The 138,717-nt window shown below is 47.2% G+C and overlaps 6 protein-coding genes and 6 pseudogenes across 6 annotated transcripts; 11 read left to right on the forward strand and 1 right to left on the reverse strand.

The window, feature by feature from the left end:
- Positions 1 to 15,234: 15,234 nt before the first annotated feature.
- Positions 15,235 to 20,680, forward strand: LOC135397695 (B-box type zinc finger protein ncl-1-like; annotated as a pseudogene).
- A 1,361-nt stretch (positions 20,681 to 22,041) lies between these two features.
- On the forward strand, positions 22,042 to 25,872 carry LOC135397696 (uncharacterized). Its single transcript, XM_064629301.1, has 3 exons — positions 22,042 to 22,171; positions 24,529 to 24,678; positions 24,963 to 25,872. Exons 1-3 carry the CDS (start codon positions 22,085 to 22,087, stop codon positions 25,230 to 25,232), a joined length of 507 nt encoding a protein of 168 aa, XP_064485371.1. The 5' UTR covers positions 22,042 to 22,084; the 3' UTR covers positions 25,233 to 25,872.
- Positions 25,873 to 29,049: 3,177 nt separating this feature from the next.
- On the forward strand, positions 29,050 to 49,852 carry LOC135397697 (B-box type zinc finger protein ncl-1-like; annotated as a pseudogene).
- A 1,107-nt stretch (positions 49,853 to 50,959) lies between these two features.
- LOC135399339 (uncharacterized) lies at positions 50,960 to 56,751 on the forward strand. The gene is made up of 3 exons (XM_064631217.1): positions 50,960 to 51,380; positions 54,697 to 54,834; positions 55,120 to 56,751. Exons 1-3 carry the CDS (start codon positions 51,342 to 51,344, stop codon positions 55,387 to 55,389), a joined length of 447 nt encoding a protein of 148 aa, XP_064487287.1. The 5' UTR covers positions 50,960 to 51,341; the 3' UTR covers positions 55,390 to 56,751.
- A 4,178-nt stretch (positions 56,752 to 60,929) lies between these two features.
- On the forward strand, positions 60,930 to 65,572 carry LOC135397698 (B-box type zinc finger protein ncl-1-like; annotated as a pseudogene).
- A 4,078-nt stretch (positions 65,573 to 69,650) lies between these two features.
- On the forward strand, positions 69,651 to 70,712 carry LOC135397518 (B-box type zinc finger protein ncl-1-like; annotated as a pseudogene).
- A 3,294-nt stretch (positions 70,713 to 74,006) lies between these two features.
- Positions 74,007 to 80,212, forward strand: LOC135397699 (E3 ubiquitin-protein ligase TRIM56-like). The gene is made up of 3 exons (XM_064629302.1): positions 74,007 to 74,147; positions 74,673 to 74,822; positions 78,829 to 80,212. The coding sequence occupies exons 1-3, from the start codon at positions 74,100 to 74,102 to the stop codon at positions 79,087 to 79,089; spliced, it is 459 nt and encodes a 152-aa protein (XP_064485372.1). The 5' UTR covers positions 74,007 to 74,099; the 3' UTR covers positions 79,090 to 80,212.
- LOC135397519 (B-box type zinc finger protein ncl-1-like) lies at positions 79,557 to 81,004 on the forward strand. The gene is given in 4 exon segments (XM_064629122.1): positions 79,557 to 79,775; positions 80,153 to 80,522; positions 80,525 to 80,915; positions 80,917 to 81,004. Coding segments are annotated over 4 exon segments (1,032 nt in total). The 3' UTR covers positions 80,969 to 81,004.
- Positions 81,005 to 83,722: 2,718 nt separating this feature from the next.
- Positions 83,723 to 89,303, forward strand: LOC135397520 (brain tumor protein-like; annotated as a pseudogene).
- A 10,987-nt stretch (positions 89,304 to 100,290) lies between these two features.
- Positions 100,291 to 105,891, forward strand: LOC135399341 (B-box type zinc finger protein ncl-1-like). Its single transcript, XM_064631218.1, has 2 exons — positions 100,291 to 100,679; positions 103,408 to 105,891. The coding sequence occupies exon 2, from the start codon at positions 104,852 to 104,854 to the stop codon at positions 105,821 to 105,823; it is 972 nt and encodes a 323-aa protein (XP_064487288.1). The 5' UTR covers positions 100,291 to 100,679; positions 103,408 to 104,851; the 3' UTR covers positions 105,824 to 105,891.
- Positions 105,892 to 114,504: 8,613 nt separating this feature from the next.
- On the forward strand, positions 114,505 to 117,532 carry LOC135399340 (brain tumor protein-like; annotated as a pseudogene).
- Positions 117,533 to 127,044: 9,512 nt separating this feature from the next.
- Positions 127,045 to 130,888, reverse strand: LOC135397700 (uncharacterized PE-PGRS family protein PE_PGRS24-like). Its single transcript, XM_064629303.1, has 4 exons — positions 130,790 to 130,888; positions 130,017 to 130,055; positions 127,942 to 128,499; positions 127,045 to 127,145 (listed from the first exon to the last, which is right to left on the reverse strand). Exons 1-3 carry the CDS (start codon positions 130,853 to 130,855, stop codon positions 127,999 to 128,001), a joined length of 606 nt encoding a protein of 201 aa, XP_064485373.1. The 5' UTR covers positions 130,856 to 130,888; the 3' UTR covers positions 127,045 to 127,145; positions 127,942 to 127,998.
- Positions 130,889 to 138,717: the final 7,829 nt, after the last annotated feature.

Here is a 138,717-nt window from a genome sequence, read left to right on the forward strand (position 1 = left end):
AATACACCACAATCCAGTTAAACTTATCTATCTTATCGCTGACCGAGAGAAGTTCTGTACAGGAAGGCGGCGAGTCCACAACGAGATCCTCCAGGTGGGCTGCCAAGAACGTGGCGGCCTTCTGGTGGTTGATAAAGATAGCGGAGGAGAAGTTCGGGCCAGAAAGAGCCACAGGGGTATGGCAGACGAAGTAGAGCGGAATGTGATCACTGCAGTAGCCCTGGTTGAGAGGGGACCAGGTGGAGACTGAGCATCTCCCCGACGACAAGGTTAGGTCTATGGCGGACTGATGGCTTCCTCTAAAAAATGTGGGCGAGCCAGAATTTGCTACTGAGAAGCTCCTACCTGTGAGCCAGGAGAAGAGACGATTGCCGCGAGAGTCTGTACATGCTCCCCAGGACTGGTGGTGGGAATTAAGGTCGCCAGCAACTAGACAGTCATTGGAGCACCGAAGCAGACAAAGATCCAGTACGGCCGCTGCTGAAGGCACACAACCTCTGGGTAAGTAGACGTTCAAGAGATATGCAGGCGGACCCTGCGAGGCCGCAATGGAAATGACGAGTACCTCTGCTATGTGACTGTTATAGGCATAAGCTACCGCACAGCGAATCGGTAGAGAGCTTCGAACGAGCGTTAGCAAACCACCACCACGAGAGGAGCCGGAACAACGATCCAGACGAAATACACGAAAACCAGGAATAATAAAATTGTCATTAGGTCGAAGCCAGGATTCCTGTAGCAGGACAATATCAGGAGAATTGGAGGCAATAAGAAGGTGCAAATCAACTAGAGACGATAACACGCTACGGCAGTTCCACTGAATGACGCTAAGGCTGAGAGTCATTGACGATTGTTGTTTGGACTAGCTGGGTCAGAATATCCTCAGGCTTCCCTGCCTTATCCCTGCGTTTCCGCCTTTTCCGTCTTCTACACGATGGAGAAAGCTGACCTGCCTGACCTTCAGCCGAAGGCGAGGGGCCCGCAAGGTCCATCTCGGAGTCGTCAGTAGAAAGAAGAGATGAAGCATCAGGAAGCGGCCTATCCGGCAGCCGCACTCTGGTGCAGGCTACACCTGATGCGCCTTCCTGTGGTCGAGGCTCGTTAGCAGCCGGCACCAAAGTCGACTGCAAGGCACTAGCGACGGCAGCGGTGGGAATGAGAGAGCAGAAGAACTTTTCCAGCGCCTGCGTAACACAAGTCTTGATGAGATCAATGAGCAACGACTGATTAAGGGCTACAGGGACAGTGCTAGCGGCGCTGGCCGCGGACGCATAGGATGCGCCGCGCCCAGATACCACGCGTATGGCATCCTGCCTCGAGCAATGCCGCTGGTCCATAACAGACAAGAGGCATTGCTCGGACTCTCTAGCCGGGCATGAAGGAGAATCCGCAAAATGTGATTGGTGGCACTGACAGCAGGTGATCGTTGGGGACGTACAGTCGGGTTCATTGTGCTCACCTCCACACTTTCGACATCGAGCCTTGGAGCGACAACTACGAACGCCGTGACCGAAGCGATAGCAATTGGTACATTGACGGGGGTGCGAAGTAAAAGAGAACACGGGAAAGATAAGAGGGCCATACTTTGATCTCCGCAGGAAGCGTAAAGCCAGCAAATGAGACGATGACTGTGGGCAAGGAAATGCGCTGCCCCCCGTCCACTTTAGAACAACGCTGCACGGAGATGGCATGCACAGAGGAGAATGATTCCAAAAGGTCTCCAACCGCAAGTGAGGTGTCCACACCGCGAATGACGCCCTTAATCGAGACAAGGTGAGAGGGGATGAACGACTTCACCGCGGAAGACCCGAAGTGGGAGCACGACAGGAAGTCGACGGCAACACGAAGGCTTTCAGTACGGATCAAGACGCCGCCCGACGAGTAAGGCTTGACCTCAGCCACATCGCGGTATGATGATGAGATTGCTTCCATTTGTGAGTGCAGAAGCCTAGGGTTTCCCAGTCGGACCCTCGAACCGTCGGTGGGGACCAAGGCCACTGGGATAGAGTGGACGCCAGCTGTCTTCAAGATGGCCACATCTTGTTCGGATGCAAAGGTCCGCGATGCTGTCCACGAACCGTCAAGACCGCCCACAAGGGGCGTTGCCATACCGGCAGCCTTCGCTGCTTTCACAACTCCCGGCAAGTCCAAGGGGAGAAGTAGGCACACCCAAGAAGAAACGTAGCCGCCCTTTCCGGGAGGCTAAAGAAGAGCTCTTTGCTCGCTTAGCTGGGCCCAAGTCCGCTGTCTGTTCGACCGCTGTCACAGGCCGTTGCACGGCAGTTACCTACTAGCTATCCTCCTTCTAGTCATTTTCTTCGCGAGCACAGCAGATGCCTCTAGCGCTTCTTCGTCACTTACTTCAGCAAGAACTCTTGATTCCCTTTGATAGTATGAACCCTTTCGACTCCCGAAAATCACTAGCACATGCGTTCATTTAATTATAAACGCACTACGCCAAAATGTACTGGGACAGCGTCTCAAGTGCAGAAAGTTGGGCTAGTTGGTGGAAATGCATACAGTGCAATTTGGGGACGCTAGCGGACGAGGACCTGTCCTGTGTGGTTCCTTGTGTCCTCGTCCGTTAGCGTGCTCAAATTGCACAGCATCTCACCATCCTCGATGTCCATAAATAGCACTGGGCACATCTTGTCCCATGCTTATTTTACTCGCACTCAAAACATCCCGTCTGGGTTCCTGGGTACTGGCTGGGTCTGTACCTATGACGTCAATCTGCTCACCTGCGTTAGTCGTCTGCTCGTACGCTCCACTTGACTTTCATGCCCAAGGAGTCCTCAATTTCTGAGCGCTGTGGACGCACTCAGTGCGTAAATGACGGCATACTCTGTCGAATATTTGCATTGCGTATGTACATATATGTGGATTCACGTGGCATATAATGCAAAGAAGGCTGAACACACGATGTGAAGGATTTCTGCAGTCGTAGTTCAGTTTATGGGGTGCATCGACAACTATCCTTGAGAATGTAGATGCAAAACAGAAGATAGGCTTGCGCTTTTAGCGTAGTGCAATGAATTGAGACAACCGAGATAGCGTAGTACTCAGGGTGTCGAACCGAAATGTTTTTCGTTCCGGTTACATCATAAACGATCCGGTACCGGTTCTGCTCCGGAGCAAAAAAAAATAAATAAATAACGGGTCATACCGGTTTTTAACCGGTTCCGCTTCTGCTGGGAATATTCAGCCCCACAAAAAAAAAATCGATGTCACAAAATGTAAACCCGTTTATTCCGCATACATGGTATTTAATATTAATAGACAGCTGTGAAATTGGTAGCTCCTGGTTCCTGCAGGTTACTGTCTGCTCAAATGGGCTTTCTCCTATCTTGAAGCGCATGCTAGAAACGGACTTGTTTGTCGTGATGTCATACGTAAAGTACTTTCTTGCTGGGTTGGAGCGATCGCGTCCCATCCGAATGTCTGTTGCTACTGTCTAGCCAGCAAGCACCACCGCACGAGTACGACGCAAATCGAGAAACACCTTCACTTACAAACGCGCTCGACGGCTCCGTTTTATTTTCTTCGTGTCCTGTCCACAAAAGAGTTGCCACTTCGTACGGGCTTGCTCTCGACTCTATCTATTCAACTTAGCTGCTCTCAAACAAGGGGCGCGTTGCGCGACATTACCGATAAAGAAGCCGGTATGCAGTCCCCTTAGGTCGCTGTTTAGTTGAGGAGAGTTTGGGGGGATCAAATTAAACCGAACACTACGGCACATTGCTAGGGAGTCACATGTACCTCTAAGTCTGTGTGCGTGCGCGAACAATAAACCATTACAAAGGGAACCTAAGGGTCATAGTATACCGACATACATTCCACCGTAACCGTAACCCTCGTATAGTATCCATAACATGACTTCAGAGCACACGACGTCAGTTTCATTTGCCTATCCGTAGTCCAAACTGGCGAAGTTTTTTCTTGGACCGAAAACCGTTAAATATATTTTTCGGTTTCCCTCCTGAGCGAAAAAAAAAACGTGTACCATTTCGATTCCGTTCCGGTTCGCACCAAAATAGCGGTTGTTTTCGGTTCCGGTTTTCGGTTCGCTCCGACACCCTGAGTACAATGAATAGGACCATTCATTGCTCGCCGAAAGCACGAGATGGGAGGGGTATGATATAATAAAAATTCGCGCTGGCGTCGCAGAGGGATGAAATTGCAAGTGTGTTTTCAACTACTTCCGTGTATACTGCTATCTCGTCTATTACAGAGTATGTCATTCGTTATATTACCAGAATTCTGCTTTGGATGGACGTCTAAGAACATCGCAGCACGATGCCCTTGAGCTGCTCTAGACGGCATCCCAGGCAGCACGCCAATATTAGTCACAGATTGGGCCAATATTGGCACAATTTTGTAACTGCAACGTGGCCCAATATTGGACCAGTATTGGCATGCCAATATTGTATTCTCAAATTGCCATTGCGCTTCCCATATTGCCTATATTGGCAAGCTCATTTTGCCTAGAATGTGCCAGTTCTTCCGTGATAACGCCAACGATCAGTCGATCAAATAATAAAGCATTATCCAGTATAATATCCACCATCAAAAGTGAGGTTACTTATTTCGTCTTTCTTTTCTTCTTTCTGTAGATCTTCTAATTGATCCACGGTCGCGTTACAAAAACAACCCGCCAACATAGCAAACCAGGCAACATAGGCTGGTAATTGGCAATGTTGGACCAATATTTGCATGCAGAAGCCATTATTGGCTGGCCATTGGCAAAGTTGGTTCAATATTGGACCAAGCCTTCCAATGACCAACCAATATTGGTCCAAGATTCAGTGCTGCCTGGGATTGTACATTCTTCAGCGATGTCATTTTTTGATCCCGACATAAAAGGCCGGTGGCGGCACATAAGGGGGTTACATCCCATTTCGCCTATTCCCGTTTTGCCTAATCCGGATTATCGGATTAAAGAGGCGGGAGGGGTGACTGGCTTTAGGCGAAACGGGACTGTCGACAAGTGGGCGTTACTTGCATGCGTCACCCCGATAGTGATGTCTGCAAGAAATGAATGCGCTCGTCCTACGACAGCCTTACATCGTCCGAAACAAGGACCCTTTACATTTGCAAACGAAGGTGTGTGCGATACCACAAATAATAAAATGACTAGATTATTATCGAGTAAAACGTTTTCGTTGATTCATGAGTGGATGGATGGATGAATGTTTAACGTAAAAAATAGATAAGTTTCCATACAGACTGGACACCGAAATGGACCTGCTGCACTGTAAAAACTGAACTTCACCGCATAGCACGCTCTGCGCCAACCATTGCCACGTATGATAGGGACGAATGATAGGATTATCGCCTCTGATTCGAAGACAGAGGGGGGCGTACGCCTTTTTGTGTCAATTTGGATAAGTGATAATTGACACAAAAAAGCGTACGCCTCCCTCTCTCCTCGAATCAGAGGCGATAATCCCATCATTCGTCGTAACGGTTGGCGCAGGATGTGCTGTGCAGTGAAGTTCAGTTTTTAGAGTGTACCACTTTGCAAAATCACTAGCAGAGACACAGGTTGTTCGTGCGGCTCAGGGAATTTGACTTGGAATAAACAAAAATAAGAGGCAGATTTTTTTATTTTTGCTCACTTAAAAAAAAAAAAGAAAGAGAGAAAGAAAACTCCACTCGTGAATAGAGCGGAGGGTACACGAAGGCATGGCGAAGGGTACGCCGTGACCAACCAGATGATCGTGAAGTGGTCCCTGTGCACGTGACCTGTGACAGACCTCATTAGTTTAGCACACAGATACGAAATATAACAGGTAAAGTGACTTTTGGCATCACGCTTGAACAGAACTAGCAAAGGGATAAATTTGCTATGTGGAGATACGTAACTAACTGTGACTTCCCGACAAAGAATAACAAATTTCTCGCATTTACTTTTCAGGAAATACTAAAAAATGCATTTAACACAATGCTATGCTTGAATAAAACCAACGAGGTTGTAAAGTTATGTGAAGATGCGAAAGTGACTTGGCAGCACGCTAGTGGACGACCGCCTTTCATCACGTGACACGGATCAGTAGGCGAAGTGGGACTGTCTACAGAATACATTAGGCCAAATGGGACCCCCTTGAGTTGGAAGTTGGTGAACCCCCTAAGGGATTGCTAGATAATTCGCTAAAAAGTATAAGGCGAAATGGGAATAGGCGAAGTGGGAAGACACGCATAAGGGAACGCCACGTTACGCACTTTCGTGTTGAAAGCCCTTCGGCCACGCTTCACAACAGTTGATGTGATTTTCGCTTCTGACTGTATCCTCCTCCTGCGCTATCTGCAGTCCAGAACAGTACAAAAACGTGCAGCGGTTGTGGTCGTTGCAGAGTAGAGACTGGTACCAAACTAGTGAGCATTCTGGTATAGGAGTAAATCTCAGCTCTACTTGTGAAATGTCACTGAAACAAAAACAAATATAAAAAAAACACAATGAAATCTGTTCTTACATTCTAGGGATTGTGGTTGGGATGGGATATATGAAAGAACCAAGATGGAAGATATAGGGAACACGGGGAACGGGAGATTAGGGAAGTCTCGTTGATAGGGGAAGCGGGTGACACGTGTGTTAGCTCAGAAAGCATGGCCTTGACAGGAAGGGAGAGGGAGTACCTGTTGCGTACGTAAAAAGAGCGGATTCAATCTGCATGCATTAAAGTGTTGTTCAAAAGTGGCGCTCTGTGTATGTGTTGTTCTTGTTTCTAGTGAATGGTTTTCAGTGAAATGGAAGTTGTGAAATGTCTCTCGTGGGCAGACGAGTACGCGGTGGAGCGAAGCCTCTAGTGTGATGGTTGCGCGTCCCAAAACGACTACGTTCACACCCGTTTTTTGACCCGCTGCAAATACAATGCGGGAATGCCAACGCTCGCTTTTCGGATGCCGCGAAACGCCTCTCGTCAAGACGCCGCATTTATTCATCGGGTACGACTCAATGTGGCCTTATACAGGTCAGTGGCATTACCGCTTGAGACAAGTTGGCACTCCCAGACGCCGTCACTGCGGTGGTCTGGAAGATCTAGAGCACATCCTGCTCCATTGCTCACAATATCAGCCCTCGTGAACCACTCGCCTCTTGTCTTTGTCAAAATTGCTTGGTCCATGGCCAAATGCAGCCAACCAGCGCTCTGCCCTCTACGCCCTTCTGACCTTTTTGGACGCCGTAGGACTTCGATCCTCACTCTGAGGAGACTCAGTATTCCATTTCACCACATTACCACCGGCAATGAAACTACCCTTTCATCAGCATAAAACAAAGGTATATTGCTATTGGGGAATGTACATGGGTTGGTGTATCTCCTGCATGGGCCGTCTATTTCTGGCACAAGAACGTTACCTCGTCTTGGAAAAATCTCGTTGTATTTTATGGTCTTCTGTATAGCCCTAAGTCGTGGCAAAAGCTTACCGAAGTTGACCCTATCTTTTCCCTCGGACAAGTAGATTTTTACAGAAATTTATACAACCTCTATCATTGATCTGTCTTCGTCATCGCCAATCCAGTCATGCATCAGACAGAGCACAATCATCAGAGAACCCTGGACAGCTGTTTCGCAGTGCGCAGGTGGGCGATGTTTGATCGGGTGGCGTAATAAAGGCACGTGGAACGTGATACGTGAGACCCACCACTGAAAGCCCAGTGCAAAGCCAGTGAAGTACTATATATACAGGGGGGGGGGTACATTTTCCCTACGCGACAATTCTTGTACTGAGATGTCCGTACCAGAATGTCCTGTACCGGAACGTCTTGTACCGACATGTCCTAGAGCCCCTGAAGATGATACTGGAAATGACGAGGCGTAAAGCACGAATCCAGTTAGTTTTGCTGACACCCATCGAACTTCTTTCCATTTCAGCGTTCAGCACTGTCACCATGGTGATGATGCTTGAGCCTCGAAGATCAAATGGAGTAGACCGAGAGAGCGCACAATTGATGTAAGAGATTGCAGTGGAATGTTGAAGGGAAAACCTCGAAAAAGCTTATATGAAATGTCTTGAGTCACAAATACCGCCCAAAAGGCTGTCGGTATCACCTTTCTACCGGCAACCGGCAGAACGAGCGAATAACCAGCTAAGTGGGATAAATACCGGCCGGGTGGCGACCATAGGGAATCCGCATGTGGAGCGGGTGCTTGTCTTGGTGGCTTTCCAGGAGCTTGATCCTTGTTTGTCAGCAGCAGAAAGAACGGAATTGGGTCCGTGAACTCAACCTTGGTCGTGAGCTCTAGCTCCGGGCTGTGGACAATATGCCCGGGTCTTGGTTTATGCACTTGAATATATGGATTAAGTATGACTCATGCTGTTGCCTGCTGTGCTGGGGTCTGAAACCTGATTGTAAGGTGGATACAGTTATGTCCTTGAAGGAATGGCCGCGGGTTCGCCAAAGTAGCGGGAGACCGGAAGATTTGGTTTCATTGTCACATCAGATTTATGATTATTGAATCGAATTCTGAAACTTGTTGCACTTTGGCCAACGTACTGTGCTTTACAAAAATTGCATTGCTTTAAATATACGACGTTAGAGAAGTTGCAGTCGTGATCGCCACTGATCTTAATTCGGAAATTAAAATTTGTACTGTGTACTGCATCAGATTAATCTAGAAAATTAACATCTTATACCTCCCATGCAAGGGTGGCTGTCTTTGACTGTGTGATCCGATATGTTGATCTTCGCGTGTATGAAATGGTCATGAATGTTCCACGCGCGGCGGTATGTTATGCGGGGTGGTGCAAAGAATATTTCCTTTCGTCGTTTCGACTGGGATAGAAGTGGCTGGTGCCGTTGTAGGACATTTTTAAGGTCAGGTATATTACCGTTAAAGGTTAGAGTGAGATTGACGAATACGTTGTCTTCAGGCTGCTCAGAGTTCTTCAGAAGGTCTGTACGGTTCGTATGTCGGGCTTTAAGAGGGGATTTTTTTACTAGTTCTGGCGGGAATTGTCGATTAACTAAGGTTTCTTCGAGGTTGTCAAGGTTGACATGCAATTCGTCATCCCCGAAGCAGATTCTTATGTAGCGTGTGGCCTGACTGTAAGGGATGGCTAATATAGTATGTCGCGGATGGCTGCTGTTGAATGACAGATACTGCTCGGAGTCTGTTGGTTTGCGGTACAAGTTTGTTTCTATGCAGTTGTTAAAAATCTTAACATAAACGTCCAGAAAATTTATGAACTCTTTATTCAAATTCCTGGACGTTCATGTTAAGACTAACAATTCCATAGACTCCTTCCACCACTTGTAATGGCGACGAACTGGCGTGCAGACATTTTCCCTACGCGACAATTCTTGTACTGAGATGTTCATGCACCACGATGTCCGTACCAGAATGTCCTATATACCGAAATGTACTAGAGCCCCTGCAGACCATACTGGAAATGAGGAGAAAAGCACGAAACCAACGTTACCCCCCCCCCCCCCCCCCCCCCCCCCAGTTATAGTTTTCCTGACACCCATCGAACTTCCTCCCATTTCAGCATTCAGTACTGTAACCATAATGATGATGCTTGAGCCCCGTAGGTCCGATGGAGATGTCCGAAAGAGCGCACAATTGATGTAAGAGATTGAAGATGCAAAGAGAGAAAGGGTGATGCAGACGCTCAGTTGCTGTTGGTCCTGCGTATGCTGCAAAAGTAATGTCATCTCACATGCAATCTCACTGTCTATGAACAGAGAACAGCAGAAGACGACTCTTAGCTTTTTTCTATCCATACATCTAAGTCAATGCAATTCAGTAGGAATTTTAGTATGTATAATCGCTAGCAAGTGCTGCCAGAAGGCCTAAGAATACTATAAGTACAAGGAATACTTTGTTGCGGTCTTACATGTAGTGTAAAGCCAAAACTTGCATGCATTTGAGACAAGATAACTGCGACCGCATTTTATGTTTTTGTACGTCATTACAACCTTGTTGTAAGTAAAGCATGCACCTATAGTTCTTTATACCTGTTGATCAAAGGTTAGTCGATGTGTACAACGGGGTGTTTAATAACAGCATTTGTGCGTCGAGTCTTGCGGTGGACGCAGGCTTTCCCTCCGTCGCCGTCTAATGCAGCTTGGGCGCAAGACAATGTCATTGCCACCCTCCTTGGTCCCGCCCCTCGGTCTACCCAATGGGCCGTCACCACAGCCCTGCTCCACTTCCTGAAAAACTCGGGCCTCGCGTCTGCCCTCTGACTGGGCTTTCTTTTGCCATGTCCTGCCTGTGCTGCACTAACAGTTTTTCTTTCTTTTCCTTTTCTTTTTTGTTTATTATGAGTTTCTTTTTTTTTTTTTTGAATCGCAAGCCGGCATTAGCCTGGCTGACATTTCCATATTTTGCTTTGTTTTCCTTCTATTAAGCATATCCCTCCCCAGCATCCGGTGTAACTGGTTTTACTGATAGCCTGCATGACGCCATTAATCTTGTCATAGCTCGTTACCCGGACACCCCCATCCTTTTATTAGGAGACTTCAACTATCCTAGGATTGATTGGTCGCAGCCTAGGCTTTTAGCGTCGTCGAGCACTAGTGAAGACTGCGTTCCTAGAGCTGTGCAGCAATTTCAATCTTTCCCAGTTGATCTCAAGCCCTATACTCGCGTGTCACCCACTTGTTCCTCGGTGTTGGACGTCATATTGACAACCAAACCTGACTTGGGTACAAAATGTGGTTCATCTGCATGGTCTGAGCGATCGTGCTATTTTACATTTCAAAATCTGCACCAGAGCGTCGAAGCGAACCGGAACCGAAAACCGGAATTAACCGTTATTTTTAGCTGTAACTGAACCGTAATTACTAGCGCCATCTTGGAGCTGAACCGAACCGTTCTAAAAACTGCGGTTACGGGTTCGGAATACCGGTTCGGTTCGGTCCGGTTCGGGTTGATGTGTGCCCCCTGCATCTATCCCATCGTCTGGTGGCGACATCCGTTTTATGTGACATAATACTCGAGATCTGCCAGTCCATTTGGTAGCGCGGGACATACAAGGCCAAGGGTGAAGGAAGTTCCTCTCGCCGCCGCTTATAGAGGAAACATGTTTTGTCATTACCTTCGAAAGTTTGCAGCAGCAGTGCATTGTAACAACATCATGTGGAACATTAAGAACGTAGCCAAAGAACCACCATGTTCAATAAGGCTGCACTGCACTGCTGCTGCAAGTGTGCCGCGACTCGCCCCGTTCAGTCCTTCCATTCGCAACTTGGAAGTGCCCCGGCGCCGAAAGCGGCGGCTGCGACGTGGCTACTTGTACAGTTTCGATTTTAGAGGTGTAGACGCTGGCCGAAGTTGTGCCAGTCTGTCAGAACACAGACGCAAAGACGGCTGAAGGAGGGAACAGGGATACAACCTTCATTGGCAAAGATCAGAAGAGAACTGATGCAGGTTTATTCGTGCCAGCTCGTGGTTGGCGCCAGCCTTGCGGCGATGGCACTAGAGCCGCCACAGTAGGTCCCCTCTAGCGAGCAGACGAAGCGATGGAGCGGATGGTTTCGAGGACCGGTGCCCAGCGGACTTGAGGGCGCAGCTTTGTGGGTTAAGAGTCCGGAGGGGGAACCGACACTGGAAAGTGGGTTGTAGGGGGAAGTATGGAAGACTCCATATAAGCGGGCTTCAGCCAATCGATGGAAATCTGGTCGCGCTTCCCGTTCATGACGAGGGTGTAAAATTTGGGTGTGCGACTCACGACGGGGTAAGGGCCGTTGTAGGGTGGCTGGAGCGGCTTGCGTACGTTGTCGACACGTACGAACACGTGCGTGCAGGTACGGAGGTCTTGATGGACGAACGGCTTTGCCGAAGAGCCATGGCGGGGAGGCACGGGCACTATGGTGTCGAAGATGGCCCGAAGACAGCTGACGTATTCTGTGGCGTCCGGCACACCCGAGGTCTTGCTGGGGGATATAAACTCGCCGCGAAGCCGAAGCGTAGTCCCGAACATGAGTTCGGATGACGTGCACCCCAGGTCAGGCTTGCCAGCGGAGCGCAGGCCAAGAAGGACGACTGGGAGGGCCTCCGTCCAAGACGTCGGGTTAGGTTACGCCTTGAGGGCAGTCTTGAGCTGGCGGTGGGACCTCTCCACCAACCCATTTGCTGCCGGGTGGTAGGCAGTCGTGCGGATGCGCTGCGTACCCAGTAGAGTGGTCAGGGCAGCAAAAAGCGCTGACTCAAATTGCCGTCCACGGTCAGTTGTCACGGTGGACGGAACTCCAAAACGGGCAATCCACGTGCTCATGAAGGCAGCGGAAACGGTGGTCGCGGTTATGTCTGGGATGGGTGTTGCCTCGGGCCATCGGGTGAAACGATCGATGACCGAGAGTATGTATCGCTGGCCTGCGAAAGGGGCAGAGGGCCAACGATGTCGAGATGGACTTTGTCGAACCGGACATCTGGAGGCAGGAAACGGCTTACAGGTGCTGAGGTGTGACGCTGTATTTTAGCTCGCTGGCACGGCTGGCAGCAACGCGTCCAGTGCTTGATCTGGGCTTGCATGCGTGGCCAGGCGTAGCGATCAGAGATCAGCTTCTGCGATGCCCGGACTCCAGGGTGGGATAAGGCGTGAAGGGCTTCGAAGACTTTGCGGCGCAGGGGCGCCGGGACAAAAGGTCGGGGTTTGCCCAACGAAACGTCGCAAACGACGGGACATGTTGCTCCTGGCAGTAGCAGGTCCTCGAAAGGAAGACTTGACTTCGTGTTGGAACAGAGCTTCCTAAGTTCTCCGTGGGAGCGCTGGAACTAGGCCAAGGCCACCCAGGAGAAAAACGCGACTGGGGGTTGTGGTGGTTCTTGTGAAACGGCGCCGATGCGACTGAGCGCGTCAGCGACGATGTTGTTGAGGCCGCTGACGTGCCGGATGTCGGTGGAGAACTCCGAAATGAATGAGAGGTGGCGAATCTCACGAGGCACGTAGTTAGATCCAGAAGAAATGAAAGAGTACAACAGGGGGTTGTGGTCAGTGTATATGGCGAACTTGCGGCCTTCCAGGAAGCGCCTGAAGTACTTCACCGCAAGATATATACTGCCAGCAACTTTTGCTGCATCAAGGCAGAAGAATCTTCCATGGGAGGGACACATTGTGGACATTCCCAGACAGATGTATCATTTACTATGATAACGAAGTGCAACTGAACCATTAGTGAAGCTATGAAACGTTACCTGAAATTATTTGACATGCCATGTCCCTTACATGCTACAATACTGTCAACGATAAGAAGCATGACACTACCATTAAAAGCATAACTGTCACTTATGACCAGGTATTTTATTGCTCCTGCATATTTCTTTGCACTTCTGGGGATGACTGTGGTAACACAGATTCTGTTTCTCACTTCTCAATTAGAAACTGCACAAATTTATCATGTCGTAGGTGTGTACAGGAAATGAGGCACACAAGCGATGATAGACCTGATAGGACGGGGATGCAAAACGTTGGCGAATCATGCGGACAACACACCCAGGTATCTGCCGTCTGTTCCTGGGCCCAAGGAATCCCCAAACCCAGCTTGTAGACACGCAATAAGCAGTGAACCCGAGGTAGCTGTAAAAAGAAAGGACACGTTCCTAAACACGTAGTACAGTAATTTCCTGACAATCATTTGACCTCAAAGCCTCCTAACCAGTCCCTTGAGTTGGACAGTTAGTTAGAGTCTTCGTAACTTTCATGGGGCATTCGTCGTGTGTGCAAACAACGACGAAAATAAGGATTGCTCAACGTGCCTGTAACGTACCTGTTCTCTCGTGGGTGCAGTAAGCGAAGACTCTGATCGTCGCTGCAATACTGCGGTGGATACATCACCAGAAGTTCTGGCCGAAGACAGAGATCTGGGAACAGAGTGTGCTGCGTGCTACACTGTATTTCGCCGTCATTGCACAACTCTGCCACTTTACCAGCACTGCAGCATAGGTACTCATCCGGTTCCTGGGAAGCACAAACACTTGTATTGTTTCCGGCGTTGCAGTGAATGTCACAGGATCAAGTATTGAGCACTCCCATCATGAACTTACCTAAATCCGTGGTCCTGAGGTTCGTTCTGTTGCGCTAACGCAGCAGCGGCACGGACATCACGAGCCACTTGCATAGGAAGCGGATCAGTCGAATATGGGTCGTCATCAAACATGTATTCGGCACCGGAGCTATTACTAAAGGCATTTGAACAGCACGATTCGCACTTTCGCTTTCCGAGTCCGACATCTTCGTTTGTGCGTTCGCCCCCCCTGACCTTACTCATGCAAGCTGCAAGACGACTCTGGCTCGCCGCGTCCTTATTGGTCAGATTCATTATGACGTTGCTAAAGATTTTTGGCAGGGAGTTCCGCTTGACGCCCACATCCGACGTCTGCTCTAGCGCCGCTTACACACGAATTACGCAAAAAGTATTCTGTCGATCGGGATGGGACTTTCGGAGTCATGGTCAGTGAAGGACGGGGAATTGCATTTCACTGTCGTTTTGGAATCGATCAGCGGTCGATACGACAGTCCCTTTAATAACCCATGGCGCGCCCACGTAGACACGTCTGAACCTGACGACCACCACAGCTGCATTGCCGAGTGCAGACGTGCCGGCGCTGTGGCCGCGTCGCACGTCGCACTCGCCACGCGCCTTTTTCCTTCCCTCTCCAATCACCGAGCATGCGCGCGGCGCCGTGGCTACAGATATACCACGTCGCGATTCTTGTGTAGCGAGGACTAAATGCAAACGCATTGAAAAGTTATTGCGACCAACAAAGAGAGAAATACTGTTATGGACAGGACAACAACTACGTCCTTATTTGCCTGCCAGTTGTAGTTGAAACTTCATCGCCTGTAATTGTCATCAGCACACAGCTATCAATATGGGCCATAGGTAAAATCAGTTCTTTCACCCGCACGCGACAATTAAGATGAGAAGCACTACTTCGTAGGAAAAATTATCTACGTGACAGCGTAGAGAACGTATGCTACTTTGCATTTACTTTACCCAAAATGAAGTGCAGGCGGCCTTCCATGATTACTTGCAGGAGTTTAGAGACATCCGCTCTCCGATACCTCGTAGTTTGCAGCGCAAACAGTTGGGTGAAACTACAAAATGGCAGCGTGAATAACGGCGTGCAACATGTAATATTTTCTGGTACAGAGACGCGAATGTAAGCTGCACTGGATGCAGTTGGTCAAAATAAGGCAATCGAAAAGGACGACAACAGCGTCATGTGCAAACGTTCCCTCGCGCACGCGGATGTAACTGTTAGTTCCTCAGTCGAGGTCAAACGTTACAGTTGTACTCTACGCATTACACTCTCTCGCACTGTTCCTGTTGGCGTCCACAACAGTTTCGTTCGTCTTGTTATGTTCAACAACAGCAGCGTCGTCTCTTACTTCCCTTCACAAGCAACCGTAAGTCCGATATTTCGAACAGACGGTTCTTCTAGTGACCCAGCAGAACAGTCGAAATGTCGGATCCTGACCTGAGGCTTCAATAAAAAGTTATCGGATCGCTCGGTCTCTCTTCAGTGAACTGGTGTACGGGAGCTCAGTGCGAAGCCTCAGGTCAAGAGCCGTTATTTCGAACAGACGGTTCTCCTAGTGACCCAGTACAATAATCGAAATATCAGCTCCTGACCTGAGGCTTCATTAAAAATATTATCGGATCGCTCGGCCTCTCTTCTCAAAACTGGTGTACGGGACCTCAGATCGAAGCCTCAGGTCAACAGCCGATATTTCGAACAGACGGTTCTCCTAGTGACCCAGTAGAACAGTCGAAATATCTGCTCCTGACCTGACGCTTCATTACAACAATTATCGGATTGCTCGGTCTCTCTTCCGTAAACTTGTGTACAGGAGCTGAGAACGAAGCATGAGGTCAACGGCCGATACTTTGAACAGTCAGTCCTCCTAGTGACCCAGTAGAACAGTCCAAATACCGGCTCCTGACCTGAGGCTTCATTAAAACAATTATCGGATCGCTCGGCCTCTCTTCTGTAAACTTGTGTACGGGAGCTCAGAACGAAGCCTCAGGTCAACAGCCGATATTTCGAACAGACGGTCCTCTTAGTGACCCAGTAGAACAGTCCAAATATCGGCTCCTGACCTGGGGCTTTATTAAAACAATTACCGGATCGCTCGGCCTCTCTTCTGTAAAGTGGTGTACGGGAGCTCGGAACGAAGCCTCAGTTCAACAGCCGATATTTCGAACAGACTGTTCTCCTAGTGACCCAGTAGAACAGTCCAAATATCGGCTCCTGACCTGAGGCTTCATTAAAACAGTTATCGGATCGCTTGGTCTCTCTTCCGTAAACTGGTGTACGGGAGCTTAGTGCGAAGCCTCAGGTCAAGACCCGATATTTCGAACATACGGTTCTCCTAGGGATCCAGCAGAACAGTCGAAATATCTGCTCCTGTCCTGACGCTTCATTACAACAATTATCGGATAGCTCGGTCTCTTCTGTAAACTTGTGTACGGGAGCTCAGAACAAGCCTCAAGTCAACAGCCGATATTTCGAACAGACGGTTCTCCTAGTGACCCAGTAGAACAGTCGAAATATCGGCTCTTGACCTGACGCTTCATTACAACAATTATCGGATCGCTCGGCCTCTCTTCTGTAAACTGGTGTACGGGAGCTTAGACCGAAGCCTCAGGTCAACATCCGATATTTTGAACAGGCGGTTCTTCTAGTCACATAGAACAGTCGAAATATCTGGAAGGGCTCTTGTCTTGCAAACAGTACTTTAAAATAAAAAAAATAGAACTTGAACCGTCCATGGCTTTGGAGTCAAAATTGCGGGAGGGGGATAACGCTTCGATGAACTACAAAAGGTATCCATGGAGCAAGAAAGGCTGTGAACCACTGGACGATACAGAGTGGTCGCGAGAATTCGGGAACGCAGGCGTTTTTTGAGTTTGTCAAGGTATGGCGAAGAGATGCCGATAGTTAACTTTGCACCCCTCATTGTGCTGGGGGATCGGAAAAGTCGAAGGTGTTGATGAACATCCCAGTGTTAATCCTATTTATACTTTCGAAAACTTTGACCTGCTAATATAACGACACTACAATGCCGACACTGGATGTTGATGGTTTCCCCGTATTATTTTTTCCTCTTAAGTGTACTGCAAGAAATGGTCAAAGATTGGCGAGCTGGACACTGAAGCAAGACGAAACTGCCCTTTAGATACACTGCAAGGTCGTAACTGTGGAGGATCAGGCCCAATGAAAACCTTGCACAAATCGCAAAGTTCCAAGACCTATGATTAGGGTTCCGGGTTTTCGGGGTTTGCTTTATCGCATATTTGGGAGGGTGTTTTTGACGTTTATTTTATGTCGAAAAGGGGAAAATGTTACGTGTTTTTATGCGTGTGTTTATTTTATGCTGAGAATTTTCAGTAAATAATCATTCATTAAATCATCATTAAAGAATGAGAATCTATCTTGCAGAAACGCTTACTGTTACACGTTAGAACTTGCAGAGATGTCATGTTACTGTGTGTGTTCCAACAACCAGCAAACCTTTCAAGAAGACAACTGGTGTGTTCCCTCGTCCACTTTGAGAAAGAAGGAGAACATGATAGACAGAAAAAAGGAAAAGAAAAACCTTAGGCGGTTGCCTTTCATTTTTAGTAGTCCTGTGAAATGTTCGAAATTACCTCAAAATGTCCTCATGTCGAGTAGACTCACTGAGTACTCACTAAATCTCGTGATCTCTCGATATCAGACGATATCTCGATATTTAGTATCAGACGGATGCTTCGCGTATTGTTAAGTGGGTAACTCATTGGATAAAAGAGTCACCCACTCTTGTTGCGGAGGCTGGTAATTCACGATGTGAGGCCAGACAAACTAACATCGCCAACCATACATCATCAAGGAACAGTGCTCTTCCCGACCTCTCGGATATTGACTCAAACCTCCAAAAGCGCAGTTTGTCTTAATCTGTATTATTCCAATTTAATGCCATGACTCGAAACCCTACCTACGATATATGCGTGCGTTATAAAACTAAGTACTACGTGGCCTTGTTTCCAGGGTGACGCAGCAAAGAGCGGCGTGCCGGGTGACTTCGTGGTCTGTCCTGGAACGTCGCGTTCCGTCCAGAGCAGCCTCAATTCTAATAGAACCATCAGCGCCACGTGTGACAGATGCCACAACGCCTTCATATTTCCTAAGGTAGCTTTCACATTCATACGAACTATGGTTGTGGGGATGAGTTCGCAAAGCGAGCAACTCCATCAACAGTCTAGTAAGCCATGCGTTCTCTAGACAACGCACAGTAAGCATAGCAGCGAACGTTTTCGACACCGGGTCAACAAGAGTAAGATATTTAATGAGGAGGCCAAGCAAATACGAAATATTCCACAGAAAAGAATTGTGAGGAATTTCCACAACGCATTTTCTATTGATGCTGCGGGGAAAGCATTCGGCGTTCTTGTCTCATGCCGCCGTCGTCATGGAACGGAACGTGCCCTTAGATGTTGTTTCGTGTGATGCTTCGTGGCTTGACGAGCAAAAGATTCAAAATATAATGTTTGATTCGCAGGTACTCAACTGTCTGCACAGCCTCCGTAAATTGTGCCTGGAAAAACAACAGACAGTCCCCGACAAGTTGAAGTGCCCTCAGTGTTTACAGGAGACGACCTTACCAGCCGAGGGCATTGCCGGACTCTTCTCAAACTGCGCCACATCAATCATCCTCAAGACCTTGGTGCTCGATCGTTCTCGTCTCACATGCACTGCCTGCAAACACACAGCCGTTCCTGCAGTTGCACGTTGTCTTGACTGCGTCCACTACATATGTTTCAATTGTGTAATGGCCCACCAATTCATGCATTGGCTTCAAACCCACCGCGTTCTCACACTGGGTGAGATCCAGATCTATCCAAAAAACCTTAGAAAAAACGATCAAGCGGCACGTTGTTTTCGCCACAAGAATGAGACTCTTCAGTTCATCTGCAGGACCTGCAACATTTGTGTTTGCAGGGAGTGCACGGCGTTTGAACACCCCATGGGCACCCACAACCTCATGGCTCTTGTCGATGTGAGGCGGAAGCTCACCGAAGGTCTTTCATTCGTCATCAGCAGCACTAAAAAGAAAGTCAACAACCTCCTCAGCTCTGTGACCGGCATAGAAACAACTTTGAGTCGGTTACACATCCAGTACCGCAAGGCTCAGGCTGATATCAGCAGCTCCTTCGAACCCTGGAATGAGACGACACTGGAACAGAGCAAGCAAGAAATTTTGATAGACCTAAAAAACAACTATAATAAGATACTTCTGTTAATGGAGCGCCTGGGCAAGAAAGTGGAGGAGAGCCTATGCAAGATCATCAAAGTTTGCGGCACTGCCGAAAGGCTAGCGAACTTCTCCTCTACGAACAAGGAATTATTAGCATTTCAACAACTGCTGGACACAGATTTCCAGGAAATAATGACCTTCAATCCTGAGACACACTTGCAGGGCATGGACCTGGTGTTCGTGCCAAACTTCACCGCCTTGCAAGTAAGCATCCGAAATTCCTTGGCGTGTACCCAGCAGCGCTCCGAAGTCTGGCTGCGTGGAGCGTATTCACGACCCGATATCAAGGCCCCTACCATCGACAGTCCTTCCAACAGATATTCCCAAAATCCTCTTCGAACGATCAACGAGTCATCAAGCACATCATTAATGCGTGAGCCCACCTACTGCAGTCGTGCAAGTTGCTCTGCAAGCAATGACCCATGTTCTACAAGGTTCTTGCCTTCTGCGGGAAAATGGTCCATGGTAACAAACCCAACAGTTCCCTCTGGGCCTGACCCTTCGAAACCCAACGTTAGCCCGCTGCGCAGTTCAATCGCCATGGGTAACATCCTGCGTAACATGTCCCCAATAAAGCGCCAGAAAATTCGCTACCACAGCAAGTTCGGAGAGTTCGGTGTCATGGAGGGACAGTTCACGCAACCGTCTGGAGTCTCTATTAGTGCTCAAGGCGACATTATCATAGCAGACATTAAACGACACCTATCCAGGTATTCGACCGAGGCGGCAGCAGGTTCAAGTTACGCTTCGGAGAGTGCGGCAGGAAAGACGGCCAGTTACATTATCCAAACCGTCTTTTTGTCGCTTGCGCTTTTGGCGCCATCAGTCACCGAGCGATCGCAGACGCACCAGGTCGAAGTTTTCAACCAATACGGACATTTCCTGCCAAAGTTTGGTTCCTCAGTCTTGGAGCATCCGCGCGCAGTCACTGTCGACAGCAAACGGCGAATCATCGTCGCTGAATGCAAAGTGATGCGCGTTATCATCTTCGACCTTTGGGGAAATCTTGAGTCAGTTCAGCTGTTCCAAGCACCTCGAGTTCCCGAACGGCGTCGCAGCAAATGACAAGGATGAAACCTTTATCTCGGACAATCGAGCCCATTGTGTGAAGGTGTTCTCCTACAAAGGTGCACTTCTCAGGCTCATTGGTGGAGCGGGTGTAACAAATTATCCCATAGCTGTCTGCATCAACAGAAATGGTCATCTGGTGGTATCGGACAATCACCACTATTTCCACATCAGGGTGTTTACCCAAGACGGTCATCTCTTGAGTGCCTTCGAAAGCCACGTGAAGCATGCACGGTGCTACGATGTAGCTCTCACGCACGACAACTCCGTTATACTTGCTAGCAAGGATTGCAAACTCTACATTTATCGCTACGACCAGTCATTGTTCTGAATGTTGGATCACACTAAAAGTTTCCGAAGATACTAGTGTTTGTGGCGTTTCTTCGTTGGTGGCACTTATTTCTGTTGGTAGCGGTTGCGTGATGGGATTGGTATACGTAGGGAATGAATTTGTCCTTGGAAGAGTAAACCTAGGCCCTCTCAAGGCAGTCCGTGGTTTGAATAATTGTTAACGAGTAATTTACAAAAAAGAAATCCAGCGTAGGTTTGAACATGTACCCTCTAGAGTACAGATAAGTGATGCTACCTTTACACCACATCCCTAACCACATCCCTCACTTTTATGCGTATGTTTGTGCTTATGGACAAACTCTGATAGAGGCAGGCTGACGGGCAGGGCTGGAGTTCCCTACAACAAACGGTCACGCTTACAGGGTACGCAGAGTAAGACACCGGACCGGGTTCACGGTTGTTCACCGGGCACACACTGACGCATGAAAAATACTTGAAACTTCTACAAGGGATTTTCATCGCCTGTAAGTGTTATGAGCACACAACTATCAACATGAGCCATAGGTAAGATCAGTTTTACCCGTAAGTGACAACTGAGATGGACAGCACTACAGCAGTAAGCAGTGTGTTTTTGTGAGAGCACCATAGATGTCGTTTTTACAGTTGAGTTCTATGGCCGTGCGGACATCCTCTGGAACAAAGGATCAAACTACAAAATCAAATTCCTTAATTTAATCCTCTACAATCCTCGTTGAGATCTATTCTATCGTTTAAAAATCAAGAAAAGACCGCGTGCCGTGAAATATCCACCGCTGAATTTCGGTATCCAAGTGAGCCGAAACTGGAAAAGGCGCCGGCGGAGCACATCACCCTTGCAGACGGAGGCTTATCTGGGCCGCAAGGCGGTTCATCTGGCCAGCTGAGCGGCACCCACTCCAGTTATCTCCATCGCCCTAAATCACGTGGCCCTCTGACGTGAAATGAGCTCTGTACTCCCTGCGTTCCCGGTCGCAGCGGTTCTGTTTTCGGCTCATTTCCATATCAAAATTCGGGAATGGATATTTTAACGCACGTGCGTGTTTCAGGATTTTTAAAAAGTGACATGGCTTGCAACTAGGATAATCTCTCTCTGTTCTAGATAGTCTCTCAATCTGCTATCTACTAAGCCTAATTAAGAAGTTAGTTCATGCAGGTAATTAGTCATCTTGTACGAATAACGGCGTGCAACGGGTAACATTCTCTGCTACAGAGACTCGAATCTAAGCTGCACTGGGTGTCGTTGGCCAAAATAAGGCAGGAATCAGAAAGGACGACAACAACATCACGTGCAAACGCTCCAAACGGCCATGTTTTGATTGGCTCATGTTAGTGGCTCACGGCCATTATCTCATTGGTAGAAGAAGAAGAAGAAGATTGGAAGAAGACGTTCCCTCACGCACGCGGACGTAACTGTTCTTTCGTCAGTGGAAGTCAAATGTTCATTCTACAGCACTGTGCCTCTCGATGCCCTCAACATTTCCGTAACTTCAATGACAGCGTCCCGTACTTCCCTCAAGTAAACGTAAGTCCTGCAGTATTTTTTATGTACTAAGAGCCTCCACAGCTGCTCGAAGCATCATATCCAAATTTGCGAACAAATTAATGACCTTGGGTTAGGTACATTGCTATCTCTAAGCCACTGTTTAAGCAATGACCTTGTGTCCTGCTGGAGTAATAAACTTCAGGTCAGGAGCTGATATTTCGAAAAGACGGTTCTTGTAATGACCCAATGAAGTGTCGAAATATCGGCTTCAGACCTGAGGCTTCATTCTTGACAATTTCCGCATCGCTCGGTCTTCCTTCCGTAAACTTGCATCCGGAGGTTTAGACCGGAGCCTCAGGTCAGGAGCCAATATTTCGAGCAGACGGAGACGGTAGAACAGACGAAATATCGGCTCCAGACCTGAGGCTTCATCCTGAACAGTTTCCGCATCGTTCGATTTTCCTTCTGTAAACTTACATCCAGGAGTTTAGACCGGAGTCTCAGGTCAGAAACCGATATTTCGAACAGACTATTCTTCTAGTGACTCGGTAGAGCAGTGAAAATATCGGCTCCAGACCTAAGACAGTTTCCGCATCGTTCGGTCTTCCTTCTTTAAAGCTGTATCCGGGCGTTTATACCGGAGCCTCATGTCACGAGGCGGTATTTCGGACAGACGATTCTTCTTGTGACTCAGTAGAACCACCGTGGTATAGAACAGTCGAAATATCGGCTCCGCAGACCTGAGGCTTCATTCTGAACACAATGATCGTATTGTTCGGGTCTTCCTTTGGTTCAGGAGGAACTGCTCATGGAAGATTAGTATCTCGAACACAATTTGTTGCAATCCATGAAAGTTAAATATAGGACTAGAAGAGGCAAGGACAGACTACACAGTACGCGCTGAAATGAATATTCATCCAGAGTGGTCGCGAGAACTCGGGAACACGGCTGTTCCCGAGCTGATCTAGGTAATGGCGAAATAGATGCCGATAGTTTGTTGTTTATCTCATTGTGCGGGAGAGCCGGCAAACTCGAGGAAGGTGTCTCAGGATGAACATTTTGGCGAACATTCTCGTATTTACTTTTTAATACTTTACCCCGCTAACATAACTGCAACACAATAAGGCCGACATTGGATGATGATGGTTTGCTCTCATTATTTTGCTTCTATATACTCTACTGCAAGAAAGAAATAATGATTGGCTGGCTGAACACTGCCGCAATATTTTACTAAACGTTCTTTTACATACACTGCTGCTCGGTAAACAACAAGAGGTAGTGTTTACAGCGGGGGTCAAATGTGAGGCGCAAGGTCACAACTCTGGAGCATGAATTCAATGAAAAACTTTGCAAGACCCACGAATTCGGCTTCCTGGTTTTCAGAGCTATTTCTTGGCATATTCGGGAGGGTGTTTTTCGGCGCTTATTATTTTCTGGAGTTTTTTGCAACTCTCGGAGTGTTTGTAGACAGTTTATAAAGGTGGCTTTTGAAGTACCGTTTTTGCCGCACCCAATCAACTTATAAGATTCTGAGTCATGCACGCTGCCATTAGGTAGTTCTAGTAGACCGTTAGTTACCGGGAAGTTTTCGTACCTATACCGGAGCCAATGACAGTATGCATGACTCAGAATCGTATTGTTGATTGGAAGCCGCAGACGAGGGGACATCGAAGGCCACGTCATCAGGCGTCTGCTAAAAATCTCTAATCACTCAAATTTGGAGGAAAGAAGCTGCCCTACAAAAACACTCGCTGTTACGCGTTAGAACTTGCACAGAATGACGTGTTATTTTGGTATATGCGTTCCAACAACTAGCTACCGTTTCAAGAAGACAGTTTCCCATCCGTGTGTTCCCTTGTCCAGTTTGAGTATGAAGGAAAGCATGATCGACAAAAAATGAGAAAGCAAAACCTCAGGCGCTGAATTTTTCTTTCCAAGTTGTCCTGGCAAATGTTCGAGATGACCACAAAATGTCCTCATGTCGGATAGTCACTAAATACTCACTAAATATCGAGAGACAAGCAGGAGTGACATACACCTGCTTCTCTCACGTCATTTATTGAGTATGACGCGGACACTGATAGACCGCGTATTTTAAGTGAAAGACTGATTGCGTAAAAGAGTCTACTTTCCTTGTTGCGGAACGGCGAACCGCGATGCGAGGCAATCCCGATACAAAACGAAATGAACCCCGTCAACCATGCATCAGAGAATTACTTTTCTTGTCGAGCTCTCTGCAACTCGTTGGAACCCCCAAAACCCGAAAATTTTCAGATAGATTCGTACTGCTTTAAATTTTGCGGCCGTGTGTTTTTAGGCATTATTTTTGTTTAAATCCTAAGACTCGAAGCCCTACTTTGCGTATTCTATAAAACTAAATATTTTTGCGTTTCCAGGGTGACGCAGCAGAAAGTAGCGGGACACCTGACTTGACTCCTTTCCTGGCCTGTCCTGGCACGCCGCGTTCCGTCCAGAGAAGCGTCAATGCGAATATTACCATCAGCACCAAGTGTGCCAGCTGCTACGACGCCTTCATATTTCCTAAGGTAGATTTCACATTCATTGTAACTATGGTGGTGGGGATGAGTTTGAGATTTAATGTGTTCGCGTCAACAAGAGCAACGTCTCACTGGCAAGCAAACACGAAATATTGCACAAAAAGAAATTGTGAGGAATTTCCCCGACGCATTTCATATTTATGCTGCGGGGAAAGCATTAAGCGCTCTTGTCTCATGCCGTCATCGTCACCGAACGGAACGTACATATTGTTTCGTGTGATGCTTCATTGCTCAACGAACTAAAGACTCAAAATATAATATTTGATTCGCAGGTACTCAATTGTCTGCACAGTTTCTGCAAATTGGGCCTGGAAAGACATCAGACAAGCCCCGACAAGTTGGAACTGCCCTCTGTGTTTGCAGGAGACGACCTTACCAGCCGAGGGCACTGTCGGACTCTTCTCAAGCTGCGTCCATCAATCATCCTCAAGACCTTGGTGCTCGATCCCTCTTGCCTCACATGCACTGCCTGCAAACACACAGCCGCTCCTGCAGTTGCACGCTGCCTTGACTGCGTCCATACATATGTTTCAATTGTGTAATGGCGCACCAATTCATGCATTGGCTCCAAACCCATCGCGTTTTCAATTCGATCCCAAAAACCAGATCTATCGAAAAAACCTTCGAAAAACCGATCAAACGGCACGTTGTTTTCGCCACAAGAATGAAACTCTTCAGTTAATCTGCAGGACCTGCGACATTTCTGTTTGCGGGGAGTGCGCAGCGTTTGAACACCCCATGGGCACCAACAACCTCATGGCTCTTGTCGATGTGAGGCAAAAGACCACCGAAGGTATCTCATTCGTCATCACCAATACCAAAAGGGGGGCCAACAACCTCCTCAGCTCTGTTACCAGTATAGAAGTCTGCTACACATCCAGTACCGCAAGGCTCAGGCTGATACCAACAGCTCCATCGAAACCTGGAACAAGACTGCACTGGAACCCAGAGCAAGCAAGAAATTCTGATAGACCTCGGAAACACCTATAATAAAAAACTTCTGTTAATGAAGCGTCCGGGTAAGAAAGTGCAGGAGAGCTGATGCAAGATCATCAAAGTTTGCGTCACTGGCGAAAGGCTAGCGAACTTCTCCGAGGCGAGCACTCAACTATCAATGTGGGCCATAGGTACGATCAGTTCTTTTACCCGTAAATGACCACTGAGATGGAAAGCACAACTTCGTAGGAAGAATTGTACAGGGTGTTTTTTTTCTTTTTTCTTTTGCATTTACCAGATGTTTATAAAAAGCTATGAGCAGCACACATGTCGTTTTGTACAGTTGAGTACTATGGCCAGGCGGACATCCTCTGGAAGAGAGTATGTATCTACAAGATGAGTAATTGCCTGAAATTCCTTAATTGACTCTCTAATTCTGGAATTTCTGGCAAAGCGAGGTAACAGAACGGGAGACAATCCTCGTTGAAATCTATTCTATCTTTTAAAAATGGAGAGAGCTCCTGCCAATCGGAAAAGCTCGACTGCGGAGCGCATCACTTTTGCCGACGGAGCCTTATCTGGGCCGGAGAGAGGTTGATCCGGCCCTGAGCGGTCACCCACACCAATCATCTCAATCGCTCCAAATCACATGGCCCTCTGACGTGAAATGAGCGCCGTACTCCCTGTGTTCCGGTCACAGGGGTTCCTTTTCGGGTTCATTTCCATATAAAAATTCGGGAATGGATGTTTTAACGCGCGTGCGTGTTTCAGGATTTTTAAAACGCGAAACGGCTCGCAGCTAGGATAATATATTTCTGCTGTGGGTAGTCTCTTAATCTGCTATGTCGTTTCTGCCGGACATCCCCTAATGAAGACGTTAATTGATGAATTTTAGGTAATCAGTCCTCTTGTAGTTGGAGAGAATGTCAGCCTAGGGATTGCTGGTGCGAGACCACACTGCTGCTCAGCACAAAGAAGACGAAGACATATTGCATTGTCGGATAGGGAACTGGCACACCTGATCAATCACATGTAAAAATAAAAAGAACAACGGCCAAGTGGCCAGTAGTGTACAAGCAGCCGACACGACAAGTTTCAATAAAGTGTTGGAAGTAGCGCATGTGTTGTGTCCCTCTCTTATGACTTCGCCTTCTTAGCGCTGAACAGCGATATGCTCTCGTAGCTTTTTATAAAAATTCTGTAAAGGCTAGAAACCTCCCTGTATACGTGACGCAGTAGAGAACGTATGCTACGTTAATCAAAATGAAGTGCAGGTTGCCTTCCATGATTACTTCCAGGAGTTTAAAGACGTCAACTGTCTGATACCTTCTAGTTTCCGGCAGAAACGGTTGGGTGAGAGAACAAAATCGCGTAGCGCGAATAATGGCGTGCAGCGGGTAACATTCTCTGGAACAGAGACGCGAATTTAAGCCGCACTGGGTGCAGTTGGTAAAAAAATAAGGCATGAATAAAAAAGGACGACAACAGCGTCATGTGCAAACGTTCCCTCGCGCACGGATAAGCGCCATCCCGCTCCGTGCCGCTTCACGCTGACACTGTGACCCTCGTGTACGCAGATGATATTGCCTTTCTGGCGTCGTCATCGTCTCCGCGCGCGATGCAAGCCTTGCTCCAGCACTCCGTGCTCCAGCACTACCTTGACACGTTAAATTCTTGGCTTCTATCCCTTGGCCTCTCGGTAAACGCTTGAAAGTCGGCGGTCCTTCCTTTCCTTTGGCGAACTCCGGCTTCCGTCTCGTATGAACTGCTGCCCGGCAACTCTGCTCTTCCTCAGGTTCCCAAATTAAAGTATTTAGGGATCTGGTATGACACGTCGTACAGCCTTTCGGCTCATGTTGACTACCTCACGGGCCGGGCCACGCGAGCCCTAAACTTCTTGGCCTCTTTCAGCAACATGCGATCTGGCCTCCGCCGTCCGGCGCACTTGCATATTTACAAGATGTACGTTCGCCCTATCCTGGAGTTTGGCTGTCCCATTTTTTTCCAGTCGTCCGCAAACACAGCTTCGCCCTCTTCTGGTGCTCGAGCGCAGGGCGCTGGGCTACTGTCTGGGCCTACCAATCACTACACCCACATCGCACCTTTATGCTGAGAGTGGCGTTATTCCTTTGTCCTCCCGATTCAACATCCTAACCCTCCGCTGTATTTTACTTCTTTTCTCTAGTCAGCACTTCCTTCGCGTTGCCTTCCGCGTCACCAGCATCGCGTCCTTCCACGCCCTCCGCTGAACCCCCAGAATCTACCCGCAGCTGGCGTTCGCCGAAGCTCTATGCGATGCCGGTCAGCTTTTCCAGGTTAGCCTTATCGCCTGCTGCTCCCCCTCCCGATATCCGTGTCCGTGTGGTGCCCCTATTCAACCCTGGTCGCGCCAGCCTTCCTCCCTCCGCAGTCCTCTCCGCGCTCCTAGACAGTCACGTTAGTTCACTCTCCTCTCACCTTGCGATCTTCACCGATGGCTCTGTCGTAAATGAGAAAGCGGGCATTGGCTTCTTCATACCATCCATGGGCGTGCGCAGGAGCATCCGCCTCCCTGACTACATCCCGATCTACTTTGCAGAGCTATTGGCTCTTCTGATGGTGCTCCAAGCTGTGCCGTCCTCGCACAGTCTAGTCTGCTTCTTCACCGACTCTTTGTCCCTAGTCTCCAAATTATACAGTGGCCGGAGCTCGCATGAACGTGACCTGCTTCTCGCATTCTCTCCCTCATTCATCCATGAAATTCTTCTGACGTGGGTTCCCGGCCACTGTGGGCTTTCCGCTAACGAAGTCACGGATTCTCTTGCGCGTGCCGCCCTGGCATGTACTCACCTCGCTGTTCCACCCCTGATCCCTACGGTTCTATACGCAATGTACAAAAGGTTTGACAGCCTCCGCAGAGCTGCTGCCCTCCAACAGCAGCTCCGCGCGCGGCCTGAACTAGCCCACCTGGAGCTTGGCTGGAACCCTCTCCCTTGTGGTTCGCGGCAAATGAAGGTTCTGCTCACGCGTTTTCGCTGTCGCGACATTCAACTGAACTACTACCTCCATAAAATTCGCCGCTCTGCCTCTCCTCTTTGCCCTTATTGCCAGCAAGATGAAACCGTTGAACACTTTTTCCTCCACAGTTCACGCTACTCATCCTAACGCTCCATGTTCCTAGGCGTCCCGTTCCGTGCCCAGGATATTCCACTGTAGGCATCTTCCATTCTGTGTTTTGGTAGACTGCCAGGTCGTCATTCCGCTCCCCCGCTCATCTCTTATTAAATCATTTCATTCATCTCATCCTCTCATCACTTCGCATAACCGTCATTAATTGGGCCCTCATGTCACGATCCGTGGCCAATTGCCCCGTGCTATGCGCCACTGCGGAGGGAGACGAAGAAGAAGCGCCATCCCGCTCGAGGAGCAACAACAGCACGCGGACGTTAACTGTTCTTTCGTCAGTTGAAGTCAAACGTTCATTCTACAGCTGTACTCTAAAACGTGCACTCTCCAGCACTGTGCCTTTCGGTGTCCACGTCATGTTCAACAACAGCAGCATCGTCCCCTATATCCCTTCACAAGCAACCGTAAGTTCTATAGTATTTTTTTTATGTATTAGAAGTCTCTTTGAAGATGAAGCATAGCTGCTCGAAGCATCACATCCAAATTTGCGAATGTTGAATTACTCTAGGTTACGTGCATTGCTATACACAATCCGCTATTTAAGCAACGAACATGTGTCCTGAAGTAAGAGGATTCAGTCCAGGAGCCGATATTTCGAACAGATTGTTCTTCTAGTGACCCAGTAGAACAGTCGAAATATCGGCTCCTGATCCGAGGCAAAATTCTGGACATACCCTCCCTGGATGTCTCTGAGTTCCTTCAGTAGACCTGTACCCAGGTGCTCCGAACGAAGCCTCACGTCAAGAGCTGATATTTCTAACAGACGGTTCTTCTAGTGACCCAGTAGAACAGTCGTAATATCGGCTTGCTCTGAGCCAAAATTCTGGACATACTCTCACTGGATCGCTCGCACTTCCTTCTGTAGACCTGTACCCGAGTGCTCAGAACGAATCTTAAGTCAGGAGCTGATATTTCGAAAAGACGGTTCTTCTAGTGACCCAGTAGAACAGTCGAAATATCGGCAAAATTCTGGACATACTCTCACTCTATCGCTCGGACACCTTCTGCAGACCTGTATCCAGGTGCTCAGAACGAAGCCTCAAGTCAGGAGCTGATATTTCGAACAGACGGTTCTTCTAGTGACCCAGTAGAACAGACGAAATATCGTCTCTTGATCTGAGGCAAAATTCTGGACATACTCTCACTGGATCGCTCGGACTTCCTTCTGTAGACCTGTATCCGGGTTCTAAGAACGAATCTTAAAGGGACTATGAAACGATTTTTTTCTTCGTTTCGTTCGAAAGAAGTCATTTTTCTGAGTCTAGAACCGAAATTTTACTTTCGTCGCGCGAGCGGATTTCTCGGGAGCGAATTTAAACGGAGCGGCGAAGGGAGGACAGCTGGCGCCGCGCCGTGACGAGCTGCCGAGCGGAGACACAACGGGTAACTTGACGCGACCACGGCCGGCTCAGCAACACGTCATCGTGACTTGTTGCCGAGCCGAGGAATCTCGCCAGGAGCATGCGCCGTAGGATCCCGCGTATGCGTTCATCGGGAGTGGAAATCTCCATGACAGCAGCTTTCGCGCGATCGGCAGATTTCGGCAGTGGCGGCAGCCACAGCGCGAGGAGGAGGAGGAGTGTCGTTGGGAGGAAACCGAGAGGTCTGCCTGCCTGATTAGGCGGCATGTTTCTCGGGAAGGGAAAGGTGGTGGAGAGGAGGAAAGGAAAGGGTGAAGTGGAAGACCGAGCGGAATCCGCTCGGGGGGAGGATAGCTGCTTCCATGGGCCGACTTCAGGGGAACTGTGCCGGCATACGCCTATTACACATCTGAGGGAAACCCAGGAAAAACCCCAGACGGCACAGCCGGCCCGCGGATTCGAACCGCGGACCTCCCAGTCTCCAAGCGCACGCGTTACCGCTGCGCCACCGGAGCTGGTCACAGCGCGAGCTCGCGGCATTACTTGCCATTGTGCAACACCGGTGACGTAACGGGGAACCGAAGAGCGGTCCGTACAGTTACACCATCGGCAGGGAAATATGCTCGGGAGAGGAGGAACGCGGAAGAGACATTTCCAGCGCGCGCTCCTCGCAGAGTGGAGCGATTTCGTCCGGAAAAATTTGTGGCATATTAGTTTCTCTGCGGGAAGAACAGTTTCCATCGAAAAAAAGTATGGGGGTTCGGGAAATTTCATAGTCCCTTTAAGTAAGGAGCTAATATTTCGAACAGACTGTTCCTCTAGTGACCCATAGCAGTAGAACAGTCGAAATATCGGCTCCTGCTCTGAGGCAAAATTATGGACGTACCCTCACTGGATCGCTCAGACTTCCTTCTGTGACCTGTATTCAGGCGTATCCAGGTGCTCAGAACGAAGCCTCAAGTCACAAGATGGTATTTCGAACAGACGGTTCTTCTAGTGACCCAGTAGAACAGTCGAAATATCGGCTCCTACAACGGCGTTTTAAAAGCTGGCTACCTTTTCAAGAAGACGTGTGTTTCCTTGTCTAGTTTGAGAGTGAAAGAAAGCATGATTAACAGAAAAAGAGAAAGCAAAACCTCAGGCCCTGAACTTTTCTTTCCAAGTTGTGCTACCAAATGTTCAAGATGACTACCAAATGTCCTCATGTCGAGTAGACTCACTCAATACTCACTAAATATCAGGATACAATGTGCAGTGTGAGACTCCTTGCAGCTTGGGCGCAACACAATGTCATTGCCACCCTCCTTGGTCCCGTCCCTCGGTCTACGCAATGGGCCGTCACCACAGCCCTGCTCCGCTTCCCGAAAAACTCGGGCCCCGCGTCTGCCCTCTGACTGGGCTTTCTTTTGCCATGTCCTGCCTGTGCTGCACTAACAGTTTTTCTTTCTTTTTCTTTTCTTTTTGTTTATTTTGAGTTTCTTTTTTTTTTTGAATCGCAAGCCGGCATTAGCCTGGCTGACATTTCCATATTTTGCTTTCTTTTCATTCTATTAAACATATCCCTCTCCAGCATCCGGTGTAACTGGTTTTACTGATAGCCTGCATGACGCCATTAATCTTGTCATAGCTCGTTACCCGGACACCCCCATCCTTTTATTAGGAGACTTCAACTATCCTAGGATTGATTGGTCGCAGCCTAGGCTTTTAGCGTCGTCGAGCACTAGTGAAGACTGCGTTCCTAGAGCTGTGCAGCAATTTCAATCTTTCCCAGTTGATCTCAAGCCCTATACTCGCGTGTCACCCACTTGTTCCTCGGTGTTGGACGTCATATTGACAACCACGCCCGACTTGGGTACAAAATTTGGCCCATCTGCATGGTCTGAGCGATCGTGCTATTTTACATTTCAAAATCTGCACCAGAGCGTCGAAGCGAACCGAAACCGAAAACCGGAATTAACCGTTATTTTTAGCTGGAACTGAACCGTAATTCGCCATCTTGGAGCTGAACCGAACCGTTCTAAAAACTTCGGTTACGGGTTCGGGATACCGGTTCGGTCCGGTTCGGGTTGGTGTGTGCCCCCTGTCATCTATCCCATCGTCTGGTGGCGACATCTGTTTTCTGTGACATAATACTCGAGATCTGGCAGTCCATTTGGTAGCGCGGGACATACAAGGCCAAGGGTGAAGTTAGTTCCTCTCGCCGCCGCTTATAGAGGAAACATGTTTTGTCATTGCCTTCGAAAGTTTGCAGCAGCAATGCATTGTAAGAACATCATGTGGAACATTAAAAACGTAGCCAAAGAACCACCATGTTCAATAAGGCTGCACTGCACTGCTGCTGCAAGTGTGCCGCGACTCGCCCCGTTCAGTCCTTCCATTTGCAACTTGGAAGTGCCCCGGCGCCGACAGTGGTGGCTGCGACGTGGCTACTTGTACAGTTTCGATTTTAGAGGTGTAGACGCTGGCCGAAGTTGTGCCAGTCTGTCAGAACACAGACGCAAAGAAGGCTGAAGGAGGGAACGGGGAGACAACCTTCATTGCCAAAGATCAGAAGAGAACTGATGCAGGTTTATTCGTGCCAGCTCGTGGTTGGCGCCAGCCTTGCGGCGATGGCACTAGAGCCGCCACGCAGTAGGTCCCCTCTAGCGAGCAGACGAAGCGATGGAGCGGATGGTTTCGGGGACCGGTGCCCAGCGGACTTGAGGGCGCAGCTTTGCGGGTTTGACATTTGACATTTATTTATTCTACCAAAACAAATGAAAATACATAGATGAATATACACATAGAGGAACCAGAGGGAGTACTCCCGGTTAAAGGTTCCTCATCAATCGCAAAATGAAGATATTATAACAGAGCACAATGATCAAAACAATTGAAGATGATAAATACACTTGATGATGATACAGATGCAATTGTACAACACTCTTATATCATTGTCAAAAAAAATTCAAGTGGAACGGAGATAGATGATACAAAGAAACGAAGTTGGTTACAAACGAGATGCATTATGGAATAACACATGCTTTAGTTTGTTTCTAAATAGCGGATAAGAACGAATGCATGTTATGTCACGTGTTAGTTGGTTCCACTCGCAAGCTGCACGGAACAAAAACGACAGCTTCCCATAGTTTGTATTAGACGTAGGTAGGTTCAACAGACCTCCAGCTCCTGCCCTAGTACGCCGGGTTGAACGAAGGTGAAGAAAATTTATTTTTGGTAAAGTGAGGTTAAGTTGTAATATACGGTAGGTCAGGCTTAGGATACTATAAGAGATTATGTCATGAACTGTAAGAATACGAATTTCGTGATATGGGACATGAGCGAGCAACGGTAACCCAAATGTAATTCTGATAGCTCTGTTTTGAATTACCTGAAGAGCACGAAGATGAGTTTTGTGAGTTAAACCCCACACAGAAGCACAGTACGTCAGATGAGAGTGTATGAAAGCATAGTACAAGTTAAGCAGAATGGATGGCGGAAAGTAATGTCGGGTTTTTACGAGTACGCTGATACCGTATGAACTCCTGCGAGTGATATCGTTAATATGGGACGTAAATCAGGGTTAAGAGTCCGGAGAGGGAACCGACACTGGAAAGGGGGTTGTAGGGGGAAGTATGGAAGACTCCATATAAGCGGGCTTCAGCCGATCGATGGAAATCTGGTCGCGCTTCCCGTTCATGACGAGGGTGTAAAATTTGGGTGTGCGACTTTTTGGTGACTGGAGCGGCTTGCGTACGTTGTCGACACGTAGGAACACGTGCGTGCAGGTACGGAGGTCTTGATGGACGAACGGCTTGGCCGAAGAGCCATGGCGGGGAGGCACGGGCACTATGGTGTCGAGGATGGCCCGAAGACGGCTGACGTAGTCTGTGGCGTCCGGCACACCCGAGGTCTTGCTGGGGGATATAAACTCGCCGCGAAGCCGAAGCGTAGTCCCGAACATGAGCTCGGATGACGTGCACCCCAGGTCAGACTTGCCAGCGGAGCGCAGGCCAAGAAGGACAACTGGGAGGGCCTCCGTCCAAGACGTCGGGTTAGGTTACGCCTTGAGAGCAGTCTTGAGCTGGCGGTAGGACCTCTCCACCAAGCCATTTGCCGCCGGGTGGTAGGCAGTCGTGCGGATGCGCTGCGTACCCAGTAGAGTGGTCAGGGCAGCAAAAGGCGCTGACTCAAATTGCCGTCCACGGTCAGTTGTCACGGTGGACGGAACTCCAAAACGGGCAAGCCACGTGCTCATGAAGGCAGCGGACGGTGGTCGCGGTTATGTCTGGGATGGGTGTTGCCTCGGGCCATCGGGTAAAACGATCGATGACCGAGAGTATGTATCGCTGGCCCTGCGAAAGGGGCAGAGGGCCAACGATGTCGAGATGGACTTTGTCGAACCGGACATCTGGAGGCAGGAAACGGCTTACAGGTGTTGAGGTGTGACGCTGTATTTTAGCTCGCTGGCACGGCTGGCAGCAACGCGTCCAGTGCTTGATCTGGGCTTGCATGCGTGGCCAGGCGTAGCGATCAGAGATCAGCTTCTGCGATGCCCGGACTCCAGGATGGGATAAGGCGTGAAGGGCTTCGAAGACTTTGCGGCGCAGGGGCGCCGGGACAAAAGGTTGGGGTTTGCCCAACGAAACGTCGCAAACGACGGGACATGTTGCTCCTGGCAGTAGCAGGTCCTCGAAAGGAAGACTTGACTTCGTGTTGGAACAGAGCTTCCTAAGCTCTCCGTCGGAGCGCTGGAACTAGGCCAAGGCCACCCAGGAGAAAAACGCGACTGGGGGTTGTGGTGGTTCTTGTGAAACTGCGCCGATGCGACTGAGTGCGTCAGCGACGATGTTGTTGAGGCCGCTGACGTGCCGGATGTCGGTGGAGAACTCCGAAATGAACGAGAGGTGGCGAATCTCACGAGGCGCGTAGTTAGATCCAGAAGAAATGAAAGAGTACAACAGGGGCTTGTGGTCAGTGTATATGGCGAACTTGCGGCCTTCCAGGAAGCGCCTGAAGTACTTCACCGCAAGATATACTGCCAGCAACTTTTGCTGCATCAAGGCAGAACAATCTTCCATGGGAGGGACACATTGTGGACATTCCCAGACAGATGTATCATTTACTATGATAACGAGGTGCAACTGAACCATTAGTGAAGATATGAAACGTTACCTGAAGTTATTTGACATGCCATGTCCCTTACATGCTATAATAGTGTCAACGATAAGAAGCATGACACTACCATTAAGGCGGTGCATCATAGCCGGCACTTCGTCGTCTACAGTCGAGGGATGGCGGAGCGAGCGAAATGGTTTGTGCAGTCACCGCTTCACAACGTTTTGGCGCTTGCTTGGAAATGCAGTACCGGTGGTGTAACGTCTTCTTTTTGTGTTATTTTTGTTTTCTCTTGGCGCGCGACGGGTCAAGCGAAATCTTGTGCAAACATACGACCGCTCGTGCTCACCCATGTCATGTCCAATACTGTAAACACGCATATCGCGCTCAGCCAGACGGAACAATTAGTGGCGCGGCTTTTGAATGCGCACAGGCTGTCCAGCTGTCTCCTGAACTTCTTCGTTGATCTGTTGCTGTTCCGTGCTGTGCTGTTGTCGGGCGAAGGGTTAGTCACCAGTCGTTTCCTGTGATTTCTGCAATGCTTGGGCATATAGTAAACGAAATCTCCCGGAACACAAAAAACCTAAGTTGGAGAGGACGCGGTTGAAACAAGTTTGTGTCGACATGTTATAGCCTACCGACATTACTCGTAAATTGCGAAACGAAACCGCAACCTGTTTTCTCTATTTCCTGTCACCCTGGGCTTACAAATTTCAGACCACGTTGTGGTGGTGCAAAACGCTTCATTTACTTGCACAGTCAACGGAAATGAAATAAAACTGCAAAGAGGCTGCATAGCATTTCCCATATCAATGGACATCAGTGGAGGAGGAGGAGAAAGGCAAAAGAGAAGAAGAAAAGGGAAGAAAAGTAGGGTAGAGGAGAAAAATGTGTGTGCGTGGACCATACAGCTGCTTGGAATGTAAAGTGCGAATGGAGGTTTCCAGTTTGGTCGAGTATATAATTCGGGTCTGTTGTGGTCATCCTGGTCGGCACTAACCACGGCCCCAGACTTCACCCATGTACAGATCAGCAAGACGTGAACTGGGTCTTTGATGTCCCATTCGGCTGCAGATGACTTTCAGCTCGTGGATCTTGGAGTGAGAGCATTTCATAACAAATTGTCATTGTGAGTGTCACCTTGCCTATCCGCGCAGGAACTTCCAGAAATCCACTCTAGCTTTCTTTCTCGCCTTCGTCGAGGCTGCCGACATCACATGAGCTTGTCTCGATTAGCAAAAGGTACAGGGTACACTGATTACAATTATTCTGGCTTATCGTACTTCCTTCTGTAATCGGGAGCCCTAATTCGCATGCTTCGAGGATAGCGAGGGTCAACAGGCTCTGGCAGGAGGTAGTCGTTATAAATTCGCGCAAGGTACACCACTCTTTTCTCGTTCCGAAAGGCGTCGTCCAGCAGCTACAACGAAGAGGCAGTACTGCCGGTTGGTTATACGTGGAGTTGGCCGTGGATCTGGTACCAGTAGACATGCGCGCACTTCCACAGACCGCACTTCCCCAGTTCCGGTACGTGACTCTGTACTGTACGCTTGCTACCGTCCACCAGTTGGTCCTGATATTTCGCGAATGTTCCGGTCACCATACACGGCATGCTTAGTGCGGCATATAACTGATCATCGGCTCAATATGCCGTTCCACTAGAGAGAGGACTCCGAAGACTACAGCGGTGTTCACGTCCATATGATCTTGTCCGATGCTTGGTGGAACCTCAATGTCAGTCACACCCGTTAGTGTGCACATTTTGCACTGCAGTGTTAGTTCACTGCGCAGTTCTATTCTGCGTTCAGAAACGACTTCCATGTCCGTAAGTGCACAACTGACTGGGTGATAGATTCCGAGCGCCTTGAAGCTACTGATCCGCATGTGAGCATCCAGGTGTTGTAATCTTTGCTTCATCATGCGAGCAACTACACATGTATAACTTTCTGAGGTACCCCTAAAGTATTACTGGCATCATATGCTCACGTTCATCAGTGTCCGCCCTAACGCCCTCACTGTGTAACGGTGTGAGGAAGACGGCACTGTGGGTTTGCCGTGCCGCCTGTGTTTGACGCTTCTGCCATCCCAGTGCTCGCTCATGACGTCGTAACGCTGATATTCATTTCCCAATCTGAGGGAGCCAACATTTCTATCCATTTATTTACCGTACTTCGATCTGGGTCCCAAGTGCTCCGATTCCATTTCAGCTTCCATTCTGATTCAACTTCGATCCTGAATAACTTTTCTCAGCCGGAGCATATTTGCACACTTGCCCATCAAATTGTCCGCTGTACCTTATTGTGCACTAAACGATATCGACGTGTCTGAAATCTGCCCCAACCAGCTCCATCCGCCGCCCGAAATTCCAAATGCTTAGAGTCTAGGGTACTTGATCCGCGCTCCTAGCCACGTCATGGGACGAGGGGATACCCAGTGCGGTTCAAATAACTATTGTAAAGTTGTCCCATGAAACAATACCCCCCCCCCCCCCTTCCCGTTGACACCGTACTGGATGAGTGCTAAAAGCGCTGCCAGGTTTCCGGCATCCAGTGTAAAAGAAAAGATTTCACTGTATAACCTATCCAGCGCCACTATTTTTTTACAAGCATGATCCTTCCACATTTCTGTGGCTGCGACTGGGAATTCCAAGACAAATACGTTTCATCTACTGTTCCCCGAGAAAATAAGCATCGTTGAACAAACAATAAACAAAATTTGGGGCTGGGCTACGCTAGCTACGCTGCCCGTGCTCGTGCTCCCGCGTCATGGTCAACGTCGGCCTCGTCGTCTTCCGGCCACGTGCAGCGGTATATCATTTCCAGCGGTCAAATTGTTGTTGCTTGCGACGACACACTCGATGATAGATGGCAGCACTTTGCTTCCCATTCTGAAGGGACGTACTCAACGGATGACCATACCTGACAAAAACTCGTGTGCCGAGTCAACGGCTTAACATAGATGAAATCTTTTTGTTGGTATTGGCTCTTGATATGTTTTTCTAGTGCGTGATCGAGCCAGATTTTCGATTTTGGGCGGCTCTATTTTGTAAGAGAGCGGAATGTCGAAATACAGCTTTTCCCAAACCTTTCGACGACGATATAAAAATTTCTGAGTCTAAAACGCAAAATCTGCTTCGATCATGCACTAGATCTAAGCATCCTCTTCCATTTAAAAGCAGTTGCACGTAGATCAACCAAATTTTCGCGGCGCTACGAGAGTTGAAAAATGTATGGGGATTCCCATAGAGCGTCGGTGGTGATGCACCGCCTTAAAAGCATAACTGTCACTTATGACCAGGTATTTTATTGGTCCTGCATATTTCTTTGCACTTCTGGGGATGACTGTGGTAACACAGATTCTGTTTCTCACTTCTCAATTAGAAACTGCACAAGTTTATTATGTCGTGGGTGTGTACAGGAAATGAGGCACACAAACGATGATAGCCCTGACAGGACGGGGATGCAAAACGTTGGCGAATCATGCGGACAACACACCCAGGTATCTGCCGTCTGTTCCTGGGTCCAGGGAATCCCCAAACCCAGCTTGTAGACACGCAATAAGCAGTGAACCCGAGGTAGCTGTAAAAAGACAGGACACGTTCCTAAACACGTAGTACAGTAATTTCCTGACAATCATTTGACCTCAAAGCCCCCTAACCAGGCCCTTGAGTTGGACAGTTAGTTAGAGTCTTCGTAACTTTCATGGGGCATTCGTCGTGTGTGCAAACAACGACGAAAATAAGGATTGCTCAACGTACCTGTCGTGGGTGCAGTAAGCGAAGACTGTGATCGTCGCTGCAATACTGCGGTAGATACACCACCAGATGTTCTGGCCGAAGACAGAGATCTGGGAACAGAGTGTGCTGCGTGCTACACTGTATTTCGCCGTCATTGCACAACTCTGCCACTTTACCAGCACTGCAGCATAGGTACTCATCCGGTTCCTGGGAAGCACAGACGCCGCACAAACACTTGTATTGTTTCCGGCGTTGTAGTGAATGTCACGGGATCAAGTATTGAGCACTCCCATCATGAACTTACCTAAATCCGTGGTCCTGAGGCTCGTTCTGTTGCGCTAACGCAGCAGCGGCACGTACATCACCAGCCACTTGCATAGGAAGTGGGTCAGTCGAATATGGGTCGTCATCAAACATGTATTCGTCACCGGAGCTATTACTAAGGGCATTTGAACAGCACGATTCGCCACTTTCGCTTCCGAGTCAGACATTTCCGTTTGTGCGTTCGCCCCCCCCCCCCCCTGACCTTACTCATGCAAGCTGCAAGCCGCGCGGACGACTCTGGCTCGCCGCGTCCTTATTGGTCAGATTCATTATGACGTTGCTAAAGATTCTTGGCAGGGAGTTCCGCTTGACGCCTACATCCGACGTCTGCTCTAGCGCCGCTTACACACGAATTACGCAAAAAGTATTCTGTCGATCGGGATGGGACTTTCGGAGTCATGGTCAGTGAAGGACGGGGAATCGCATTTCACTGTTGTTTCGGAATCGATCAGTGGTCGATGCGACAGTCCCTTTAATAACCCATGGCGCGCCCACGCAGACATGTCTGAACCTGACGACCACCACTGCTGCACTGCCGAGTGCAGACCAGTGTTGCGGATTTGGCCGCTCAAATCGGATTTAAATCAAATCCGCATTTTTTCTGAAGGTAGTAAATCAAATCCAAATCAAGTCCGGATTTAATTTTGACACGTTAAATCAAATCCTTTTAAATCCGGATTTGTTTTTCTGGACCTAAATCAAATCTGCTTTTAAATCCGGATTTATCGAATCTTTTGACAAATCCGGGAGCCAAAATTCGCGCAGTAGCATTACTAGACCTATAACCGTGTATACAAATTACTAATACTGCACGTATTCACTAAACAACGCTTAAATAACAGCGTGACATGGCACACCGAGCGATAAATTTCGTCTGATCCGCTGGCCGAAATTTTATTCATATTTTAGGGCATACATTTTTTAGTTTTTACATTTTTAGTTTAGTTTAGACAGACATTTTCGGTTACGTCACCACGTATCAGCCTGTGTCAGGGGTGGATCCAGACGCTCGGTTTGGCGGGGGGGTTTCTTTGTCGGAGCGCGTAGTGGGGGAGGAGGAGAGGGAAATTCAATGGATAGGCTTACGTTTTGGGGGGGGGCGATTGGGGGGGAGCAATTGGGCGTGTTGCTTCTACTTACGGCCGTCTGCTCGCTCTACCACAGGAGCTATATAAATGATATCTATACCATTCGAGAGAGAATGAGTTAGCGGTTCTAATGAGTCTCCTTCAAGGGAATGCGTGTACCCGCTCATGAACAATAAAAGTTCGAAATAGTACATTTTTTGCCAGAAGTGCTGTGTTCGGAAATTTTTTCGTAGCGCCCCTTTAAAGTAGGAGTCACCGGACTTTTTCCACGCGCTGCAACCATTTGAACCAACCATCTGATTTGAACCAACATTCGCCGCCGCAACCTTCCGCCTCTCCATGTCGGAAACGGTTCATCGGATGGAGCTCGAGATTGTTGCACTTGTCATCAATCGAGATGCTATCTAACATATTTTTTCCATGGAAGTTAAAAATTGTCAATTTCCCACCCTTGTCGATTTAAAATGGAACTACCCAAGAGTGGACAGAAGGCGACCTCACTGTGTCACCTCTAGCGTTCGCACGCCCCGTGCGGGCAACGGGCATACCAATCTCGGATCGTTGGGATCATTGAACGTGGATGTTGTATTTCACGCGCGACCAGCTGCCGTACGATTAGCTGGAAGCTAACACCGGCCGCATTTTGGAGGGCATGAGTACTTCCCCAGAGCTAGGCAGTCCCGAGTATTGCCCGAGCCCAGAGCTGCGTCGGCCTGCAGTGTGACAGCATTAGATTCCTCCTCACGAAAAAAACTCGCCCTCCGTCATTTAATTCCCCGTTGGGTCAGACGGCTCTCCTCGCCGGCGCGTAGCCGACAGCTGGCCACTCCGCCGCGCGGAATTGCGCAATGGCAGTGGAAGAGGGGCGGAAAGGGAAGCCCAACGAAAATACATGTAATGAATGAATGGTGGGAGTTGAGTTGAAGGCATCCAGAAAGAAAATAGTAAAACTTTATCGAAAATGAGCCGCACTTTCTGTTGCATTGCCAACACATAATTTTTGTATTACACCAAAATAGAAAAAGTGATACTGATAAAAGCGTATTGAATCGTAGATGACTGGCTTACTCTGGGAGGGGCGGTGCATAACCCCCATCTCAATCATCACGTATCGTGTTGGTGTTGACTTGGGCTTCACGGGGCATGAACAGTGTGGAGCTGGTAGGTATTATACACCTTCCGAAAAGCGGATTTTGGGTCAGGAACCTCCTCGTCCATTTAGCACCGGGCGAACACCTGAGTGAAGGAATTCCTATCGCGGGCCTAGGCTCAGCTACGCCCAAAAACACACGACTGCGTCGATTTCTACCATCAGTACTCAAAAGACCACAGGTCGTTGGTTACTATACCCTGGGGGTCACAATTAAATGGATCGTTAATAAATCGTGGGACATGTTACGAATACTTATACTAAACATGTAGCCCATGGGTCTATTTTAATGCTGACGTTTCGGGGCTTTGTGAAAATTTTCCTCGCACAGTACAGACTGTTGTAATAAAGGAAAAAAAAAAAAAAAGGGGTATGCGAGGAAGAGTGGCACATCTTGCCATGATTGTCCGTGGGAGTAGGACTGGCTTGCCTTCCCGAAATTCCGAAATGATAGGATGTCATATATTTATTGTTCTTTTTTGCTTTGTTTTTGACGTGAATGCGTGTACCTATATGCGTTCAATATGATTGCGAAGACCAAGAATTTCGCGACATGATTTGGCAAGCTTGAAACGGGTCGTGCTAGAGGTCCACGGGAAAGGTGCCGTCCAATCGACAGAATAACTGCGTTCAAAGAACTGCGCCTGGTGTTCCCTCGATGCGGTGAGGGGAAGTGATTGGAACAAAACGGCTACTCCTGTTGCTCTGGGGAGAGGACGCCGTTGGTGCGTGTGCAGATTTCAGACAAGGTCACATCAATTCGCGTAGAATGCGAAACAGCGCTTAGCTCAATTTCAAATCCATGCGTCTTGTGAGGGAGCTTGGCGAAATCCACGCGCAAATCCGCTGAAAAAAGGCGATTGAATCCAAATCCAAATCATACCTGGAATATGGGATTGAATCCAAATCCAAATCATCAGTGGAAAATGCGATTCAATCCAAATCCAAATCCTGCCCATATTTTTTTGCGCAAATCAAATCGCAAATCAAATCCGCCAGCCCTCCGGTGGATTTAAATCCGGATTTAAATCAAATCCGTGGATTCAAATCCGCAACACTGGTGCAGATGTGCCGGCGCTGTGGCCGCGTCGCACGTCGCACTCGCCACGCGCCTTTTTCCTTCCCTCTCCAATCACGGAGCATGCGCGCGGCGCGGTGGCTACAGACATACCACGTCGCGATTCTTGCGTAGCGAGGACTAAATGCAAACGCATTGAAAAGTTATTGCGACCAACAAAGAGAGAATTGCTGTTATGGACAGGACAACAACAACGTCCTTATTTGCCTGCCAGTTGTAGTTGAAACTTCATCGCCTGTAATTGTCATCAGCACACATCTATCAATATGGGCCATAGGTAAAATCAGTTCTTTCACCCGCACGCGACAATTAAGATGAGAAGCACTACTTCGTAGGAAAAATTATCTACGTGACAGCGTAGAGAACGTATGCTACTTTGCATTTACTTTACCCAAAATGAAGTGCAGGCGGCCTTCCATGATTACTTGCAGGAGTTTAGAGACATCCGCTCTCCGATACCTCGTAGTTTGCGGCGCAAACAGTTGGGTGAAACTACAAAATCGCAGCGTGAATAACTGCGTGCAACATGTAATATTTTCTGGTACAGAGACGCGAATGTAAGCTGCACTGGATGCAGTTGGTCAAAATAAGGCAATCGAAAAGGACGACAACAGCGTCATGTGCAAACGTTCCCTCGCGCACGCGGATGTAACTGTTCGTTCCTCAGTTGAGGTCAAACGTTACAGTTGTACTCTACGCATTACTCTCTCGCACTGTTCCTGTTGGTGTCCACAACAGTTTCGTTCGTCTTGTTATGTTCAACAACAGCAGCGTCGTCTCTTACTTCCCTTCACAAGCAACCGTAAGTCCTGCCGTATTTTTTGTTTATTCGATTAGCATAGCTGCTGAATCATCATTTTCAAATTTACGAACGAGTTAATGAACGTAGGTTAGGTACATTGCTATCCGTAAGCAATTATTTCAGCAACGAACGTGTGTCCCGGAGTTCAGAACGAGCCTCAGGTCAACAGCCGATATTTCGAACAGACTGTTCTTCTAGTGACCCAGCAGAACAGTCGAAATATCGGATCCTGACCTGAGGCTTCAATAAAAAGTTATCGGATCGCTCGGTCTCTCTTCATTGAACTGGTGTACGGGAGCTCAGTGCGAAGCCTCAGGTCAAGAGCCGTTATTTCGAACAGACGGTTCTCCTAGTGACCCAGTACAATAATCGAAATATCAGCTCCTGACCTGAGGCTTCATTAAAAACATTATCGGATCGCTCGGCCTCTCTTCTCAAAACTGGTGTACGGGACCTCAGATCGAAGCCTCAGGTCAACAGCCGATATTTCGAACAGACGGTTCTCCTAGTGACCCAGTAGAACAGTCGAAATATCTGCTCCTGACCTGACGCTTCATTACAAGAATTATCGGATTGCTCGGTCTCTCTTCCGTAAACTTGTGTACAGGAGCTGAGAACGAAGCATGAGGTCAACGGCCGATATTTTGAACAGTCGGTCCTCCTAGTGACCCAGTAGAACAGTCCAAATATCGGCTCCTGACCTGAGGCTTCATTAAAACAATTATCGGATCGCTCGGCCTCTCTTCTGTAAACTTGTGTACGGGAGCTCAGAACGAAGCCTCAGGTCAACAGCCGATATTTCGAACAGACGGTCCTCTTAGTGACCCAGTAGAACAGTCCAAATATCGGCTCCTGACCTGGGGCTTTATTAAAACAATTACCAGATTGCTCGGCCTCTCTTCTGTAGTGGTGTACGGGAGCTCGGAACGAAGCCTCAGTTCAACAGCCGATATTTCGAACACACTGTTCTCCTAGTGACCCAGTAGAACAGTCCAAATATCGGCTCCTGACCTGAGGCTTCATTAAAACAGTTATCGGATCGCTTGGTCTCTCTTCCGTAAACTGGTGTACGGGAGCTTAGTGCGAAGCCTCAGGTCAAGACCCGATATTTCGAACATACGGTTCTCCTAGTGATCAAGCAGAACAGTCGAAATATCTGCTCCTGTCCTGACGCTTCATTACAACAATTATCGGATAGCTCGGTCTCTTCTGTAAACTTGTGTACGGGAGCTCAGAACGAAGCCTCAAGTCAACAGCCGATATTTCGAACAGACGGTTCTCCTAGTGACCCAGTAGAACAGTCGAAATATCGGCTCTTGACCTGACGCTTCATTACAACAATTATCGGATCGCTCGGCCTCTCTTCTGTAAACTGGTGTACGGGAGCTCAGAACGAAGCCTCAAGTCAACAGCCGATATTTCGAACAGACGGTTCTCCTAGTGACCCAGTAGAACAGTCGAAATATCGGCTCTTGACCTGACGCTTCATTACAACAATTATCGGATCGCTCGGCCTCTCTTCTGTAAACTTGTGTACGGGAGCTCAGAACGAAGCCTCAGGTCAACAGCCGATATTTCGAACAGACGGTCCTCTTAGTGACCCAGTAGAACAGTCCAAATATCGGCTCCTGACCTGGGGCTTTATTAAAACAATTACCAGATTGCTCGGCCTCTCTTCTGTAGTGGTGTACGGGAGCTCGGAACGAAGCCTCAGTTCAACAGCCGATATTTCGAACACACTGTTCTCCTAGTGACCCAGTAGAACAGTCCAAATATCGGCTCCTGACCTGAGGCTTCATTAAAACAGTTATCGGATCGCTTGGTCTCTCTTCCGTAAACTGGTGTACGGGAGCTTAGTGCGAAGCCTCAGGTCAAGACCCGATATTTCGAACATACGGTTCTCCTAGTGATCAAGCAGAACAGTCGAAATATCTGCTCCTGTCCTGACGCTTCATTACAACAATTATCGGATAGCTCGGTCTCTTCTGTAAACTTGTGTACGGGAGCTCAGAACGAAGCCTCAAGTCAACAGCCGATATTTCGAACAGACGGTTCTCCTAGTGACCCAGTAGAACAGTCGAAATATCGGCTCTTGACCTGACGCTTCATTACAACAATTATCGGATCGCTCGGCCTCTCTTCTGTAAACTGGTGTACGGGAGCTCAGACAGAAGCCTCAGGTCAACATCCGATAGAACAGGCGGTTCTTCTAGTGACATAGAACAGTCGAAATATCTGGAAGGGCTCTTGTCTTGCAAACAGTACTTTAAAATAAAAAATAAATAAAACTTGAACCGTCCATGGCTTTGGAGTCAAAATTGCGGGAGGGGGATAACGCTTCGATGAACTACAAAAGGTATCCATGGAGCAAGAAAGGCTGTGAACCACTGGACGATACAGAGTGGTCGCGAGAATTCGGGAACGCAGGCGTTTTTTGAGTTTGTCAAGGTATGGCGAAGAGATGCCGATTGTTAACTTTGCACCCCTCATTGTGCTGGGGGATTGGAAAAGTCGAAGGTGTTGATGAACATCCCAGTGTTAATCCTATTTATACTTTCGAAAACTTTGACCTGCTAATATAACGACACTACAATGCCGACACTGGATGTTGGTTTCCCCGTATTATTTTTTCCTCTTAAGTGTACTGCAAGAAATGGTCAAAGATTGGACGTTGACTGTCGAGCTGGACACTGAAGCAAGACGAAACTGCCCTTTAGATACACTGCAAGGTCGTAACTGTGGAGGATCAGGCCCAATGAAAACCTTGCACAAATCGCAAAGTTCCAAGACCTATGATTAGGGTTCCGGGTGTTCGGGGTTTGCTTTATCGCATATTTGGGAGGGTGTTTTTGACGTTTATTTTATGTCGAAAAGGGGGAAATGTTACGTGTTTTTATGCGTGTGTTTATTTTATGCTGAGAATTTTCAGTAAATAATCATTCATTAAATCATCATTAAAGAATGAGAATCTATCTTGCAGAAACGCTTGCTGTTACACGTTAGAACTTGCAGAGATGTCATGTTACTGTGTGTGTTCGAACAACCAGCAAACCTTTCAAGAAGACAACTGGTGTGTTATGTGTGTTCCCTCGTCCAGTTTGAGAAGGAAGGAGAACATGATAGACAGAAAAAAGGAAAAGAAAAACCTTAGGCGGTTGCCTTTCCTTTTTAGTAGTCCTGTGGAATGTTCGAAATTACCTCAAAATGTCCTCATGTCGAGTAGACTCACTGAGTACTCACTAAATCTCGTGATCTCTCGATATCAGACGATATCTCGATATTTAGTATCAGACGGATGCTTCGCGTATTGCTAAGTGGGTAACTCATTGGATAAAAGAGTCACCCACTCTTGTTGCGGAGGCTGGTAATTCACGATGTGAGGCCCGACATAAAAGGAAACTAACAACGTCAACCATACATCATCAAGGAACAGTGCTCTTCCCGACCTCTCGGATATTGACTCAAACCTCCAAAAGCGGAGTTTGTCAGATTAATCTGTATTATTCCAATTTAACGCCATGACTCGAAACCCTACCTACGATATATGCGTGCGTTATAAAACTAAGTACTACGTGGTCTTGTTTCCAGGGTGACGCAGCAAAGAGCGGCGTGCCGGGTGACTTCGTGGTCTGTCCTGGAACGTCGCGTTCCGTCCAGAGCAGCCTCAATGCTAATAGAACCATCAGCGCCACGTGTGACAGATGCCACAACGCCTTCATATTTCCTAAGGTAGCTTTCACATTCATACGAACTATGGTAGTGGGGATGAGTTCGCGAAGCGAGCAACTCCATCAACAGTCTAGTAAGCCATGCGTTCTCTAGACAACGCACAGTAAGCATAGCAGCGAACGTTTTCGACACCGGGTTAACAAGAGTAAGATATTTAATGAGGAGACCAAGCAAATACGAAATATTCCACAGAAAAGAATTGTGAGGAATTTCCACAACGCATTTTCTATTGATGCTGCGGGGAAAGCATTCGGCGTTCTTGTCTCATGCCGCCGTCGTCATGGAACGGAACGGGCCCTTAGATGTTGTTTCGTGTGATGCTTCGTGGCTTGGCGAGCAAAAGATTCAAAATATAATGTTTGATTCGCAGGTACTCAACTGTCTGCACAGCCTCTGTAAATTGAGCCTGGAAAAACAACAGACAGGCCCCGACAAGTTGAAGTGCCCTCAGTGTTTACAGGAGACGACCTTACCAGCCGAGGGCATTGCTGGACTACGCCACATCAATCACCCTCAAGACCTTGGTGCTCGATCGTTCTCGTCTCACATGCACTGCCTGCAAACACACAGCCGTTCCTGCGGTTGCACGTTGCCTTGACTGCGTCCACTACATATGTTTCAATTGTGTAATGGCCCACCAATTCATGCATTGGCTTCAAACCCACCGCGTTTTCACACTGGGTGAGATCCACATCTATCCAAAAAACCTTAGAAAAAACGATCAAGCGGCACGTTGTTTTCGCCACAAGAATGAGACTCTTCAGTTCATCTGCAGGACCTGCGACATTTGTGTTTGCAGGGAGTGCACGGCATTTGAACACCCCATGGGCACCCACAACCTCATGGCTCTTGTCGATGTGAGGCGGAAGTTCACCGAAGGTCTTTCATTCGTCATCAGCAGCACTAAAAAGAAAGTCAACAACCTCCTCAGCTCTGTGACCGGCATAGAAACAACTTTGAGTCGGTTACACATCCAGTACCGCAAGGCTCAGGCTGATATCAGCAGCTCCTTCGAAGCCTGGAATGAGACGGCACTGGAACAGAGCAAGCAAGAAATTTTGATAGACCTAAAAAACAACTATAATAAGATACATCTGTTAATGGAGCGCCTGGGCAAGAAAGTGGAGGAGAGCCTATGCAAGATCATCAAAGTTTGCGGCACTGCCGAAAGGCTTGCGAACCTCTCCTCTACAAACAAGGAATTATTAGCATTTCAACAACTGCTGGACACAGATTTCCAGGAAATAATGACCTTCAACCCTGAGACACACTTGCAGGGCATGGACCTGGTGTTCGTGCCAAACTTCACCGCCTTGCAAGTAAGCATCCGAAATTCCTTGGCGTGTACCCAGCAGCGCTCCGAAGTCTGGCTGCGTGGAGCGTACTCACGACCCGATATCAAGGCCCCTACCATCGACAGTCCTTCCAACAGATATTCCCAAACTCCTCTTCAAACGATCAACGCGTCATCAAGCACATCATTAATGCGTGAGCCCACCTACTGCAGTCGTGCAAGTTGCTCAGCAAGCAATGACCCATGTTCTACAAGGTTCTTGCCTTCTGCGGGAAAATGGTCCATGGTAACAAACCCAACAGTTCCCTCTGGGCCTGACCCTTCGAAACCCAACGTTAGCCCGCTGCGCAGTTCATTCGCCTTGGGTAACATCCTGCATAAGATGTCCCCAATAAAGCGCCAGAAAATTCTCTACCACAGCAAGTTCGGAGAGTTCGGTGTCATGGAGGGACAGTTCACGGAACCGTTTGGAGTCTCTATTAGTGCTCAAGGCGACATTATCATAGCAGACACCAAACGACATCGTATCCAGGTATTCGACCGAGGCGGCAGCAGGTTCAAGTTACGCTTCGGAGAGTGCGGCAGGAAAGACGACCAGTTACATTATCCAAACCGTCTTTTTGTGGCTTGCGCTTTTGGCGCCATCAGTCACCGAGCGATCGCAGACTCACCAGGTCCAAGTTTTCAACCAATACGGACATTTCCTGCGAAAGTTTGGTTCCTCACTCTTGGAGCATCCGCGCGCAGTCACTGTCGACAGTAAACGACGAATCATCGTCGTTGAATGCAAAGTGATGCGCGTTATCATCTTCGACCTTTGGGGAAATCTTTGGGGAGTCAGTTCAGCTGTTCCGAGCACCTCGAGTTCCCGAACGGCGTCGCAGCAAATGACAAGGATGAAACATTTATCTCGGACAATCGAGCCCATTGTGTGTAGGTGTTCTCCTACAAAGGTGCACTTCTCAGGCTCATTGGTGGAGCGGGTGTAACAAATTATCCCATAGCTGTCTGCATCAACAGAAATGGTCATCTGGTGGTATCGGACAATCACCACTATTTCCACATCAGGGTGTTTACCCAAGACTCATCACTTGAGTGCCTTCGAAAGCCACGTGAAGCATGCACGGTGCTACGATGTAGCTCTCACGCACGACAACTCCGTTATACTTGCTAGCAAGGATTGCAAACTCTACATTTATCGCTACGACCAGTCGTTGTTCTGAATGTTTGATCACACTAAAAGTTTCCGAAGATACTAGTGTTTGTGGCGTTTCTTCGTGGGTGGCACTTATTTCTGTTGGTAGCGGTTGCGTGATGGGATTGGTATACGTAGGGAATGAATTTGTCCTTGGAAGAGTAAACCTAGGCCCTCTCAAGGCAGTCCGTGGTTTGAATAATTGTTAACGAGTAATTCACAAAAAAGAAATTCAGCGTAGGTTTGAACATGTACCCTCTAGAGTACAGATAAGTGATGCTACCTTTACACCACATCCCTAACCGGTAATCTGGAAGGTCCTCGTTCAACCCCTGGTGCTGACAGTCGTTGGTTTTTCGTAATTGCTTGTTGACATCGTGTCCTAGGCTGTATGTGTTGTGTTTGTCCATAGATGGATCTCTGCTCGCTTGCCTGTGTTAAATAACTGCCCGTTGCTAACCAGAAATTCCGTTTACTGTCTGCCATTAAAGGGCAGCGGGAGAAAAAAGTAGTAGAAAGTAGCACTTCACTTTTATGCGTATGTTTGTGCTTATGGACAAACTCTGATAGAGGCAGGCTGACGGGCTGGGCTGGCGTTCCCTACAACAAACAGTCACGCTTACAGGGTTCGCAGAGTAAGACACCGGACCGGGTTCACGGTTGTTCACCGGGCACTGACGCATGAAAAATACTTGAAATGAATGAATGCATGAAAACTTCTACAAGGGATTTTCATCGCCTGTAAGTGTATGAGCACACAACTATCAACATGAGCCATAGGTAAGATCAGTTTTACCCGTAAGTGACAACTGAGATGGACAGCACTACAGCAGTAAGCAGTGTGTTTTTGTGAGAGCACCATAGATGTCGTTTTTACAGTTGAGTTCTATGGCCGTGCGGACATCCTCTGGAACAAAGGATCAAACTACAAAATCAAATTCCTTAATTTAATCCTATACAATCCTCGTTGAAATCTATTCTATCGTTTAAAAATCAAGAAAAGACCGCGTGCCGTGAAATATCCACCGCTGAATTTCGGTATCCAAGTGAGCCGAAACTGGAAAAGAGCGCCGGCGGAGCACATCACCCTTGCAGACGGAGGCTTATCTGGGCCGCAAGGCGGTTCATCTGGCCAGCTGAGCGGCACCCACTCCAATTATCTCCATCGCCCTAAATCACGTGGCCCTCTGACGTGAAATGAGCTCTGTACTCCCTGCGTTCCCGGTCGCAGCGGTTCTGTTTTCGGCTCATTTCCATATCAAAATTCGGGAATGGATATTTTAACGCACGTGCGTGTTTCAGGATTTTTAAAAAGTGACATGGCTTGCAACTAGGATAATCTCTCTCTGCTCTAGATAGTCTCTCAATCTGCTATCTACGAAGCCTAATTAAGAAGTTAGTTCATGCATCTTAGGTAATTAGTCATCTTGTACGAATAACGGCGTGCAACGGGTAACATTTTCTGCTACAGAGACGCGAATCTAAGCTGCACTGGGTGCTGTTGGCCAAAATAAGGCAGGAATCAGAAAGGACGACAACAACATCACGTGCAAACGCTCCAAACGGCCATCTTTTGATTGGAAGAAGACGTTCCCTCACGCACGCGGACGTAACTGTTCTTTCGTCAGTTGAAGTCAAATGTTCATTCTACAGCACTGTGCCTCTCGGTGTCCTCAACATTTCCGTAACTTTCGTCATGTTCAATAACAGCGTCCCGTGCTTCCCTCAAGTAAACGTAAGTCCTGCAGTATTTTTTATGTACTAAGAGCCTCCACAGCTGCTTGAAGCATCATATTCAAATTTGCGAACAAATTAATGACCTTGGGTTAGGTACATTGCTATCTCTAAGCCACTGTTTAAGCAGTGACCTTGTGTCCTGCTGGAGTGATAAACTTTAGGTCAGGAGCTGATATTTCGAAAAGATGGTTCTTGTAATGACCCAGTGAAGTGTCGAAATATCGGCTTCAGACCTGAGGCTTCATTCTTGACAATTTCTGCATCGCTCGGTCTTCCTTCCGTAAACTTGTATCCGGAGGTTTAGACCGGAGCCTCAGGTCAGGAGCCAATATTTCGAGCAGACGGTAGACGGTAGAACAGACGAAATATCGGCTCCAGACCTGAGGCTTCATCCTGAACAGTTTCCGCATCGTTCGATCTTCCTTCGGTAAACTTACATCCAGGAGTTTAGACCGGAGCCTCAGGTCAGAAACCGATATTTCGAACAGGCTATTCGTCTAGTGACTCGGTAGAGCAGTGAAAATATCGGCTCCAGACCTGAGACTTCATTCTGAACAGTTTCCGCATCGTTCGGTCTTCCTTCTTTAAAGCTGTATCCGGGAGTTTAGACCGGAGCCTCATGTCACGAGGCGGTATTTCGGACAGACGATTCTTCTTGTGACTCAGTAGAACCACCGTGGTATAGAACAGTCGAAATATCGGCTCTGCAGACCTGATGCTTCATTCTGAACACAATTATCGTATTGCTCGGGTCTTCCTTTGGTTCAGGAGGAACTGCTCATGGAGGATTAGTATCTCGAACACAATCTATTGCAATCCATGAAAGTTAAATATAGGACTGGAAGAGGCAAGGACGGACTACACAGTACGCGCTGAAATGAATATCCATCCAGAGTGGTCGCGAGAACTCGGGAACACGGGTGTTTCCGAGCTGGTCCAGGTAATGGCGAAATAGATGCCGATAGTTTGTTGTTTATCTCATTGCGCGGGAGAGTCAGCAAAGTCGAGGAAGGTGTCTCAGGATGAACATTTTGGCGAACATTCATCGTATTTACCTTCCAATACTTTACCCCGCTAATATAACTGCAACAAAATAAGGCCGACATTGGATGATGGTTTGCTCTCATTATTTTGCTTCTATATACGCTACTGCAAGAAAGAAATAATGATTGGCGGGCTGAACACTGCCGCAATATTTTACTAAACGTTCTTTTACATACACTGCTGCTCGGTAAACAACAAGAGGTAGTGTTTACAGCGGGGGTCAAATGTGAGGCGCAAGGTCACAACTCTGGAGCATGAATTCAATGAAAAACTTTGCAAGACCCACGAATTCGGCTTCCGGGTTTTCAGAGCTATTTCTTGGCATATTCGGGAGGGTGTTTTTCGGCGCTTATTATTTTCTGGAATTTTTTTGCAACTCTCGGAGTGTTTGTAGACTTTTGATAAAGGCGGCTTTTGAAGTACCATGTCTGCCGCACCCAATCAACTTATAAGATTCTGAGTCACGCAGGCTGCCATTAGGTAGTTCTAGTAGACCGTTAGTTGCCGGGAAGTTTTCGTACCTACCGGAACCAATGACAGCATGTATGACTCAGAATCGTATTGTTGATTGGAAGCCGCAGACGACGGGACATCGAAGGCCACGTTATCAGGCGTCTGCTAAAAATCTCTAATCTCTCAAATTCGGAGGAAAGGAGGAGGAGGTGGCGCAGCGGTAACGCGTGCACTTGGAGACTGGGAGGTCCGCGGTTCGAATCCGCGGGCCGGCTGTGCCGTCTGGGGTTTTTCCTGGGTTTCCCTCAGATGTGTAATAGGCGTATGCCGGCACAGTTCCCCTGAAGTCGGCCCATGGACGCAGCTATCCTCCCCCGAGCGGATTCCGCTCGGTCTTCCACTTCACCCTTTCCTCTCCTCCTCTCCACCACCTTTCCCTTCCCGAGAAACATGCCGCCTAATCAGGCAGGCAGACCTCTCGGGTTCCTCCCAACGACACTCCTCCTCCTCCTCCTCCTCCGGAGGAAAGAAGCTGCCTTACAAAAACACTCACTGTTACGCGTTAGAACTTGCACACAATGACGTGTTATTTTGGTATATGCGTCCAACAACTAGCTACCGTTTCAAGAAGACAATTTCCCATCCGTGTGTTCCGTTGTCTAGTTTGAGAATGAAGGAAAGCATGATCGACAGAAAATGAGAAAGCAAAACCTCAGGCGCTGAACTTTTTATTTCCAAGTTGTCCAGGCAAATGTTCGAGATGACCACAAAATGTCCTCATGTCGAGTAGAGTCACTAAATAATCACTAAATATCGAGAGACAAGCAGGAGTGTGATACACCTGCTTTTCTCACGTCATTTATTGAGTATCACACGGACACTGATACTCCGCGTATTTTAAGTGAGACTGATTGCGTAAAAGAGTCTACTTTCCTTGTTGCGGAACGGTGAACCGCGATGCGAGGCAATCCCGATACAAAACGAAACGAACCCCGTCAACCATGCATCAGAGAATTACTTTTCTTGCCGAGCTCTCTGCAACTCGTTGGAACTAGAGCCCTGCGCGGATGAGGTTTTTGGCATCCGCATCCGACCCGCATCCGCGCACACGTTATCCGCATCCGATCCGCACCATACACAACAGTTTACATCCGCATCCGATCCGCTGAGCAAAACGCACCATCCGCATCCGATCCGCAAAAATCCGCACGTTTCGAAAGACGCGTAAAGACCGCCGGAAGCATGTTGGTATAATTTCGGATGCCTCCATGCTGTCACGGAAGGACTCAGTCATGACGACAAGCAAAGGTAAACCTTTCAACAAACGCGATATGGAGAGACTTCTGGAACGCGTGGAACGCTACCTCGTCGGCGCTCGCGCGGTTCGAGACGCCTGAATGCCTCCTCTCCCGTCTTGGCGCCGTGCATGCTCAAAGGTGAACCAGAGCATGCGCTCGCTGTCGGCTGTCGGCGCGCAATACAAATAAATTGCGGGTGGAAAAATGACAGCACGCGGTATATCCGCATCCGATCCGCATCCGACCTCGAGCCATCCGCATCCGATCCGCACACCGCAGAAAGTGCTAAATTTTCATCCGAATCCGCAAGTATATTGCGGATATCCGCGGATATCCGCATCCATCCGCGGATGGTGCAGGGCTCTAGTTGGAACCCCCAAAATCCGAAAAGTTTCAGATAAATTCGTACTGCTTGAAATTTTGCGGCCGTGTGTTTTTAGGCATTATTTTTTTTTAAATCCTAAGACTCGAAGCCCTACTTTGCGTATTCTATAAAACTAAATATTTTTGCATTTCCAGGGTGACGCAGCAGAAAGTAGCGGGACTCCCTTCCTGTCCTGTCCTGGCACGCCTCGTTCCGTCCAGAGAAGCGTCAATGCGAATATTACCATCAGCATCAAGTGTGGCAGCTGCTACGACGCCTTCATATTTCCTAAGGTAGATTTCACATTCATTTTAACTATGGTGGTGGGGATGAGTTTGAGATTCAATGTGTTCGCGTCAACAAGAGCAAACTTCTCACTGGCAAGCAAACACGAAATATTGCACAAAAAGAAATTGTGAGGAATTTCCCCGACGCATTTTATGTTTATGCTGCGGGGAAAGCATTAAGCGCTCTTGTCTCATGCCCTCATCGTCACCGAACGGAACATACATATTGTTTCGTGTGATGCTTCGTTGCTCAACGAACTAAAGACTCAAAATATAATATTTGATTCGCAGGTACTCAATTGTCTGCACAGTTTCTGCAAATTGGGCCTGGAAAGACATCAGACAAGCCCCGACAAGTTGGAACTGCCCTTTGTGTTTGCAGGAGACGACCTTACCAGCCGAGGGCACTGCCGGACTCTTCTCAAGTTGCGTCCATCAATCATCCTCAAGACCTTGGTGCTCGATCACTCTTGCCTCACATGCACTGCCTGCAAACACACAGCCGCTCCTGCAGTTGCACGCTGCCTTGACTGCGTCCATACTTATGTTTCAATTGTGTAATGGCGCACCAATTCATGCATTGGCTCCAAACCCACCGCGTTCTCATATTCGATCCCAAAAACCAGATCTATCGAAAAAACCTCCGAAAAAACGATCAAGCGGCACGTTGTTTTCGCCACAAGAATGAAACTCTTCAGTTAATCTGCAGGACCTGCGACATTTCTGTTTGTGGGGAGTGCGCAGCGTTTGAACACCCCATGGGCACCAACAACCTCATGGCTCTTGTCGATGTGAGGCAAAAGGTCACCGAAGGTATCTCATTCGTCATCACCAATTCTAAAAAGGAGGGCCAACAACCTCATCAGCTCTGTTACCAGTCTAGAAGTCTGCTACACATCCAGTACCGCAAGGCTCAGGCTGATACCAACAGCTCCATCGAAGCGTGGAACAAGACGACACTGGAACAGAGCAAGCAAGAAATTCTGACAGACCTCGAAAACACCTATAATAAAAAAACTTCTGTTAATGGAGCGTCCGGGTAGGAAAGTGCAGGAGAGCTGATGCAAGATCATCAAAGTTTGCGTCACTGGCGAAAGGCTAGCGAACTTCTCCTCTACAAGCAAGGAGTTACTACTGCTGGATGCAAGATTTCCACGAAATGATGACCTTCAACCCTAAGACACACTTGCAGGTCATGGACCTGGTGTTCGCACCAAACTTCACCGCCGTGCAAGTGAGCATCCGAAATTACTTAGCGTGTACCCAACAGCGCTCGGAAGTCAGGCTGCGTGGACGTTCTCACGACGCGATATCAAGGCGCCTACCACCAGATATTCCAAAACTCCTCTTCGAACGAGCAACAACGCATCATTGAGCACATCAGTAATACGGACATTTCCTGCGAAAGTTTGGTTCCTCAGTCTTGGAGCATCCGCGCGCAGTCACTGTCGACGAATCATCGTCGTTGAATGCAAAGTGATGCGCGTTATCATCTTTGACCTTTGGGGGAATATCTTGCGTCAGTCCAGTTGTTCCGAGCACCTAGCGTTCCCGAACGGCGTCGCAGCAAATGACAAGGGACAATAGAGCCCATTGTGTGAAGGTGTTCTCCTACGAAGGTGCAATTCTCAGGCTCATTGATGGAGCAGGGATAACCAACTATCCCATAGCTGTGTGCGTCAACAAAAATGGTCATCTGGTAGTATCGCACAATCACTACTATTTCCACATCACAGTGTTTACCCAAGATGGTCATCTCTTGAATGCCTTCGAAAGCCACGTGACGCATGCACAGTGCTACAACGTAGCTCTCACGCACGACAACGCCATCATACTTGCTAGCAAGGACTGCAAACTCTACATTTATCGCTATGACCAATGGTTGTTCTGAAGCTTTCATCACACTAAAAGTTTCCGAGGATGCTAGTATTTGTAGCGTTTCTCCGTTTGTGGCACTTACTTCTGTTCGGATGGGATGGGATGGAATGGGATCGGTTTACGTAGAGAATGAATTTTCCCCTCTCAAAACAGTCTCGCTGTCGCTGCAGTCGGTGGTTAAAATAATTGTTAACACGTAATTCACCAAAAAGAATGAATGCCAGCCTAGGTTAGTACCTGGACCCCCTTGACTACAGATCAGGGATGCTACCTTTACACCACATGACATCTCGGAGCGGTAATCTGGAAGGTCCACGTTCAATACCTGGCGCTGGCAGTCATTGGTTTCTTGGACTTTGTCCCTTAGGCACTTGAAGGCTGTATGTGCTGTGTTTCAGTCCTTAGATGGAGCACGCCTCGGCTCGTTCGCCTATGTTAAATAATTGCCCCCTCGCTAGCCAGAAATTGTTCATTGTCAGCCATTAAAGGGCAGCGAGAAATAGAAAGAACCGTATTTTCCATTTTCAGAGGCGCGCTTGTAGTGTACACAACTGCTTAGACTCTCTCCTTCAACTCTAATAGAGGAAGGCTGACTGGCTGGGCTGGCGTTCACACAAGTAATGCACCTTCCCTACGACGGGCTGAACAGTCACACGTACAGGGTTCGCCGAGTAGTACGGCACCGGGTTCACGGGTGTCCAGCGGGCACACAATAAGACATGAAAAATCTTAAAAACGGTTTTGCCAGTCGTACTTGAAACATCTACAAGGGATTTTCGTCACCTGTAAGTGTCATGAGCACTCAACTATCAATGTGGGGCATAGGTACGATCAGTTCTTTTACCCGTAAATGACCACTGAGATGGAAAGCACAACTTCGTAGGAAGAATTGTACAGGGTGTTTTTTTTTCTTTTTCTTTTGTATTTACCAGATGTATTTACCAGTTGTATTTACGGCCAGGCGGACATCCTCTGGAAGAGAGTATGTATCTACAAGATGAGTAATTGCCTGAAATTCCTTAATTGACTCTTTAATTCTGGAATTTCTGGCAAAGCGAGGTAACAGGACGGGAGACAATCCTCGTTGAAATCTATTCTATCTTTTAAAAATGAAGGACAGAGCTCCTGCCAATCGGAAAAGCACGACTGCGGAGCGCATCACCTTTGCCGACGGAGGCTTATCTGGGCCGGAGAGAGGTTGATCCGGCCCTGAGCGGTCACCCACACAATCATCTCAATCGCTCCAAATCACATAGCCCTCTGACGTGAAATGAGCGCCGTACTCCCTGTGTTCCGGTCACAGGGGTTCCTTTTCGGGTTCATTTCCATATAAAAATTCGGGAATGGATGTTTTAACGCGCGTGCGTGTTTCAGGATTTTTAAAACTCGAAACGGCTCGCAGCTAGGATAATATATTTCTGCTCTGGATAGTCTCTTAATCTGCTATGTCGTTTCTGCCGGACATCCCCTAATGAAGAAGTTAATTGATGAATTTTAGGTAATCAGTCCTCTTGTAGTTGGAGAGAATGTCAGCCTAGGGATTGCTGGTGTGAGACCACACTGCTGCTCAGCACAAAGAAGACGAAGACATATTGCATTGTCGGATAGGGAACTGGCACACCTGATCACGTGTAAGAATAAAAAGAACAACGGCCAAGTGGCCAGTAGTGTACAAGCAGCTGACACGACAAGTTTCAATAAAGTGTTGGAAGTAGCGCATGTGTTGTGTCCCTCTACTATGACTTCGCCTTTTTAGTGCTGAACAGCAATATGCTCTCGTAGCGTTTTATAAAAATTCTGTAAAGGCTAGAAACCTCCCTGCATACGTGACACAGTAGAGAACGTATGCTACGTTGATCAAAATGAAGTGCAGGTTGCCTTCCATGATTACTTCCAGGAGTTTAAAGACATCAACTATCTGATACCTTCTAGTTTCCGGCAGAAACGGTTGGGTGAAAGAACAAAATCGTAGCGCGAATAATGGCGTGCAACGGGTAACATTCTCTGGAACAGAGACGCGAATTTAAGCCGCACTGGATGCAGTTGGTAAAAAAATAAGGCATGAATAAAAAAGGACGACAACAGCGTCATGTGCAAACGTTCCCTCGCGCACGGATAAGCGCCATCCCGCTCCGTGCCGCTTCACCCTGACGTTGTGACCCTCGTGTTGTTGTTGTTGTTGTTGCTCCTCAAGCGGGATGGCGCTTATCCGCTAGGGAGATTGGCCAGGACTACTGAGGTGCGGTCAACAGGATGTTAGAAAAGAGTTAGATCCACTCAGAGTTAGATCCTCTCAAAAGAGTTAGAATCGGTTAGAGCTGGAGATGAATGACATGATACTATGGAGAACAGCGTGTACGCAGATGATATTGCCTTTCTGGCGTCGTCATCGTCTCCGCGCGCGCTGCAAGCCTTGCTCCAGCAAGCCTTGCTCCAGCACTCCGTGCTCCAGCACTACCTTGACACGTTAAATTCTTGGCTTCTATCCCTCGGCCTCTCGATAAACGCTTGAAAGTCGGCGGTCCTTTCTTTCCTTTGGCGAACTCCGGCTTCCGTCTCGTATGAACTGCTGCCCGGCAACTTTGCTCTTCCTCAGATTCCCAAATTAAAGTATTTAGGGATCTGGTATGACGCGTCGTACAGCCTTTCGGCTCACGTTGACTACCTCACGGGCCGGGCCACGCGAGCCCTAAACTTCTTGGCCTCTTTCAGCAACATGCGATCTGGCCTCCGCCGTCCGGAGCTCTTGCATATTTACAAGATGTACGTTCGCCCTATCCTGGAGTTTGGCTGTCCCATTTTTTCCAGTCGTCCGCAAACACAGCTTCGCCCTCTTCTGCTGCTCGAGCGCAGGGCGCTACGCTACCCTACCAATCACTACACCGACATCGCACCTCTATGCTGAAAGTGGCGTTATTCCTTTGTCCTCCCGATTCAACATCCTAACCTTCCGCTGTATTTTACTTCTTTTCTATAGTCAGCACTTCATTCGCGTTGCCTTCTGCGTCACCAGCATCGCGTCCTTCCGCGCCCTCCGCTGGACCCCCAGGATCTACCCGCAGCTGGCGTTCGCCGAACGCTTGTTCCTCCAGCTCTATGCGATGCCGGTCAGCTTTTCCAGGTTAGCCTTATCGCCCGCTGCTCCCCCTCCCGATATCCGTGTCCGTGTCGTGCCCCTATTCAACCCTGGTCGCGCCAGCCTTCCTCCCTCCGCAGTCCTCTCCGCGCTCCTAGACAGTCACGTTAGTTCACTGTCCTCTCACATTGCGATCTTCACCGATGGCTCTGTCGTAAATGAGAAAGCGGGCATTGGCTTCTTCATACCATCCATGGGCGTGCGCAGGAGCATCCGCCTCCCTGACTACATCCCGATCTACTTTGCAGAGCTATTGGCTCTTCTGATGGTGCTCCAAGCTGTGCCGTCCTCGCACAGTCTAGTCTGCTTCTTCACCGACTCTTTGTCCCTAGTCTCCAAATTATACAGTGGCCGGAGCTCGCATGAACGTGACCTGCTTCTCGCATTCTCTCCCTCATTCATCCATGAAATTCTTCTGACGTGGGTTCCCGGCCACTGTGGGCTTTCCGCTAACGAAGTCACGGATTCTCTTGCGCGTGCCGCCCTGGCATGTACTCACCTCGCTGTTCTACCCCTGATTCCTACGGTTCTATACGCAATGTACAAAAGGTTTGACAGCCTCCGCAGAGCTGCTGCCCTCCAACAGCAGCTCCGCGCGCGGCCTGAACTAGCCCACCTGGAGTTTGGCTGGAACCCTCTCCCTTGTGGTTCGCGGCAAATGGAGGTTCTGCTCACGCGTTTTCGCTGTCGCGTCATTCAACTGAACTACTACCTCCATAAAAGTCGCCGCTCTGCCTCTCCTCTTTGCCCTTATTGCCAGCAAGACGAAACCATTGAACACTTTTTCCTCCACAGTTCACGCTACTCATCCCAATGCGCCATGTTCCTAGCCGTCCCGTTCCGTGCCCAGGATATTCCACTGTCGGCATCTTCCATTCTGTCTTTTGGTAGACTGCCAGGTCGTCATTCCGCTCCCCTGCTCATCTCTTATTAAATCATTTCATTCATCTCATCGTCTCATCGCTTCGTATAACCGTCATTAATTGGGCCCTCATGTCACGATCCGTGGCCAATTGCCCCGTGCTATGCGCCACTGCGGAGGGGGACGAAGAAGAAGAAGAAGCGCCATCCCGCTCGAGGAGCAACAACAGCACGCGGACGTAACTGTTCTTTCGTCAGTTGAAGTCAAACGTTCATTCTACAGCTGTACTCTACAACGTACACTCTCCAGCACTGTGCCTTTCGGTGTTCATGTCATGTTCAACAACAGCAGCAGCCTCCCTTACATCCCTTCACAAGCAACCGTAAGTTCTATAGTATTTTTTTTTTTATGTATTAGAAGTCTCTTTGAAGATGAAGCATAGCTCTTCAAAGCATCACATCCAAATTTGCGAATGTTGAATTACTCTAGGTTACGCGCATTGCTATACATAATCCGCCATTTAAGCAACGAACATGTGTCCTGAAGTAAGAGGATTCAGGAGCCGATATTTCGAACAGATTGTTCTTCTAGTGACCCAGTAGAACAGTCGAAATATCGGCTCCTGATCCGAGGCAAAATTCTGGATATACCCTCCCTATGTCTGAGTTCCTTCTGTAGACCTGTTCCCAGGTGCTCAGAACGAAGCCTCGCGTCAAGAGCTGATATTTCTAACAGACGGTTCTTCTAGTGACCCAGTAGAACAGTCGTAATATCGGCTTGCTCTGAGCCAAAATTCTGGACATACTCTCATTGGATCGCTCGGACTTCCCTCTGTAGACCTGTATCCGGGTGCTCAGAACCAAGCCTCAAGTCAAGAGCTGATATTTCGAACAGAGGGTTCTTCTAGTGACCCAGAAGAACAGTCGAAATATCGGCACCTGCTCTGAGGCAAAATTCTGGACATACCCTCACTGGATGGCTCGGACTTCCTTCTGTAGATCTGTATCCAGGTGCTCAGAACGAAGACTAAAGTCATGAGCTGATATTTGGAACAGACGGTTCTTCGAGTGACCCAGTAGAACAGTCGAAATATCGGCAACCTGATCTGAGGCAAAATTCTTGACACATCCTCACTGGATCACTCTGGCTTCCTTCTGTAGATCTGTACCCGAGTGCTCAGAACGAAGCCTCAAGTCAGGAGCTGATATATCGAAAAGACGGTTCTTCTAGTGACTCAATAGAACAGTCGAAATATCGTCTCTTGATGTGAGGCAAAATTCTGGACATACTCTCACTGGATCGCTCGGACTTCCTTCTGTAGACCTGTATCCAGGTGCTCAGAACGAAGCCTCAAGTCAGGAGCTGATATTTCGAACAGACGGTTCCTCTAGTGACCCATAGCAGTAGAACAGTCGAAATATCGGCTCCTGCTCTGAGGCAAAATTATGGACGTACCCTCACTGGATCGCTCAGACCTCCTTCTGTAGTCCTGTATCCAAGCGTATCCAGGTGCTCAGAACGAAGCCTCAAGTCAGAAGATGGTATTTCGAACAGACGGTTCTTCAAGTGACCCAGTAGAACAGTTGAAATATCGGCTCCTACAATGGCGTTTTAAAAGCTGGCTACCTTTTCAAGAAGACAACGTGTTTCCTTGTCTAGTTTGAGAGTGAGAGAAAGCATGATTGACAGAAAAAGAGAAAGCAAAACCTCAGGCCCTGAACTTTTCTTTCCAAGTTGTGCTACCAAATGTTCGAGATGACTACCAAATGCCCTCATGTCGAGTAGACTCACTCAATACTGACTAAATATCAGGATACAATGTGCAGTGCGAGACTCCTGCTTGTCTCTGGATTAGATTGGGTTGGATGGATTGGATGGATATGATAAGTGAGACTCATTGAGTAAGAGTCATCCTTCCTTGTTGCCGAAGATAATTCGCGATGTGAGGCAATGCCGATATGAAACGAAACGAACCCCGTCAGGGAATGGCTTTTCTTGCAGAGTGCTCGGATACTCACTGGAACCCCGACTCGAATTTTTTCAGATAAATTCGTACTGCTTGAAATGTAGCTGCCGTGTGTTTTTAGGCATCATTTTTTAAGTCTTAGACTACTACCTTGCGTATGTTATAAAACCAAATACTATATTGCTTTTCCAGGGTGACTCAGCCGCAAGTAGCGTGCCACGTGACATGACTCCTTTCTTGGCCTGTCCTGGCACCTCGCGTTGCGTCCAGAGTAGCCTCAATGCGAATACTACCATCAGTGCCACGTGTGGCGGCTGCCACGACGCCTTCATGTTTCCTAGGGTAGCTTTCACATTCATGCTAACTATGGTGGTGGGGTTAAATTTCAGATTCGATGTGTTCGTGTCAACAAGGTCAAACTACTTACTTAGTCAGTTATACTGCTCGCGGCAAGTCCAAGCAAACACGAAATATTGCACAGTAACAAACAGAAATTCCCCGAACGCATTTTATATCTACGCTGCGGGGAAAGCATTAGGCTCTCTTGTCTCATGCCATTGTCGTCACCGAACGGAACCGACACTTACATATGCTTTCATGTGATGCTTCGTGGCAGCGAACTAAAGATTCAAAATATAATATTTGATTCGCAGGTACTCAACTGTCTGCACAGTTTCTGCAAATTGTGCCTAGAAAGACATCAGACAAGCCTCGACAAGTTGAAGTGCCCTGTGTGTTTACAGGAAACAACCTTACCAGCCGGGGGCATTACCGGACCATTCTCAAACTACGCCACATCAATCATCCTGAAGACCTTGGTGCTCGATAACTCTTGCCTCACAAGCACTGCCTGCAAACACATAGCCGTCCCTGCAGTTGCACGTTGCCTTGACTGCGTCCATTACACATGTTTCAACTGTGTAATGACGCACCAATTCATGCATTGGCTTCAAACACACCGCGTTCTAACATTGGGTGAGACCCAGACCTATCCAAAAAACCCTAGAAAAAACCATCAAGCGGCACGTTGTTTTCGCCATAAGAATGAGACTCTTCAGTGCAGCTGCAGGACCTTCGACATTTCTGTTTGCAGGGAGTGCACAGCGTTTGAACACCCCATGGGCACCCACAGCCTCATGGCTCTTGTCGATGTGAGGCAAAAGCTCACCGAAGGTCTCTCATTCATCATCACCAATACTAAAGAGAGGGCCAACAACCTCCTCAACTCTGCGACCAGCATAGAAACAACCTTGAGCCGGCTACACATCCAGTATCGCGAGACTCAGGATGATATCAGCGGTTCCTTCGAAGCCTGGAATAAGACTACACTAGAACAGAGCAAGCAAGAAATTCTGATAGACCTGGAAAACACCTATAATAAAAAACTTCTATGCAAGATCATCCGAATTTGCGTCACTGCAGAAAGGCTAGCGAACTTCTCCTCTACAAACAAGGAGTTACTAGCATTCCAACAACTGCTGGATGCAGATTTCCAGGAAGTAATGGCCTTCAACCCTGAGACACACTTGCAGGGCATGGACCTGGTGTTCGCACCAAACCTCACCGCCTTGCAAGTGAGCATCCGAAATTCCTTAGCGTGTACCCAACAGCGCTCAGAAGTCAGGCTACGTGCAGCGTTCTCACGACCCGATATCAAGGCCCCTACCACCGACAGTCCCTACAACGGATATTCCCAAACTTCTCTTCGAACGAGCAACAACGCGTCATTGAGCACATCATTAGCGCACGAACGCATCTACTGCAGTCGTGCAGGTTGCTCCGCTAGCAATGACCCATGTTCTACAAGGGTCTTGCCTCGTGCAGAAAAATGGTCCACGGTACGAAGCCCAACATTTCCATCTGAACCTGAGCCTCTGAAACCCGGCGTCCTGCTGCGCGGTTCATCCACCTTGGGTAACATCCTGCATAACAAGTCCCCAATGAAGCGCCAGAAAATTCTGTATCACAGCAAGTTTGGAGAGTTTGGAGTCATGGAGGGTCAGTTCACGGGGACGTCTGGAGTAGCTGTTAATGCTCAAGGCGACATTATCATAGACACCAACATATATCGAATCCAGGTATTCGACCGAGGCGGAAGATTCAAGTTACGCTTGGGAGGGTGCGGCAGGAAAGACGGCCAGTTGCATTATCCGAGCCGTGTTTTTGTCGTTCGAGCTTTCGGTGACATCGTAGTCACCGAGCGATCTCCAACGCACCAGGTCCAAGTTTTCAACCAGTATGGACAGGTCCTGCGAAAGTGTGGTTCCTTAGTCTTGGAGCATCCGCGTGCAGTCACTGTCGACAGCAAACGACGAATAATCGTCGTTGAATGCAAAGTGATGCGCGTTATCATCTTCGACCTTAGGGGGAACATCTTGAGTCAGTTCAGCTGTTCCAAGCACCTCGAGTTCCTGAACGGCGTCGCAGCGAAAGTCAAGGAGGAAATCTCTGACGATAGAGCCCATTGTGTGAAGGTGTTCTCCTACGAAGATGCAATTCTCAGGCTCATTGGTGAAGCAGGGATAACCCTAACTATCCCTTAGCTGTCTTCATCAACAAAAATGGTCACCTGGTCGTGTCGGGCAATCACCACTATTTCCACATCACTGTGTTTATGCAAGATGGTCATCTCTTGAGTTCCTCCGAAAGCCACGTGAAGCATGCGCAGTGCAACGACGTAGCTCTTACTCACGGCAACGCAATCATTCTTGCTAGCAAGAACTGTAAACTCTACATTTATCGCTATGACTAACCATTGTTCTGAAGCTCCCGAGGATGCCAGTATTTGTGGCGTTTCTCCGTTTGTGGCATTATTGCTATTGATAGGTTGTGCATGATGGGATCGGTATACGTAGGGAATGAATTTTCCCTGGGAAGAATAAAACTAGTTTCTCTCAAGACAGTCGGTGGTTTAAATAATTGTCAACGCGTAATTCACGAAAAAAGAATGATTGCCAGCCCAGCCCGGGCCCCTCCTGATTACAGATCTGGGATGCTACCTTTACACCTCATGGCTCCTCTGACCGGTAATCAGGAAGGTCCACAGTCAATACCTGGCGATGGCAGTCCTTGGTTTGTTGGACTTTGTCCCTTAGGCACTTGAAGGCTGTATGTGTTGTGTTTCTCCATAGATCGAGCCCTCCTCGTCTCGTTTGCCTAGGTTAAATAGGTGGTGGTGGTGGTGATGGCGAAAGGGCTTGCCGTTGTCGGCCTCACGTATGTGGGCAACGTCACGACTGACGCCCTGGGGAAATACGCGTCCTGGGCCGACTTCTAGGGGAACTGTGCCGACATATGTCTGAAAGCGTCTGAGGAAAACCCAGGGAAAACCCCAGACAGCACAGCCGGCACCGGGATTCGAACCCGGGTACCTCCCAGTTTCGACGTGACATGGCCAGCACGCTAACCACTGAGCCACGGGAGCTGTTAAATAAATGCCCCTTGCTAGCCAGAAATTGTGTTCATTTTCAGCCATTAAAGGGCAGCGAAAAATAGATCGTCCATCCATCTTCAGAGGCGTGTTTGTAGTGTAGACAAGTTCTTTCAAGATTATGGATAAACTAATAGAGGTAGGCTGACTGGCTGGGCTGCCGTCCCCACAAGTAGTCTACCTTCCCTACGACGGTTTGAACAGTCACACGTACAAGGTTCCCCGGGTAGTAGGGCACCTGGTTCACGGGTGTCCACCGGGCACACAATGACAAATGAAAAATCGTAATAGAAACTGTTATGCAAGTCGTACTTGAAACTTCTACAAGGGATTTTCGTCACCTGTAAGTGTCATAACCATACAACTATCAGTATGGGCCATAGGTACGATCAGTCCTTACACTCACCACACTGCGACAGCCACTGCACAGCCACTTTTTTTTTTGCCTTTACCATATTTTTATTAAGAGAACTATGAGAGCAGCGTAGATGCCGTTTTTACAGTTGAGTTTTATGGCCAGGCGGACATCGTCTGGATGAGAGTATGTAAGTACAAGATGAGTAAATATATGAAATTCCTTAATTGACTAAATATGTAATTGCTGGCAAAGCGAGGTAACACAACTGGAGACGATCCTCGTTGAAATCCATTCGATGTTTTAAAAATGAAGGAGAGAGCACGTGCCAACCGGATACGACAAGTTTCAATAAAGTGTTGGAAGTAGCGCATGTGTTGTGTCCCTCTCTTATGTCTTCGCCTTCTTAGCGCTGAACAGCAACGCAAGAAAACACCCTGTATTCGTGAGATAGTAGAGAACATATGCTACGTTGACCAAAATGAAGAGCAGATTGCCTTCCATGATTACTTCTAGGAGTTTAGAGACATCCACTGTCCTGTCCTTCTAGTTGGCGGCGTAAACGGTTAGGTGAAACAACAAAATCGTAGCACGAGTAATGGCGTGCAACGGGTAACATTCTCTGGCACAGAGACGCGAATTTAAGCTGCACTGGGTGCAGTTGGTCAAAATAAGGCATGAATCAAAAAGGACGACAACAGCGTCATGTGCAATCGTTCCCTCGCGCACGCGGACATATCTGTTCTTTCGTCAACTGATGTCAACCGTTCATTCTACAGATGTACTCTACAACGTGCACTCTCCAGCAGTGTGCCTTTCGGTGTCCATTTCGGGTAACTTCCGTCATGTTCAACAACAGCAGCGTCGTCCCTTACTCCCCTTCACACGCAACCGTAAGTTCTACAGTAGTTTTTTAAGTATTAGAATCCTCTTTGAAGATGAAACATAGCTTATGAAATTTACCCTAGGTTACGTACATTGCTATCCATAATCCACTATTTAAGCAACGAACTTGTGCCCTGAAGTAAGAGGATTCAGGTCAAGAGCCGACATTTCGAACAGACTATTCTTCTAGTGACCCAGTAGAACAGTCGAAATATCGGCTCCTGATCTCAGGCAAAATCCTCGACATACCCTCACCGGATCGCTCCGACTTCCTTCTGCAGACCTGTATCCGGGCGCTAAGAACGAAGCCTGAAGTCGGGAGCTGATATTTCGAACAGACTGTTCTTCTAGTGACCCAGTAGAACAGTCGAAATATTGGCTCCTGCTCTAAGGCAAAATTCTGGACGTACCCTCACTGGATCGCTCAGACTTCCTTCTGTAGACCTGTATCCAGGTGCTCAGAGCGAAGCCTCAAGTCAGAAGCCGGTATTTCGAACAGACGGTTCTTCTAGTGACCCAGTAGAACAGGCGAAATATCGACTCCTGCTCTGAGGCAAAATTCTGGACGCACCCTCACTGGATCGCTCAGACATCCTTCTGTAAACCTGTATCCGGGTGCTCAGAACGAAGCCTCAAGTCAAAAGCTGGTATTTCGAACAGACGGTTCTTATAGTGACCCAGTAGAACAGGCGAAATATCGACTCCTGCTCTGAGGCAAAATTCTGGACGTACCCTCACTGGATCGCTCAGACTTCCTTCTGTAGACCTGTATCCAGGTGCTCAGAACGAAGCCTCAAGTCAAAAGCTGGTATTTCGAACAGGCGGTTCTTCCGGTGACCCAGTAGAACAGTAGAAATATCGGCTCCTACAAATGCGTTCCAAAACCTGGCTACCCTTTCAAGAAGACAACTTCCCATCCGTGTGTTCCTTGTCCAGTTTGCGAGAGGGAAAGCAAGATTGACAGAATAGAAAGCAAAACCTCAGGCCCTGAACTTTTCTTTCCAAGTTGTGCTACCAAATGTTCGAGATGACTACCAAATGTCCTCATGTCGAGTAGACTCACTAAATACTCACTAAATACCGTGATACAATGTGGAGTGTGAGACTCCTGCTTATCTCTGGGTTAGATTGGGGTGGATGGGTTGGATGGATTGTTGCGGGAGATGATAACCCGCGATGTGAGGCAATGCCGATACGAAACGAAATGAACCCTGTCAGGGTATGGCTTTGCATTCGTTGTCTAGTGGGACGTTGCCTGTGTCATAACGAAGGATTTGGTCAGTTTCGTTGACGAATATTGGGGTCTTAGAGGTTCCATTTTGGTTCCAAATTTCCGACCTGTGAAGCGTTGGTTGAAGCCTTCACCCAATACCCAATACACCAAATTAACCCAAATACACCATATATTTTGCTATATACATGGCTTCTCTGGGAGAACTATCAGGTGAAGCCTGCTTTACGTTTTGTCCCGAATAGCTGGGCATGCTAAGGTAGCTTTCACATTCATACTAACGATGGTTGTAGGGTTAAATTTGAGATTCGATGTGTTCGCTTCAACAAAAGCGAACTACTTGTTTAGTCAGTTATACTGCTCGCGGGTAAGTTTAGGAGTCCAAGCAAACACGAAATATTGCACAGAAAGAAATTGTTTCCCCAACGCATTTTATATTTATGCTGCGGGGAAAGCATTAGGCGCTCGTGTCTCATACCGTCGTCGTCACCGAACGGAACGGACACTTTCATATGCTTTCGTGTGATGCTTGGTGGCTCAACGAACTGAAGATTCAAAATATAATATCCGATTCGCAGGTACTCAACTGTCTGCACAGTTTCTGCAAATTGCGCCTAGAAAGACATCAGACAAGCCTCGACAAGTCGAAGTGTCCTCTGTGTTTACAGGAAACAACCTTACCAGCCGAGGGCGTTGCCGGACTCTTCTCAAACTACGCCACATCAATCATCCTCAAGATCTTGGTGCTCGATCACTGCACTGTGCTCCTCACATGCACTGCCTGCAAACACACGCAGTGGACGCAGTCAAGGCAGTGTGCAACTGCAGGAACTGCAGTTGCACACTGCCTTGACTGCGTCCACTACATCTGTTTCAATTGTGCAATGGCGCACCAATTCATGCATTGGCTTCAAACCCACCGCGTTCTCACACTGGGTGAGATCCAGATCTATCCAAAAAACCTTAGAAAAAACGATCAAGCGGCACGTTGTTTTCGCCACCTGAATCAGACTCTTCAGTTCATCTGTAGGACCTTCGACATTTGTGTTTGCAGGGAGTGCACAGCGTTTGAACACCCCATGGGCACCCACAGCCTCATGGCTCTTGTCGATGTGAGGCAAAAGCTCACCGAAGGTCTCTCATCCATCATCACCAATACTAAAAAGAGGGCCAACAACCTCCTCAGCTCTGCGACCAGCATAGAAACAATTTTGAGCCGGCTACAGGTCCAGTATCGCAAGGCTCAGGCTGATATCAGCGGCTCCTTCGAAGCCTGGAATGACACGGCACTGGAACAGAGCAAGCAAGAAATTCTGATGGATCTGGACAACATACCACAGCAAGTTCGGAGAGTTCGGCGTCATGGAGGGTCAGTTCATTGAACCGTCTGGAGTAGCTATTAATGCTCAAGGCGACATTATCATAGCAGATACCAATCGACACCGTATCCAGTTATTCGACCGTGGCGGCAGATTCAAGTTACGCTTCAGAGAGTGCGGCAAGAAAGACGGCCAGTTACATTATCCAAACCGTGTTTTTGTCGTTCGCGCTTTCGGAGACATCATAGTCACCGAGCGATCTCCAATGCATCAGGTGCAAGTTTTCAACCAGTACGGACAGTTCCTGCGAAAGTTTGGTTCCTCAGTCTTGGAGCATCCGCGCGCAGTCACTGTCGACAGCAAACGACGAATCATCGTCGTTTATCATGTCATGTATCATCTTCGACGTTTGGGGAAATCTCTTCAGGGGAAATCAGTCAGTTCAGCTGTTCCGAGCACCTTCCCGAACGGCGTCGCAGCAAATGACAAGGATGAAACCTTTATCTCGGACAATCGAGCCCATTGTGTGAAGGTGTTCTCCTACGCACACTTCTCAGGCTCATTGGTGGAGCAGGGGTAACCAACTATCCCATAGCTGTCGGCATCAACAAAAATGGTCATCTGGTCGTATCGGACATTCACCACTATTTCCACATTACTGTGTTTATGCAAGATCTGCTGAGCGCCTTTGAAAGCCACGTGAAGCATGCACAGTGCTACGACGTAGCCCTCACGCACGATAACTCCGTCATATAGCAAGGACTGCCAACTCTACATTTATCGCTATGACCAGTCATTGTTCTGAAGGTTGTATCCACTAAAATCTTACGAGGATGCTATAGTTTCTCCGTTTGTGGCACTTATTTCTGTTTATAGGTTGATGGGATTGGCATACGTGGTCCGTGGTTTGAACGTGGAGCCTTCTACACCACGCGGCATCCCTGACCTGTAATCAGGAAGGTCCACGTTCAACCCCTGGCGCTGTCAGTCATTGTTATTTCATGATTTTGTCCCTCAGGCACTAGGAGACTGTAGGCTTATGTGTTGTGTTTGTCCATAGGTGGAGCCCGCGTGGGCTCGCTTGCCTATGTTGAATGATTGCCTCTTGCTAACCAGAAACTCCGTCCACTGTTAGCAGCGACAAAGAGAAAAGTCGTTATTTTCCATCTTCAGAGGCGTGTTTGCGGTGTAGGCAACTGCATTCCAAATTATGGATAAACACTAATAGAGGCAGACTGAATGACTGAACTGGCGTTCTCACAAGAAATCTTCCTTTCCTACGAGTGGTTCAACAGCCACACGTACAGGGTTCGCAGAGTAGTAAGGCACCGGGCTGATGGTTGTTCACCGGGCACACAATGACACATGAAAAATCATAAGCATTGTGTAATAGATATTGTTAATGACTGAAAAATTACCTGTTCGGAAGGAGGAACGTGGTACGAGTTGCCGGAACTTTTTCCGTTCGGTTTGAGTCTGTGTCTGGAGTATCGCAAAGAAGTAACCTAGGTTAGAGCCCTGACCGGGCCCGGGACCCCGACCGGGCCGACACCGAGCCGGGGCCGGCCCATTTTTCGATACGCCCGGGCCAGGTCGGGCCTGGAAATGTCGGCCCGTGCAGGGCTCTATCCTAGGTCCTCTTTTATTTTTGGTCTTTGTAAATTATCTTGCCGGTGCCGTAAAACATTGACAATTGTTAATGTTTGCTTATGACGTTAAGATGTTTCGTTCGATATCTTGCTACGGCGATCACCTGTCCATTCAGGAAGACATAATGCAATTAGCGACTATAGAGTTACTTAAACGGCATGTCTGTAAATGTTAAAAAACAACAACAAAGTTTTATCTTATACAAAAAAAAAAACAATCAACATTACTGTTCGATTACGACATAAAGGGCGTCCAAATAGAGAGAGTGGAAACCATTCGTGACCTTAGGGTCATTTTCGATCGGGCGTTGAATTTCAACAACCATGTGTCATCCCTGTATTGCTCCGCAATGAGGCTGATGGGCTTCATTTGTCGTATATCTAAGAATTTTAGTGACTTTCGCACTGTTGTCTGCTTGTTTTATTGTCTAGTACGAAGCAAGTTACAGTTCGCGTCCGTCGTTTGGAACTCTCTCTCTAACACACTCTCTGATCCCGCCACGAAAACGTGCGAAAGAAGTTTGTGCGAATCATCTACGATCAGTACTCACAAAGAAAATGGTTTTTTGAATACAACTACCTCCTTGAGAAGTTTAAGATGATATCACTGAAACAACGGCGATATATTCGAGATATGACTTTCTGGTTCCATGTCGTGCATGGCAAAATTGATGCTCCTTCATTGTTAGCCAGTGTTGATTTTCATGCGCCATCTAGACATTGTAGAGTCCATCGTACATTTTATCCACGTTTTTGTCACTCGTCTTCTCCTTTGGCTCGCATGCAGTGTTGGTTTAATGACATTGGAAAAACTAGTGTGGACATTTTTGCTGATATTTTTTCATTCTTATCCTCTTTGTAATATTTTTATCTTCTTGTAAGTTAACCTTCTTTTTCGTGCACCTCTATGTAGGCTTGCTCTGTTGGCGGGCATGTAAAACCAATAAATAAATAAAAACTGCTATGTCAGTTGTACTTGAAACTTCTACAAGGGACTTTTCATTGTCTGTAAGTGTCACGAGCGCACAACTATTAACATGGGCTATGGGTAAGATCAGTTCCTTCACCAGTGTGTCACCATGCAGATTGAATGCACTACTTCGTAGGTAAACTTATACAGAGTTTTTTTGTGTGTATGTCTTTACGAAATTTTTATAAAAGAGCTGTGACCTGCATTAAATGTCGTTTTTACAGTTGAGCTCTATGGCCAGGCGGACATCCTATGGAAGAGTGTATTTAACTTCAAGATGACTAATTGCCTGAAATTCCTTAACTCATTAATTAGGGAATTTCTAGCACAGCGAGATAACAGAAGGGGAGACAATCGTCGTTGAAAAATCCCATACCCATTGTAACTTTCAGAAATGAAGAAAAGAGCGCGTGCCTTGAAATATCCATAGCTGAATTTCCGTATGCAAGTGAGCCAAAACCGGAATAGCGCGCGTACGGAGCGCATCACCATTGCCGGTGGAGGCTTATCTGGGTCGGAAAGCGGTTCATCTGACCAGCTGAGCGGCTCCTACTCCAATCATCTTCATCGCCCCAAATCACATGACCCTCTGACGTGAAATGAGCGCTGTACTCCCTGCGTTCCCGGTCGCAGCGGTCCCGTTTTCGGCTCATTTCGATACCGAAATTCGGGGATGGATATTTTAACGCACCTACATGTTTGAGGATTTTTTAAAACGTTAAACGACTCGCAACTATAGGATAAGCTCTCTCTGCTCTGGATAGTCTCTCAGTCTGCTATTTCGCATTTGCCCGCCATCTCCTATTTAAAAAGTTACTTGATGAATTCCAGGTCCGCCATGATGTCCGCCAGGTCGTAGAACTCAACTGCAAAAACGACATCTATGCCGCTCTCATAGTTGAAGAGTGAGCAAATCGGGGATTGATGGTGTGCGACCACATTGCTGCTCAGCGCAAGGAAGATGAACACACATTGCATTGTCTGATATAGGGAACTGGCATACCTCAGCACTTGTAAGAATAAAAAGAACAACCAGCAGGTGGCCAGGAGTGTATAAGAACTCGATACGACAAGTTTCATTAAGGTGTTGGAAGTAGCGCATGTGCTGTGTCCCTCTCTTCTTAGCGCTGAGCAGCAGTATGCTCTCGTAGCTTTTTTAATAAAAATTCTGTAAAGTGTAAAAAAAAACACCCTGTATACGTGACAGCGTAGAGAACGTATGCTACTTTACACTTTCTTTACCCAAAATGAAGTGCAGACTGCCTTCCATGAACACTTCCAGGAGTTTAGAGACATCAACTTACTGATACCTTCTAATTTGCGGCGCAAACTGTTTGGTGAAACAAACTCGTAGCGCGAATAATGGCGTGCAACAGGTAATATTCTCCGCTACAGAGACTCGAATTTTAGCTGCATGGCGTGCAGTTTGTCAAAATAGGGCATGAATAAAAAAGGTCGACAACAGCGTCACGTGCAAAAGTTCCCTCGCGCACGCGAATGAAACTGTTCTACTGAAACAGCTCTACTGAAAGCATTGCACTCTCTCGCACTGTTCTTGACTGTGTCCACATCATTTCCGTAACTTTCGTCATGTTCAGCAACAGCAGCGTCGTCCCTTACTTCCCTGCACACGCAATCGTAAGTCCTGCAGTAGTTTTCACGTATTAGAAGCCTCCTTGAAGATGACGAATAGGTGCTCGAAGCATCCTATTCAAATTTGAGAATAAGTTCATGACCTTAGTTTAGGTACATTACTCTCCATAAACCACTGTTCAAGCAACGAACATGTGTCCTGGAGCAAGAAGCTTCACGTCAGGAGCTGGAATTTCGAACAGACGGTTCTTCTAGTGTCCCAGTAGAATATCGGTTCCTGACCTGGGGCTTCATTCTTGAGTCACTGGATTGCTCGATCTTCTTTTTGTATACTGGTATCCCGGAGTTCAGACGAAGCCCCAGACCGGGGGCGATATTTCGAACTGACTGTTCTTCTAGTGACCCAGTAGAACAGCCGAAATGTCGCCTCCAGACCTAAAGCTTGATTCTTAAGTTTCGGCATCGTTCTGCCTTCGTTCGGTAAACTTGTACCCGGATTTTTTTTATATATCCTAAGACTCTAAGCCCTACCTTGCGTAAGTCATAAAACTAGATATGTTGCCTTTCCAGGGTGACGCAGCAGCAAGTAGTGTGCCAGGTGACACGACTCCTTTCCCGGCCTGTCCTGGTACGTCGCGTTCCGTCCAGAGCAGCCTCAATGCTAGTAGAACCATCAGCGCCAAGTGTGTCAGCTGCCACGACGCCTTCATATTTCCTAAGGTTGCTTTCACATTCATACTAACTGTGGTGGTGGGGGAGTTCGATGTGTTCGCGTTAAAACAAGAGCAAACTACAGATAGTTTTACTCCTCACGGGCAAGTCCAAGCAAACACGAAGTATTGTGCAGAAAGAAATTATAACTCATTTTATATTTATGGTGCGGGGAAAGCATTAGGCGCTCTTGTCTCATACCGTCGTCGTCACCGAACGGAACCGTCACTTACATATTGTTTCGTATGGTGCTTTGTGGCTCAACGAACTAAAGGTTCAAAATATAGGTTAAGGCGGAGATTTAGGCAAGTTGGTACAGCTTGGGACAAAAGTTTACGGAACACGGCGTTGGCGTATTTCTTCATCGGAGCGGCCCCGTCATACCTGCCAGGAATAGCTTGAATAAGAACAGGTGAACAGCTGTTCTCTCAATTGTTTAGTATGTGTGTCTGCTTCCGTTTGCTGCTTGGGTGCTGCTCAAGTGGAGAAATGTCACATCCCGCTGTTCCATAAACTTTTGTCCCAAACCGGCCTCGGTGGCTCAGTCGGTAGCGTGTTCGCCTTCTGATCCCGAGATCGCGGGTTCGAACCCGGCCGAGGACGCCAGCAACTTGGTGGCAGGGTACAAGTTGCTTAGACACGCCGTCTTCCGCGAGGGACGTTAAATACGGGGTGCCGTGTGATGAGCTTTCATCGCACGTTAAAGAACCCTCAGGTGGGCAAAATCAATCCACAGACCGACCGCTGTGGCGTCGCTCATGATCTCAGTTGTCTCGCGACGTAAACACCCAATTATTATTATTATTTTGTCCCAAGCTGTACATAACTACGTAGAAAACAGCGCAGAGACGGGACACGAAGAAGAAACAAGTGCACACACAGAGAGCGCTGAATAGCAACTGAAGCTTTACTTCCCAAAGGGGGCAAAACCGAAAAGGAGAGAAGGACATGAAAGGAGGACAATCAAGAACACCCTTAAAGATAACTAATCTCTTTGTACGTAGGTCCACTGACGGCTTGCTGACACATCTTTCACCTCTATTATGATTTTGTGCTCCTTCATAAATTTCTCTTGCGAGTGGCGAGCCTGTCGGAGTAGCTCCTAAGTAACGTGTGTCTTCCAAACTAGGTCGGCATCTTCAATCGCGACAATGCATGGCCAGGTTGCTGCCTGTGTGGGTTTGCAGGGAGGATGAGTGTTCGCGCAGCCTGTCATTCAGACACCGTCCTGTCTGCCCCACTTATGACTTCCCGCACGTCAGAGGAATGTCATAAATAACATTACACTTGCACTGGACGAAAGGCCTTACATGCTTTTTGTTACATCCGGAAGCAACTGCTTCTTCACTGTTGACGCGTCGACACAACCCGCCTAACTTGTATAGTGCAGTGAAACAACGCTAATGCCGGTACGCTGGGCAACTTTCGGTTGTGGGAAACAGCGTGGATATATGGAATGGCCGCTATCCTGGATGGGCGATCATGCCTGGGAACCTCTTTGTGTTTCTTGTGCAACTTCCCGAGCAGAACCTCAGCTAAGCCTCTTAACAGCTGGACGGGAAAGCCCGCGGTTTCAAGCCTGAAAACTTGTGACAAGAGGCTCCGCTGAACTTGATGTGGGCATGAGCGTTTCACGGCATTTTCCATTGCCGATAGTGCAATACTGCGTTGTACAAGCTTGTAGTGGGCCGAGGAAAACGGCAAAAGGCCCTTAGAGCGTGGGGCGTGTGTCCAGCACAGGTGGTCAGGCTCGATGGCGAGTTCAAGGTCTAGGAATCTTAGTCGATGTTCCACTGGTAACTCCCTCGTGAGTGTGAAAGGCAAGTGTGTGCTAGCAAGATACGACAGGCGGCTTGAACGTGCCCTCCGCGATATGGGAGTCTCCAGGGTTTTCCGGTTCGTTGACGATTGCTTGATCGTCTTTGACACTGAGAACGTGCCCGTGGACGAGCGCACAGAACACATAACTCGCATCTTCCAGCGCACCCTCTCACCTTTCACACTCATGAGGGAGCTACCAGTGGAACATCGACTAAGATTCCTAAACCTTGAACTCGCCATCGAGCCTGACCACCTGTGCCTGGGTCTTTTGCCATTTTCGTCGGCCCACTCCAAGCTGGTCAAACGCAGTATTGCACTATAGGCAATGGAAAATGCCATGAAACGCTCATGCCCACATGAAGTTCAGCGGAGCCTCTTGTCACAACTTTTGAGGCTTGAAACCGCGGGCTTTCCCGTTCAGCTGATAAGAGGCTTAGCTGAGGTTCTCCTCCGGAATTTGCACAAGAAACATGAAGAGGCTCCCAGGCATGATCGCCCATCCAGGATAGCGGCCATTCCATATATCCACGCCGTTTCCCACAACATGAAGTTGCCCAGCGTGCCGGCGTTAGCGTTGTATTCACTTCACCTAACAAGTTAGGCGGGTTGTGTCGACGCGTCAACAGTGAAGAAGCCGTTGCTTCCGGATGCAACAAAAAGCATGTAAGGCCTTTCGTTCAGTGCAAGTGTAATGTTATTTATGACATTCCTCTGACGCGCGGGAAGTCATATGTGGGGCAGACAGGACGGTGTCTGAATGACAGGCTGCGCTAACACTCATCCTCCCTGCAAACCCACACAGGCAGCAACCTGGCATGTACTGTCGCGACTGCGGATGCCGACCTCATTTGGAAGACACACGTGTACTTAGGAGCTACTCCGACAGGCTCGCCAGGAAAATTTACAAAGGAGCACAAATTCATAATAGAGGTGAAAGGTGCGTCAGCAAGCCGTCAGTGAACCTATCGTACAAAGAGATTAGTTATCTTCAAGGGTGTTCTTGATTGTCCTCCTTTCATGTTCTTCTCTCCTTTTCGGTTTGGCCCCATTTGGGAAGTATAGCTCCAGTTGCTAGTCAGCACTCTCTGCAAGGTATATTTAAACAGGTAGCGCAACTCCCATAGGCCCCTGTGTCTTCAGAATGACGCCATGATTGAGACGGTCAGCGCCATCCATCCGTTGCGCGGACTACTACGATTGTAAATAAATGACGTCAGAGATGACGTCACTAGTATGAATAATAATTAGTGCATAATTAGCCATGCACGTTTACATTGGCCCACTTCGCTTGCTCTGTATTCCCTTTTCCGCGCCCAGTCAACAATACCAGACGAGAACACAGAAAAATAAAGCATATCAGGTTTAATGAATCATATCAATTCCAAATACATACGGTTATCACAGATTTTGACAACTCCAAACAGAAAGGCATCGTGATGACCATACAGAAATTAGGAATGCTCACATAAGGCCCATTTCTCACCCAGAGCTATACGTACACCTAGTGATTAGACATCTGCATTTATTCAATGAGTGGCCGTTATAGGTCCATTGCAACAAAACACGACATCGTTGGTGCACAGTTGGTTCCTGCTAACACATTCCTCACACTATCATGGCCGCTCGTCCCATGACGAAATTTTTTTTTTTTTCGCGGGCCCAGCAACAGGGATGCATTGTATTCACCTGTTCACACGTGTTAATCTTGGTCTACAGCACGGAGATGTGAACGTCGCTTCCTGTTTGACCCAAAGAGTGTACGAACTCCGTTTTACAATGCACGGACACACGGTACGGATACAGAGACGCACGAATAAACACCCCCAGCAGTGACACATGCGCAAAGGAGCAGGATACGGAAATGTACTGAGTGGTAGATGATCGCGTATGTGTGCACGAGCGGGGCAACAGAAAGTTTTTTCTACATTGAAATTATGAATAACCTATTAGTGCACACACAAGCGACGCCCATGTTGCAAAGTTTTTCTGTTTACAGCCGTACCTCTACTGTCAACACCCAGGATCGCTCGCGCCTCTTGCTGGTGGCCTTGCCGATGGGTCTGATTTGATATTTTCGCTAGTTTTCGCTACCAGTTTAGATATACCTTGCTCTCTGTGTGTGCACTTGTTTCTTCTTCGTGTCCCACCTCTGCGCTGTTTTCTACGTAGTCAAAATATAATATTTGATTCGCAGGTCCTCAACTGTCTGCACACCATCTGCAAATTGTGCCTGGAAAAGCAACAGACAAGCCCCGACAAGTTGAAGTGCCCTCTGCGTTTACAGGAAACAACCTTACCAGCCGAGGGCATTGCCGGACTCTTCTCAAACTACGCCACATCAATCATCCTCAAGACTTTGGTGCTCGATCACTCTTGCCTCACATGCACTGCCTGCAAACACACAGCCGTTCCTGCAGTTGCACGCTGCCTTGACTGCGTCCACTACATTGTGTAATGGCGCACCAATTCATGCATTGGCTTCAAACCCACCGCGTCCTCACATAGGGTGAGATCCAGATCTATCCAAACAACCTTCGAAAAAACGATCAAGCGGCACGTTGTTTTCGCCACAACAATGACTCTTCAGTTCATCTGCAGGACCTGCGACATTTGTGTTTGCAGGGAGTGCACAGCGTTTGAACACCCCATGGGCACCAACACCTCATGGCTCTTGTCGATGTGAGGCAAAAGCTCACCGAAGGTCTTTCATTCGTCATCAGCAGTACTAAAAAGAAAGTCAACAACCTCCTCAGCTCTGTGACTGGCACAGAAACAACTTTAAGCCGGCTACACATCCAGTACCGCAAAACTCAGGCTGATATTACCAGCTCCTTCGAAGCCTGGATCGAGACGACACTGGAACAGAGCCAGCAAGAAATTCTGATAGACCTGGAATACACCTATTAGAAAAACCTCCTGTTAATGGAGCGGCTGGGTAGGAAAGTGCAGGAGAGCCTATGCGAGATCATCAAAGTTTGCGTCACTGCCGAAAGGCTAGCAAACTTCTCTTCTACAAACAAGGAATTACTAGCATTTCAACAACTGCTCGATACAGGTTTCCAGAAAATACTGACATTCAACCCTGAGGCGCACCTGCAGGGCATGGACCTGATGTTTGCGCCAAACTTTACCACCCTGCAAGTGAGTATTCGAAATTCCTTGGCGTGTACCCAGCAGCACTCCGAAGTCTGGCTGCGTGGAGCATAATCACGACCCGATATCAAGGCCCCTACCACCGACAGTCCTTCCAACAGATATTCCCAAACTCCTCTACGAATGAGCAACAACGAGTCATCGAGCACATCATTAATGTGTGAACGCACCTACTGCAGTCGTGCAAGCTGCTCTGCAAACAGTGACCCACGTTCTACAAGGCTCTTGCCTTCTGCGGAAAAATTGCCCATGGTACCAAAACAAACATTTTCCTCTGGGACCGACCCTTCGAAACCCGACGTTAGCCCGCTGCGCAGTCCATAGGTCTTGGCTAACATCCTGCATAACAAGTCCTGCATAACAAGTCCTACATAAAGCGCCAGAAAATTCTCTACCACAGCAAGTTCGGAGAGTTCGGAGTCATGGAGGGTCAATTCGCGGAGCCGTCTGGAGTAGCTGTTAATGCTCAAGGCGACATTGTCATAGCAGACACCAACCGACATCGTACCCAGATATTCGACAGAGCCGGCAGATTCATGTTACGCTTTGGAGAGTGTGGCAGGAAAGTCAGCCAGCTGCATTATCCGAGTCGTGTTTTTGTCGTTCGCGCTTTCGGCGACATCATAGTCACCGAGCGGTCTCCAACGCACCAGGTCAAAGGTTGCAACCAGTACGGACAGTTCCTGCGAAAGTTTGGTTCCTCAGTCTTGGAGCATCCGCGCGCAGTCACTGTCGACGAATCATCGCCGTTGAATGCAAAGTGATGCGCGTTATCATCTTCGACCTTTGGGGGAACATCTTGAGTCAGTTCAGCTATTCCGAACACCTCGGGTTCCCGAACGTCGTCGCAGCAAATAACAAGGATGAAATCTTTATCTCGGACAATCGAGCCCATTGTGTGAAGGTGTTCTCCTACGAAGGTGCACTTCTCAGGCTCACTGGTGGAGCGGGGGTAACCAACTATCCCATAGCTGTCTGCATCAACAAAAATGGTCATCTGGTCGTATCTGAGAATCACCACTATTTCCACATCACGGTGTTTATGCAAGATCTGCTGAGTGCTTTCGAAAGCCACGTGAAGCATGCAAAGTGCTACGACGTAGCCCTCACGCACGATAACTCCGTCATATAGCAAGGACTGCAAACTCTACATTTATCGCTATGACCTGTCATTGTTCTGAAGGTTGTATGCACTAAAATTTTCCGATGATGCTATAGTATTTGTGGCGTTTCTCCGTTTGTGGCACTTATTTCTGTTTATAGGTTGATGGGATTGGCGTACGTAGGGAATGATTGTCCTTGGAAAAGTAATACTGGTCCTTCTCAAGACAGTCCGTGGTTTAAATTGTCACAAGTGACAAGTAATTCACCTAGGTTTGAACCTGGACTCTCCTGAGTACAGATCAGGGATGCTACCTTTACACCACATGGCATCTCTGAGCTGTAATCAGGAAGGTCCACGTTCAATACCTGGCGCTGGCAGTCATTGTTTTTTGATGACTTTGTCCCTTAGGCACTTGGAGACTGTAGGCTATGTGTTGTGTTTGTCCATAGGTGTAGCCGCTTTGGCCTTTAAAGGGCAGCGAGAAAGAGAAACGTTGTATTTTCAATCTTCAGAGACGTGTTTGTGGTGTAGACAACTGTATTCCAAATTATGGATAAACACTAAGAGAAGCAGAGTGACTGGCTGGGCTGGCGTTCCCACAAGAAACCTCCCTTTCCTACGAATGGTTCAACAGCCCAGGGTTCGCAGAGTAGTAAGGCACCGGGTTCACGGTTGTTCACCGGGCACACCATGACATCGCCATCGTCTGTAAGTGTCACGAGCACACAGCTATCAACATGGGCTATGGGTAAGATCACTTCTTTCACCCTTATGTCACTATGGAGATGGAATGCACTACTTCCTAGGTAACCTTATACAGAGTTTTTTTTTGTGTGTGTGTCTTTATGAAATTTTTATAAAAAAGCTGACCTGGAAAGATGTCGTTTTTACATTTTAGTTCTTGGCCAGGCGGACATCCTATGGAAGAGTGGAACTCGAAGATGACTTATTGCCTGAAATTCCTTAACTCTCTAATCGTCAAAAACTTATCAAAATGTAAATGTATCAAAACTTATCATTGATTTGTCACTCGAATAAAGTGCATGCGACTTATTCCATTAATAACATTCCACTTGAATCAGTATCCGTTTACAAATACCTCGGCGTTTTCATTTCATCATCAACTTATCAACTTACCATGGCGCACTCATGTTGAATATATCTCTAGCAAAGATTCTCGAGCTCTAGGTTACACTCGCCGAAATTTTTCATCTGTTCCAATTAACACAAGGTGACTTTGTATAAATCATTAGTTCTTCCTAGGTTGGAATATACAGCCTCCGTGTGGGATACTGATCACACCACCATTTCAAACTCAACAGGGCAGCTCGATTCATATTTGGTAACTACAACCGCACCGCCAGTGTCACTGCTATGAAACATAACCTCAATCTCGCTCTACTTTGCACTCGTCGAAAAATAACTCGTCTCTGTTTGTTTCACAAAATTTATTATCATAATATACACCTCAGAGAATCGTTAATCCAACAACCTTCATATATCTCAGCTCGTACTGATCACCCACAGAAAGTCGTCATTCCTTCATGCTCACGCTCATTTCTTCCTCGTACATCGTTGGAGTGGAACTGCCTTCCCGGTACCATCACCTCCATTACCGACGTCAAACAATTTAACAAGTGTTTCTGCGATTATTTCGATGTGCATGTGCATGTGTTGTACATTTCTGCTGTCACTTTTTTCTCATTTTTTATACATACCTGTGCAGTTTGTGCAGTGTACAAGTGTAACTTTGTTCATATGGACCTAATTTGAAAATATTTTGTATGCTGCTTGTATTAACATCTTTTTACAAATTATTAACCCACTCCCCTCTGTATTGCCTCACGGCCCTGAGGGTAAATAAATAAATAAATTAGGGAATTTCTAGCAATGCTAGATGACAGAACGGGAGACAATCGTCGTTGAAAAATTCCATACCCATTGTAGCTTTTAGGAATAAAGAAGAGAGCGCGTGCGCGAAATATCCATTGCTCAATTTCCGCATGCAAGTGAGCCAAAACCGGAATAGCGCTTCCTGCGGAGCTCATCACCCTCGCCGCTGGAGGCTTATCTTGGCCGGAGGGCGGTTCATCTGGCCAGCTGAGCAGCACCCACTAGGATAGTCTCTCAATCTGCCATTTCGCGTTTGCCCGCCATATCCAATTTCAAAAGTTACTTGATGAATTTTAGGTAGTTAGTGATCTTGGAGTTCCACACTTTCTTCAACAGGATGTCCGCCAGGTCGTAGAACTCAACTGCAAAAACGACATCTATGCCGCTCTCATAGTTGAAGAGTGAGGAAATCGGGGATTGATGGTATGCGACCACATTGCTGCTCAGCGCAAGGAAGATGAACACATATTGCATTGTCTGATATAGAGAACTGGCATACCTCAGCACGTGTAAGAATAAAAAGAACAACCAGCAGGTGGCCAGGAGTGTATAAGAAGCCGATACGGCAAGTTTCATTAAGGTGTTGGAAGTAGCGCATGTGTTGCGTCCCTCTCTTCTTAGCGCTGAGCAGCAGTATGCTCTCGTAGCTTTTTTAATAAAAATTCTGTAAAGTGTAAAAAACACCCTGTATACGTGACAGCGTAGGGAATGTATGCTACTTTTCACTTTCTTTACCCAAAATGAAGCGCAGACTGCCTTCCATGATTATTTACAAGAGTTTAGAGACATCAACTGTCTGATACCTTCTGGTTTGCGGCGCAAACGGTTGGGTGAAACAATAAAATCGTAGCGCGACTCGAATTTTAGCTGCACGGCGTGCAGTTTGTCAAAATAGGGCGTGAATAAAGAAGGACGACAACAGCGTCACGTGCAAAAGTTCCCTCGCGCACGCGAATGAAACTGTTCGTTAGTCAAACGTTCGTTAGTCATTCTACAGCTCTACTGAAAGCATTGCACTCTCTCGCATTGTTCTTGACGGTGTCCACATCATTTCCGTAACTTTCGTCATGTTCAGCAACAGTAGCGTCGTCCCTTACTTCCCTACACACGCAACCGTAAGTCCTGCAGTAGTTTTCACGTATTAGAAGCCTGTTTGAGGATGATGAATAGGTGCTCGAAGCATCGTATTCAAATTTGAGAACAAGTTAATGACCTTAGTTTAGGTACATTACTATCCATAAACCACTGTTTAAGCAACGAACATGTGTCCTGGAGCAAGAAGCTTCAGATCAGGGGCCGATATTTCGAACTGACCGTTCTTCTAGTAACCCAGTAGAACAGTCGAAATGTCGCCTCCAGACATGAAGCTTCATTCTTAAGTTTCGGCATCGTTCTGTCTTCATTCGGTAAACTTGTACCCGGACTTTTTTTATATATCCTAAGACTCTAAGCCCTACCTTGCGTAAGTCATAAAACTAGATAATATGTTGCCTTTCCAGGGTGACGCAGCAGCAAGTAGTGTGCCAGGTGACCCGACTCCTTTCCCGACCTGTCCTGGTACGTCGCGTTCCGTCCAGAGCAGCCTCAATGCTAGTAGAACCATCAGCGCCAAGTGTGTCAGCTGCCACGACGCCTTCACATTTCTTAAGGTTGCTTTCACATTCATACTAACTGTGGTGGTGGGGATGAGTTTGAGTTCGATGTGTTCGCGGCAACAAGAGCAAACTACAGATAGTTTTACTCCTCACGGGCAAGTCCAAGCAAACACGAAATATTGTGCAGAAAGAAATTATAACTCATTTTATATTTATGGTGCGGGGAAAGCATTAGGCGCTCTTGTCTCATACCGTCGTCGTCACCGAACGGAACCGACACGTACGTATTGTTTCGTATGGTGCTTTTGGCTCAACGAACTAAAGGTTCAAAATATAGGTTAAGGCGGAGATTTAGGCAAGTTGGTACAGCTTGGAACAAAAGTTTACGGAACACGGCGTTGGCGTATTTCTTCATTGGAGCGGCCCCGTCATACCTGCCAGGAATAGCTTGAATAAGAAACAGGTGACCAGCTGTTCTCTCAATTTTTTAGTATGTGTGTCTGCTCCCGTTTGCTGCTTGGGTGCTGCCCAACTGGAGAAACGTCACATCCCGCTGTTCCGTAGACTTTTGTCCCAAGCTGTACATAACTACGTAGAAAACAGCGCAGAGACTGGACACGAAGAAGAAACAAGTGCACACACAGAGAGCGCTGAATAGCAACTGAAGCTTTACTTCCCAAAGGGGGCAAAACCGAAAAGGAGAGAAGAACATAAAAGGAGGACAATCAAGAACACCCTTAAAGATAACTAATCTCTTCGTACGATAGGTCCACTGACGGCTTGCTGACACATCTTTCACCTCTATTATGATTTTGTGCTCCTTCATAAATTTCTCTTGCGAGTGGCGAGCCTGTCGGAGTAGCTCCTAAGTAACGTGTGTCTTCCAAACTAGGTCGGCATCTTCAATCGCGACAATGCATGGCCAGGTTGCTGCCTGTGTGGGTTTGCAGGGAGGATGAGTGTTCGCGCAGCCTGTCATTCAGACACCGTCCTGTCTGCCCCACTTATGACTTCCCGCACGTCAGAGGAATGTCATAAATAACATTACACTTGCACTGGACGAAAGGCCTTACATGCTTTTTGTTACATCCGGAAGCAACTGCTTCTTCACTGTTGACGCGTCGACACAACCCGCCTAACTTGTTAGGTGCAGTGAAACAACGCTAATGCCGGTACGCTGGGCAACTTTCGGTTGTGGGAAACAGCGTGGATATATGGAATGGCCGCTATCCTGGATGGGCGATCATGCCTGGGAACCTCTTTGTGTTTCTTGTGCAACTTCCCGAGCAGAACCTCAGCTAAGCCTCTTATCAGCTGGACGGGAAAGCCCGCGGTTTCAAGCCTGAAAACTTGTGACAAGAGGCTCCGCTGAACTTGATGTGGGCATGAGCGTTTCACGGCATTTTCCATTGCCGATAGTGCAATACTGCGTTGTACAAGCTTGTAGTGGGCCGAGGAAAACGGCAAAAGGCCCTTCTTAGAGCGTGGGGCGTATGTCCAGCACAGGTGGTCAGGCTCGATGGCGAGTTCAAGGTCTAGGAATCTTAGTCGATGTTCCACTGGTAACTCCCTCGTGAGTGTGAAAGGCAAGTGTGTGCTAGCAAGATACGACAGGCGGCTTGAACGAGCCCTCCGCGATATGGGAGTCTCCAGGGTTTTCCAGTTCGTTGACGATTACTTGATCGTCTTTGACACTGAGAACGTGCCCGTGGAAGAGCGCACAGAACACATAACTCGCATCTTCCAGCGCACCCTCTCACATTTCACACTCACGAGGGAGTTACCAGTGGAACATCGACTAAGATTCCTAGACCTTCAACTCGCCATCGAACCTGACCACCTGTGCTGGACATACGCCCCACGCTCTAAGGGTCTTTTGCCGTTTTCGTCGGCCCACTCCAAGCTGATCAAACGCAGTTTTGCACTATCGGCAATGGAAAATGCCGTGATACGTTCATGCCCACATGAAGTTCAGCGGAGCCTCACAAGTTTTGAGGCTTGAAACCGCGGGCTTTCCCGTTCAGCTGATAAGAGGCTTAGCTGAGGTTCTCCTCGGGAAGTTGCACAAGAAACATGAAGAGGCTCCCAGGCATGATCGCCCATCCAGGATAGCGGCCATTCCATATATCCACGCCGTTTCCCACAACATAAAGAAAGTTGCCCAGCGTGCCGGCGTTAGCGTTGTATTCACTTCACCTAACAAGTTAGGCGGGTTGTGTCGACGCGTCAACAGTGAAGAAGCCGTTGCTTCCGGATGCAACAAAAAGCATGTAAGGCCTTTCGTCCAGTGCAAGTGTAATGTTATTTATGACATTCCTCTGACGTGCGGGAAGTCATAAGTGGGGCAGACAGGACGGTGTCTGAATGACAGGCTGCGCGAACACTCATCCTCCCTGCAAACCCACACAGGCAGCAACCTGGCATGCACTGTCGCGATTGCGGATGCCGACCTCGTTTGGAAGACACACGTGTACTTAGGAGCTACTTAGGAGAACAGGCTCGCCAGGAAAATTTACGAAGGAGCACAAATTCATAATAGAGGTGAAAGGTGCGTCAGCAAGCCGTCAGTGGACCTATCGTACAAAGAGATGTTATCTTCAAGGGTGTTCTTGATTGTCCTCCTTTCATGTTCTTCTCACCTTTTCGGTTTTGCCCCCTTTGGGAAGTAAAACTTCAGTTGTTTGCTTGTCAGCACTCTGTGTGTGCACTTGTTTCTTCTTCGTGTCCCGTCTCTGCGCTGTTTTCTACGTAGTCAAAATATAATATTTGATTCGCAGGTCCTCAACTGTCTGCACACCATCTGCAAATTGTGCCTGGAAAAGCAACAGAGAAGCTCCGACAAGTTGAAGTGCCCTCTGCGTTTACAGGAAACAACCTTACCAGCCGGGGGCATTGCCGGACTCTTCTCAAACTACGCCACATCAATCATCCTCAAGACTTTGGTGCTCGATCACTCTTGCCTCACATGCACTGCCTGCAAACACACAGCCGTTCCTGCAGTTGCACGCTGCCTTGACTGCGTCCACTACATATGTTTCAATTGTGTAATGGCGCACCAATTCATGCATTGGCTTCAAACCCACCGCGTCCTCACATAGGGTGAGATCCAGATCTATCCAAACAACCTTCGAAAAAACGATCAAGCGGCACGTTGTTTTCGCCACAAGAATGACTCTTCAGTTCATCTGCAGGACCTGCGACATTTGTGTTTGCAGGGAGTGCACAGCGTTTGAACACCCCATGGGCACCAACATCTCATGGCTCTTGTCGATGTGAGGCAAAAGCTCACCGGAGGTCTTTCATTCGTCATCAGCAGTACTAAAAAGAAAGTCAACAACCTCCTCAGCTCTGTGACTGGCACAGAAACAACTTTAAGCCGGCTACACATCCAGTACCGCAAAACTCAGGCTGATATTACCAGCTCCTTCGAAGCCTGGATCGAGACGACACTGGAACAGAGCCAGCAAGAAATTCTGATAGACCTGGAATACACCTATTAGAAAAACCTCCTGTTAATGGAGCGGCTGGGTAGGAAAGTGCAGGAGAGCCTATGCAAGATCATCAAAGTTTGCGTCACTGCCGAAAGGCTAGCAAACTTCTCTTCTACAAACAAGGAATTACTAGCATTTCAACAACTGCTCGATACAGGTTTCCAGAAAATACTGACATTCAACCCTGAGGCGCACCTGCAGGGCATGGACCTGGTGTTCGCGCCAAACTTTACCACCCTGCAAGTGAGCATTCGAAATTCCTTGGCGTGTACCCAGCAGCACCCCGAAGTCTGGCTGCGTGGAGCATAATCACGACCCGATATCAAGGCCCCTACCACCGACAGTCCTTCCAACAGATATTCCCAAACTCCTCTACGAATGAGCGACAACGCGTCATCGAGCACATCATTAATGCGTGAACGCACCTACTGCAGTCGTGCAAGTTGCTCTGCAAGCAGTGACCCACATTCTACAAGGCTCTTGCCTTCTGCGGAAAAATTGCTCATGGTACCAAAACCAACATTTCCCTCTGGGCCCGACCCTTCGAAACCCAACGTTAGCCCGCCGCGCAGTCCATAGGCCTTGGGTAACATCCTGCATAACAAGTCCTGCATAAAGCGCCAGAAAATTCTCTACCACAGCAAGTTCGGAGAGTTCGGAGTTATGGAGGGTCAATTCGAGGAGCCGTCTGGAGTAGCTGTTAATGCTCAAGGCGACATTGTCATAGCAGACACCAACCGACATCGTACCCAGATATTCGACAGAGCCGGCAGATTCATGTTACGCTCTGGAGAGTGTGGCAGGAAAGACAGCCAGCTGCATTGTCCGAGTCGTGTTTTTGTCGTTCGCGCTTTCGGCGACATCATAGTCACCGAGCGGTCTCCAACGCACCAGGTCCAAGTTTTCAACCAGTACGGACAGTTCCTGCGAAAGTTTGGTTCCTCAGTCTTGGAGCATCCGCGCGCAGTCACTGTCGACAGCAAACGACGAATCATCGCCGTTGAATGCAAAGTGATGCGCGTTATCATCTTCTACCTTTGGGGAAACATCTTGAGTCAGTTCAGCTATTCCGAACACCTCGGGCTCCCGAACGTCGTCGCAGCAAATAACAAGGATGAAATCTGTATCTCAGACAATCGAGCCCATTGTGTGAAGGTGTTCTCCTACGAAGGTGCAATTCTCAGGCTCATTGGTGGAGGAGGGATAACCAACTATCCCATAGCTGTCGGCATCAACAAAAATGGTCATCTGGTCGTATCGGACATTCACCACTATTTCCACATTACTGTGTTTATGCAAGATCTGCTGAGCGCCTTTGAAAGCCACGTGAAGCATGCAAAGTGCTACGACGTAGCCCTCACGCACGATAACTCCGTCATATAGCAAGGACTGCAAACTCTACATTTATCGCTATGACCAGTCACTGTTCTGAAAGTTGTATGCACTAAAATTTTCCGATTATGCTATAGTATTTGTGGCGTTTCTCCGTTTGTGGCACTTATTTCTGTTTATAGGTTGATGGGATTGGCGTACGTAGGGAATGATTGTCCTTGGAAAAGTAATACTGGTCCTTCTCAAGACAGTCCTGGTTTAAATTGTCACAAGTGACAAGTAATTCACGTAGATTTGAACCTGGACTCTCAGATCGGACGGGGTACAGATCAGGGATGCTACTTTTACACCACATGGCATCTCTGAGCTGTAATCAGGAAGGTCCACGTTCGATACCTGGCGCTGGCAGTCATTGTAGGCTATGTGTTGTGTTTGTCCATAGGTGTAGCCGCTTCGGCTCGTTAGCCTATGTTAAAGAATTGCCTCTTGATAACTAGAAACTCCGTCCACCGTTAGCCTTTAAAGGGCATCGAGAAAGAGAAAAGTCTTATTTTCAATCTTCAGAGACGTGTTTGTGGTGTAGACAACTGCATTCCAAACACCAAGAGAAGCAGAGTGACTGGCTGGGCTGGCGTTCCCACAAGAAACCTCCCTTTCCTACGAATGGTTCAACAGCCACAGGGTTCGCAGAGTAGTAAGGCACCGGGTTCACGGTTGTTCACCGGGCACACCATGACATCGCCATCGTCTGTAAGTGTCACGAGTACACAGCTATCAACATGGGTTATGGGTAAGATCACTTCTTTCACCCTTATGTCACTATGGAGATGGAATGCACTACTTCCTAGGTAAACTAGTTATGTTTTTTTTGTGTGTGTCTTTACGAAATTTTTATAAAAAAGCTGACCTGCATAGATGTCGTTTTTACATTTTAGTTCTTGGCCAGGCGGACATCCTATGGAAGAGTGTAACTCGAAGATGACTAATTGCCTGAAATTCCTTAACTCTCTAATTGTCAAAAACTTATCAAAATGTAAATGTATCAAAACTTAACTTATCAAAATGTAAATCAATGATAATTTCGCGCACGAATAATGTGCATGCGACTTATTCCATTAATAACATTCCACTTGAATCAGTATCCGTTTACAAATACCTCGGCGTTTTCATTTCATCAAACCTATCATGGCGCACTCATGTTGAATATATCCCATGCAAAGATTCTCGAGCTCTAGGTTACACTCACCGAAATTTTTGGGGGGTGTTGTTTCCAATGCAGCCCCCAATAGACGGATTATCTCCGATGAATAGAAGGATTAGCCATTGTGTAGGGTACACCACTAGAGGGCGCTACGAGCGGCGCTTCACCACTAGGGGCCGCTGCTGTCGCATTCCGTGGATGACGTCATTGCTCCATTGGGGAGCATGGTGAGAGACAGCGGACGCACAGGATGGCGGTGCGAAGTAGAGTGCCCTTCTGCTTTCTGTGGTGGCGCTGCGGGCGACAGGACAGACAGGCGCTCTCGGTGGCGGCTCTCGGGCGTTGTTATAGCCTCGTGACCGCGATATTAACTTCATACGCGGCGTCGGCGGCAAATGGTTTTCGCTCCATTTATTGTTCAACTGATAGTGGTGGTTTGAGAGCTCAATTACTATGCTGTGAGATTGGAGTGTACGGCACGCATACGGCATACGACAGCATAAATAAATAAATATAAACAGAAGGACGTGCACGGTAAATTACGCCACATTTTTATGGTTTCCCGTCTTACTACACTTTGCATTATAAGGGCGCTTTCGAGAACCAGTTCGTTCACAAACAGCCGTGTGCATCTCGTCGTTTATATATTAGTCTTGGATTTGCACAATATTATTTTGGTGATGCTGCAGATGTTCAGGCAAGAGCGGAGGAAAGTTGTTCCCTATTTGCTTTATGTGTTTATTCATTTCAGTATCATCATCACATACTCGTTTAAATTTAATTAGCGGGTAGTAATACTGCAGTGTAAGCATCTTGATTTAGCACACTACAGCGCTGCAAGGTATATTGTACCTTATGGCTGCAGAATCACTGGGTGAATTTCAGTAAAATTCCAGTGCTCTCTTTTTGTGGTGGCCACTGTTACTAATATAGGGATCTAGTTAAGTGTTGTGGCAATCCCATTGTCAACGGTCATCTGCTATATTGGAAAGTGAGTAATTATGGTCACACAAGTCTCGATAAACATGATAGCTTCTAGAATACCAGCTGTCATGACAATACAGTTTATTGCTATCATGCACATATAGCTATGTATATACTGACAGTACAAGGTATGAATAAATGCTAGCGTAACGCATGCTATCCAAAGCAAGTTCTTCCACATCCACCCCACCCTCAGAAAAAAAAACCCGGGTCTTGGGTTTGCCTCTGGTAACATGATTGAACTAGAATACAACTGGGGATATGCGCACTCATACACATTTGCAAGGAAAGCACGACAACTATTGCGGTTGCAACAGTCATGTCAGTAGGTCACGTTTTGACACATAGTTCTCTCATGACATAAAACTGCAAATTACAAATTATCGCAAAACACTGTTGCCTAACGTGAATAAGAGACTGTAAATAACATAACTGTTGCCTAGCTGGAATATGACAGGAACAAGACAAACATACAGAAATGTGTAATATTTATTTGTTGATAATATTGCAATTATTACATGTGAGCACAGAGCATGCGACACCACAGAATGAGCACAGAGAATACGACTATACGAACACTTTTATGAGTGGAACATGTTTCATCTAACTTTCTCGGAAAAAAAAAAAAGCCTCAGGTTCAGAGCTGCCATGATTTCGAACAGTTTGTTCGTCTGCTGGGCGCCATCCTCATCACTGGCTAGTCGGTAGGTACAGGGAGATGGCACGTCACACAAGCTCAATGTCCTATATATTGTACAGATTGCTACTTGTACAATTATTTTTTGTGCTCCACCACACAGGTGCTCTTTCCTTTGAGCTGCAAGGTTGAACGGGCTCTACAGGTTAAGAGAGTAAGAAGAATGTATAACTTGACACATTTTGGCTTCAGTTTAATACATTGCAGCATGCTTTTCTGGCAGCCATTAGCGCACTACTAACTCGCAACTGCAATGTGGAAGATTACTTACCTTGCACATGTGCAAATTGGTCATGAGCATGAAACTTTTCGTGAGGGTGATTTCACTCCACAGAGGAGAAGCTACAAAAAAGACACAACACGCTTACAATGTCAATGTAAATGTGGCCGACCCTTTGAAAAACCCTCTCAATACAAAACCACAAAGAGAAAGGTGTGCAACTCTTGCTCATCAGTAAAGATGGCCTGCACACCTCTTATCCTGAAAGGAAAAGAAAGTCAATGAGAATGAGGTGTGCAGCTCTGGCTCATCAGTAAAGATGGCCTGCACATCTCTTATCCTGAAAGGAAAAGAAACAAAGTCAATGAGAATGAGGTGTGCAGCTCTGGCTCATCAACAAAGATGGCCTGCACACCTCTTATCCTGGAAGAAAAAGAAACAAAGTCAATGAGCGCAGTAAAGCATAGCCAGGAAATGCTTGAAATCCTATTTGCTACTAATGACAAGAAAACCTTAATTTGATGCAGGTAACATATCCCAAAGCTTGAGGAAACAAGCAGAACAAATCAAAGAGGGTGGATGCAAAAGAAGAAACGGTTCATCCTGTGCATTTTTGTTTTCCGTGTTTTCTCAGACTGAGGGATACGTTACATGCATCAAGTTCTACACACCAGCTTGCTTGTGTCCTCTTACTATGTTCAACACTAATCTAACTGGATTTTGAAAGTTCAACACTAATCTAACTGGATTTTGAAAGAGTTATCTCACGTGTCAAAATTATTGCTGGCTATGCTACTGCTGGCCAATATACCATGGCATTAGAGGGCGTGTAGCTGAGTGTTGTGGGAAAAACGGGTTCCGCACAGCCAGCACATTTTCCTGTTGTGGTGACCATGGTGGAAACCTGGTGGTAAGCTGTAGCTGCATCTGTGGGATTTGCCTCAGCCACGGGCTGGTTCCCAACGCTGTCGGATTATTGGGACTTGGCAGTACAAACCTTGTGAATCCTGCTGCAGTTGCCACATGTGGAACTGTCATGACCTGCTGTGGGGGCATTCCTATTGGATCCCATGTCGGTCTCTGCATAGCAGTTCCAGTAGTGGCAACCGTAACAGGGTTTGCATGTGCTGCCAATGTGCCAGCAGGCCCATGGTTTGCAATGCCACCTCGTGGAGGTGCTACTGGCAGCACTTGCTGTATACGTCCCGTGGTTGGTCGAGCCATTGGTGCACGAGCCCTGTGGTCCACTCTAGCAGCCCGATCTACTCGTAGCTGTCGCATAGGCTGTGCTGCTAGTTGTGGATGTCTTCCTTGCACTAAAGGTGCCTGTGCTGGTACAGGTCCCCATGCAGGAGTGGCTGTATGGTTCCCAAACGCTAGCTGAGGTGCAGGCAAGGGTTGTGCAGCAGGTGTTTGATTGACTGCAGTAGGCAAGGGAGCTTGTGCAACTTGTACCATAGGAACTGGCACGACAGCAGGGTTACCAGCCGCTGGTTGTGTGGCTTGCACCGCATTGCGAGCACGGGGATGCCGACGTGTTCGTCCAAGCCGTCTCGCAAACAGGTGTCTGCTGCCCTCAGCAAGAAGATCTATGAGATCCTGAAATGCATCAAGAGAGTGCACCCTCACGTGTCGCCGCCATAGTTGTTCATACAGGTAGTCCTTAAGATAAGCTCTGCGAATCTTCCCTGCCGATCTTCCCTTCAGCTGCTAGACGTCTCTGCATAGAAAAAGAAATTACTCTGCGCAGTTGCGCGAGCCACCTGGCAACTGTGCGCTTGCTTGTACGCCTGTTGTCCCTGGATGCCTCACGTATTAACACACTCTGCTTAGTTAGTCCATGAGCAAAAAGGTACATCAACGTCAAAGCACGATCAAGTGCCATTTTTGAATGGCTGAAGATGCTCCCAGATCTCACCCTCTCAGACCAGTAGTGACCACGATTCCGGCAGATAAAGCGAAAAGGAATCCCATTTCGGCTCTGCAGGTATGTCGTCCCACCACAGATGTCACAACGCCTTTCCTTATGAATCAAACCTACGTCCTGAAGCCACCTGATAACAGCACCTTCACCTAACACAAAATATGACAAGTTCAAATATTAGTCAATGGAACATGCACATAGATAGTGATTGCACTAAATTGAAGTGACATGCATCCCACCAAAGGGAGTTTCAGTGAGTCAATTCTTCCCGAACCATAACTGATTGTGCTGATTCTGAATGCTCTGTTAATAGTAAGAGACATGGACTTGCATCACGCTGTAGAAACCACGTTAATAAAACGGCAAGAAAAATGCATGAACAAGGCCACGGCAGGTCTCACTGAAAAACAGGTGTGCCTTATCGCCGAATCAGCGTGGTTCGGATAACGCGTCGAAGGTATAGAAATGTAATGAAATAAAATGTAATTGCACCGCTGTGCACGCAGAAGTTCTGTATCATGTAGTTTTCATTCATTTCTGTGTGATGTCAAGTACAGCAAGGTTGAAAGTCGCGGCTGTCCCTATGTGTGCCCTTGTTTGATGTTCACCGCTCTCGCTTAATACGAGTATGCACCAACCTGCCCAACTGTTGCTTTGCTGTATTGAACACGTTGTTGCAACTTATTGCAAAGAAATTGCGTCCTACACAACTAACAGCCAAAAGTATCTTCGGGACAGTTTCAGTACTGACAGCACACAAACGACACAAACAGACGCCATTTTGCTTCGCGATGCCAATTAGCTGGACGTAACGTAACCGCGAAATAAAACGAAACTGCACAAATCGCGCTCCCGACGCTTTCAGAGATTCGTGGTGGGCATTCGCGACGCTCAAATGTATCGAAAATGACTCGCTAAAACTTTCGATGAAATAAGTCATGCACTGGAGAACAACGAAAATCAATGGCAAGATGATGACGCAGTGGTGTTTCGATGAAAAATAGAAATGTTGGGCATAACAGGCATGTAGTGGGCATAACAGGCATGTAGTGGGCATAACAGCAAATATTACAAAGAAAACATACTACCTCGAAGAAAGATGCGTACAAGCATGAAGAAGTTGAACATCCTGGAACCAAGACTTGCTGGCATCGTGGAGACACAACTCACAGTTCAGCGAGAACAGGGCGCGCTTTCCAGATTGAGCGTTTTATAGCTTTCTGTCTTCGCCCTACAGTGTTACTGACCCGTAGCCTTCTCGGAAACCAAGTTTCAGACAACCTCAAACCGCATTGTCCAATAACAGGTTCCGCTGAAGGAAAGTTGACACACATTTGAACTCCACCCGCTAGTTGAACCCCAATAATGTACCCCAAGTGCAACGTCATACTACATGATGTCATCGAAGACTTCGGGTTGTTGCACTTCAAAAGGCCCGCACGCTTCGCCAGAGGCCCGCGGGCACATTGACATTTCTGGACTTTCAGGGTGTTACAGTTAAATCCACAGGCTAAATAATTCGCTTACGGGTGCACCAATCAAAGAACATTCTACTGCTCCTTTTGGGACCTTCAGTGGACACCTTTTAGAGAAAAATCTGACACCGAATCAGGCCATTCGTTGTAGTAATTAATTGGTTACGGTTTACATTTTTTTTTAACTTTGCATGTTTATTTTTCATTTCATTTTAATTTCATTTATTGTTATACCTTTGCCCGCGGTGAACCGCAAAAGGACGCTCTATAGGACATCGCCAAACATCTGCTTGATTTCTCCGGCACGGTATTCATCTTTCAACTGATGCTTCAAGCCAACGCGTCCCTCACAGCGAAGCACAGAGTGCTGAACCGCAAAGTTATCTCCCTCGTCAAGAAAGAGGCGAACCCTGGAGTTAGCAACATGAAAGAACTGATGTTCTGAGGCTGGAACAACATAGAAGGGACAAATGCATACAAAGCCTCAATTTGCCTAAGAAATTAACGATGAATCCAGAAGATGTGGGTTCGAGTCCTACAGCTGGCTAACCTTTTCAGTGACTTTCATCGTTCCTGGAGTTAGGGTTATCTACACGGAGGTAATTCCTGGCTTCCGTGTTCCACAACGGCATGTCTGCCATCATATTTTAATAGCATGATCAATACTTGTCTGAAAGGGTGTTCTCAAACCTAATTTAATTCTAAGGGGGTTGCAGTGCTGCTATACACGGCCGATCATGATGGCCACTGAGTAGCTCAGCATTTTACCTCAAGTCTGGTGAGATGTACTCTAGTTGTATGTGTCCTACAGTCGCATTCTGTGCCATGACATATTTCCACGCAGACTGCTGCTCAGACCAGCAGTCTGATGCTTTGCCTTTGCTGCCCTTCATTGGAACAGCATTTGTGTGCTTTTTCTCAACATATGTAAAAATTGTCATATAATCAACAAATAAATATTACAACTGTAAGAAACATCATGCTTTCCTTGTAATATATGTTTGCTTGCACGTATCACCCATACAAGATGGAGCTCGTATCCATAACGTGTCTTGAAAGCAATTCACTTTGTTAAGCCTAATAAGCTTGTTAAGCAAATTATGATGTAGAGTGTAAGCATTTGTCCGCAACTACTTGTTGTCACAACCGACTTACTGCGCTTGTGCCGCAGTAGAGATTTTTGGCGTACATGGTGCAGAAAATGATAGCAACGTGGCATAATAATGACCAACAGCAAATGCTTCACGGGAACGCTGCACTAATGTAGGCGCTACACCTTCCGACTAGTCAGTGATGAGGATGGCGCGCACTAAACGAAGACACTGTTCAAAATCATATGGCAGCTCTAAATCTGAGGCTTTCTTTCTTTTTTTTTTCGATAAAGTTAGATGAAATGTATCCTACTCATAAAAGTGTCCGTTTAGTCGTATTCTGCGCCATGACACATTTCCATGTTAAGCCTTTCTCAGAGCGTGCATCTGCAGACTGTTTGTATCAATATTAGGTAATTTCATTAGAGAAGCTACATACGCTATTTTTCTAGCACTGGGATCCGAGGCTAATGTGGAGAACGACTGGTACACACAAAGGTGTGCACTGCATTCATTGTTCCTGTTCAGAATGGGAACAGTCTGTGTGCTCTTTCTCAAGCATGCACTACGTTAGCATTTATTTATACCTTGTCATACTGACATTAGGGGCTATCATGTTTATTGAGACTCACTTTCCAATATAGCAGATGACCGTTGACAATGGGATTGCCACAACACTTAACTAGATCCCTATATTAGTAACAGTGACCACCACAAAAAAGAGAGCACTAGAATTTTACTGAAATTCACCCAGTGATTCTGCAGCCATAAGGTACAATATACCTTGCAGCGCTGTAGTGTGCTAAATCAAGATGCTTACACTGCAGTATTACTACCCGCTAATTAAATTTAAACGAGTATGTGATGATGATACTGAAGTGAATAAATACATAAAGCAAATAGGGAACAACTTTCCTCCGCTCTTGCCTGAACATCTGCAGCATCACCAAAATAATATTGTGCAAATCCAAGACTAATATATAAACGACGAGATGCACACGGCTGTTTGTGAACGAACTGGTTCTCGAAAGCGCCCTTATAATGCAAAGTGTAGTAAGACGGGAAACCATAAAAATGTGGCGTAATTTACCGTGCACGTCCTTCTGTTTATATTTATTTATTTATGCTGTCGTATGCCGTATGCGTGCCGTACACTCCAATCTCACAGCATAGTAATTGAGCTCTCAAACCACCACTATCAGTTGAACAATAAATGGAGCGAAAACCATTTGCCGCCGACGCCGCGTATGAAGTTAATATCGCGGTCACGAGGCTATAACAACGCCCGAGAGCCGCCACCGAGAGCGCCTGTCTGTCCTGTCGCCCGCAGCGCCACCACAGAAAGCAGAAGGGCACTCTACTTCGCACCGCCATCCTGTGCGTCCGCTGTCTCTCACCATGCTCCCCAATGGAGCAATGACGTCATCCACGGAATGCGACAGCAGCGGCCCCTAGTGGTGAAGCGCCGCTCGTAGCGCCCTCTAGTGGTGTACCCTACACAATGGCTAATCCTTCTATTCATCGGAGATAATCCGTCTATTGGGGGCTGCATTGGAAACAACACCCGAAAAATAACTCGTCTCTGTTTGTTTCACAAAATTTATTATCATAATATTCACCTCAGAGAATCGTTAATCCAACAACCTTCATATATCTCAGCTCGTACTGATCACCCACAGAAAGTCGTCATTCCTTCATGCTCAACGAGATCATTTCGCGATTCATTTCTTCCTCGTACATCGTTGGAGTGGAACTGCCTTCCCGGTACCATCACCTCCATTACCGACGTCAAACAATTTAACAAGTGTTTCTGCGATTATTTCGATGTGCAGCCATTTTTTATTCTACGTGTTGTACATTTCTGCTCTCACTTTTTTCTCATTTTTTTATACATATCTGTGCAGTTTGTACAATAAGTGTAACTTTGTTCATATGCACCCAATTTGAAAATATTTTGTAGGCTCCTTGTATTAACATCTTTTTACAAATTATTAACCCACTCCCCTCTGTATTGCCTCACGGCCCCTGAGGGTAAATAAATAAATAAATAAATTAGAGAATTTCTAGCAATGCTAGATAACAGAACGGGAGACAATCGTCGTTGAAAAATCCCATACCCATTGTAACTTTTAGAAATAAAGAATAGAGCGCGTGCGCGAAATATCCATTGCTCGATTTCAGCATGCAAGTGAGCCAAAACCGGAATAGCGCTCCTGCGGAGCTCATCACCCTCGCCGCTGGAGGCTTATCTTGGCCGGAGGGCGGTTCATCTGGCCAGCTGAGCGGCACCCACTAAGATAGTCTCTCAAGCTGCCTTTTTGCGTTTGCCCGCCATCTCCTATTTAAAAAGTTACTTGATGAATTTTAGGTAGTTAGTGATCTTGGAGTTCCACACTTTCTTCAACAGGATGTCCGCCAGGTCGTAGAACTCAACTGCAAAAACGACATCTATGCCGCTCTCATAGTTGAAGAGCGAGCAAATCGGGGATTGATGGTATGCGACCACATTGCTGCTCAGCGCAAGGAAGATGAACACATATTGCATTGTCTGATATCGGGAACTGGCATACCTCAGCACGTGTAAGAATAAAAAGAACAACCAGCAGGTGGCCAGGAGTGTATAAGAAGCCGATACGGCAAGTTTCATTAAGGAGTTGGAAGTAGCGCATGTGTTGCGTCCCTCTCTTCTTAGCGCTAAGCAGCAGTATGCTCTCGTAGCTTTTTTTAATAAAAATTCTGTAAAGTGTAAAAAACACCCTGTATACGTGACAGCGTAGAGAACGTATGCTACTTTGCACTTTCTTTACCCAAAATGAAGTGCAGACTGCCTTCCATGAACACTTCCAGGAGTTTAGAGACATCAACTTACTGATACCTTCTAATTTGCGGCGCAAACTGTTTGGTGAAACAAACTCGTAGCGCGAATAATGGCGTGCAACAGGTAATATTCTCCTCTACAGAGACTCGAATTTTAGCTGCACGGCGTGCAGTTTGTCAAAATAGGGCATGAATAAAAAAGGTCGACTACAGCGTCACGTGCAAAAGTTCCATTATCTCATTGGCAGAAGAAGAAGAAGTTCCCTCGCGCACGCGAATGAAACTGTTGTACTGAAAGCCTTGCACTCTCTCGCACTGTTCTTGACGGTGTCCACATCATTTCCGTAACTTTCGTCATGTTCAGCAGCAGCAGCGTCGTCCCTTACTTCCCTACACACGCAAGTAGTTTTCACGTATTAGAAGCCTCTTTGAGGATGACGAATAGGTGCTCGAAGCATCGTATTCAAATTTGAGAATAAGTTCATGACCTTAGTTTAGGTACATTACTCTCCATAAACCACTGTTCAAGCAACGAACATGTGTCCTGGAGCAAGAAGCTTCACGTCAGCAGCTGGAATTTCGAACAGACGGTTCTTCTAGTGTCCCAGTAGAATATCGGTTCCTGACCTGAGGCTTCGTTCTTGAGTCACTGGATTGCTCGATCTTCTTTTTGTAAACTGGCATCCCGGAGTTCAGACGAAGCCCCAGACCGGGGGCGATATTTCGAACTGACTGTTCTTCTAGTGACCCAGTAGAACAGCCGAAATGTCGCCTCCAGACCTAAAGCTTCATTCTTAAATTTCGGCATCGTTCTGTCTTCGTTCGGTAAACTTGTACCCGGATTTTTTTATATATCCTAAGACTCTAAGCCCTACCTTGCGTAAGTTATAAAACTAGATAATATGTTGCCTTTCCAGGGTGACGCAGCAGCAAGTAGTGTGCCAGGTGACCCGACTCCTTTCCCGGCCTGTCCTGGTACGTCGCGTTCCGTCCAGAGCAGCCTCAATGCTAGTAGAACCATCAGCGCCAAGTGTGTCAGCTGCCACGACGCCTTCATATTTCTTAAGGTTGCTTTCACATTCATACTAACTGTGGTTGTGGGGATGAGTTTGAGTTCGATGTGTTCGCGTCAACAAGAGCAAACTACAGATAGTTTTACTCCTCACGGGCAAATCCAAGCAAACACGAAATATTGTGCAGAAAGAAATTATAACTCATTTTATATTTATGGTGCGGGAAAAGCATTAGTCGCTCTTGTCTCATACCGTCGTCGTCACCGAACGGAACCGACACTTACATATTGTTTCGTATGATGCTTTGTGCCTCAACGAACTAAAGGTTCAAAATATAGGTTAAGGCGGGGATATAGGCAAGTTGGTACAGCTTGGGACAAAAGTTTACGGAACACGGCGTTGGCGTATTTCTTCATCGGAGCGGCCCCGTCATCCCTGCCAGGAATAGCTTGAATAAGAAACAGGTGACCAGCTGTTCTCTCAATTTTTTAGTATGTGTGTCTGCTCCCGTTTGCTGCTTGGGTGCTGCTCAAGTGGAGAAATGTCACATCCTGCTGTTCCGTAAACTTTTGTCCCAAGCTGTACATAACTACGTAGAAAACAGCGCAGAGACTGGACACGAAGAAGAAACAAGTGCACACACAGAGAGCGCTGAATAGCAACTGAAGCTTTACTTCCCAAAAGGGGCAAAACCGAAAAGGAGAGAAGAACATGAAAGGAGGACAATCAAGAACACCCTTAAAGATAACTAATCTCTTTGTACGATAGGTCCACTGACGGCTTGCTGACACATCTTTCACCTCTATTATGAATTTGTGCTCCTTGGTAAATTTCCCTGGCGAGTGGCGAGCCTGTCGGAGTAGCTCCTAAGTGCACGTGTGTCTTCCAAACGAGGTCGGTATCCGGTCGGTATCCGAGGTCGGTATCAATCGCGACAGTGCATGGACAGGTTGCTGCCTGTGTGGGTTTGCAGGGAGGATGAGTGTTCGCGTAGCCTGTCATTCGGACACCGTCCTGTCTGCCCCACATATGACTTCCCGCACGTCAGAGGAATATCATAAATAACATTACACTTGCACTGGACGAAAGGCCTTACATGCTTTTTGTTACGACAGGAAGCAACTGCTTCTTCACTGTTGACGCGTCGACACAACCCGCCGGCCGCTGACGCCGGCACGCTGGGCAACTTTCTTTGTTGTGGGAAACAGCGTGGATATATGGAATGGCCGCTATCCTGGATGGGATATCATGCCTGGGAACCTCTTTGTGTTTCTTGTGCAACTTCCCTAGCAGAACCTCAGCTAAGCCTCTTATCAGCTGGACGGGAAAGCCCGCGGTTTCAAGCCTGAAAACTTGTGACAAGAGGCTCCGCTGAACTTAATGTGGGCATGAGCGTTTCACGGCATTTTCCATTGCCGATAGTGCAATACTGCGTTTGACAAGCTTGCAGTGGGCCGAGGAAAACGGCAAAAGGCCCTTCTTAGAGCGTGGGGCGTATGTCCAGCACAGGTGGTTAGGCTCGATGGCGAGTTCAAGGTCTAGGAATCTTAGTCGATGTTCCACTGGTAACTCCCTCGTGAGTGTGAAAGGCAAGTGTGTGCTGGCAAGATACGACAGGTGGCTTGAACGTGCCCTCCGCGATATGGGAGTCTCCAGGATTTTCCGGTTCGTTGACGATTACTTGATCGTCTTTGACACTGAGAACGTGCCCATGGATGAGCGCACAGAACACATAACTCGCATCTTCCAGTGCACCCTCTCACCTTTCACACTCACGAGGGAGTTACCAGTGGAACATCGAGTAAGATTCCTAGACCTTGAACTCGCCATCGAACCTGACCACCTGTGCTGGACATACGCCCCACACTCTAAGAAGGGTCTTTTGCCGTTTTCGTCGGCCCACTCCAAGCTGGTCAAACGCAGTATTGCACTATCGGCAATGGAAAATGCCGTGAAACGCTCATGCCTACATGAAGTTCAGTGGAGCCTCTTGTCACAAGTTTTGAGGCTTGAAACCGCGGGCTTTCCCGTTCAGCTGATAAGAGGCTTAGCTGAGGTTCTCCTCGGGAAGTTGCACAAGAAACATGAAGAGGCTCCCAGGCATGATCGCCCATCCAGGATAGCGGCCATTCCATATATCCACGCCGTTTCCCACAACATAAAGAAAGTCGCCCAGCGTGCCGGCGTTAGCGTTGTATTCACTTCACCTAACAAGTTAGGCGGGTTGTGTCGACGCGTCAACAGTGAAGAAGCCGTTGCTTCCGGATGCAACAAAAAGCATGTAAGGCCTTTCGTTCAGTGCAAGTGTAATGTTATGTATGACATTCCTCTGACGCGCGGGAAGTCATATGTGGGGCAGACAGGGCGGTGTCTGAATGACAGGCTGCGCTAACACTCATCCTCCCTGCAAACCCACACAGGCAGCAACCTGGCATGCACTGTCGCGACTGCGGATGCCGACCTCGTTTGGAAGACACACGTGTACTTAGGAGCTACTCCGACAGGCTCGCCAGGGAAATTTACAAAGGAGCACAAATTCATAATAGAGGTGAAAGATGTGTCAGCAAGCCGTCAGTGGACCTATCGTACAAAGAGATGTTATCTTCAAGGGTGTTCTTGATTGTCTTCCTCTCATGTTCTTCTCTCCTTTTCGGTTTTGCCCCCTTTGGGAAGTAAAGCTTCAGTTGCTAGTCAGCGCTCTCTGTGTGTGCACTTGTTTCTTCTTCGTGTCCCGTCTCTGCGCTGTTTTCTACGTAGTCAAAATATAATATTTGATTCGCAGGTCCTCAACTGTCTGCACACCATCTGCAAATTTTGCCTGGAAAAGCAACATACAAGCCCCGACAAGTTGAAGTGCCCTCTGCGTTTACAGGAAACAACCTTACCAGCCGAGGGCATTGCCGGACTCTTCTCAAACTACGCCACATCAATCATCCTCAAGACTTTGGTGCTCGATCACTCTTTCCTCACATGCACTGCCTGCAAACACACAGCCGTTCCTGCAGTTGCACGCTGCCTTGACTGCGTCCACTACATATGTTTCAATTGTGTAATGGCGCACCAATTCATGAATTGGCTTCAAACCCACCGCGTCCTCACATTGGGTGAGATCCAGATCTATCCAAACAACCTTCGAAAAAACGATCAAGCAGCACGTTGTTTTCGCCACAAGAATGACTCTTCAGTTCATCTGCAGGACCTGCGACATTTGTGTTTGCAGGGAGTGCACAGCGTTTGAACACCCGACGGGCACCAACAACCTCATGGCTCTTGTCGATGTGAGGCAAAAGCTCACCGAAGATCTTTCGTTCGTCATCAGCAGTACTAAAAAGAAAGCCAACAACCTCCTCAGCTCTGTGACCTTCATAGAAACAACTTTAAGCCGGCTACACATCCAGTACTGCAAGACTCAGGCTGATATTACCAGCACCTTCGAAGCCTGGAACGAGACGACACTGGAACAGAGCCAGCAAGAAATTCTGATAGACCTGGAATACATCTATAAGAAAAACCTTCTGATAATGGAGCGGCTGGGTAAGAAAGTGCAGGAGAGCCTATGCAAGATCATCAAAGTTTGCGTCATTGCCGAAAGGCTAGCCAACTTCTCTTCTACAAACAAGGAATTACTAGCATTTCAACAACTGCTCGATACAGGTTTCCAGAAAATAATGACATTCAACCCTGAGACACACCTGCAAAGCATGGACCTGGTGTTCGCGCCAAACTTTACCACCCTGCAAGTGAGCATCCGAAATTCCTTGGCCTGGAAAAGCAACACACAAGCCCCGACAAGTTGAAGTGCCCTCTGCGTTTACAGGAAACAACCTTACCAGCCGAGGGCATTGCCGGACTCTTCTCAAACTACGCCACATCAATCATCCTCAAGACTTTGGTGCTCGATCACTCTTGCCTCACATGCACTGCCTGCAAACACACAGCCGTTCCTGCAGTTGCACGCTGCCTTGACTGCGTCCACTACATATGTTTCAATTGTGTAATGGCGCACCAATTCATGCATTGGCTTCAAACCCACCGCGTCCTCACATTGGGTGAGATCCAGATCTATCCAAACAACCTCCGCACTCCGAAAGCAGCACTCCGAAGTCTGGCTGCGTGGAGCATAATCACGACCCGATATAAAGGTCCCTACCACCGACAATCCTTCCAACAGATATTCCCAAACTCCTCTACGAACGAGCAACAACGCGTCATCGAGCACATCATTAATGCGTGAACGCACCTACTGCAGTCGTGCAAGTTGCTCTGCAAGCAATGACCCACGTTCTACAAGGCTCTTGCTTTCTGCGGAAAAATTGTCCACTGTACCAAACCCAACATTTCCCTTTGGGCCTCACCCTTCAGAGCCCAGCGTTAGCCTGCTGCACAGTTTATTCGCCTGTGGTAACCTCCTGCATAACAAGTCCGCAATAACGCGACAGAAAATTCTCTACCACGGCACGTTTGGAGACTTCGACGCCATGGAGGGTCAGTTCACGGAACCGTCTGGAGTAGCTGTTAATGCTCAAGGCGACATTGCCATAGCAGACACCAACCGACATTGTATGCTGGTATTCGACCGAGGCAGCAGATTCAAGATACGCTTCAGCGAGGGCGGCAGGAAAGACGGTCAATTGCATTACCCGAGTCGTGTTTTTGTCGTTCGCGCTTTCGGGGACATCATAGTCACCGAGCGATCTCCAACGCACGAGGTCCAAGTTTTCAACCAGTACAGACAGTTCCTGCGAAAGTTTGGTTCCTCAGTCTTGGAGCATCCGCGCGCAGTCACTGTCGACAGCAAACGACGAATTATCGTCGTTGAATGCAAAGTGATGCGCGTTATCATCTTCGACCTTTGGGGAAACATCTTGAGTCAGTTCAGCTATTCCGAACACCTCGGGTTCCCGAACGTCGTCGCAGCAAATAACAAGGGTGAAATCTTTATCGCGGACAATCGAGCCCATTGTGTGAAGGTGTTCTCCTGCGAAGGTGCACTTCTCAGGCTCATTGGTGGAGCGGGGGTAACCAACTATCCCATAGCTGTCTGCATCAACAAAAATGGTCATCTGGTCGTATCCGAGAATCACCACTGTTTCCACATCACGGTGTTCATGCAATATCTGCTGAGTGCTTTCGAAAGCCACGTGAAGCATGCACATTGCTACGACGTAGCCCTCACGCAAGATAACTCCGTCATATAGAAAGGACTGCAAACTCTACATTTATCGCTATGACCAGTCGCTATGTTCTGAAGGTTGTATGCACTAAAATTTTCCAATGATGCTATAGTATTTGTGGCGTTTCTTCGTTTGTGGCACTTATTTCTGTTTATAGGTTGATGGGATTGGCGTACGTAGGGAATGATTGTCCTTGGAAAAGTAATACTGGTCCTTCTCAAGACAGTCCGTGGTTTAATTTGTCACAAGTGACAAGTAATTCACGTAGGTTTGAACCTGGACTCTCCTGAGTACAGATGAGGGATGCTACCTTTACACCACATGGCATCTCTGAGCTGTAATCAGGAAGGTCCACGTTCAATACCTGGCGCTGGCAGTCAGTTTTTTCATGACTTCGTCCATTAGGCACTTGGAGACTGTAGGCTATGTGTTGTGTCTGTCCACAGGTCCCAGTCAACCACCTCTCCTACGGATGTCCGGTTATTATCCCAGAGCAAACTGCCTGAATCGACCTATAGATCTCCGTAGGATACCCTTAAAGGATATCTAATGTCCCAAAATTATACAATGAACTACGGACGTCGGATGGACAGAGGACATCGTGTCGGCATCCGTGTCAGTGGACTTCGCAGTGAAATTCGATTAGAATTAGTGCTGAGACTTCAATAAGCATTAATCTAGTGTATCTGGCTCGCAAGTTTGCTTCATTGGCACTTGTGATCCCAAAATACAGTTCATTACCGCGACGCATTTTTGACTGGGGTAGGAGATCATGCACGAAATCGAGAGCAGCTCACGGCTGGCAACAGTGGGCAGGCGGCCGTGGCGGTTGGTTTTGACCATGGAGGAAGGAAACACAGGAGCGGCCCTTCCAACTTTTTGCCATTGGGACGGGCGTGCCAGCTTCGCACTGCATTCTGGGATGCTCCTGTCTACCATGTGACCGCTCACGTGACCCGAAGAGCATGCGCAGGCCAGCTCCCAAAGCAGACGACGGGAGCCGTGATTGTCTTGCAGTTCAGATATCTGCATTGTAATGAACGCCGCGCGTCCAGCTTTATTTGTGTGTGTTCGGAGGTTTACTCTTGGTTTACCCTTCTACTACAAGACCGGTCAGGGTCTGCAGGACAACCACGCAGGACTAGAAACATCATTCGCGGCAGCGATGTTTGTGTGACGACGTGGCCGCGTTTTGTGTGTTTGTTGCTGAAGTGGTAAAGCATGCCAGTAATCAAATTTGTACAACGATGGAGGAAATCAATTGAATCTGCAGCTGTAGCACAGCGCCAGCTTACAAAGGAACGATCCAAGATGACTCCAGGGGTACGAAACAACCGGTCAAGTACGTGCTTACCAAGAAAACGTTATTCCCGTGACAGAGCTGCTTTCTGTTGAACGACAGCCGCAACCGCGCTAATAACACGTTAACAAAACGTTGTTTCCGCAGTGGTGCTCACATTTTAAGAGTAAGTGACTTTGGAAAAGCATAAGAGCACGAAAAGCAGCGCGAGCAACAAAGCGTTGCCAAACCGAAACTTTAGAGAGGATCACGTGGTGGACAGGAAGTAATGGCGGTTTTGACAGGAGCGACCGCCAGAGGGGTCCCACGGAAATCTGCTCGAAACGGCCGCTCCTGTGTTTCCTTCCTCCATGGTTTTGACGAGTTTGTGGAGTTTGCCCGTCGATGAGTGTGTCAGCTACACAAGTTGGTACTTGTGCACGCTTCAGTTAAAGTATCACTGAAGCAGAAACGTGTACGACAGGTAAGCTATGCAAAAACAGAACGGTGAGCAGACGCAGCTCATATTCGTCTTCCACAACAGGTCAGGCACGACCTACTCTATACTAGTATAGTAGTAGGTCATGAGGTCAGGCAGCAGGGAGCCGGCCGCCATATTGCAGTCTCCAAGTTATCACAACAGCTGAGAACATCAGCTACGGATATGTCAAGCAACAAACGGTGTTCGCTCAAGCAGTAACATCGGTGATCGAGGTGGGTACACCTATCCTGTCAGAGTGCCATATATTTCGGATAGCGAAGTGTTTTCAGGTAGCGTTTCTGATTTGAATGCAGGTCGTACGCCTGGTTCAGAGGTGCATTTTGCGTTGTGACAAATGTATCTGTGTAGGTCTAGAACGACGCATGGAATTAACTGACGGTGACAAAATGAAGCTATGCTCAGTGTTGTGAAAGCTATAGCTAGGATGCTTCAGAAAAATCTTAAAGGGACCGAAAAGTGAATATAAATCTATCAAAACTTTATGTTCAGCGAGAAGCTTGAACCTTCAAAAGTTCAAATATCAAAGAACTCCGCTGAAATCGCTGTAGTTTTTCTGTAATCGAATTTTCCATAATTGCATGTCCAGGGACCTAGTAGGAAACCGAGCAGTCTGTCAACAATTGCATGACCCCCGCGCCATCTGTCGAGGACGCATGTAATACGCGCACTTCCGGGCGCTAATCCGGCGAAAACGAAAATGGCAGTGGGCATTTGTGACCACTTTCTACGTCGAGAATGTCGAGCCTCTTGGACATGAGTGCGCTGGAATTCCGCATTCGAGAACTGTCGCTCGCACAGAACTGTTGTTCGTGCGTTAGCGTGCTGGAAAGTGTGTTCTTCGCAGCAGAAGATTCCTCGTCCAGAGATTAATCGGAGCCACATTCGTCCTCAGCAGTAGCTCACCGTGCCGTGAACATGAACTGCTTTGTGAAATTTCCATGTATCAGAGAGAAGCACTTGTGTAAGCCGAAACAAGCGCTGTTTTTTCGTCGTGCAGGTGTTCATGTGTGAAATGCAAACCGACGGATACTACGGATGGATATTACGGTTTTTGCTGCCGAGGGGTAGAGAATGCGTGTAAAAAGCAGACAGACGATTGCATCAGAACTAACGAATATTTCGAAATACTGTGCCTTGACACCGAAGTACTGCAAGTGTCTTTTACATACATCCGAGAAACCGAAGAGCATGGCAACCCGGCAGCGCCGTGTGGTCTTTACGCGCTACTTGAACGGAAAACCCTTATTTCTTCAGGAACAGCATATTATAATTACTAGTTTGTTCCTGAAGGGTTAAGTAACCTGTGGGCATAGATGTATTTGTAGGTTATACTCATGTCTCAATTGAGTCTCATGTGAGGAGTAAGTAAGATAATTTTCATCAGTGTCATTCACCTGAACTGTGTTCATAACCTTTTAGTATACTTCTTAGTGACCACGTTTCCAAATGTCAACTAATAATTGAACCAAGATTGGGATCTAACACTTAATTAACTCTGTTTTGCTAAACGGAGTAGTACTTGTAACTGATTCATTATCACGTCACCCATTAGACGTCACCAGCATTTGTAAAGAAGGACTTGAGGGCTGACTTCAAGTATTATTAACCCTTGATCTGGTTTCAACGTTAACCATGCACCATTGGTGTGCATAGTACTCCAAAATGGCTAAATAATTTATTGCATAAGTTCTCTCTTACTGTAATTGAGATGTACTTTTGTAAAGTACTTTTTACTGCCCAGCAAATTGAAACTGGCTTCAGTGTACACTACAAATGCATCGTAACATTTAATTGAAATATAATATAACAGCAGAAGCAACATTTTGTCACAACTCAAACTATATCTTTCTTTTTTATTGTCCAGGGATTTAGGAAACAGAGTAGGACTTCCTGCCCTCTGATGTTTTGACGTACTTGATAGAGTTGTAAAACCTGCAACAAAATAAACAAGAGCAGTATAAACAGTTTCGTCTTTCCCTTTTGAATTTAACAAGCTAGTTATATTTTCCCATTTGTTCACTTTTGTACTCTCTGTTGGTGAAAAGATTACAGGAACAATAATGCTGCAGATCGAACAATGACCTGTCATCTTGATGAAGATCAGAACATTTCTTCATGCATGCTAAGTGAGACAAAAGAAATGTACAATGAAGGTTGTACAAAAACAGCAAATCTCCGTCGATTAAAACTTTATATATGTAGATGTTACCACATCGTGTAGTTTCCATCCAAAAGTAGGACTAAGCAAGGTTGTTTGGTAGGTTGTTGGCATGTCGATGTGCTATACCGTTACAGCACATCAATATAGATGAGTGGCAAACACAGTAGGCAGCATGATGGCTCTCAAACTCAAGTGAAGATTTATTCAACAGAACAAGAAACCGAAAGCATGAGTATAGAGAAAAAAAAAAGTACCCATGCAGTGTATGGTGAACCACATTAATCTCTGAGAAGGTAGGATCGGAACAGCAATAAAGAGAAATGACAGTTGCGTCCGAGATAGGGGAACTCTGCAAATTTAGGACCAATATGATGTGGTAACCTTGCATGGCTCACTGCAGCTCTGACACACATTGAACAATTCCAGTAGTGGGACTTCAAAGACAATGAACGTTTGCTGTTTCACTGGGCATTCAAGTGTAGAGGATGCATCTCTAGAAAATTAATTAGCGTTCCTTAGTCATGAAGTCACAACTGCATCTCAACAGGAAGTATTCTTGTACCCTTCAAACAAGCTAGTAGTTCTCACCAGTTTCTTCTCCCCTTGTTGACGTCATACTAATATTCTGCACCTGTCCAAAGACTAAAAAAAATGTCACAATGTTTGCAACACGTAACAAATCTAGTGCTTCCATCTGTGGACTTTGCATACCTGTTTTCAGCTATTTCTGTCATGTCAGTGCCTGGATCACACACACACGAAACAGTTTTGAGCCACTTCAACACTGGAAGGCCCCTAAAATTAAATTTGTTGATGTTGACAATGTTGGGTACGGGTCAAGTAGGATAACATAAGTTAAATAGAATACGTCGTCGCTATATTATAATTTATACATGTGTGACGCCTGTACATACCTAAGACGTTGTGTTGAACTCGTCACCCCGGTGAAGCAAAATCACTGGTTACTGAACGGCAGTTTCCTTCGGACGTCTTCGCAATTCGCCTTCTACGGCATCTTCTTAGTCATCGGCAGCAAAATGAGCTCAACACACGAGACCACTGCTACATCTAATAACCGAGTGTTTCGAACCACATTCGTTTTCGCGCACTCTCTTCTTGAATCTTGTGGTAGAAAACGCCCGCCGCCGATGGCGAACGAACATGATTTTTGCATCCCCGAACACCAAAACTACACCAGGCACATGTAGGCCTCTCGAATAATTGACACAACAACCACGAACATGTCATCTCTTCAACATCTCTTCGCGCGACCAACACGACCACCCACGACGTAAACAATAAACGCGATAACACAGACGGCCTTGCAGATGGCGCGGCGGATCGTAGCTCGTAGCGGCGAAGTAGCTGAATGCTTTATTAACGTAAAAGCTATGGAAGTGAGCGTCATTTTTAAAATGGCGTTTAGCTGTAAGATAATGTGCGTCAGCTTTGTTCTCTACAAAATTAACTCTCACGTGGTAAGGGTTGACCAATCCCTGGGAGCCCTGGACCTGAAACCCAAGTTGCTCTTTTTCGCCGTTCGCTGGCAGCACCGTCCATGTTACGGCAATCTTCAAAATATTTATACGTAAAAAATATGCGGAATTGAGAAGTAATGCTTTCTGTATCTTATCAAACAACGATGTTGTGCACGACAGTGGGCAAAAATATGGGGGTTATTTTTCACTTTTCGGTCCCTTTAAACCTGTTCTTTTGCAGTGAAGAAGTGGAAGCTGACTTACACGCCAACTACATTCCTCCAGATTAAGGGACTGTAGCACTCGCAGATGTGCCGCTTTGAAGTTTCTTATTGTGTAATAAAAGTTCTTTGTTCTGTATATGCTGTCTTTACTGTGTAACCACCACAAGTAAATAAAATAGAGAAATAAAATAAAATAATATACTACCTGTAGAACCCTATAAAAACCTGCCACAGCGTCCACAGGATAACCACAGAACAGCCCCCTGCATGCCTCAAATTATCCAAAATGTGTCCTCTGTTCGTCGGCCAGGATCTCCTGTAGACCGGTTCGGGCGGTAACATTGAACAAACTATGTGAGTACAATTTCCATCCGTGGGATGTTTCCCGACGTCCTGCGGACGTCTGGTTATCCGAGGTCGTTACTCCATGGGACATCCTAAGGTTGTATATGGCTGACTGGGGTGGAGCCCGCTTCGGCCTCTTGATAACTAGAAACTACGTCCACCGTTAGCCTTAGGCCACCGTTAGGCAGCCACCGTTAGGCAGCGAGAAAGAGAAAAGTCGTATTTTCAATCTTCAGAGACGTGTTTGTGGTGTAGACAACTGCATTCCAAATTATGGATAAACACCAAGAGAAGCAAAGTGACTGGCTGGGCTGGCGTTCCCGCAAGAAACCTCCCTTTCCTACGAATGGTTGAACAGCCACAGGGTTCGCAGAGTAGTAAGGCACCGGGTTCACGGTTGTTCACCGGGCAAACCATGATATCGCCATCGCCATCGCCATCGCCTGTAAGTGAGCACACAAGCACACCTGCAAGAGCACACAGCTATCAACGTGGGCTATGGGTATGCCCGCCATACCATGGGTAAGATCACTTCTTTCACCCGTATGTCACTATGGAGATGGAATGCACTACTTCCTAGGTAAATGTATACAGAGTTTTTTTTGTTTTTGTTTTTGTGTGTGTCTTTACGAAATTTTTATTAAAAAGTTGACCTGCATAGATGTCGTTTTTACATTTTAGTTCTTGGCCAGGCGGACATCCTATGGAAGAGTAACTCGAAGATGCCTGAAATTCCTTAACTCTCTAATTGTCAAAAACTTATCAAAATGTAAATGTATCAAAACTTAACTTATCAAAATGTAAATCAATGATAATTTCTCGCTCTAATAAAGTGAATGCGACTTATTCCATTAATAACATTCCACTTGAATCAGTATCCGTTTACAAATACCTCGGCGTTTTCATTTCATCAAACCTATCATATAGCGTACTCGTGTTGAATATATCCCTAGCAAAGCTTCTCGAGCTCTAGGTTACACTCGCTGAAATTTTTCATCTGCTCCAATTACCACCAAGGTGACTTTGTATAAATCATTAGTCCTTCCTAGGTTGGAATATGCAGTCTCCGTGTGGGGTACTGATCACACCACCATTTCAAACTCAATAGGAACAGTACAAAACAGGGCAGCTCGATTCATATTTGGTTACTACAACTGCACCGCCAGTGTCACTGCTATGAAACATAACCTCAATCTCGCTCTACTTTGCACTCGTCGAAAAATAACTCGTCTCTGTTTGTTTCACAAAATTTATTATCATAATATACACCTCAGAGAATCGTTAATCCAACAACCTTCATATATCTCAGCTCGTACTGACCACCCACAGAAAGTCGTCATTCCTTTATGCTCAACGAGATCATTTCGCGATTCGTTGGAGTGGAACCACCTTCCCGGTACCATCACCTCCATTACCGACGTCAAACAATTTAACAAGTGTTTATGCGATTATTTCGATGTGCAGCCATTTTTTATTCTACGTGTTGTACATTTCTGCTGTCACTTTTTTCTCATTTTTTTATTCATATCTGTGCAGTTTGTGCAATAAGTGTAACTTTGTTCATATGGACCTAATTTGAAAACATTTTGTATGCTGCTTGTATTAACATCTTTTTACAAATTATTAACCCACTCCCCTCTGTATTGGCTCACGGCCCTGAGGGTAAATAAATAAATACATTAGGGAATTTCTAGCAATGCTAGATAACAGAACGGGAGACAATCGTCGTTGAAAAATCCCATACCCATTGTAACTTTTAGGAATAAAGAATAGAGCGCGTGCGCGAAATATCCATTGCTCAATTTCCGCATGCAAGTGAGCCAAAACCGGAATAGCGCTTCCTGCGGAGCTCATCAACCTCGCCGCTGGAGGCTTATCTTGCCCGGAGGGCGGTTCATCTGGCCAGCTGAGCGGCACCCACTAGGATAGTCTCTCTCTGCTCTGGATAGTCTCTCAATCTGCCATTTCGCGTTTGCCCGCCATCTCCTGTTTAAAAAGTTACTTGAAAGGTAGTCAGTGATCTTGGAGTTCCACACTTTCTTCGACAGGATGTCCGCCAGGTCGTAGAACTCAACTGCAAAAACGACATCTATGTCGCTCTCATAGTTGAAGAGTGAGCAAATCGGGGATTGATGGTATGCGACCACATTGCTGCTCAGCGCAAGAAAGATGAACACATATTGCATTGTCTGATATAGGGAACTGGCATACCTCAGCACGTGTAAGAATAAAAAGAACAACCAGCAGGTGGCCAGGAGTGTATAAGAAGCCGATACGACAAGTTTCATTAAGGTGTTGGAAGTAGCGCATGTGTTGCGTCCCTCTTTTCTTAGCGCTGAGCAGCAGTATGCTCTCGTAGCTTTTTTAATAAAAATTCTGTAAAGTGTAAAAAGCACCCTGTATACGTGACAGCGTAGAGAATGTATGCTACTTCGCACTTTCTTTACCCAAAATGAAGCGCAGACTGCCTTCCATGATTATTTACAAGAGTTTAGAGACATCAACAGTCTGATACCTTCTAGTTTGCGGCGCAAACGGTTGGGTGAAACAATAAAATCGTAGCCCGAATAATGGCGTGCAACGGGTAATATTCTCCGCTACAGAGACTCGAATTTTAGCTGCACGGCGTGCAGTTTGTCAAAATAGGGCATGAATAAAAAAGGACGACAACAGCATCACGTGCAAAAGTTCCCTCGCGCACGCGAATGAAGCTGTTCGTTAGTCAAACGTTCGTTAGTCATTCTACAGCTCCACTGAAAGCATTGCACTCTCTTGCACTGTTCTTGTTGGTATGCATATCATTTCCGTAACTTTCGTCATGTTCAGCAGCAGCAGCGTCGTCCCTTACTTCCCTGCACACGCAACCGTAAGTCCTGCAGTAGTTTTCAGGTATTAGAAGCCTCTTTGGGGAAGATGAATAGGTGCACGAAGCATCGTATTCAAATTTGAGAACAAGTTAATGTCCTTAGTTTAGGTACATTACTATCCATAAACCGCTGTTTAAGCAACGAACATGTGTCCTGGAGCAAGAAGCTTCAGATCAGGGGCCAATATTTCGAACTGACCGTTCTTCTACTAACCCAGTAGAACAGTCGAAATGTCGCCTCCAGACATGAAGCTTCATTCTTAAGTTTCGGCATAGCTGTGCCTTCGTTCGGTAAACTTGTATCCGCATTTTTTTGTATAAATCCTAAGACTCTAAGCCCTACCTTGCGTAAGTTATAAAACTAGATAATATGTTGCCTCTCCAGGGTGACGCAGCAGCAAGTAGTGTGCCTGGCGACACGACTCCTTTCCCGGCCTGTCCTGGTACGTCGCGTTCCGTCCAGAGCAGCCTCAATGCTGGTAGAACCATCAGCGCCAAGTGTGTCAGCTGCCACGACGCCTTCATAGTTCTTAAGGTTGCTTTCACATTCACACTAACTATTGTGGTGGGGATGAGTTTGAGTTCGATGTGTTCGCGTCAACAAGAGCAAACTACTTACTTAGATAGTTTTACTCCGCACGTGCAAGTCCAAGCAAACACGAAATATTGTGCAGAAAGAAATTATAACGCATTTTATATTTATGCTGCAGGGAAAGCATTAGGCACTCTTGTCTCATGCCGTCGTCGTCACCGAACGGAACCGACACTTACATATTGTTTCGCATGTTGCTTTGTGGCTCAACGAACTAAAGATTCAAAATATATTTGATTCGCAGGTGCTCAACTGTCTGCGCACCATCTGCAAATTGTGCTTGGAAAAGCAACAGACAAGCCCCGACAAGTTGAAGTGCCCTCAGTGTTTACAGGAGACGACCTTACCAGCCGAGGGCATTGCCGGACTCTTCCCAAGCTACGCCACATCAATCATCCTCAGGACCTTGGTGCTCGATCACTCTTTCCCCACATGCACTGCCTGCAAACACATAGCCGTTCCTGATGTTGCACGCTGCCTTGACTGCGTCCACTACATATGTTTCAATTGTGTAAGGGCACACCAATTCATGCATTGGCTTCAAACCCACCGCGTCCTCACATTGGGTGAGATCCAAATCTATCCAAACAACATTCGAAAAACGATCACGCCACACGTTGTTTTCGCCGCAAGAATGACTCTTCAGTTCATCCGCAGGACCTGCGACATTTGTGTTTGCAGGGAATGCACAGCGTTTGAACATCCCATGGGCACCCACAATCTCATGGCTCTCGTCGATGTGAAGCGAAACTTCACCGAAGGTCCCTCATTCGTCATCAGCAGTAGTAAAAAGAAGGCCAACAACATCCTCAGCTCTGTAACCAGCATAGAAATAACTTTAAGCCGGCTACACATCCAGTACCGCAAGACCCAGGCTGATATTACCAGCACCTTGGAAGCCTGGAACAAGACGACATTGGAACAGAGCCAGCAAGAAATTCTGATAGACCTGGAATACACCTGTAAGAAAAACCTTCTGTTAATGGAGCGGCTGGGTAAGAAAGTGCAGGAGAGCTTATGCAAGATCATCAAAGTTCGTCACTGCCGAAAGGCTAGCAAACTTCTCTACAGACAAGGAATTACTAGCATTTCAACAAACAACACACTGCTGGATGCAGATTTTCAGGGAATGACCTTCAACCCTGAGACACACTTACAGGACATGGACCTGGTGTTCGTACCAAACTTCATCGCCTTGCAAGTGAGCATCCGGAATTCCTTAGTGTGTACCCAACAGCACTCCGAAGTCTGGCTGCGTGGAGCGTTCTCACGACGCGATATCAAGGCCCCTTCCACCGACAGTCCTTCCAACAGATATTCCCAAACTCCTCCAATATTTCCCTTTGGGCCTCACCTTTCAGAGCCCAGCGTTAGCCTGCTGCACAGTTCATTCGCCTGGGGTAACCTCCTGCATAACAAGTCCGCAATCACGCGCCAGAAAATTCTCTACCACGGCACGTTTGGAGACTTCTGCGCCATGGAGGGTCAGTTCACGGAACCGTCCGGAGTGGCTGTTAATGCTCAAGGCGACATTACCATAGCAGACACCAACCGACATCGTATGCTCGTATTCGACCGAGGCGGCAGATTCAAGATACGCTTCAGCGAGGGCGGCAGGAAAGACGGTCAATTGCATTATCCAAACCGTGTTTCTGTCGTTCGCGCTTTCGGCGACATCATAGTCACCGAGCGATCGCCAACGCACCAGGTCCAAGTTTTCAACCAGTACGGACAGTTCCTGCGAAAGTTTGGTTCCTCAGTCTTGGAGCATCCGCGTGCAGTCACTGTCGACAGCAAGCGACGAATCATAGTCGTTGAATGCAAAGTGATGCGCGTTATCATCTTCGACCTTTTGGGGAATATCTTGAGTCAGTTCAGCTGTTCCGAGCACCTCGAGTTCCCGGACGGCGTCGCAGCAAATGACAACGATGAAATCTTTATCTCGGACAATCGAGCCCATTGTGTGAAGGTGTTCTCCTACGAAGGTGCACTTCTCAGGCTCAGCGGTGGAGCGGGGGTAACCAACTATCCCATAGCTGTCTGCGTCAACAAAAATGGTCATCTGGTCGTATCGGACAATCACCACTATTTCCACATCACTGTGTTCATGCAAGATAAAGCGCCTTCGAAAGCCACGTGAAACATGCACAGTGCTACGACGTAGCCCTCACGCACGATAACTCCGTCATACTTGCCAGCAAGTACTGCAAACTCTACATTTATCGCTATGCCCAGTCATTGTTCTGAAGGTTGTATGCACTAAAATTTTCCGAAGATGCTATAGTATTTGTCGCGTTTCTCTGTTTTTGGACTTTGGATGAGTCTGTCCTCGAAGTGCAAAACTCCCTGCAATAGTTCCCCTGGTTTAAAAAGTTAGCGGTCTCAAATTTCAAAAAAGCGGTAAATTTCAATTTACGCGTAATGGTTTGCAGATATGGGTCAGATCAGAGGGTAATGCGCTGCGGGGGTTGGCGTGAAAAAATGAGGTCCACTGATTAGCATGTGTCTTAAGCATACTTGATGGAAACGACACGATAAAAGAAGCTGTCAAATCAAAGGTCCGCAACGTGATGCAAGCCATATTTTCCCAAGCGTTGTCGTTGAGAACTTCCGATCAGCAAAAACTCTGCATTCATTCCGAAGGCCATGAACCTGAACATGCCACCGTAGTCGATCACTCTGACGATTCCTCTTCGTCCGGGGGATCTTTAAATGCTAACGATGGAGATAATGGGTTTGTGGATACTGGAGTAGGATATGTAGTCCATGGTTCGCACACTAGCATCGCGAACACAGTTTATCGTTGGGCCGTTTCGGGTGATCGGCACGTTCACATCACTCGCGATGTCCAAGTTGAACGTGTCCTTCATATTGTCGATAACCAACCTATTGTTGCCGTCCTTGACGTTAATGTTAAGGTCTCCACACACAATGAGCGGCAAGTCTTTACAGTGCGCCGTTGTTACCTCAGGAAACTTGAGTTTCGTTTTAGGAGTTTGATATCGTCTCGTGAAATGTTTGGGCGAGAGGGACCGATTCGTATGTTGCGCATGCGCATTACGAATCGCTGAACGAGTCGTGGGGAGCGCAGTTTCGTACGAACGACCCATTTGCTGCGTGTTTTCGTTGTATTCGGCGAGCACAACCGACTGACGCCGCGAAGGAGGATGGTGGCTGTTGTTTACAGTAGCGGAGCTGCAGTCTCACTGCGAGATGTTTACTGGTACCGACAATGTACGAGCGAAATTCCTTTGCGGTAAGTTATTGGATGTAACGACGTATTCATTGGAGCGTTTCACACGCATCAGCGACCACTTGTGGCGTCAGAACATGTGGCGTGTTAAAGCTACGCAAAGTGCTCGTCCCCGTATCGTTTCCTGCTTGGTCTTACTATCGAGAAAGGCTCGCACACGGGTGATTAAAGCAACTGATCGGTGATTGCCAAAAGGACCCTGCACGGAAGCCCTTGTGTGGCATCAATCATGTTAAGCCGTTTGTGTCATGTAGATTAGATGTGGTCTATACAGTATCACCCTCTCGCGTGGTCTGTTTTGTATAGGCCAGACGGGTTGGTGTGTCAATATTAGGCTTAGAGAGCATATGGGGCATCTTTGGGTGGCACACCATCGGGGCATCTGGTCCTGCATTGTAGTAGATGTGGGTGCTGTCCGACTTTTCAAGATACCGTTGTTGTTGCTGTGTCACCTAATGCATTTACAAGGGAAATTGTAGAGGCCTATGCTATCAGCCCGCCGCCCGTGGCCTTATCGGAGAGGGAGGTCTACTTCCTTGATAGCAGCGCATGGAAACTCCTTATCCCTGTATGGGATACCCTGATTGAGGCTATTGATTTCTGTAGGTGGCGCCGCGGCGTTCCTGGCGTGCGTGCGTGAGTTCGTTTGTTTTCTTGGTCGCATTAAACTGAGTTGCGCCGGTGTTTTCCCCATCCTCGTCCTTGTCTTTTGTGCGCATTCCATAATGCGTATGAGGAACAAAATGACACTACAGTTTCGGAATCGCCCGAGACAGATGCGACTGTTAAGTAATAGTCGTAGAGAATGAGGTGATCAACATGCATTGTTTATGCTTTGAATGCGAGTACAGCAAATCATGGCATATTGTTGGAGGATTGTTGGAGGAGGCATTGTATTGTTGGAGGAAGTATTTTAGTAAATGAACCTTTCATAATGCAAAGAAAATTTAATAGAGGGATTAGTGTTGCTCCTTTCCCTACAGTGGGAATGAAATCGAACACGAACTGTATTAATTTCAGCGTATAAAGACATTACGTTAGCCCCTTTTTTTAGCGTCCCTGTTATCTTGAACACGATGTAAACTGATCTTAACCTTTTCAGTAACTTCTTTCTTTCCCCTGTTATCTTCCCTCCCTTGCTGCACCTACTCTACTCTTTCTGGACTATAGAGGGCAAAGCACCAGACGTTCCACTCAGCTGCCTTCCTGGGATTCACTACAGAATGCATGACGTAATGAGGGGTGATGATCTTCAAAACAATGTAAGCTTCGTAATAATGGTAAGCTTGTGTTCAAACGAAAACTTCGAGTCAAAACGAGATTGCTACCATCCGTGTGATACCACGCGATAATAACTTTGTCTCCTCTCTTGTCCTTCGACAGGTCGTTCCAGTCTCAATGATAATGCGTAAAATCATACGTCAGCTGTATGGAAAGACTTGCACAACGGAAGTTTTGGAGCAGTCCATGTGGCACTCCCAAAAAATGATATCCCGAACAATCTTCAGTATGTCCTCTTTATCAGGGACGTTGTGCGAGGCGGTATAGGTTCGAATCGTACCACCTGAGATGCTGTCTGAGGCTTGTCTGACGAATGTTTCAGAATATCGTCGGCATATTGTACCGAGAACGAGAAAGCCTTGTTTCTGAACATCCTTTGAATTTTGTTGGACAGTAAGGCGGGAACCGGATGGAGCGTACGTCCGAAATGTGCCTCACCCGGAGCTCTTCCGACCGCATGCGGCGGATTCTTCGCGTTGAGGTTTGCGCATAGACATATCGAGCTGCCTGCTGGCTTTTTTTTTAAATTTCGTGTTGGCGCCGCGAAGCAACTGTGGCTACGAGCGGCGTACAGGCGTGGACAGATGGAGAGCGGACAGCAGGAAGGAGTGGGGGACAGAGGGGGGTTAGTATGCGTCCTGGGCCGACTTGAGGGATAACTGTGCCGACATTCGTCTGGAAAGTCTTCGGAAACCCTAGGGAAAACGTCAGACAGCACAGTCTGTGGAAGGATTCGAACCTACCACCTCCCAGTCTTCAGCACGACCTTGGCTACCACCAACGAGTGGGACGCCTTAACCCGCTCGGCCATGCCGCTAGTGCCTGCTGGCAATCAGTCATTCTAACCACGAGGGTGATTCCATAAGTTTCCGGCCCGAGGTAGAAAATGCGCGCGAATTTGAAAATGCGATAAAGGACGCGTGGCGCCATCTGTTGGAGGGTCGGAGCACCACCCTCAACCCTCTCCGCGCTTTTGTCGGTTGGAGAGCGGCATTTCAAGCAGCCAGGGTGCACTCTTCAGTTAAAATGGAAAAAATCGAGTACCGCGCTGTGATAAAATTCTTGACAAAAGAGGGACTTTCGCCTAAAGAAATTAAAGCGCGACTGGACAACGTGTACAGGGAAGCCTCTCCGTCGTACACAACGGTAAAAGACTTGGCTAAGCAGTTTCGACTGGGGCGAGAGTCCATTGAAGATGATCCACGCGATGGTCGTCCAGTGGAAGTGGTGACACAAGAAAATTTGTCTCTTGTCTAGGAGGAAGTGCTGAGCGACAGGCGTATGAAGGTGAAGGAAATCTCAGAAAGGCTGGGGCAAAACAACCGTTTTTCGCATAATCGGCGACGGCCTTCACATGAAAAAGGTCAGTGCGAGATGGGTGCCACGACTTCTCTCGTCAGTTGAAAAGCAACAGCGCGTCGTCTGTGCCAAAGAGTTTTTTGGAGCTCTGTCAAGAGAACGAAGAAGAAATATTGAAGTCAATTGTCACAGGGGATGAGACTATGTTGCTCTACTATGATCCCCTTTCGAAACAGGAGTCGATGGAATGGCGCAAACCAGGAGAAGCACCCCCAAGAAAAGCCAAGGTCACACAATATACAAAGAAGATCATGGCAACAATATTTTGGGATTGTCACGGGATCCTCCTCGACTTCAAAGACAGGAACACCACAGTGAATGCGTCTTATTATGCTTCACTCCTGCACCGACTTCGAGACGCCATCAAGGATAAGAGGCGCGGCAGGTTGAGTCGAGGTGTCCGGTTGCTCCAGAACAATGCCCCTGTCCACACGGCTTCTGTTGCCAAGGCTGCACTGAAGGAGTGCGGCTTCGAAGAAATCCACCACCCACCCTACAGTCCAGACTTGGCACCGAGTGACTACTTCCTGTTCTCAAACTTGAAGAGGGATCTCAGAGGACGGAGATTTCAAAACGATAGTGAGGTGCAAAAGGGAGTTTTCCAGCATTTTGCGGACAAAACTTCGGACTATTTTTTAAAGGGTATAAGAATGCTGGTTGAAAGGTGTCAAAAGTGCATCGAAGTTAAGGGTGACTATGTGGAAAAGTGATACACTTGTTTCGTCTCTATGACTATTAAAAGTTGGTCGGGCCGGAAAGTTATGGAACCACCCTCGTAAAAGCGTGAAAACCACGAAAAAAGACGACACACACATGGAGCGCACTGTCAACAAAGGTTTAAAGTCCAACCGCATGAGGCGTTTTTCGAGCGGCAGAACGCCGAGCTTTTCTCAGCGGCAAGAGACGCTGGCGAAAAACGCCTAAAGCTAACCGTATGCAGTGTTTCTACAACGGCGGATAGAAGGCGTCATGTGCGAACGTTCCCGTACTCTCTCGAGGAAAGGAACTCCACATTACTTGATAAACACTTTTATTACGAGCGAGAGAATCTCAAACACAGGTGCTTGCGAGTGATAACATATTATAACGAACAGGATACTGCAGCAATGCATACTCACAGAGCCATTTGTTGTGAATGCTGGTCCCAGTATAGACATGGTGGTGGCGATGGTGAAAGGGCTCGCCGTTGTTGGCCTCACAGAGGTATGCAACGTCACGACTGATGCCCTGGGGGAATGTGCGTCCTGGGCCGACTTCTAAGGGAACTGTGCCGACATATGTCTGAAAGCGTCTGAGGAGAGCCCAGGAAAAACCCCAGACAGCACAGCCGGCACCGTGATTCGGACCCAGGTACCTCCCAAGTCTCGACGAATGCCAGTCCCAGTATACACATGGCCCCCAAATACACGGAGCGAACGCAGCACATGATTGCCAAACGAGTGTCTCCCTTCCACTGGACCACGTCATGGTGAAAGTGTTTCTCAAATAATGTCTCTGAATCGAACATTGCTTTGTTTTCTGCTAGGGCACATGGTAATATCATTAAGGTTTGTTTACACGCATCCGTACATATCTGTATGTACTAATGTCGTCTGCTTGCAAGACCTGATTGCTTTTATTGTCACGTAAATGTATTCCTCCCTACTATAATGCCTTCGAGAATGCAGATATATTATTGAACTAAATAGACATCCTAGCCATTTCTACTGTCCCCTTTCTAGTTGTCTCAGCCTGTACATGCATGACCACAGTTGTCTTGCGGAGCTGTCAGGAAATAATACAAAAAATAACTGTAACGCCCTCAGTGTTCGATGCCAGGGTGCTTGTCTTTTCTCGGAATGTGTTGCAACTTATAAGGTGGCAAGTTCTCTTGACTAGGTAAGAACACTTGCGTCGAAGGTGTTCACGTTCGTGTTTCCTCTTGTGTCCCGCCGGCACGAAAACAACTCATAAGACTAAAGAACAAACAAAGCCATCACGTGCAATACCATTCGAAAGCTATCTCCTCATAGTAGACACATACCGTCCACCCCCATTGCACTCGACTTTCAGTACATTGTGCTGCTTGGGTACTTTCGAAGTAAAACCAGCATTAGACTGTCTAAAAACCCAGAACAATATGACATTCACACCCACTGATAAGTCCATCGCAAACACTGCAGCACAGAAACGCAGGACTAGAGGGCTCTAACACAAAGACACCACATCCGCAGGCTTACAACTAATTTTAATCTTGGAACACTTATTTGTACACAGTCACGCAACAATGCAGCCACACATATGTTATCAGTAGTCATCGTTGCTGGGTGGCTGCATTGTTGGGTGACTGAGTATAAATAAGTAAGGAAGTTGCCTCAGGACAGAAGCCGCCGATATTTCGAACAGAGACTGTTCTTCTGAAGAAGTCTCTGACTCTGACAGTCTCTGTTCGAAATATCGGCGGCTTCTGTCCTGAGGCAACTCCCTTACTACATTCTACCGGTTCGCTGGATTTCTACCCATCTGAGTATAAATAAGTGTTTTAAGATTAAAATTACCAGCTGTGAGCCTGCAGATCTGGTGTCTTTGTGTTTTAACCGTCTAGTCCCGCGTTACTGTGCAGCAGTGTTTGCGATGGATCATCACCAACTCCCCCATTTCATACCTTCAACCACTGATAAGGGGGGGGGGGGGGGAGGAGGCATCGTGGTCCGTAACGGTTCTGTACACAGCTGAAATGATTTTCGAGAATTCCGAGTACTCTGCAGGAAACCGTTCTCATGATCCCTCACTATCGTACACACATCGACTTTTAACCGTATTCAGTACAACGGAGGCGCAGTTATCAGACATCCAATTCTCTCAGCCAACTGTGAACTACAAGGAGGACACACCACGCCGCACCACGTGGGTGCATGGTTTCGGTTTGGACAAGAACGACGTTGTATATCTCCCGTCGAAATCACTCGAAATATGGCGAAAGGCAAATTATCAGGCAATGGAGGAAGAGTCTATGCGACACACACAGCGTACGCTACGTACGCAGCAGCTCGTAAAATGTCACCGACGGATGATGTTCCGACGAAGAAGTTCAAAGAGGAAAACGTGCTCCGGTAACCATGCTGACAGTCAACGGCTATATTACATTTCTCGTAGGATTCTGTGTCAACGGCTAGTTACAATCAGAGTTCGAGGTAACTCGTTACTGTAACTAAGTTCTTTTTTTTTTGTAACTTGTAACTTAACTCGGTACTTTTGCGCCGTGGTAATTTTCATAGGAACTCGTTCCTTTTTCAGATAACTTTGCCAAAGTAACTTAAGTTAAGTTCCAAGTTACTTTTAACTCGCTTTTCACTCATGTCCACATATTTTCTTGCTGTCTCTCCGGTTCCCTCGTGGCATTTTTTGCCATAAAACGTGATATTGAATCAATCAATGACAGTATTTTGTTCAGGAAGTAAGAACCGCTGCCATTGAAATGAAGCTGAACCATTGTGCGCCCACAGGGAGTAAGATGCAAAGCGTTCGAATAGACCTCTACCAGAGAAACGTCATTGGTAGACACACTGAAACCGAAACAAATCGGAAGGAGAGGTTTCCACGAACGGGCACTTGTTCGCTGCCTCCCATTGAAAGAAAAGCAGGACCGAGGGTCGCGTCCCTTTAAGGGACCATGTCGTAATCCCCTTTCCGGCTTTCGGGCGCGACCTTGTTCACCTCTAGCGGCGAGCGTAGTTCAATTCTACCAAATTTGTAGTGCTGTCGAACACTATGACGTTATTTGTTTACAAAGAGGGAGATGTCTACTGTTGGACATAAACGAAAGGATCTAAGCGTGTTGCACTCCTCCGCAGGCAACTCAAGGTCTAACACAAATGCTCACGCGCGCTGCACCTGCGTAATGTTATTTTGTGTCCGAAGTAAGTTGGAAGTAACTCGTTCTTTTTGTTAAGTAACTCAGTAACTACGAGTTACATTTCAGACTGAGGAACTTCGTTATTAACTTAGTTACATTTTGCACATGGTAACTTAACTTGTAACGAGTTCTTTTTGACAGGTAACTTCTCAATCTATGGTTACAATCTTGTCTCCAAGTCAAATTAAAACATATTTCATGACGAAGTATGTGAGCTTGTTTGAAAATTTTGTACTTTGCTCGCAAAAGCCCGTCCACGAATCGGCATCATGTTCTGTGTATGATGTCACGGCCAGTTCTCCTCGGAGGCTGCTGTTCACGCCTGTGGTAAATATAGCATATTTTCGGTATTTGTACGATTTTCAACTTCATATTTTACAGAGTGAATGCTTTAGTACAGGGGAACTAATTAAAAATGATCGTGGGCTTGTCAAATGTCCTTTCATGGTCGACTCAAAATTTTACATCATTCTAGACAAAGACCCCACATCTTTCTGGAACCTGGTAAACAGAGCAATATGTACTATTTGTCGCAATAACCTAATTCCCGGCAAGGTTTTTGACTTTATGGGACATAAGAACGTCATACTTGGCTTTTTTTTTATCTTCTAATCAAATATGATAAAAATTGTACATGCAAATAGATTATTTGTGTAATTAACACACCCACAGAATATATTTCTCTAGTGGGAAAGAATTTATATCGATCACTTTCACCCCTGCTAACCTGTTCATGGGCACACTTGAGCAGAAAGCACTAGAGTCTTGTTCTATACGTCCTATAGGTATATTATATACGGTCTATACGGTATGCGATGATATATTCATTATCGGGCCCAATGGCGAGATTTCCTTAAAATTTTTCTCCGTACGCTTCTATTCTTTACACAACTCGATTAAATTCTTATGCCCCCCCCCCCCCCCCACTTCTCACACCAGTCAGTTAATTTCCTTGATGTTACTGTGTCTCGGGAACTAGTCACAGACCTGTTCAAAAAACCTCGATCGACTTCAATAACTCCACTTCGACAGTATACCCCCCACAAGCAGAAGAAAGATATAGGGAAACGCATTTATTCCAACCATGACCTCTCTAGATGTGCGCGCCACATGTGACCACCGATTTTCTAAATCATGGGTACCCAGGTGCATTGATCACAGATGTCTTATACAAATCAAAGAAAAAAAGACAAGAAATATCCCTCCTAAAACCATGGGAAGTGACCACCTGCCGCTGCTCTGTCACATTGGGCTGCGGTGCCCTCATAAGACCAAAAAGGTTACTAATTGGAAGGTCTTTAACAACTGAAGAATTATTTGGCTCTGTAACAAGTTTGGGTGATATCAACCGTGCTCTGCTTCTAGCCTGTCTGTGGCGGCCCGGCAACTCTCCATCCTGGCAACGCACTCGAACATTGATGTTGATCTTCAACGCCTAAGAACAATACCACGTCGTTCTGGATGTCATCAGGGCTTCAAGGAGGTGTGTAAGTTACGTAGTGTCCTTCGAAAACACCTCCAACGCATGGGTCGCGAGAGCTGGAAATCACCTTGATGAACTGGATTACGCTGCGGATGAACTCCGATGGATAGACTGCCCCAAGCCGATCGCCCCATTGCCTTTCTATACACTGTCATAAACTTTAGAAAGTAATGCGTAATGCATTAGTTATTTTGCACCGAAAGTTCTTTATCACAGCTTTATCACAGTTCTGTATCACTTATTTACCTTTTATTCAACACTTGCACCTTTATTAAACACTGCTTGGTTTCTGACGTTTGTCAATCGGAATAAATAAAGACATTAGCTTATTAGCTACAGTAATCTGTCGTTTTCCTGACACATTTTTATCCCCGAGGAGCCATTCGAACGTTAGCCCGAAATCTCGGAAGACCCTGATCACCATATAGAATGAGAATGAGAGGAAGAAAAGTCGCCCCAGCTCTCCAGACTCGTGCATGGTATGGCACGCCCTCTAGCAGACAAAGAATTTACGTCACTGCTTGTTATGTTTACAATAATGAACATTTATTGATCACGTCGAAAAGGGAAGTGAATGACGCGCATAATTTATTAGACCTTTTTCCGGCAGACTCCCTTCCAGTATTACCTGAAATATGAAACACAAAAAACATTCGTGTGACACAAATACCACTGCATGACGTAAGCATGTATAGCTACGGAACGCTTGGAGGTGAGGAATACGACTGCACATATGTGTACTCTCGCTATTCTCGTGCTATTTTCTTAATTAGATGAATCCTGGTCTGGGTGCGGAGATTTGCAAAACGACATACGGACACAACGGTATTGTGCCATCGAAGCAACTGTTTCCCCTCTTTGACAAATGACGTGGGTCCAAAAAGAAAATGCATAATGTGACTGCTACACTCCCCGCTAGAGCACCGCACGCGCTTGGGCTTACCGGAAAACTAGAGCCCAGCCCGGCCCGGGTAAAGCTTTCTTTTTACGGACCTGGGCTGTGCTCGGGTTGGACCATTAAGCGCAGGCCCGTACATTGACGCGCCTAGGTCGGGCTCGAGCTGTGTTACTCCTCTGTTAGTTATTCACGGTCAAATTTTACAGCCTGATACACTGGGCCGGGCTGGGTAGACTGTAAATTGCTCGGGCTCGGGCCTGGCTTTTGGCGAGAAACTTATAATCCTTCGGGCTTGGGCCTGGCCCGGGCTAGGTATGCAGCCGTGGGGCCGGGACCGGGCGCCTAAATCGAAGGAAGCCTTAAGTTGGGTCTAGCCTGGGCCTAAGAATGCGTACAGTGCTCTACTCCTCGCACGTCTGCTGCGGCTTTCGTAACATGATCATGCTTCACGTCATCCTCATTGATTTTATGGCAATCTCCTTGTACCCTAGAGATCCCCTTTGAAACGTACGCAACGGGCACGTACTGATATAAAACAGCTGTGTCAGGGTAGTCATATAGAGCCATGCTTCGATAATTCAGCTCATCCCCTATGCTGTCCCGAAAATTGAGCTGTCGCTCGTGGTCGCTGTCGCTGTTCCGGAACCTTCACTAGAGGTACTTTGGCTTTCGCGGCCGCCACCGGCACTGGAAGTTGCACCACCGGCACTGGAAACTGCACCACTTGCAATGGAGGCTGCACTAACTGTGCCGAAAATGTGCCCTGCAGTGTGGCTGGACCGTACAGAGTGGGAAGCACGGCGGGACCTGGAAGATATCCCACTCTGGATACCGCTCCGAACCCAGGTCCGCCAGAACCCAGAAATTCACTTCCAGAGGGACCCAGAAATCCACTTCCAGAGGAACCCAGAAATCCACTTCCAGGGGAATCCAGAAATCCACTTCCAGGGGAGCCCAGAAATCCACTTCCAACGCCACCGTTAAATGCTTCTCCCTGTACGTTGCCATCGAGACCAGCTGTACCGCCGCCTCCGTACTCGCCGAAGTTTGATACGCCGCCTGACGAGCCGTGGCCGAAGTCATACTGAAAAAAAGAGCAAATACGAGGTGGTATCAAAAAGATCTGAGACTAGGCGCTTATAGGAAGACAAGTCTCTCCTTTGTTTAAGTTTGACTATTATCACCCACAAAGAAGTCTTCTTCTGCACTGATACACCGCTGCCAATGCTTTTAATGCGTTATCATTAGAACCCCCAAGCTGGAAAACCGTGACCGTCTGATGGTGGTGGGTAGGCGGATAGGGGTGTCGTAATGGAGAAAAAGGGTGAGGTCTGCCTGCACAGTGTGAGCGGTACATTTCACCGCTGGTGAAAGGGGATGGGAATGACAGTGACAGTCCGATGGACGTGTGAAGCCTCAGAGAAAAAACCTCTCCTCCATTCCTCCTCCCATACCCGCGTGCTCTCTCTCCGGCAACGCGGCGAAGGGGCAACTCGCCGGGGAGGAAAAAGACTTGCGCCCTGACCACTCGTATCTCCTACGAAGCAAGCTGTTGTGGCTGTGTAGTTAGTGGTATAGTTAGTAACAGTTAGTGATAATTAGGGGTAGATAGTGCTGGATAGTGGTAGAAGATGGTTGGTGCGTCGGCTGTAGACTAAAACAAAAATACATAAGAGAATACGTGTACATCTAATGCGAACGCATTTCCGCCGCATTGATTGTTCCACTTTCGGAAGGTTCCCAGGAAGTCCTGTTCTTTGGAGCATGTCCTGCACCTTCTGCGATTCGCGCTGGACCTCGTTCACGGTTTCGAAGCGGCGACCCTTCATCCTAAGCTTAATCATTGGGAAGACGAAGAAGCCGCAGGGGGCCAAATATGGCGAGCCGGGTGGGTGAGGAATGGTGATTATTTTGCTGCCACTCAAAAGCTGCCGAATTTTTAATGCGAGTTTCTGTTCGGTAGCCAGGATCCTTGGCACAAATTTTGCTGCAGTGCGGTGCATGCCACTTTGCACAAGAACAAACCAAGGTCATTGACATCAACTGCTATGTTCTCGTCCCCGTGGTGCCATTTCTCACGGTGCTACAGAACTAGTCTTGGGACTCCTTGATCGCACCTGGTGTATATATCAGAAAATGAATCCGGTCTGTATTTGAGGCTGTGCTCATGCTGTAAGATAAGGTCTTTTCGTGCTGGCCATAGGCTTTTTCGAAAGCTCACGAACAGCGAAAACGATTTGTTGCGTGTCCGCATATAAGTAAAACGGGCAAGTACGCTATATAGAAGTGTGCAGGCCTGACCAGGCACGAACATGCACGTACTAAAATCTTTCACAAAACCCAGTTTCATTGCAGCGCCTGGCTGTCAGTCTATCGTTCCGCATGCGACCTTGCTCTACACTGTTCAAACAGAAGGTTGCCTGGGTTCGCGGTGTGTTATTGCCGATCGGCCTGCCTGCTGGTGTAGCGACATGTTGTTCAATGGGAGTCATGTGTCCTGGGTCGACTTCATAACCAACTGTGCCGCTGACATTTGCCTTAAAGCGTCCTAGGAGAACCCCGTCTGCTAAAGCAGAATTTCACCAAGCCCGAGCTACTTACATCGGAGTCTGATCCGCCACCCTTCACTGAATAGCCAGACTGAAAAAGAAAGTGAATGTATGTAAATTGAGTCTTACGTTCCAACACTTTCGATTTCTTGCGTGAAATATTGGAGGCAAGATCATTTCAGTAAACAGGATTTCCATTAACAACAAAGCTCGCCACCCCAAGGAAAAAGGAAAAGCAAGAAAAAGGACACGTGACATCTGAAAATTTGAAAATACGGCACTGACTGTGCCGTATTTTTTAAAATGAAATATTATATAAAGATATATGACATAATATAAAAATACAAATAAGCATCGGTATAAATATTAAATTAAATGCGTCTTTGCATCGATGTCAACCTGCACTGCAAGTTTTATAGCAAGGAGGGAAATAGACTTGTAGAAAATCGTCCCGTCGTGACATCACTGCTGCAGGTGTCTCCACCAGTGAGGCAGCGCGAGAGATGTCACGTGCTTTCGCGTACCAATGGGAATGGCAGTAGCTTTTACTCCTCTAAAGTCAACACTCTGGTGTACAGTACAATGTGTGCATTATGTAATCAATGACGGTGAAGTGTCCACAATCCCCCTCCGCCTTTATTAACTCCTCTCCTGCACTCTAAAGAGTCGCCCTTGGTGGAGACTCCTCGTTCCCCATGTTTGCCATCCTCCAGTTGCGTCCAACAGAAAATACGTCTATGTACGTTTGTAGGTCTTTTGGTAGAGGCATTCGACTTCAAAACGCAAGGGCCCAGCATAATGTGCCAGGACTAAAAGATAACTTACCGCTAATCCCATGTAGCAGACAAGAAGGTGGACGCAGACGACAACGGAGTGACGTACAGACGACATACTAGGCTTCTGCGTTTACGATGGTCTGGGTTACCGAAATAATCTGATATTTTTAACACGTTCGCCATCTTCACCTTTTATACCAGCGATATATGTACCCGAATGAATGTCGTCAAAACAAAGTGGCACGTGGTAATTTTCAATCACTGTCTGCGTGAACATTACATGCGACTCTTTACTTTCTTGAACCATCAAGGTTATAATGAACCCTGATAGTGCTGAATAAATCTATGATACATATAGCACCCATTTGCCGTGGTGTTTCAGCTACATTAGTGCGCTAGTAGACATATCACTCGGCTCTAGGATTTCATTTTATTGTCTTCATCTGTAACTCTCGGGCCACATTAGGCTGACAGACTGTGACGCCATATGCAAGTGCTGTATATTTGCTTTCTCGTGCAACAGACATTAAAACGTGACTTACGGAAACAGCGATATGTGAAGCATTCTTCAGGATTCGCATTTGCGGTGACTTGCCGCACATGCTGACTTCGAAGAGCGAGGAAATAATTTACATGTTGTGTCATTTTCGCGACCTGCACGCGGTAACAACAGCAAGCAAACAAGAACGAAAGAGAAAGGTAGAACACGATTTTGCGAAGCAGACGACACGAGTGCGTTGACGGGGTGGTCGGTCGGTGGCATTTCATGACCGAGAGGTCCGCATGCCGATATCGTGGCATGTTACTCGAGGGTGACAGTGCTTGCTGAGCCGACTCCACAGAGGGCTGCGCTGACATTTGCCTTACAGCGTCCGAGGAAAACCATCCGTCATACCCGAAATCACTGATAGTGATTAAGTTGTGGCATGAAATCCTGAAACACGAAAGCTGAAGGACACTTGAAAGGCATCGGGATAGAAGCCGCTTGAGCCGCTCGCTGTGTTGATTTTTATTGCATATTCAGATAATTTTGCAGGCCGCATATACCGCCTTCGTGTCACACTTCTTAATCATGCAGTGTCTTTCGGTTCACCAGTGGAGGAAGTACGTGTATGTGCTTTGTTGCCTGACAAGACACTTGCTTTGTGTGCATATGCGGTTCTGCATTAGTAAGCTATTTTATAAACGAATGCCCTGTAATTACTACAACTCTTCCTACCCCGTGAGTCTACTACTGCTGTCACACGGTTGAGTCAGTGGTACTTGAAATGAATGACGATCGAACTGGATGGTAATAGGATGCTTCTGTACACGGCCACTCTGATTTGTGGTTCTCGACTCGATCGCGGTTTGCGAAACGTCGTCGAAGCTGTCAAGTCCCTTGGAAACTCTCGCTGGCAGTCTCGTGATCAGCTAAGGAGCACTATTGCTAAACGGACGAACACGCCAAACTTGTAAGAAGTGCTATGAAAAATACTGAAACTTCATTATATCAGTTATTACTGAGATAACCTATATGCGGGATATAGCAACAGTTTCATAAAAGCTGTGCTTCCAGACGAATCAGCCAGAAGAAAATGAACACTGAATTCGCGCACCGTCTGCGGTGCCCACCAATCATCCCGCTACCTCCACTACAGTTACAATGCGATGGCATTTCCAAATTTACTTTTCTGCTCCTGTGATTCCCCCCTGCCCCCCACTCCCTCCTGCTGTTCCCTCTCCATCTGTCTACTATGTACGTCGCTCATAGCTACAAATTGGTTCGCGGCGCTAACACAGAAACAAAACACACTGTATAGTCATCACGAACCAGCACGCAAGACACACGCAAGCACAAGAGCGCAACCACACAAGAACTCCGTGCGTGCGCTTCCTCCTGCGTCTTTTCAAAGTGTGCGATTAAGAATTTGCGGGGGAATACCGTGAAGATGAAGTTTATGTTTGTCTACCGAACGCGTCGTATAAAGCTGGTTTTAAAGCTACCTAACCTATCCTGACTCCTGGCATGACAGCTACAACTTATTTGGAGGTGTCAATTCTGCAGCAAAATTTTACACTTTTAAACGTATACCAGGGGTGTTTTTTTTTTTTCGAATGAACACCCTCTTTTTATTCCGCAGTCTCCGATGGAAGGTGTAAAACAAAGTTGGAAACTAGGGCTTGCAGGACACCCATCTGAAGAACTGTTTTAAATGGTATGGAATGTGTTTTCTGTAGACTATGTCCTTTGAAATGGTATGTGTTTTTTTTTCATCTTTTTTTTTTCAAATACGCTGTCTAGAAAGGTGTTTTACAAAACACCTTTTGTATCGTACAAAGCTTATAGCATCTAGAAGATACACAGAGACAGAGAGGAAGGATGCAGATGAGCTGTTTATTCTCCAAAGGTTGATCTAAGAATGAACGTGAACCTTGACCTCATCTTCTTTGTTGACATAAAAGACAAAGACGACACCACACAGTACTATAACAGTACATCGAAAATGGTTAGAAACTGGGCTGTTCGGTAGTTCATATTTAAAAGCGATAAAAAAAAACCGTGCCACACAAGACGTCCACACTCGAACGGCGAAAAGGATTTATTGGTGTCGGTGTGGAGGAAACAATATGTTACCATAGCCTTCATAATGCTCATGGCAGCCCATGCGTAACACATGTATTTATTGTCTCTTTTTTTTTATTTGTCAATGACTGAGGACAAAAAGTTTGTGAGATGTCTTACAGAGATGTGAGTTGTGAGTACGGAAGCGGAAATTCGGCAAAGTCTGGTCAATGGCAATCGGCCGCGGTCTGCACTCGCTGTGGATGGGAATGACCAATACCGTCGCCCTAGAAGAGTACGGGGCGGGAATTTGGCAAAGCCCAGCCATTGGCAATTCGCCAGGGCCTCATCCAGCACTCGCTCTAGTAATGGTAATGTGATGTTACACGTAAGGTTTGTCTGCGCAGAGTGGCGACATGTTGCACGTGCCGCAGGGTAGGACTGCGGAGTATTTAGACCACCTGGGGTTCTTTTGACGTGCGCCGGAAATCTCCGACACACGGTACTGGAAGCAATGTTTACCTCCCCCACATTGTTCCAGTCTTCGGTCGGGATCGAACCCGCGATCTTGAGCTCAGCAAGCCAGCACGTTACCGACTGAGCTACCGAGGACGGTCCACTCGCTCTGGATGTGAAAAAACGATTTACCATCACCCTAGACTAGTACAGGGACGGAAATTGCAGTCACCTGCAATTGGCCACAGGCTCCTCTAGCAGGCGCTCTTGGAGGGAGAATACAGGGACGGAAATTTCGCAAAGCATGGCCAGTTCGCACAGTCCTCACGCAGGGATGTCTCTGGATGAAAAAAAAAACGAAAAAAAACGGTTTACTGTCACCCTAGACGGAGGCAGAAATTTGGCAAATTCGAGTCACCAGCAATTTGCTGCGGATTCATCCAGCACTCGCTCTGGATAGGAAAAAACCGACTTACCGTCACTCTAGATAAGTACGAGGGCGGAAATTTGGCAAAGTATAGTCACCAGCAATTTGCCGGGGTCTAATCTAACACTTGCTCTGGATGGGAAACAAGATTTAATGTCAAATTATTTTCTGATGAGTCTCGAGTGCTTATACATATACAGCTCTAACTAAGCTGTGTATAAAACTTGTTAAAAAAAGGCGTATGAGGTATGTTGAGCAAACTAACTTCATCGTACGGGCGTCACCGCTGCTGCTTGGATGCACTTCTCTTGTAAGCATTGAAGGATTATACCCTCATCTACATTATGAAGTGTTCTCTTGTTGGATGTGATGCAGTGTTTTAGGCAGCTTTCTTTGAAGATGTATGGGTTGGAAGTGCTCCATTTAGTCAGTCTACCTGGATTCAGTTGGCAAGCGGGGGGTCAAGAAAACGAACGCAAAGATCGAGTTGCTTACGAATGAGAATATGTACCGGACTATCTAGTCTTCTGGCAGGGGTGGTATTTGTCAACAGGGATTGAAATACACTGTTCTCCAACAGTAAGTGCTGTGCAAGCTTTGACTCAAAGAAACCAGAGTTCTATTTTGTATGGGGATGCAAACAGCCTTTATGCCAGTTGCCTGACCTTGCCCTTGCCTATCGGATGATTCGAGTGGGTGCACGAGTCCGAGATTTTCAACTGGAACATCATTAATCATCCTCCAGATGCAGAATTTGTTGCTATTTATGTCTACTGCCTCATCTATCCACCAGATATTCATAAAAAATGTGAGTGTTCACCTTGGATCCTGTGAAGCGGAATGTTGATGTTAGTTGGTTGTCTAACTACTATTTGGCCCTAAGAGAGTGAGTAGCATATAAACCTGCACCATAGGCAAAAGTGCTTCTCACATGTGGTGGTAAAACAGAGTATGTGGCACATTGCTGCTTGCTAGGTCTATAGTGTAGGTTGAGTATGCAACTGAGCGAAATTCACTGTATTGAAATCTCGTCAGGGTACAGTCTTTGGTCCGTACACTGAAATGAAAAAAAAAACGACGTATCGCAGCACAAACGAATTTTGATAAAGAAATATTGAAGTTGAGCTGTAATGCCTTGTACGGGCACTGCCTCCTTTCCCTTAAACGATTTTTACCAATTAAGGTAGCGCTCACAAGGGAAAAGGCTGAAAGGTAGAGCTCTTCAAGTAACTGCATTACTTTTGAGATTTTATCCCAGAAGTGTGTGCTGTGTGAATGCAAAGTAACATGCAACTTCCTATTGCGGATTAATTTTTCTGTTTTGGACTATGGTAAGTTCGCCATATACGAGTTTGTCTACCACACTTTGATGGAAAAGTTGACTTGCCTCACTACGATTATGTGCTCAGATACTGATTGTATTGGTGTTTTCATAGCCACTGTATGGAGAAACTACATAGCCACTGTATGTAGCCACTGTATGTTACTGCAATCTTTCGTTCTACCCCACTTATCATCCACTGTGCAGCAAAAAGTATAAGGGAGCACTGTTCCGTTTCAAGTGTGGGACAGGAGGGAGTTGAAGCGGTGTTTGCTATGAAAGCAAAGATGTATTCCATATGATTGAATGATGATAACCAAATTGCCAGAGCAAAAAGAGTGAAGGAAAATCACAGGATGGTTACGGTTGTGTAACGCGAATTTCAGAGGCAGCCCCATCGGCATTGGGCCGACATTTAACGGTCTAATTCTAGTCGAAGCAGTGCATGGCAAGTCAACAGCAGTGCTGTGAGATCATTCTTCAACCACTAGCAATCACACCCCAAGCAACTGTATCGAAAGGGGTTCTAACTGAAGGTTTCTGCAGAGACGTCAAGTCTGGTCACGTGATGTGAGAAAACATGTAGCCTCACCAGAGTTACAGTATAGGTGGGCATGCCGTGAGATGGTGCGGTAGACGTGCAATTGCGAGAGGAAGTTGTCAAAACACAGCCTGCAACCTCATTCGGCTCGCAGTATGACATCTGTGACGCATCCTCGTGTTTTCCCATATCATGTATATGACATGTCATGTACATGGGTGGTTCAAAGGGTGATCAAAGGCTGCACATGACGTCATGTACACGAGTCTCATTGTCTAGTGAAGATATACAAGGGACTCCTTCGGCTTTCGCTTGCCCCAGATGCCTCTACTTCGGCACACGTAGTGCTGGGTCTTGCCGCTAAGTCCACCTTGCCTCTGCTTCAGTGGTATGCAGTGCAGGGTTTTTGCATCTATGTTGTTTTGCATTAACTTCGGCGGCACGCACGTTGGGATCCCGACGTTACACTCTCTTGTTTACACTCTCGGCTGCACGACGAGCTCGCTCTTCTACTCATGTTCTTGTGCCCGTCGCAAAGCTTGTGCGTCAGCAGATCCGGTATCTCCGTGACGTCTGAAGCAGAATCACTGAGGGTATTTTATGAGTGTTTCGTTACTCAAGTTCCACGCTAACATTGCCCGTCTTTGCTTTCTACGCTTTCTCTTCTGCAGACGACGTCAACGACGCGATCTCGGGAAATCAAGCACTAACAGCTGTCACTGTAGAGCATAGATTGAGAAGTTACCCTTCAAAAAGAACTCGTTACAAATTAAGTTACCGTGTGCAAAATGTAACTAAGTTAATAACGAAGTTCTTCAGTCTGAAATGTAACTCACAGTTACTGAGTTACTTAAAAAAAGAACGAGTTACTTCCAAGTGACTTCCGACACAAAGTAGCATTATGCAGGTGCAGCGCTCGTGAGCAGTTGAGTTAGACCTTGAGTTGCCTGCAGAGAAGGTGGGGGGATTTATTGGCAGGAAAAAACAAAGAAAAAATGAAGGGGAGGAGTGCAACACGCTTTGATCGTTTTCGTTTATGTCCAACAATAGACCTCTCCCTGTTTGTAAACAAATGACGTCATAGTGTTCGACAGCGCCAAAATTGGGTAGAATTGAACTACGCTCGAAGCTAGAGGTGAACAAGGTCGCGCCCGAAAGCCACGGTCTTGAGGGGAATAAGATATGGTCCCTTAAAGGGACGCGACACTCGGTCCTACTTTTCTTTCAATGGAAGGCAGCGAACAAGCGCCCGTTCGTGGAATCCAGCCCTCTCCTTCAAATTTGTTTCGGTTTCAGTCTATCTACCAATGTCATGATGACGTTTCTCTGGGAGAGGTCTATTCGAACGCTCTGCATCTTACTCACTGTGGGCGCACAATGGTTCAGTTTCATTTCAATGCCAGCGGTTCTTACTTCCTGAATGAAGTACTGTCGTTGATTGAACATCACGTTTTACGGCAAAAAATGCCATGAAGGAACCGGAGAGAAAGCAAGAAAATATGTGGACGTCTGTGAAAAGCGATTTAAAAGTAACTTGGAACTGAACTTAAGTTAATCGAAAATGGTTAAAAATTGGGCTGTTCGGTGCAGCATACTTTAAAAGCGATAAAACCCCCGTGCCGGGGAACAAGTCAAACGACGACACAACACATAGGCACAGTGCTTATCTGTTGTGTCTATGTGTTGTGTCATCTTTTGACTTGTTCCCCGTCACGGGGGTTTTATCGCTTTTAAAGAACTTAAGTTACTTTGGCAAAGTTACCAGAAATGGGAACGAGTTCCTCTGAAAGTTACCACGGCGCAAAAGCACCGAGTTAAGTTACAAGTTACCAAAAAAGGAACTTACTTACAGGAATGAGTTACTTGTAACAAGTTACCTTAAACTCTGCTGTAGAGTATTGCTCATAAAGAATTGCATCACGATGCGTATAAAGATGCCCTATACAGCGTCCTCAATGGACTACATGAAGTGTCAGGTACACGTGTACATACCTGACACTTCATGTAGTCCATTGAGGACACTTTATAGGGCATCTTTAGACGCATCGTGATGCAATTCTTGCAAGCTTGGTCGTTTCAACAGTACTGTTGAAACGACCAAGCTTACTACCATGCCATGACGATAAGAGGCATCTCTTTAATGTTATCGCATCATGCCCCTATGGAAGCTGTGAGATTGAAAGGAGTGAGCATATTCCATAATGTCTTTTATCAGTTTACTGCTTTGTCTTGTCTCTTTTTCAAATTGTAAAGTTTTTTTTGCTGGGCTTTTCCGCTTCACTGGGGGAGGGGGATTTGTTTATTAAAGATAAAAGAAAGGGGGAAAGGTCACTCGATTGGCATAACAACACAGCACCGTTAGCAGGAGTCGGTGTGCACGTGACCGTCGTGGCAGAGGAGGGTAGATCTAGATTGCGGTGAACACTGCTATGTCTGGGAGATGAGATGGTTGAGATACTAGTGCTATCCATACTACTAGTAACTAAAGACCCAAAGCTGCATTTCAGCGCCCCTATGACGTCGACCCCCATGTCTCTTGCTGACTTTCTCGAGACAGCGTGTCGCTCTATGTTCGTGCGGGGTATCCACATTTTTTTACATTCATCCACGCTACTTCCCTCGACGATCGAGCGCTTTCTCAAAAGCTTTCTAGCGCTGCCTCTGATGAACTCCGACGAATAGCCTGC

The sequence above is a fragment of the Ornithodoros turicata genome, chromosome 6 (genome assembly GCF_037126465.1).
Source record: "Ornithodoros turicata isolate Travis chromosome 6, ASM3712646v1, whole genome shotgun sequence".
In the NCBI taxonomy this organism is placed as follows: domain Eukaryota; kingdom Metazoa; phylum Arthropoda; class Arachnida; order Ixodida; family Argasidae; genus Ornithodoros; species Ornithodoros turicata.

Bases quoted from the DNA above. Each gene is read 5' to 3' on its own strand.
- LOC135397696 (XM_064629301.1), top strand. From the start codon at position 22,085: ATGTTCATTCTACAGCACTGTGCCTCTCGATGCCCTCAACATTTCCGT. The intron at 22,172-24,528 runs GTAAGTCCTGCA...TTGCGTTTCCAG, and splicing joins CGTACTTCCCTCAAGTAAAC to GGTGACGCAGCAGAAAGTAG. The intron at 24,679-24,962 runs GTAGATTTCACA...TTTGATTCGCAG, and splicing joins ACGCCTTCATATTTCCTAAG to GTACTCAATTGTCTGCACAG.
- LOC135399339 (XM_064631217.1), top strand. From the start codon at position 51,342: ATGTTCAATAACAGCGTCCCGTGCTTCCCTCAAGTAAAC. The intron at 51,381-54,696 runs GTAAGTCCTGCA...TTGCATTTCCAG, and splicing joins CGTGCTTCCCTCAAGTAAAC to GGTGACGCAGCAGAAAGTAG. The intron at 54,835-55,119 runs GTAGATTTCACA...TTTGATTCGCAG, and splicing joins ACGCCTTCATATTTCCTAAG to GTACTCAATTGTCTGCACAG.
- LOC135397699 (XM_064629302.1), top strand. From the start codon at position 74,100: ATGTTCAGCAACAGCAGCGTCGTCCCTTACTTCCCTGCACACGCAATC. The intron at 74,148-74,672 runs GTAAGTCCTGCA...TTGCCTTTCCAG, and splicing joins ACTTCCCTGCACACGCAATC to GGTGACGCAGCAGCAAGTAG. The intron at 74,823-78,828 runs GTTGCTTTCACA...TTTGATTCGCAG, and splicing joins ACGCCTTCATATTTCCTAAG to GTCCTCAACTGTCTGCACAC.
- LOC135399341 (XM_064631218.1), top strand. From the start codon at position 104,852: ATGCGTGAACGCACCTACTGCAGTCGTGCAAGTTGCTCTGCAAGCAAT.
- LOC135397700 (XM_064629303.1), bottom strand. From the start codon at position 130,855: ATGTCGTCTGTACGTCACTCCGTTGTCGTCTGCGTCCACCTTCTTGTC. The intron at 130,056-130,789 runs GTAAGTTATCTT...TTTCTTTTTCAG, and splicing joins TCTGCTACATGGGATTAGCG to TCTGGCTATTCAGTGAAGGG. The intron at 128,500-130,016 runs GTAAGTAGCTCG...TCTTTTTTTCAG, and splicing joins GTGGCGGATCAGACTCCGAT to TATGACTTCGGCCACGGCTC.